Source organism: Diceros bicornis, chromosome 18 (assembly GCF_020826845.1).
Source record: "Diceros bicornis minor isolate mBicDic1 chromosome 18, mDicBic1.mat.cur, whole genome shotgun sequence".
Lineage (NCBI taxonomy): Eukaryota > Metazoa > Chordata > Mammalia > Perissodactyla > Rhinocerotidae > Diceros > Diceros bicornis.
In genome coordinates, this window is record NC_080757.1 from 6,317,968 (window position 1) to 6,462,146 (window position 144,179).

Consider the following 144,179-nt stretch of genomic DNA (forward strand, 5'->3'; position numbering starts at 1 on the left):
ATGCCTCAACAACGCCTGAGAAAAATTATGGGCTAGAAAAAATACTGGTGTTTGAAAAGGCACTGAAAGAATTTTGGTTTTGGCATTCTTGATCTAAGAAAGTATATTTTTGAATGCATTGCTGAAATCATCAATAGTTACTGAATGTTGGTAAATATTACACTATATATAGAAAAAGACTCCTATTTGTTCTTGTTGATTGTCACAGAAGTCTCCATTGTTTCTTTTTAATTCCCTCCTCTTCCTCCTCTCCTCCTCCTTCACCTCCTCCTCCTCCTTCTTAGGGTAATATAAAAATTTACGGTTGTGTGCTTTCCCCCATGGAATTCCTATTGGTCTTCCTTAGCACTTTTGCATCAGGCATTCTACCACTGCTGTAAGTGAAGGTCCATGGGGGAATTCAAATTGAGATCCGTGACATCCAGAAAGTCAATGTTAAAGATGCTGGGACCGCTGGTGGTGAGGGAACTAAAGCTTGGTGTGGAACTGGGTGGAGTGAGGTCCAGCCACTCCATGGTTTCCCAAGGAGATTCAGTGAAGCTTAACTGCAGCCCATTGCTGTCCACAGAAGAGGGTGAAAACTGAGTCTGCATTGGGGAAAGGGGGCCTGGCAAGATCTCATGTGCATTGAAGAGGTCTTCTGCAGCCTTCCCAGAGAATCCATCCATTATCCCATCGAAAGGAGGCTCCTCGCTCCCAATTTTTAGAAGGGCGACATCGCTCACCTTTCCTAAGGGGCTCTGGGAATTTAATAAGACTTCAAGGTGCTCATCGCTGTCGGTGCCATAGTGATCGAAGGGGAGCTGGCCTCCTGAAGACGCTTGTTCAAAGGAAGCCGAGGGCTTGGGGAGGGCAGCAGCAGGGCTTCGGGAAGACCCGAGTATCTTTGGGACTTTTTGAAGACATGAATGATCCTCTCTGGCGTCAGCTGGCATTTCTGTTGGTGGAACACAACGGGAATTGCTCAATCGCACAATGTGAATCTTCGGAACGAATGAGTTACACTGAGACACAGGAGATGGCCATGCTTCTCTGGTCACTGCTCATGATCCAGTCTTATCCCTCAACTGCTCTATATATCCCCAATTCTTCTTCCCTCAGGTCTCTCCCCAAACTCTTTCTTTCTGGAAATTCCACTCTGTGATTATCAAACTCCCAAACCAGTTTCCTTTACCTGCTCCTTCCTGACACCTGGCTGTCCCCTAAGGACACTACATCCCCTGTTCCACCCTCCGTGGGCTCATTTACTTCAGAGCCAGAAGATGAGTCATCAGGTGCCATCTGTTCCCACTTTCTGACCATTACTCCCCCTCCTTCTTATAACTCCTCAGTGGTTCTGAGGGTCATGCTTCTCTCCCCACCACCAGTCTCCTGGTCACTCCTCCTCATCCATTGAAAACTCTATTCCCTGGTTCATTGCCTTTTTTCCACTTCCACTCTTGTCATTCTCTGTGACTTCAGAATCCTCAGAATTGACCCATTGTCCAGCTGGCCTCTCAGTTCCTTGACACCCCATCCCCCTCAACTCCATTGATTTCTCCATTCCCACTCTGTTAGACACACCCTGGACCTTGTCATTCCCAAATACTGCATCTCTCTGAAAACTCAATTTCAAGCAAAATTTCCTACTCTTTGTCTGTCCCCTCCCATTCCTCTAGCTCACTTATTAAGTACCCCACAACAACAATTTCTCAGCCACTTAGAGTCACTCCAATCGACTGACTCTACTATTTTATCACCATCCATCAGCCCCTTCTGGTTTTCACTTCTTTCCTTGTCCAGTCTATATTCTCTGATCTACCATTATAATTACCCTCTTATAAATATTCTCAATCCCCTGGCTTTTTTCCCTTCACCATATTCCCTTGGCAAAACCCCACACCTGGATGAATCTTATCATCTGTTTTCTCTGAGCCTGGCTCAGATAAGGTGGACATTACAAGAGAAAAATTACACAACGAAGGTGACTGGTTTCACTTTAAATTCATGATGTCAGGCCTACAACTGGCACTTAATACTGCCCAGCAATCCTACTGTGTTTCTCCAGAAAACTCCATTCATTCATGGTTGATTCTTAACCGCTCTTCTTTCCTCGAATCTCCTGTGCTCCCCTCCTGCACTCTCACCCTTTGCTGGCCTTGCCACACACTTCATTAAAAATATAAGGGTGTCTGATATGAACCCCCTCATCTTTCCATCACAAAACTTATAAAGATACATACACCTGTACCCGTCTTTTACTTTTTCCTCTTGTTAAAATGGAAGAAATGCCTGTTCACTTGCTTGTTGTCCATCCCTCTAACCAGACTGTAAACTCCATAAAAGCAGAGTCTTGGTCTGGTATAGCATTGAGCCTAGTGCCTGGCTACTCCTTCTTGGAAACTTTAAATGTCGTTGCTTAAGGGCTCAGACCTGAGGTCTTTCCTTTCTATCCATATGTTCTCCTTACATGATCTTATTCATGTATGTGGTTTCAAACTCTATGCACATACTCTGTAATTTTTTTAAATAAATAAATGAATGACTTAAAAGTAGGCAAAAAGGACATGTCGGTCATTTTCTATTGCTAGCTTGAATGATGTTTAATCATGAATGGATCGTCCAGTGGGAGATTACTAATGGAACTTCATTTTGAGTAGGTAGCACAAAACTTGCTTTATCTGCTTTCTTCTTCTTCTTCTTCTAATTAAGAAGATAGGGACATTGGGATTAGAACAGCAGAGAGAAATGGTGTAGCAAGAGAAAATATTTAGGGAAACAAGGACTGAGGGGCAAGACGAAAACTGTTAAAATGACTGGTGAAAAATGTTCCTAGGATGAAGGAACAAAGGCAGTGAGGAATCACCCAGCATGCCTTCTTCTATCTGCTCCAAATGTGGCCAGGAAGCTCAGATGAAGTGACTCTACCCACAGGTGGCTTTTTGATCTGACTTAGATGAGCATCTGACCTTGGTCCTAAGGGTTAACTCCCTAGAGTGCACGCAGGGCCAGAGTATCCTGATGGACAAGAAGTAGGACAGCCTTACCTCCACTTTCAATGAGGACATCCAGGAGCTCGTCCATCTGCTGACTCCGCGTCATTTGCTATTGCACATTAACCAAAGAAGAACAGAGAAGTCAGAAGGCGGCTACCTCCTCTGTAGGAAATCTTTAGAAGCAGCACTACAGGTTTTTAAACTAGGTTTGGTTAGGGTTTATTTTTTCTAATTGTGGTAAAATACACACAACATAAAATTTACCATCTCAACTACTTTTAAGTGTACAATGCGGTGGCATTAAGTACATTCACACTGTTGTGCAACCATCACCACCATCCAGCTCCAGAACATTTTTCATTTTGAAAAACTGAAACTCTGTATCTATTAAACACTAACTCCCCATTCCCTTCCCCCAGCCCCGGACGACTACCTTTCTGCTTTCTGTCCTGTGAATCTGACTACTCTAAATACCTCAGATAAGTGGATTCATACAGTGTTTTTCCTTCTGTGACTGGCTTATTTCACTTAGTATAATGTTCTCCAGGTTCATCCATGTGGTAGCATGTGTCAGAATCTCCTTCTTTGTTAAGGCTGACTAATATTCATTGTATGTATGGATCACACTTGGTTTATCCATTCTTCCATCGATGGACGCTTGGGTTGCTTCCACCTTTCGGTTTTTACGAATAATGCTGCTATGAACATGGGTGTACCTGGCTAAAGATTTTTGGACCTTGTGTTATTAAAACAGTATTAATTTTAAACAGGAAAACTACTGAATGAAACAATCTACCACAACAAGAGAAGGGGAGAAGAAGGCAGAATGTTCCCCAGTACAGAGGCCTTCAGAGCGAGTTCAGTTGTTGGAGAGGTTTCCATCTCAGAAGCAGGGCATCTTAATACAGAGGTAGTATGGCCTTTTTTCTCACTTTGAGGTGACCTGGATCTGCCTCCTATTTGGGTGTTGGCCCAAGAACGTGGCTCATATTTCCCTGGTTCCTCATCACAATAGCTTGTGGAATTTGTTGACACTTTTAGGGTATACACCCCTCCCTTCTGGCTCATCTGAGTTGTTAAGTAGAGTCTTATTTATGGAAATCTGCTTTGCTTGGCCTTTTTCTTTTCTTTTTAAAGTGTGAAGGATCAGTTGATGTTTACAGATACCAAGGGAAGGAAATGGGGAGAACAGAGGCATGTATCCATCTCGCTCCTCTAAGAGCCCAGTCCCAATAAACACAGGCATCAATAATCAATACAGATGGGAGCACTGCTCAAAGAATGAGTCATTTGCCAGTCCAGAAGGCATTAGATGCCTACAGGCTCTGGCAGGTAATGCAAATGAGCCAAATACAGAACAAGAGAGAGGAATAGAGTGTAGACCATATGCTGTGGTTCAAGGAGGCAGTGGATACTTTGTTTCAGGCAACTGTTGTCTGGCAGAAATGAGGCTCCAGTCTTGCCAGATCCTCTAACTTCTCAGAAATGAGAAAGCCTACTTTCTACATGAAATCTCCTGATATTTAAAACATTCTCTCAGCCAAATGAAACCTAACAGCAGGTTGATTTTGATCTGCAGGATACCAGTATGCAGCAAGGGATGTAGGTGTTCTTTTCTGGGTTGAGCACAAACGAACGTCCATCTGATACTTTATCCAAGCTCAGACCATTTGAAATATAAGCTCATCAATTGTTTTTCTTTTCTTTTCTCATTTTTTTACTTTTTATTTTGAAAATTTCCAAACATAAATGAAAGCAAAGGATACAATGAACCTCCATTATTACCCGGGTTCAACAACCAGCAATATTTTGCCAGGATCATTGAATTTTGAAGCTAGGAAGAACGTTAGAAAGTATCACCCTGACAATTGCTCTATTCATATACTTGAGTACCTATCTTGTGCCTGGACAATGTGGTAAGTGCTATATTATCTAGAATCCCTACAAAGTAGATATCGGCCCTATTTTATATAAGAGAAGTTGAGCACTTGCCCAACTGTAGTGGCAGCTGCCTGGTGGCGAGCTGGGACTAAGTCCAGGCATCTGGGTGCCCAGCCCAATGTCCTATCTCTGCCTCACACAGCTTTTACACACATGCAACACCTTTCTACGATTAGCATCTAGACACTTTGCTCATTCTGGTGGGGAGGCACCAGACACACTCAATATCAGAATCTACATGCATGAAGCTGAATCACGTAAGACAATGTCCATTTAGTCAGTGTATTCTTCTCTGAAGAATAAATCATGTGGTTACCTGCTTTACTGCATCTTCATAGGATGGAGGCTGTGTTATCTCTGAAACTGCTGAAGTCGACTTAGAAAAAGTTGGGGATGGAATCGAAAACTTTGGCCCTGCTTTATCAGAAGAGTGTAGGCCAGCCATCTGCGTGGGTAAAATGCAGAGAAGGACAATCAATTCATGGGTCAGAAATGGTACTGCTTTTGTTTTAGAAACTCTAAGGCCAAATTTTCGAAAAATTGATTTAAGGGGAAAAAAAGAGCTAGAGCTTAGAAAACAACTCCAATTTATTAACAATACTGCGTATCACTATGGATTTATTGCTGGAGGCATCTTAGGATGGGAACCTCACAGATTCATTTCCCCTTCTAAAGTCACCCTGTCTGTTAGGAGAGAGGGAGATGAGAAAAGGAAATAAAGTAACAGAGTCCAGTCCAATACAAAGAAGTCCATCAACCCAGGAATTTCCAGAGTAATTCATCCCCTAGGTCATTTCATTCCTAGCCGGGTGTATTTGCAGAAAGTTGGAGGCACTGCTGGGGTATCTCTTTGTGAACCAGTCTTGTGTACTCTGAGTGTGTTCTGTGGAGTGCCTAGGCCATTTCAGGGTCTCTCTGTCCCCAAAGGACGCCCTGCCCTGACTTGTGGCATGTAGCACTTTTGTATCATGGCCCTCTGATGTCTGCCTCCTTCTTATTACCTCTTCACTGCTCCTTGCAACTCCCCATATCCTGGGTCCTTCACATCCCTGATTCTTCCACCTGCTGATACGTATCACCTCTTCTTTTTTGCAGAGAGACTGCACTGTGACGCCAACTGTCTGCACTTCTCCAGTCCTGCCCACAAATCCAGTACTTTCTTCTTTCTCCAACGTTATCTTCTCATGCGCCCTTATTCCAATCTTCAACGTCACTGAAACTCGTTTGTTTGCCATCTTGTTTCACAAACATACCATGGCCATTTTAGTCATCACGACTTCTGGGATGACCCCAGGAAATGACTCCTCGGAATACTCAAACTTATATCTACGTATCCATTTCAGTCCTTTTCAAGTCGACTTGATTCTGTCTAAAATGTCATTTATTTCTGCTGTTGAACCTCATCATTTGGAGGACAGGGGCCACAGAAGAGACAAGAGGCAAAGTCAATGACAAGTTTAAACCTTTTCAGGTGCTTACCTTTTGCTGTACACCCGGGCTTTTGGGACAGGGGTTGCCCCCAGCACCATGACTGCTGTCTGCCTGGGCTCCAGAGAAAGAGGAATGGAGGCTGGAAGGCTGGGGAGAGAAGCTTGGAGGATGGCCCTCACGTGCCCCTGAGTTCTGCAGAAAGAAGAAGCAACAAATTAAATGGCCACTAGTGGCATACTTGAGAGTAGCTTTTGCTGAGATTACTGGTCCCTGCCCGGTGTTTTATCTTCTCAGATCTGCCTAAATTCCATTACCAAAGTCTCAGATCTGGCTTTGTACATGTCATCTACTGCTCAGAAACTTTCCATGGCTTCCACATATCCACAGCATAGGGGCTCCATTTCTAATCAGGATACGTGTTCAAGATGCTCAGCAGTCAAATACTATCTCCTTCTGCAAGCTTAAACTCTACTAATCCCTCCATGAGGTTCCCTCAGCACGCCCTGTACACTCTACCCCCCTATCTTTTTCCATACGGAATGCCCTTTTCCTGACTCTCCTTTTTAACTCTGCACTTCTCATTAAGTCCAACCCCTTTGCCAAGCCTTCCTGGACTTTTCTAGCCCTTCATCAACCTACCTCCCTCCACCAATGTTTTGTGCAGCATTTAATGTCATAAGTACAGATCGGTAACGTTAGCCTATATTATTGCTCTTTATCTTTTTATCATGTAATCGTTCATGTCTTCAAAGAGTGCTTTGTGAACCACAAATTACTGTACCAATGTTAGTTCTTCTTGGTAGAGATAGCATTAGAATTGAGCATCTTAAGGTCCAGAGCTATGTTCAAGAGCTATTTTTACCTTTGTTGCCTAGGACACTATGCACTCAATACATGTTGTCAACGACGATGATAATCCACTTAAGCCCCAACTCCTCCCAGAGTGCCCACTCAGGAGTGGCATCATTCATTTGAATGAGTTGTTCTGGTAGGTTTGTAAAAATGGATTCTCATTACCTATGGCCCATACCTCAGACTCCCAGGGTAGAGAATACTCACTGTGAAAAAGGCATGTACTTTAGAATCAGATAACTTGGGGTTTATGTGATCCTGGGCAACTGGTTTAACCTCCCTGAGCCTGATTTTCCTCAAATAAAGAATAATAAATTGGAACTCAGAAGGTTGTTGTGACAATTAACGAGATTACTCATATACATGCCTCTTAATACTTGGCACATGGCAGCTATCCAATCAGTGTGAGTTTTCTTTCTATTCCCTTTATAATAAAATAGATTTCAGAACCTTTTGATAATGTAATTTTCTTTCTCAGATAGACTTAAATAGACTTTCCTAATAATTCTTCAGCTTTGTCGACAAAGGAAAGTCTTTGATGATCACCTTGGTCTAGTGTTTGAACTAATTACTCTTCTAAGCCATCTCCTACAACTCTCCTCTCATTGTGCTCCAGCCACACTGGCCTTCTTTCTGATCATTGAACATTCCACACATGCTCCTACCTCAGGGCCCTTGCACTTGCTGTTCCTCCTTTGCCTGAATGCCTTCACCCCAAATATTCACAAGGCTTTCTCCTTTACCTCCTTCAAAATTTTGCTCAAATGTCCCTGGACCTTCTGTTTAAAGTTGCAAACTTCCAACCTCCTCAACACTCTTCTCTGCTTTTTCTCCATAAGATGTATCAGCTTCTAATACATTATATATTTTATTTATTTATTTTATTTACTGTCTTTCTTCCCACGAGAATACGATTTTTATTTGGCTAGTTCAGCAGTAATCCTAAGAAACTAGAACAGGGCCTGTTTGCACTATGCAGACCATTACACAGAGAGAACAGTAGGGTCTGGCAACATCTCTGTTGGCTCTCTTGATGAATTAGTTTGGCCTTTGGTAAGGCTTTATGCCAAGGAGTCCTGAAAACAAGGGTTGGCAATCTGGCCCACTGCTTGTTTTTATAAATAAAGTTTTACTGGGACACAGCTATGTGCATTTGTTTACAAGTTGTCTACGGCTGCTTTCATAATACAAAGGTAAAGTTGAGTAGTTGTGACAGAGATCATATGGCCCATAAAGCCAAAAACATTTATTATCTAGCTCTTCACAGAACAAGTTTGCCAACCTCAGGCTCAGAGAAGTGAGTCTGGGCTACTGTGAAGGCCTGCAGATCATGGGGTCTGGAGATCGCCTTTGGGCTTCTGGTAAACCCTTCCCATTAAAAGTTCCAATGTTGGCTCTTTAGCAGTGGCCAATCCATATCCCACTTCCAGAAAGAGAGGTGCCCTGGGCATGGGGCAAGGCGTTCTTACCTGTGCAGTACACACCTGGCTGCCGACAGGTGAGGAGACCCTGTGCGCTTCTCCTTGAGGGCCTGAAGATGAGGGGAGGAAGTAATGGTTGTTCGGCGATGGGGGCAAACTGATATGCTGTGGGCTTTTCACCGCCCCGAGCGGCGAATGCTGCGGGGAGCACTGTGGGCTGAGGAAAGTGGAAGAAAGCACGGCGTTTTGACCTGAGGGCTCCGCACAAGGAGTGTTCCCAAGGGGCAGGAGCTGAGCGGCTTCGCAAGCCGGCGGCTGGCCCTCTGAGCCGTTGCTTTGTCTCTTCACAGATGCTTGTTGGGATGCAAAAGGACAGCTGGAGGCCGCCTCTTCCTGCTTGATGGCAGCAGCCAGGAAGGGCAGCGGCTTCTTCTCGGAACAGTTGCTCCTCTTCTGCTTCTGCAGCTGCATCCTCAGCTCCTCCACTTGCCTCTGCTCCTGCTGGAGCTTCCAGGTGAGCTCGTTTATCACCTTCTGCTTCTCCACCAGCATCTTGTCCTTCTCGGAGTCCAGCCCGTCCAGCTCGGACGGCATGGAGCCCCCATTTAGACTGCTCATGAGGCTGTCCTCGGCGCACACGTGAACTGGGGACGGGTGCAGGCCGAAGGACGGGGACGCGTCGTTGAAGGTGTCCGGCAGGGACCCCGCCACCGACAGGTCGGACGAAGCGGGAGAGATTGGGGGGCTGGAGCTGGTGCTGCCGAAGTGGTAGAAGCCGTTGGATAGGGCGCTCGTGGAAGGGGAGGACTGGTAATTGGGCAGCGCGTTGGTGGGCGTCACGGGAAAAGTGACAGTTGTGATATCCCCGAAGTTGGGCACAGGGTTCCCAGAACAGTCCTGGAAGGGCCGCAGCCGGTCCATGAGGGCTGTCTTGGTGCCTGACACCGGCAAACCCCGGATGCGAAGCTGTTGTCTTAATTCAGAGACCTAAAGAAACCAAGGTATTGTCAGTGTGCTGTTTCATGACAGTTTTTTTTAAAATGTATTTATTATTATGTTAACTTTAAAATATCACAAATGGAATTTTACATCCGCTTCTCTTTTTATTACTTCTTTACAATTTCCTCCCCTGCCCGGATATAAATAAGTTTTGCACACTTTTAATGATTCTTTTAATTTGTCTTATACCATGTTTTCATGATCCCAGAATCACAGAAACGTAGAGCTCAAATGGACCTGATCAACTGCCCTCCAAGCTCCATCCCGGTCCTAGTCCCCATTTGATAGATGAAAAACTGATATTTGTCTGGGTTTGGACATCAGCCTGGAACCAATCATCCCAAAGCAAGCTGAGAACCCAGGTCTTCCGCTTCCTAGGGAGGTGCTCTCTCCCTACCACACTCTCTTTGTTGGTGGTTCTCAAACCTGAGCAGGCACCAGAACCACTGGCTGTAGGGTCGCAGCACAGACTGCTGGGCCCAGCCCTGAGTTTCTGATTCACTGGGTCTGGGGTGGGGACTGAGAATGTGCATTTCCAACAAGGCCCCAGGGGATGCTGATGCTGCTGGTCCCAGACCAGTTTTGGAAGAACCACAGTTCTACATCTCCTAATTTTATGTCCTAATTTTAATCACTGGCTGGATAATAGTCATATTGAGAGATAGTATGTGCAGAGATAAGACCATCAATTCAAATCCTGGCCTCACCTCTTAACGAGCTCAGTGATCACTCTGTGCCTCAGTTTCCCTTCTGTAAAATGGAAACGATCATACCAACCTTATATATTTTTGTGAGGATTGAAATGGCTTAAAATTTGTAAAGCTCTCAGAATAGTGCCTTGTAAATGGTTAGTGCAGTGTAAGGGTTTGCTGTTATTATGTTGATTCACATGTAATTATTTCATCCCTGCATTTTTATAAGGTTCATAAATTATAAACTACAGATATCTAAAAATATGGAAACTAAATAAATGATGGGCATACGAATGATGGAATATTTGAGATCCATTAAAACTGATGCTATAAATATTTATTGATATAGAATAATGAATAATTGTTTATGGTATATTATTAAGTAAAAAAAGTTTAAATTGCTGATTCTATTTTTTCTAAGAATTATATAAATATATATGTGTATATGTATTTAAAACTATGCTTGCAGATGAAAATATCTGGATAAAGATATGCTAAAATGTTAATAATTGTTCTCCTTATCTGTATTTCCTCAATATTCCATGTAAACGTATTACTTTTATAATTAAAACAGGAAACTATTAAATGCTTAAATGTCAATAATTCCATAAAACAGCTAGAAGAATATATAAGGAAATAGTCTTCTGATATCCTGTAGGGAAAGATCTTATGAGCATAAAAGCAAAGAAAATAATCATAAAAATATTGACAACAAAAATTGAAAACTCCTATAAGTCAAAAACACTAAAAAGAAAATGCAAATAGCAATCTTAGAAAAAAATAATTGCAGGACAAATAATAAAATGTTAGTAAGCTCAATGTATCAAATGTGCTTAACAACCCAAAAGAAAACGATTGCCTCTCAATACAAAAATGGGTGATGGACGTGATCCAATTCTTCACGAACAAAAGATAAAAGTTTTTTAAAATGCCCAATAACATATGGGTACCATCATTAGTAACCCAACAAATGCAAATAAAATAAATACGCACATATTTTTGTATTCATCAAATTGACAAAGAAACTAATAATAACATTTTGTGTTAGTGAAGTGGCAGCAAAAATCAATACATGAAAATGTTAAAAAAAAAAAGCTCTTCAATGTCTCGTTGTTCCAAGAGTGGTCCTTGGACCAGCAGCTCCAACAGCATCTGGGAGCATGCTGGAAATGCAGACTCTCAGGCCCCTCCCCACACCTATTGGATCAGAATCTGCATTTACCCAGGGCCCCAGGTGAATCTGTCTGCACATTCATGTCTGAGAAATGTGGCTTTAACACACTGCTTCTGGGAATAGATTGGCACAAAAGATCAGGACAGAAATTTGGCAATATATATCAAGAACTTTAAAACATGTTAATATGTTTTGCTTCAGGAATTCCACTTCCATGTATTTAGCGTTGGGGGATATTCAGAGATATTAATAAATGTATGTACAAATTATATTTTTATTAGCAAAATAAATTAAATGTCCAATAGACGAATGTTAACTAGGTGGTGGGATGATATGTTGCTATTAAAAATAAAAATTTGGAGGGACAGCCGGAGGCTTAGCGGTTAAGTGTGTGCGCTACTGGCGGCCCGGATTCGGATCCGGGCCCGCACCGACGCACCACTTCTCCGGCCATGCTGAGGCCGCGTCCCACATACAGCAACTAGAACGATGTGCAACTATGACATACAACTATCTACTGGGGCTTTGGGGAGAGAAAGGGGCAAAAAAAGGAGGAGGATTGGCAATAGATGTTAGCTCAGGGCCGGTCTTCCTCAGCAAAAAGAGGGTTGGCATGGGTGTTAGCTCAGGGCTGATCTTCCTCAAAAAATAATAATAATAATAATAATAATAATAAAAATTTTATTGAATATTAGAAGTTATAAAAAATGTTCATGATATGTTAAACAAGAAAGCATGCCAGATATTTATGCTCACGTAATTATTTTAAAACAGAACATGTCCATATGCATTTTAAGTATAGAAGGAAATATAATCTGCAATGCTATCTGTGAATCAATTGTCTTTTAAAATACTCTTGACTTTTCTGTACACTACCATGTTTCATTAGTGAATGTATACTACTTTACAACCTGCTAAAAGTCATTTAAAAAGGATTGTAACAACTTATACTACCAAAGCAATAAATACACTCTCTCTCCTCTCATCTTGCTGGCATCATTTTATCATTTTCTTTTGGATTTCCTGGCTTGAAAAAGTGCAAAATGGCAACTCATTATTGTTTTAATTTCGAATTACTTAAAATTAATGAGTTCTACATTTATTTTTAGAATCTGTTCTGGCACTGAATAATTTAAACTACATTATTAAATAATGCAGCTCATATTCTAAAATAAAAGGAATACTTGTTGAGTTCCATTTACCTTAAATTTCAGAATATTTATGCTGTGTGGGCTTGCACAAAGGTTTGTATACATGTCTTTCCTACATTCCCTGGTGTCTTAATCTTTGATAACTTTTTAAACTATTTATTATGAAAAACTTCAAACATACACAAGAGTAGATAGAAAAATATAATGAGCTCCATATACTCATCAACCAGTTTCAACAATGATCAGCTCACGCCCAATCTTGTTTCACTTATACCCAAACTACTTCTTCCCCTACATTTCCTGAATTATGTTGAAGCAAATAATATAATTTAATTAAGTATTTTGGTATCTTTCTCCAGAAGAAAAGTACTTTTTTAAAAGACATAGATACAAGACCATTATCACACCTAAAAATTATTTCTTAATATTCAGCAAATATTCTCCCAGTTTTTAAACTTCCCATTCATTTTCACATTCTCTTTGTCTCTGTCTCTTGTTCCCGGGTTAGAAACAGGATGCAAAAAATTCCCGATACTGTGATATTACCATTTATAACTTTTTAATGAGAAATCAAACTCTTGTCTCAGTGCTTTTTTCCCTTTTACTCCTATGTAGCCAAACGTGACCACTTCTGGAAAACATCACCTTCATTACCTTACCTTTCTGATTTCTTTTTTTGAGGATCACCTTCATTAATTCCTCTATGTCTTCCTTTCCCCAAACGTGGTTACATCGTTTGCTTCCTTTATTCCTCCTCTCTCCTTCTTTTCCTCCCCACTCCATCCTTCCCTCCCACTCTTTCCATTTTGCCCTCTCTCTATCTCATTCACTCTTTTAGTTTGAACCCTCCCCACTATGCAAACGATTTTGAAATTTCTGTTGCTATTCCTGACAACACAGTTGAGCTGAACTAGGTGGGTATATTTCTAAATGATGGAAAGTGGCTAGACTTTTTCTCTTGGCTGTGCTGCTGGTACCTGCCACTCAACTTTCCCAAACTGAATGAACTTCCCAACGTCCCTTCAGATCAGCTCCTCGTTCTATCCTCCCAATTTCTGCCCCTGGTGTGACTCTACCAGGTGATACCTCTCCCCATACACCCAGTGGTCAAGTCCAGTCAAGCTTTCTCCTGTCTGTCCCTCCCTTTCCACTCTCATCTCAAATGACAATAGCAAAGCCTTTGAAATCAGTCACTTGAGTTCAAGCCCCTGTTTTGTCATTTATAAGCTAGTTACCTTGCATCTCATTTAATCTCTTTAAGATTCTGGTTTCTATGTTCACGTTTAAAATTGGGAAAGTAAAACTTACCTTGCAGGGTGAAAATTAAAGCAAATCTATATAGGATAGCTGACTGATAGTTTATACTCAAAACATGGTAGTTGCCACTATCATCACCGTCATCTCCCCATACCTACGCTAATATAGGTATATAACTATAACCAGCCAATGATTCCGAGCATCTGCACATTGAGGAAACCACCTTTGGGGGCTCTGACAGATGGCACATCATATCTGGACTATGTCTTCCCTGGGGCCAAGGCATCTCCAGTCCTACCTGACCCAGACTCCCATCCAGAGGTAGACTACTTTTTAAAAAAATCTTTTTTATTGCAGTAAAAGACATATAACACAAAATATACTATTTAATCATTTTTAAGTGTACAGTTCAGTGGCATTAAATACATTCACAGTGTTGTGCAAATATCACCACTATCCAACTCGAGAAATTTTTCATCATCTCAAACTGAAACTCTGTACCCATTAAACACTAACTCCCCGTTCCTCCCTCCTGCCAGCCCCTGGCAACTACCGTTTTACTTGCTGTCTCTATGAATTTGACCACTCTAGGTACCTCATATAAGTGGAATCATACAGTATTTGTCTCTTTGTGTTGGCTTATTTCACTTAACATAATGTTTTCAAGGTGAGAGAGCCCACTTTTATCTCTATGGATTTGTGATCTGGGGAGAGGAGGGTGGGTGACCTGCTGCTCTGGAGAGCATTATCATAAGTTTGGCATCCTCTTCTAGGTTTAGGGATGTCAAATTGAAACAAGCTCCATGAAACCTAAGCATTTTTATTCCAAGTGGAAGGACTAGAGGAACCTTTGATATCAGAACCCAAGATACATTTTATTTACTGGTGTTGACACTTGGGAACCATAGAATTTTCAGTAATTTGAAATAATCCCAATTCTACCTTTCCCCCAAAGAAAATAATGACTGAGGACTGAGAATGGGAATGGGGGTGATAAATGAGGACTGAGGAACAGCCATAAGATTGGCACAGTGAAGACTAGGGGGACGTTTAGGAATTAGTTTTTTGGAGAAAAATGATAAGATCTTTTTTGAGGGGAGTAACAGGTGGGGTGGAAACCATGTCAACAGGTGTAATCACTGAAAATGGAGTGAGGCATTGAAGGGAGCAGGTGTGCACGCACAGAGACGTCGAAGGCACTGCATTCAACTCCTTCAGTTCTCTTATAAACACTGGATGAACGAATGTGCCAGTCCTGAGGATTGCTTTGAAACACACCAGGTTCAACTCAAAGCTCATTGTCATTTCAGTGAACTGACATCCATGTGGTCTGTGATCTGGAGTAAGTCATGAGCAAACACATACCATGTAACAAGTTGGTGCTACACTTCAGGGCACGAGTTCTCATATTTGGGGATTTCATAGAGCAGTACATTGCTTTAAATTATGTAATTGACATAGGGTTACCAACATTTCATCTTGTTAAATAAGGACTAATATCCTTATTTAACAAGAAGAAGCAAACAAAACTCTACTAGAAACATTCAACTTCCATCCACTACCATCATCATTTTCAAATGGAAAAGGTATTTTAACATTCAAAACATTGGGAGGAAATGAATACTTTGAATAAAGATTAGTCAGATATGTTGAACACACTTAGATATATGAAAAGCTCTTTACATGGTTCTTATTTTTCTCATTTCACCAGAGATTGGTAAAAGTTCATCATGGAATTGACCATTGGCTCAGAACACTTGGGAAGCTCGTATTAATTTCACAGCTGCTCTCTGTGCTCAGCTCTCTCACATATACGATTCCATTTGATTTTCACAATAACTGATATACGCAAATGAGGAATCTGAGATGCGGAAAAATTAAGAAACGAGCCCAAGGTTGCCCAACCAGTGAAAGAGACGAGTTGGGAGCCTACCGTCTTCTGCTCTATTGGGTGTTCAACCACAGCAGTTAAAATTCTGTCACCTACTTGACACTCTGCCATACTCTTCTCCCTCCCACTATTTTAATCAAGAAATCAATTGATAAAGATGTTGTTAAAAATGTACTGATGTATTTGTAAAAAAAGAGAGAAAGAAAATCACGGCAAATCCTATACCTTCAGATCATCTAGGTTTGATGGGAGTGGGCCTGGTTTGAGAGAAGAGACATTAGTTTGTCCAGAAAAACTGTTTTTGACGGGAGACAAAGGGGTATTGCTCAGCGGTGTTGAAGAAGAGTTTGGATTTCTGACCATCTGTTCGTTTGGTTCCCTGAAAAACAAACAAGAAAGAGGCACTTAAAATACAGTCAAATATTTATATGAGGGTGTGGTATTGTGATTTATAATATCCCAATATTTATAATATCCCAATATAAGAAATATATATTGGGTCTTGTCCAGGTTTCTGGCACAGAGCTCTTAAAACCCGTGGAATTTCCTAAGTCATGAGAGCGATAAAGGTGTTTTTTATGATGTTAATGAGGTGACTTGTAGAAAGTACCTAAGGAGGAGGGCTGGTTGCCAGGAGAACCAGCCTTGTGGTTAGGGGGTTGGAATTTTCAGTCCCACCCTGGATCCCCTGATCTCTGGGGAAAGCAGGTGGGCTGGAGATGGAGTTCAATCACCAATGGCCAATGATTCAATCAATTGTGCCTACGTAATGAAGCCTCCACAAAAAACCAAAAGGTCAGGGTTCGGAGAGCTTCCAGGTCGGCGAACACGTGGAGATTTGGGGAGACTGGCCCTCTAGGAGAGGGTATGGAAGCTCCGAGCGCCCCTTCCTACATACTTTGCCCTATACATCTCTTCCATCAGCCTGTTCCTAAGTTATACCCTTTTATAATGAACCAGTAATCAAGCAAGTAAAATGTTTCTGTGAGCCATTTTAGCAAATTAATCGAACCCAAGGAGGGGGTCATGGTGACAACTTGCATCTGAAGTGGGGGAGTGGGCAGTCTGTAGCACTGAGCCCTTAACCTGTGGGATCTGATGCTATCTGCAGGTAGGTAGTGTCAGAATTGAGTTGAACCATAGGATACCCAGCTGATGTCGGGGAATTGCTTGGTGGTGTGGAGGAAAAACATACACATTGGAATTGGGGGACCAGAGCTCTTGGGGGTAACTTGCACTTAGATCAGATCACAAGATAATTGCCTACAAGGATCAGGCATGTAACAAACCCGCAGAAGAGACAGGGTGAGGAAGAACAATAGTGTAGGCCAGGTGCAAAGTGGCAAGTAACCGTCAGGATGAGTTTTGGGGAGACAGGAGGGAGTGGTGGAGACTTTGGCATATGGGAGATGCATGTCTATCTATGATTTAGCAGAAGCACTGTCCTGAGGAGGCAGGAGCATGCCGCGTGAGGCTTGAATGTGTTCAGCACTCAGCATAATTGCCAGCACCACCCAAAGCTGAACAGAGACTGGTGAGGGAACCCACATCCCAACTTTATAGTTGAAGAGACTGACCATTTAAAAGGTGACCTGGCAATGAGGTCACACCTCGGGGCTCAGGAGTCAATCTTTGAGGCTGTCACTCATTCACTCAGCTCTGTCGCTTCCTAAAGCACAAGTGCTGAATCAACTCAAGAAATGTAACCTGTGTTGGAATTGCTCCCAATTCCAATAGGACCTTCTCAGAAGGTTTCTCCTCTCTGTTCCACAATTCAATCTGGAAGTGCTACAACCTTTCCTTTTCCCATAACTCCCATTATGCCCATTATCATCAGGAGCATTGATTTACTTGCTTCCTCCCAGCCTTATGTTTCTGAAAAGATGTGCACGATTTCTAAACAGAGTCAGATTCTAAGCAGACCGGATAAGGAAGTGGTGCAATACAGGACTTGCTGGGTCCAGTGGGCCTCAGACAGAGAGAAGCGATTCCCAGCCTCTGCCCGCAGCCCCCGCCCCGGGGTCCCTGACTTACTTGAGCTGGGCTTGGTGAATCCCGGGGTAGCTGAACCGGTGCTGCTGCTGCTGCTGCTGCTGCTGCTGCTGGCTGAGGATCTGGAGCTGTAAGAACAGCTGCTGCTGCTGTAGCAGCCGGGCGTAGGCTGAGTCCATGGGCGGGGGCGACTTCTCTGCCTTCTGGTCTGGGGGAATGTACTGGTGATATTTGAGCTTCTTCACCTTGGGCTTGGGGTCCTTGGGCTTTTTGTGGCGGTTCTTACTGTCGCTCAAGGACTTGGACTGCAAAGAGGATGAAGAAATGGCACACGGCTTAGGTGATGGATGGGAGTGACTTGGCGTGATGGGTATATCACAAGGAGGTTTTGTCTGATGGACATTCTTGAGTCCCAGAATACAATACAGCGAAGGCCCGACGCAGAGAGAGATTCTGGGACGTTAAGGTATCTGATGAACTAACGTACTGCAAACGCACTGCAGGAGTATTCCTTCCCGGAGGAGAGTGAGATGTAAGCCTGTGTTTCAGTGAGGGCACTTTCCTAACCTAAAACCCACCGATGGCCTAATAAAGGATACATTCTGATCTTGGGATGGAGTCATAAGACAGTTCTTTCATATGTATACATGTAATCACCTTAGTTAAGCACTTAGTAAAATGACTTATTAATGACATAAACTTAGATGGCATTAAGCTTGTCTTTGAAAATCCAGAATGTGGATTTTTGTTGTTTCAGGCTCAAAAGTAAGATAGACTCCCACTCCCACCACCACCCCAAATACTGATACAAGACCAGGAGGTGACACCCTCTGAACTAACGATACTTCACTTACTATGGGAAGGGTTAGCTACCCACCAGAACCCTTCCAGAAGTTACCCACATACAGCATGATTCAAACACACTGAAAAAAGTTAAGGTTTACAGGCTCGGAAGTTAAGACAAATTTTTGAACGTGGTACAATGACTTAACTTTACTATATGTCAGCCGCCTTACCTGCAAGTTGGGGAAAATATTCTCTACTTTCTATCACAGTGATCAATAGAAGGATGATAAAAGATAATATTGAAATAATAACAGGTCTCAAAGGACAATGTGATTATATCTATAACCTGCTCCTGAAACCAAAAAGCCTCCATATATTGGGAAGCAATAGATCCATACTGTAATCAGTTTAAAAATATAAATTTTCAAACCCTGACTTTATTACAGAAGGTGAAAGTGAAGAACATGGATGTCGCGACAGAAGATTCTTGAGGATTTGGGGGAAGTTGGAGGGAAAGTGTGGTACCAGCAGTGTCCAGGAGAGGGGGCTCCTGAATAGCTGGCAGACGTATTGTGACCGGGCAGCTTCCCCATTTTAACCACAACACACACATCTGAACGTGACCTATCCAGAGAAGCCTACAACATGCTTTTCTGCGACTCAGTGAGCATATCCCACCACCGCAGCCTCTTTTGTGCTTCTTTGGAGACCAAGGAATAATGAGCACAAGTGTTCCCGTGCGCTTGGCGGCTCTATTTCTCTCTGCTCCTTAATCGGTTGGCATTCTAGTTACTTAATCAGTCTTCTGCACTGGGGAGAATTTCTGCAGGGCTCCTGTGATCAGCCCTGCCCTGCTTTGCTGCAGCTTGGCTTCCGCTCCCACCTCCTCCTAGGACTTGCCTTGTCTAGGGGAGCTGCAGCCCTGGCTCTAGCAGTTAAGTCAGGAGCTAAGGAATTTTCTCTCCATGTTGCCTTAGCAGAGAGACTCTGAGCATTCCAGAAGGTACTAAAATCAGACCATTTTCTCTGGATAGTGAGAGGCAAAGACCACTGAACCCATGGAACTCTGAATCCATGGACTGTGTGGTTTCACACTCTTTTTGAGACCAGAGGATATCACGGTTGTGGGTTTGTTTTTTTGTTTTCTATCTAGAACTGCATGGCCAATAGAAGGGAGCACAGTCATCTTTCTAAAGCAGACGTGGATCCAAAATCCAGTGGTTTAAGACCCAGGCATAAATGTGTAAAGCAGGTTAGTGTAATGCAAGATGGAGTGGTGTGGCCTGTGGCTAGAGGGTGCATGACTTCCTCAAGGCATTCTGATTCAAACCCGCACACACACACTGGGCCTGCCACACAATACACCACCCCAGCTGCCTGCAGACAGTTTGCCTATCCTGCTCTGCAAGATGAAGTCCAAACTCTAGTCTGCCAAAGAAGACAGTTCACCAAACTGCCTAAACCTCCCCTCTGCAGCAGTTTACCCCTCCTGCCTCTTTCCCTTGCAATTTTCTGCTGTCTGCAACTCCCTCCTCCACTCATCCTTCGAGGCCAGCTCAAACCCCGGCTCACCTGGGAAGCCTCTCCTAGCTCACAGTGATGTCTCTATCTGCATGTCTCATGCGGCATTTGAGGCTGCCTGATAATGGTCACGACACCACATAGCCTGCTGAAGGGGGGAGGGAGACAAATCCAGCCCCCGTTCTGCTTCCTAGGCTACTGGCCCTGATGGGGTGCTGTGGCTGCCTGGGGAAGGGGACTCTCTTTTTGTATTGTGGTAAAATACAAGTAACATAAAAATCACCATAGTAACCATTTTAAAGTATATAATTCAGTGGCATTTAGAACATTCACGATGTTGTGCGTCACCACTATCTAGTTCCACAACATTTTCATCACCCCAAAAGGAAACTCCATCCCCATTCTCCAGTCACTCCAGTCTCCCCAGTCACTCCCCATTCCCCTTCCCTCACCCCCTGGAAACCACTAATCTGCTTTCTGTGTCTATAGATTTGCCTATTCTGGACATTTTGTATAAATGGAATCATACAATATGTGGCCTTTTGTGTCTGACTTCTTTCACTCAGCATAATGTTTTCAAGGTTCATTCATGTTGTAGCATGTGTTAGTACTTCATTCCTTTTTATGGCTGAATAATATTCCATTGTATGGATATGCCATGTTTATCCACTCTTCAGTTGATGCACATTTGGGTTAGTTCTGACTTTTGACTATTGGCAATAGTGCTGCTATGAATATTCTTGTACAAGTTTCTGTTTTAACATCTTTTTTCAATGCTTTTGGGTATTTATATCTAGGAGCAGAATTGCTGGGTTATATAATAATTCTCTGTTTAATTTATTGAGGACCTACCAAACTGTGTTCCACACAGATGCACCACTTTACATATCCACCAGCAATGTATGAGGGTCTAATTTTTCCACATCCTCATTAACACTCATTATTTTCCATTTTTTTAATTATAGCCATTCCAGTGGGTGTGAAGTGGTGGTTTGTTGTGGTTTTGAGTTGCATTTTCCTGATCATTAATGACGCTGAATGCCTTTCGATGTGCTTGTTGGCAGTTTATTTATCTTTAGAGAAATGTCTATTCGAGTCCTTTGGGGCACATTTTTCTTACTTGCTCAAAACACTATATGGGCTAGTGGTGGCTGCGATACCCAACTAGACTGTAGGCTCCTTGAAGGCAGGAATCATGTTCTATTCAACTTTGATATGCACCCCCTTGGGCCCTGCATAAGAACACTTTTCTCTTACCAAGATTTTATAGTTTTCAAAGTATTCTTGTGCATTCTCTTATTGGCCTTATATTAACCTTATAAAGTCAATAGGGCAGAGATGTTTTTCCCTAGCTCACTTGCCTCTTTCTTTGAGAATCCTCTAGTATCCTCTTAATTTAGAGATGATAAATACTTAACAACTGAGAATTCACAAGCATTGACTAGTCAGAAGGGATATTGGCTCTTACATAAACTTCGGTCCTGCTGGATCAGCTCGGTATCAATCCTGCTCTTCATTGAAATCGATCTGTCCTTCCTCTGGGTGACTATCACACTCCCTTAGTACAGTGAGGCTGAAGGCTTCGCTCATTTGCATTATGCAAAATTTAAATACTTTGCTAGAAATATTAATACAATTTCTCTTTGTATACAACATTAGAGACACTATGAATCATCTCCTCCTCCCTCCATCTGCAATGAACAAAATTCATCAATAGTCACATAATTTCAAAGCTGTTGAGCTGAATGAGTTGTACGCAAGTTTGAAGCTCTTGCAGTTTAGAGGGGAGCTTTACTGGGAAACTGAAGTACCTACCACCCATCTAGAACAGGAAAATTGCTTTCGTGCAGACACAGTGGAGGGGACTATGGGCTGTTACTTTAACATTGATTCTTACTCAATTTACAATCTTTTTTTTTTTTAAATATTTCATAAGAGCCATCTCAGCATTCATTAAGTGGTAGCCCTAGAGCTGAGAAAACATGCTCTCAAACTAATTAGATGTTATTTGGGATAAAATATTATGAAGAAGGCCAAACAACTACCAGGCAGTCAATTCAGGAGAGAGCACTCTGTGAACTATTAGATATAATGCTGGGAAAATCAGACCAAAATATGCTGTAATGCTTACAGTTATTCATCTACTGTGAATGTAACCCCTCCTTTTATCTTTGTTTCCATAGGAAGACTGGCTCTAATGATATAGATTTTACATTATGCAAGGCCTTCAGGTCTGCTTCCCTTGCATAAAATTCAACTGCCCTATACCTGTTTTATGGCACTTACAAATCCTGTGTGTATTACAATCAGCTGTATCTATTTCTAGGCTGAGCTTATGAGGTCTTTTAAGTGAGGAACGTGCTGGCTGAGCTGTGATCCCAAAGAAATGCAAACATCTGTGCTTCTCCTCTGCGGGGGAAGGTCCATGCCGCGGTGCACGGGCAATAGAATCCTGGTCCATATACACTGAGGGCCCATTTCTCAACCCGTCTTGCGATGTTCCTAGTGGATTGACCCTGTACATGGGTCTATGTGACGCTCTTCATATTGCCAGACCTAACTCAGAAAGCTCTGCGCCGAGCTGGCTCTGTGAGCTGAGTGCCCACAGGGGCGTGGAGGCTGGCCCCGTCCATACCTTTACAGCAGCGTGCACAGGGATGGGGGCGCTGAGGGGGCCAAGGCCCTGCTTCCCCGTGTCTGACTGGTTGCCGGGCTGTGAGGCTGAGTCATTCCTCTCATTTTCTGAGCCAGAAGTAAGATCCTAAAATCCAAATTTTAGCACTATTAGGATGCAGGAGTAAAAACTGTGTGACATAGAAATGTTCAAGAAGAGCCCCCACACATAGCTCTGCTGTTTGAATCCCAGCTTCTTATCCAAGCAATAGCAGACTACTTTCCCCAGGGGAGTGTAACTTGTCAACCAATTGAAGGCACCTTTTGGAGAGAAAGGAGGTTTTATTAATAATTATTCAAGAAGACACGTATAGAACTGGCCTGTTCTAGGCAAACCAGGCCATCTGGTCACCCTAGGGGAGGGTTCCACCTGTCTGCAACAAGCTCCACCTGTTGGACTTGATAACTGGATTGAAAAAGAAGGGAAAAGGGAGGAGGGGGTGTAGGAACGTTGGGGGAAAGTAGGACAACAGAAAAGCTAGGTGAAAAGGGTGTTAGCAGATGGAGGGAAAGTGTGTACGTGTGTGTATGTATGTGTGTCTCTGTGTATATATGTGTGCATATGTATATATGTCTGTGTATATGTCTGTGTGTATGCATGTGTAAAGTATATGTGTATCTCGGTCTGCATGTGTGTATACATATGTGTGTCTGTGTGTCTATGTATGTGCATGTGTGTAGATGTATGTGTATGTATATGTGTGTGTGTAGGTAGTCATGAAAAACCTTTTTGAGAGTCACATTTCTGTACGCAGAGGACTCTGGAAAAGGACTGATTATCTTCTCTCCCCCTCCTACACTCCTGTGCTGTGACTTTGAAAAGAAGGGGCGGGGGCCGCTCGTGGTCTCTCCCGGAGCCTCTCAGTCCTTCCTGGAGCCCTGGCACCTGTCCAGGTCTGTAGGATCCTTTTCTCTCAGAGCCTCAGTGTCCTCATCTCTCAAACGGGGTTGCTGGGTGAAACGACATAGAATGATTTTTGCATTTTGCCTGGCATTGCTCAATACTTGCTCCCTTCGTCTCCTCTCCTAGGGTTAAGTAGAAAAGAACTTGTCTTCTCAAACCATCCTAAAATCAGCAGCTCAGGAATTTACTGTCAGAATAATAGATACAAATGGCCTGATATACCGTTTGATGTTATCAGAGTAGTTCGGATACAAAGACCAGCTGCGGCACGCAGGGAAGGAAAGATGCTTTGATTATAAACTCTTGCACAACAAACGTATGAATAGTTCGACTCTGCTCTTTATGTCTCCCTTTTCCCTCACATTCCACGTTTTCTCCTTGGCAGCCTTACGTTTGCTCCGATGGAGTGAAGGTCGTGACAACGACCGATAACTAGCATGGTTTCAGGAAGCAGGGCCGTGGTGAATCCTGAAACTCCCCAAGAGCTGTGTGGTGCTTTACAGTGTAAAACATGTCTTCAACTATAACATCGAATGAGGGTTAAAAAGTACAAACTTCCAGCTATAAAATAAATGTCATAGGGATGTGATGTACAGCATGGTGACTATAGTTAATAACACTGTATTGTATACTTGAAAGTTGCTAGGAGAGTAGATCTTAAAAGTTCTCATCATAAGACAAAGCAGTTGTAACTATGGATGGTGACAGATGTTAACTAGACTTGGTGTGGTGATCATTTCACAATATACACAAATATCGAATCATTATGTTGTACACCTAAAACAAATATAATGTTATATGTCAATTATACCTCAATTAAAAAAATAAAAATAATTATACATATAGATATAAAATGTCTATATATAATAAAATATATATAATATATATTAATATGTAATATATATTAATAAAAAATATAAACTGTCTAATTTCAATCCATGGAACAATTCCTGTGAGGCCAAGAGAAATCAACTCTTCCCAAAGGGAAGGGGCTGAAGGTCTGGAGGGTTCTCTCAGAGCCAGTATATGGAAGACACATCTCGCTGCCACACTAGTGCGTCTCCTTCCCCTGCATGTGTGGACGCCCACACACGTCTCCCCTTAGGGGCTCCATGAATACCGTCATGCTAGGCTGAGGACAACTCCCATCAGGGCTGTGTGTGGCTTCTAGAGGTGGGATCTCCAGGGGTTGGGGGTAATCTGCAGTGTCCTGGAGACCACACAGCTGCTCAGCCTCATGGAGCCTTGGCTTTTCCTCTGTCAGAATCAACGTCAATGACCCCTGCCTGGGGAGACTGTGATATCCAATACAACATGCTAGTAGAGTGCCTGGCCCTGTCCCTGCACAGAGTGAGCAATTAATACATGGCAGTAGTTGTTGTTAATAAGCTTTATTGTTCTTTATAAATGTGCTTTTAACAGTATTTGCCATATACGTTCCTCACGTCTCGAGAGTTTGTGGATTTGTCCAGAAAGGGTTGAGTGCTGTGCTTGGGCTGGGGCTGGAAGTGGACCTTGTCATGGTTTGGCAAGTGGAAACCTGCTAACAGTAGAATCAACTTGGGCCTCCCTGCTTTGTAGCCAGTCAGCACATCCTGCTCCCCACTCCCCCAGGACCGAATAGTGATTCCCGGGTGTATGGAAAGACTGTGGGCTTTGAAACCAGTCCTGCTCTGGCACATTCTATCCGGGAGATTGTTGGTGGGTCATCCAGTGTCAGAGAGCCTCATCTTACCTTGTCGGTAAAAATGGAGATAAAGGTATCTACTTGGCAGAGTAGATGCCTAAAAAGTAAGTCACAGGGTATAGTCCTGGGGATTCTCTTTCAGTGTTTTCTGGAGGCTCTTGCCCCTAAACCCAGAACTCTAGACCCCATAGGATGAGAAGAGGCACCAAGATGATGTGCCATCAAGAGACATCTCTGGGGTCTCTAAGCAAACCAACTGTGGCAGTGTTGATTTTAAGACTGAAGAGATGACAGGCTGAGATGTGGTTTGTTTACCTGGATTGTTCCCAGAGGACCTGCCAAAGGGGTCTCTGCAGCTTTCGTGTCTGGGGGGGATCCCGCTGAGCCCTGGGGGTCTTCGCTTCGAGTCTGATCTGGAGAAAGCCCATCACTGCTGCTGTCCTCTTCAAAGGCAAATGCATCTGCTGACTTGGAGAAACTCACCTGGTTACCTGAGGGAGTGAAATCCAAGAACTGGGTCAGTGGCTTAGGCACATCGACGGGCTTTTGGGAAATGCTTCAAGGTGTCACTCCTCTTAGGAGCACGTATCTGTCTCCTTAGATCTGTTTCCAGTGCCAGGTAAGAGTGAAGAGACATTTTAAATTGTTTCTCATATATTTACTCTATACGAGAACTTGTGTTCATAAAAATGATATATTGGGCAAGGAAGAAGGAGCGATATATTAAACGTCTATCATCATTTGTTAAACTTTATTTTCAAGTTTATCCATTCCTTCACATTTTCTATGTGGACCCATATCTTTTTGAAACAAAATCACGGAAGATGAAGGAAAGAAAAGGGGCCACTGAACGCAGAAGGAGGCCCAAGAGGACCGCAGCAGGAGAATGCCCCGTCTCCCTCAGGTTTACGACGAGAGAGAGACTTGAGGTGACAGTGTGCTGTTTGCATCATGTTCAAATATAAAACAGGGCACACAGCACACAATGTTTAGCAAACTTTGCTAATAAGGATAAGCTCGGACAGCTACTAAGTTTCAATTCTGTCAGAATTCGCTATGTCACCAGAGTGTCCCAAAGCCCCAGTCGGCTAACGCATATCTGTTTATAAAAGCCATAAATGTGTCTCAGAAGCTTCAGCGTGACCTTTACTTTTTTATTATTTGGATTTTCTTTTCATTTCTCATATCTTTGTGTCTATTTTGGAAATCCTCAATGGCTCACACATGCAGAGACTCTTCCTCAGAGGTCTGCGTGGTCTTTGGAGGGGAACAGATACATCGGCTTGGGGAAAGGGATTATCAGACCAGATGGGACTATAACGACATCCTTATATGTCCCTTATGTTTTTTAATTGCCAAATTTCATCTGGTTTATTATCCACTGCACAGTACAAAATGTGCTGAGGCCACACAGCACTTCTGACCCGATTCCAGGCACAGCCTTCCAAAGGAATTTAGGTATTATCAGGAAGCTTTCCAGCCCAGCCTTCTGCAATCACACCGACAAGAACTTTTGACTCCTGCTTTGTGCAGATAAGAGGGGGGAGCTTTCACCGTGGCGACTGGAGAGGCAACGAGGAGCTGGAAGTAATGGAACAAATGTGGTTTGGGGCTTGTCATCGCCGCCACTGCTGGCATCTGTCATAAACCCTCACTCAGACATCCCAGTGTCAAATCAGGAAAGAGGCCAGACAAGGACAGGGCAGGTGGAAACTCTGGTTGCCGGCCCGTTGGGCATAATGATAACCTGGAAAGGCCTGGGGACCAGCACTGCTGTTCCACTGCTTCAGGGATCCTCTATGATTGCTTTTCTATGATTATAAAAGTAATAGATACTTATCATAAAAATTCATGCCATATAGAAGGTACACAATAATGTACATAATCCCACTTCCTGTTAATAATTTGTTCCCTCTTCTAGATTTAATTCTATACATATAGCAAGACATAGACACACATTTATAAAAAGTATTTCACACAGATAGGACTGGGTGAAATAAACTTTTCTGAAACTTGTTGTTTTTCACTCTACACTGTTTCTTGGAGATCTTTCCATGTGAGCCCATAGAGATTTTTCTCAATTAAAGTTTTTTTTTGTAACAGCTACACAGTATTTCATTGTATTAATGGGAACTTTTATTTTCAGAGGTGTACTTTTTCATTTAAAAAGATTTTGAAATCATAGAAAAGTACAGAGAATAATATAAAACATCTGTTTACATATCCCCTGAAATAAATAAATGCCATCATTTTTGGATATTTGTGTCAGAAATCTATTCATTTTCTAAGAGAGGGGTTTCATTGGGTATTCGACAAATGCCAACTTTTTCTTTGAGGTCAGGGGTCACTCTCCTCCCCATTCAGTACTCTGGTCTCAAACACCCCCCTTTCTATTTCAAGAGTCCAGAGTTAGCTTACACCCTTCCCTTCTTCTCTCGCAGCAAACCCCGGGCTCTGCAAATAAGCCCCTATTTGTCATTTTCATGCAATGTGAAAGAATTTATATAGCATTTTTCCTTTCTCAAGGAGATCATTTGCCTGAGATCTTCCCAGGAAGCTCCTTCCAGGTGATTCCATGAGTATGCTCCCATTGTAAACTCAAACAAATGTTTCTTTACTTTAGAAATCATGTTTTCATTGAAATTTCAAGTCCTACTTCTATTTGTGGAATTAAAGACTTTGTCCCTGTTAAAAGGATGACTTGTATTACTCAGGGCTGGGTAAGCATGGGAGTAGGGGCGGGTGGGTGTCAAGCCTTCCCCACCCCAGAAATCGCAGCATTTTGTTGGGACCTACTTGGCACCTATCCTGAGCCAATACCATTCCCATTCTCAGAGAACCCTGCATGTGACTGTGCCAGTCCCTTGGGGCAGCCAGTCTTCTCTGCCCAGCAGGACCCTCCATCTGAGAGCTCTATTATCGTATGTTCCCTCCCCCTTCCTTCAGTCTAAATGGTATGGATCTTCTCTGTGTGGTCTGATACTTCATGTGACAAAGTCTCCCCCACCCCTGCCCCTTTCTGTCTCCACCCACACCCACACAGAGTTTCATATCCCAAATATGTACAAAGTAGAGGGAATTAATCAAATTGCAGAGTTGTCCAAATATTCTAACCTGTGGGTAGAAATGTTACAAGAAGCAGGAGGGGAGAAAGAGAGAGAATGGTTTCTCTGCTTATCTCCCAACAACACCACTGTAATTGTTTCAAGTGGAGAGATAGCAAATGATAAAAATGGTAGTTTGTATCAGTAGTTCACTTAATAGTGGCAGCAATAACAAAAATAATCAACTTTTGTTAGGCTTCATGATGGTCCAGTAAGTCAGAGTAGGGGGCACATTTTCTCATCTGTGTTGTAGATGAGGACATTGCAAGGTCCAATCCACCCAGTGATTTAGAGACTGACCTAAGAGTGCAGGCCCAGCCTTTGGACTCTCAGAGCCACCAGCAGAGGGGGCGGCAAAATCGGTTACCCTCTCTGGAAGCCATCAGCTGACAGGTTGCTTAGGGAATATCATAAGACCTGCTGGGTTGGTTGAGGTGGGGAGGTAACACAGCAAATGGCCAACATCTCTCCTTTTTCTGCACTCATCAGGTACTAAGGACATCTCCATATGCCACAACAGCTTTTACTTGAGTGTTTGAGATTTGAGAGACCAAATGTGACCTGATAGTGAGAACAAAGAAGGCAGGAGATTCTGGGATGGGCGATCATGATGATTTCATTGGGACTTGTCTCAGAAAAGGATCAGAAGGATTATGGAAGCCCTGTTGTTGCCACCAGTAAATCAGCATGCCTTTCCACTTTGACACCAGGCATTCGGCAACCTCAGGTTGAGGCACTAGAATGATGTGCCCAGTCTAGAAGCAGAGTATCTGGAATAAAGGAGTCGGTAATCAGTCCCATTTTCCCCAGTAATGCGTGGAGCATTCCTCAGTTATTTTGTTCATTTCCAGCCTTCACACGTTAAGAGAAGTAGAGACCAGCAGAAGCATAATCGGATACTATATGGTGAAGAGGTGGAAAGTCAAGAGAAGGAGATTATCCATGTATCTTCATGGGACACAACTGGAGAATTTGTCAAGGACTAGACTGCCTGGTGAGTGCTGTTGGTGGTTAGACGGAAGGAGACAGCAACGAGGAACAGTCCAAGAAGACTCCTGGAGGAGGCAGGGTTGAATTGAGCCTGGAACGACCATCAGCTGTGGACAGGACTACAGGAAGCAGGGCGGGGGGGGGGGGGGTGCATTTGGCGATAATGGGTAGAAGTGGAAGGGAAGTTACAGAGTGGTGATTAGCAGAATTGAGGTGGGAAGGGCGAGGAAGAAACTCTCCCAGCCAAGGGAGAGGATTATTTTGGGAGCCAATCTCTGGAAAGATGCAGCTTGTAGGAGTCTATTTTATCAAGTGACATAGTCACTTAAAGAAGTTCCTCTGCTTAAGTCAATGAAGAAGCCATGACTACATGCAACCATCTATATGAAGAAGCCATGAGTACATGTAACCACGTACAGGATAGTTGTTTACCCCTGAATGAACAAACAGGGAGAGGGCCAAGGCCCCAAGTACGACTCCTGTCTGGTATCTAAAAAGCATGACATGCCAGGTCAGAATATGCCAACGGACACACTGAAGACCACTTGGGGCTGTCCAGGCCAAAGGATCCTGCCTTGAGGCCCCTGCCAATCACCACTTTCTCGGTGCTACAGGTGGTTTGGATTTGTGACTGCCAGGGCAGAAGACGAGTGAAAGGACAGAGAACTCCTACACAGCGGCACACTGGGCTCAGCTCCTGTTAATGAAGAGAACCACAACAGTGGAGAGGCCCTGAGAGCAAATAGCGGTGGCTTCCTTTTGACACGATGTATGTGGTGTTCTGCGCTCAATAAGAACTTTGGTTCTGTTCTACCACTTCAGAAGTAGTGTGACTGTTGGCAAGTTATTTAACCTCTCGGAGCCTCAGTTTCCCCATCTATAAAATGGGAGTAATAATACCAGCTACCTCTCAGGGTTTTAAGGATTAAAATAACACAACATATATAAAGCATTGAGCCCAGTCTCTGATGTGCACGAGTTCAATAATTTCTAGCTGCTCTTATTGTTACTGTTTTTGTTAGGAGGATCTGCTTGTCTCAAGTTTACCATTATCAAAAATAAAAAAAAGACCACCCGGGAGGCAGTTTATCCTGTGGTCAGCTTTGCAAAAGTCAGCACAACTCCAGAGCCAGAAAAACTGGTTTGTCGTGAGCAGTTCATTCTGGGAAAGCAGAGACAGACCTTCCCCAGAACTGGGGTGTCACTGGAAAGGCTGCATGTTACTCCGTCTCCTTCCTGGTTCAAGCGGGGCTCATGTGGAGAGGGACAAAGGTCACCTTATCTGGCTGCCTCTGGAACAACCAAGTCTATCGGCTTTGTGTTGTGACCCTGGGCCTCTGCTCCAATCTCCCACCGCGCGAGGCTCCCTGGGAGCTGTTGGAGTGCAGGGCGCTGGCTATTGTCCCTGTAGACACGTCAGGCGGTGTGATGACAAGGACCTGCTTTGGGAAGCCCTGACATCATCCTCCAGCTATGCCCACAGGGCTAGCTCTGGGCACTGGCCCCTTCGGGATCTTGGCCTGGCGACTCTGAGCTTTCCCTCTCCCTCTTGGAAGTGATTAGGTGAATGAGTCAGTTGTACTTTCCTCTGCATAAACATTTAAAATTCCAAGATTAAAGTGAGATAATTGAAGTCTTAGGTACCTTTCTGCTAGGACCCACACCAAGGGCTGGAAACCATGAGGTGGAATGTGAAAACGGACCTCGCCTGCTTATCTACTTGCAAGCTTGAGCAGTGCACTGCATGAGAGCTATTTTAATTCACGGACAGACCATCTCTTGACATCCTCCTGGAAGAGACTGAAGCAAAATCCATTTCCTAAGGGGAAAGATGATCCATGTGAAAGTAGCTATAGTTTAAACGTGGCTCTTGCCTAGAGATATTTCAATACTCCAAAGATACCATAGTCTGTAGAAGACAGATTGTATCGTCCAACAAAGACAGAACCCACTGCTCTTTTTTTTTTTTTTTGTGAGGAAGATCAGCCCTGAGCTAACATCCATGCTAATCCTCCTCTTTTTGCTGAGGAAGACCGGCTCTGAGCTAACATCTATTGCCAATCCTCCTCCTTTTTTTCCCCAAAGTCCCAGTAGATAGTTGTACGTCATAGTTGCACATCCTTCTAGTTGCTGTATGTGGGATGCAGCCTCAGCATGGCTGGAGAAGTGGTGCGTCGGTGCGCACCCGGGATCCGAACCCGGGCCGCCAGGAGTGGAGCTTGCGCACTTAACCGCTAAGTCACGGGGCCGGCCCCAGAACCCACTGCTCTTGAGGGGAATCAGATGGCTTTATTATGTAAGTGGATGTTTGGAGGAACAAGGATTCCTTTTCCTCAGATTCCTGGCACTTTAGAAATTTGCCTTCAGTCTCTAGACATACCCTGATCCTAGGACCACATGATCCTGGGAAAAACAGTTAACCTGCATACATACTGGTCCTGCACCAGCTCTTGAGCCTAATTCCCTGGGGACAAAGATCATCAGGTGTGCAAAGAGAGGGTAGCACTGCCTCCTGCTTCCCTCTACTGGACCCCACCCTTTCACAGCTCCCTCTCAGGTCTCTAGGCACCTCTCCCCAGCTGCAGGCTCCACCTCTCCATGAGGCCTGTGATCACTTCAATGGGCAGCCAAGGCCAACTCCAGGACAACCCTGCTCCTCTCAGAGCTAACTCTCCTCCTTACCACTCCCACGCCCCCCAAAGCTACCAGCTCCTTGACTCTCTCTTCCCACTCTTTTCCCAGAACCCAGAAAAGTATTTTTCATGTATGCCTTAGTGTGTCTTTCCCCCAAGGATCATTTGCACTTTGGAAATTATTTCTCATTATGGAGCGATAAATTTTGTCCATGAGAAAGTTATGCCAAAGCAAACCTTTTCTTTTTATGCCAAAGCAAACAGCCCTACTGTCTGGCTTAGAGCCACGGTTATTGTCTATTTGTCTTAAAAATGAATGATCAGAGAGTGTCAAGACTTCCAGAGTCTCTGAAGAATAACTGGCCTCTTAGTAAATAAGAATTTTTGTTTTGTCTTGTTATGAAGTCTAAGCCTTGGGGATGTAGGCGAGCAAAGACTAATGTAGAATCTTTTAGAAATGTAAGTGACAGTTGTAAATGGATAACTTCTGGACCAGTCCCAGTGGACTAGAAATGTTGCTTTCTATGTTAAAAGGTTATGATGATAAAAAGAACTAATTTATCTTTGAAGATGGGGCTGTCTATTCTGAATCACGGGTTCGATTTTTTTTAAAAAGTAGCTGAAAAGCTGACTTGGGCATTCAGGTGGCCTCCTGGCCCAGACCAAGGCCCAGTCCAAGGAAAAGATGAGGACACTTTAGCAGGAGAGGCTTGTCTATTGGAGCTGAATACCAGGATCCTTCCACTGTTTGAAGAGCTGGGAAAGCCAGCTGGGATTCTGTTTTACTCAAACAGAAGCCAGGCCTCGGGACAATAAACAGCTTCCTTGGTAGCTAAGGGATGCTCCTGTCAAGTGAAGAAACTACTCAGATGACCAGAGAAGGAATTAACAAGCTAGGAGGAGGCTCCCAGGGGTCTCAAAACTGAGGGATCACTAAGTATTAATGACCCACTCATAAGCTCAACAAGGCCATGCTAAACTCCAGGGTATAATTTCTGTTTTCATAAATCCTCACTCCCTGTAACATCATGTTTGTGGTATTCAGTATTCTATCCAGAGAGAGTGTGGCTGTTAGTGGTTGTGACATTGTGATTTATAATAAGAAATATATATTTGGTCTTCATTCCATGTCTTGCACCGAGCTCCTAAAACCTTCTGAGATTTCCTAAGTGAGGAGAACCACAAAGATATCTTTTGTTATGTTAACAAGGTGACTTTTGGACCCTACCTAACGGGAGGCTGGTTACCAGGAAAATCAGCTATGTGATTAGAGGGTTGGACCTTTCAGTCCCACCCCTGACCTCTGGGGAGGGGAGAGGGGCTGAAGATTAAGTCCAATCACCAATGGCCGATGGTTTAATCAATCTTGCCTATATAATGAAGCCCCAAAGGTCTGGGTTCAGAGAGCTTCTGGGTTGGTGAACAGGAGGAGATTTGGGGAGAGAGTTGTGCTCTGGAGAGAGCATAGAAGCTCCATGTCCCTTCCTCCGTACCTTGCCCTATGCATCTCTTCCATCTAGCCATTCCTGAGTTATGTCCTTTCATAATAAGCCGCTAATCTAGTAAGTAAACAAGTTTCCTGAGTTCTGTGAGCTGCTCTAGCAAATAAATCGAACCTACAGAGGCGGTCATGGGAACCTCTGATTTACAGCCAGTTGGTCAGAAGTACAGGCGACAACCTGGACTTGTGACTGGCTTCTGAAATAGAGGGTGGTTCTGTGGAACTGAGCCCTCTACCTGTGGGATCTGATGCTATTTCTGGGTAGATAGTGTCAGAATTGAGTTGAATTGTAGGACATTCAGCCAGCATCCTGAGAATTGTTTGGTGGTGTGAGGACCACCCCCCACCCCATACATACACGTTGAGATTGGGTGCTCAGACCCCTTTAGTGGTTTTCTGTGAAGAGGAAACAGAGAATCAGGTACATGCTCCTCTGAGATGTAGCCACAAGGAGGTCCAAGCCTTCTGCTGTGGAAGTCAAATCAGAAAGTCCCCTATTCCTCCACATTATGTCATTCTAGTATGATGTGCCTATGTTTCCTCCAGCTGGAATCTGTAAAATGCTACCTGACCCAGAAATAAACTTGCAGGCTGGATGTGAGATTGATGGCTGGCACACTAAATGAGAGGAAATTTGGGGGAAAAGACTTGTTGTGGCCGTTCAGCTGACTGCAAGATGGTGACATCTGGGAATGAGAAGAAAAATCCCAGAGTAGGGGCTGGTTCTCTGCCAAAAATGTCCTTCCCTGTGTTGGGAGAGGTTCTAGATTATTTTATTTTAGGGTTGAAGAATAGTTGGTCTTTAATAAAATCTGGAGAGAGGAAGACTATGACTGAGTATTCCACTCAGAGCTTGGCAGAAACAGACACACAGCTGCAGAGAGAGCTGGAAAATGTAAACACATCTGGAAAGGCACGTGGATAGAGGGGGTAAAATACACAGACGCCAGGAGAATGCTACACAGTAAACCACAACCCTGAGTCACCACTTCCCCAGGGAGATGATATGATCCCAAGAAGTGACAGATAGAAGAGGGGGCTGGATCATCGTCACCACTGGAAGGGCGACTCACAGTGCTATCTCTACAGCTGGCCTCTGAGCACCTCCTTCTGTCTTTATGACCTTTCATATGATGTCATCACCTTGCCTGTAACAACTCTTATGCACACTGAAAGGTTACTGCTAAAGAGGCCGATGCATGGGATGCTAACGGGTGCTCAATTCCCCATTACTGGTGCCCATTTCTGGACTTTCCTCAGATTAGGTCAACCTCTCTCCTCCACCTCTCTCTGTAGCCATTCCTTCTCTTTATTCTTCACAGATTCCCTGCCTCCATCTTAAATATTACTGTGCGAGAGCCTCCTAGCCCTCTTCTCCTTGTAAACATCCTCCATTCCTCCCAACCACCCTCTCCTGGGCACTCTGGATTCCTTGTATCCTGCACTACTTCTATTTTTACAGCCCTCATCACCCTTTATTATGATATATAATTATTTATTATGTCTTTGTTTGTTGTCTATGCCTCCCAGCTAGAATATAAGCTCTGTGGAAGCAGAAATCTCTGTATGTTTTGCTCACTGATATAGCCCCAGCACTTAGAATAGTGTCTGACATAGAAGATACTCCATGAATATTAAATGAAGAAATAACTGAATGAAAGGGCCATTTTACCTAGTTCATCAGTTTAAATTATCATCTACACTAGAGTCTCTCAAATCTATAGCTCTAGACCAATACTGTCTTCTAAATTCTAGTTCAAGAGAACCTACTGCTTACTTAATCCCTGCCCTTGGATTTCCTGTGGGCCTCTCAAGTCCAACAGTTGAAACAAGAATTCATCACCTCTTCCCAAATCTGTTCTTCTTCTCATAGTTCCGATCTTGATAAATGGCTGCCATTTACCCAGTTGCCCAGGAGAGAAACCCAGGTGTTATCTTGGACTCTTCCCTTTGTTTAAATTAATATAGTCTACTGATCATCTAATCATGCCAAATGAATCATCTCTCTGCTCCTCTTTTTTCCACACCCACTGCCATTCCTCTTGTTCAGGCTTTTGCTGATTCTCATCAGAGTCTCACAGCTTCCTAACAGAGCTCTCTGACTATTCCACTTCTCTTGAGTCCACTTCATACTGCTCCCAGAGGGATTTTTCTATCCCCACCTTGTTCATACACACACATAGCTCTGGCTCCCAGTAGAAACTCTTTGATTGGATCTCCACTGATTTATTATTATTACTATTTTAAATTATGTTCTCCCTCATTGGGGAACTAGAAAAGTGCTAATATTTGTCCCCTTAAGTGATGAGAGAAGTCTGAAACTCTCTGCTGCTTTTAAGACACAGTTCAAAATGCCTTTACAATCCGACCAGTGCTACCTCTCGATCCTTATTTCTCATCTCTATCCATCTCCTTTCAGGGCTCAGCTAAGCAGGATGCCCTGGTTAGGTACAGGCATATACATACCCGTTATGAATTTTATCTATTCCCTTCATAGGAATTATCACAAGGAATGATAGTTTTCTTATTCCATGCCTCTTTTCTTGCTGAAGTATAAAGTCCTTGAGGTCAGAAATGAGACAAATTCACTAACATGTCACCAGTGTCTAGTTAATTCTTTACAAAAATGTTTTAAATTGAATTCACCTTGAAAAAAAGCCCCATGAGATAGGCACTGTTATTGTTGGGATTTCAGAGAAGAGCAATTGAGGCACAGTGAGATTATATAACTCCATGGCTATGTGGCCAAAGTCACAGAGTCCAGCTTTGAAAACCAGGGTGATGGATCCCAAAGCTCCTGCTCCTTCAGGCAGCTTCACATCCTGTCCATTAGTTTTATAATAGCCCACATATTTATTGCTTTCTATCCATTTCCACTGACTGTGCTCCTGCTCATCCCCTGACTCCTCACCCGAATGGGTGCATATGTTTTGGTCATCCAGCTGCCTCCATCTCTCCCCCTGCACCTGAAGCCGATTAATATTCCTGACTCTTGGCTCTCCTCATGGATATTTTCCTGCTCAACAACGTTGCCTAAAAGCAAAATTAACAGGTTCAAGAAAAGACAAGAAACCAACAAAATTTATGAACAAATTCATGAACTGCTTCTTTGTAATAATAACCAATTAAAAAGAAAGACTTCTAGCAAGTGTAATGAAAAAGAGAGGGAGGAAGGGGGTGAATACGTGAATGACAACGTTTGTAATGAAAAATGGAGTATAACCCTTAGTTCAGAGAAGCTGAGAACAACTGTAAGCCAATATTTTATACAATTTTAGGGTAATAACTTTGAAATTCAGGAGGATAATAAGAATTTTTGGAAAAGTGTAAATCGTAAAAATTACCTTAAGGAGAAAATCTGAATACACAATTATGAACAAAACTAAAGAAAAGTTATCAAAGAACTACTCTTAAGAAAAGTACCGAGCCCCTGTGATTTCAATAGGCAATGGTTTCAAGCAACCGATCATTGTGACTGCATTTAAACATTTCCCAAACATGGAAAAATATGGAAAGACAATTATAACTTATTTTGTGAAGCATGTATAGCCTTGATATTTAAACCTGAGAAATATAAAACAACAACAACATAGACCAATATTATTTGTGAACATTGTAGCAGAGAGGAATAGCTATTCATCAAAATTCATGTTCCCCTTCCGTAGTGTGGAGATATTGCCGGCAAATCTTTGTTCAACCAGAAAACACCTTTCCCAGCCATATGTACTATTTTCACAATGGAATGAGAGTGGAAGAATGTGTTCATTTCTTGGTTGAGGCCTTTTAAATATGTGGGAGCACCTTTTCATTCACTCTTTCCCCTTCACTGGCTAGATTCAGAGGATGATGAGGCTCTAGGGCACAGCCTGGCAAATGATGGCCTGTGAGCCAGCTGTCTGTTTTTGTAAATAAAGTTTTATTGAAACGCAGCCATGCCCTTTGTTTAGAGATTGCCTCTGGCTCCTTCTGCACTACGAGGGCTGAGCTGAGTGGTTGTGACAGGCAGCTTAGACAGCTTAGCTTCTTTACTGTCTGGCCCTTTAAGAGAAAGTTGACCACCGCTGCTCCCGGGGATGGTGGAGCGGCGAGACTGAAGCCCCTGCGCCTGAAAGATTTGCCGTTAAGGAAGACCCTCCCCGGACCATTTATGAACAAGACATAAACTTCTATTGTTAAGCTGCTGAAATATTTTGGTTTGTTTAGCAGCTACACTATGCCAACTAATAGTAAAATAGATGCAAAATCTTAGATAAAATACTAGCAATTTTGAGAAAAATTTTTTTTTCCAGAAATGCAAGGCAATTAGGGAAGATAGCAATACCACATTACTAGGTGAAAGAAGAAAATCCATGTGATCATCTTTTCACGCATGTTGAAAGCATTTTAAAACTCAACATCCATCTTATAAACTACTCTTAGTTTAGGGATAGAGAAATACTTTCTTACAATATCTATCCACACCAAAAACTAATATCATATATAGAAAGGAATGATTAAAGAAATTCCTATTTATGATAGAAACAAAACAAAAATAAATGTTATCATCAACATAACATAGCAAAAAGCATAACATTTATATATAAGAATATAATACTGCTTTTGAAGCACCAGCAATGTACCAATAATAATATTCTGCTATGTAATATATTAATAATTATTAAATTATATAATAAAATATTTATTGCATAATATAAAGTAATATAAATTATGTGTTTTATATAATTCATACACATAATTTTCTGTGATATAAATCTACATATGATATAAATATTTTATATATGATAAAATGTATAAGATTTGTATGATATAGTATATTGTACTCTATAATTTATATAAACTCATATAATTTACAAATATAAATATATAATTTATAAATAAAACATGAAAATTAGCATTTGTGTTATGAATATACTGTATATAATTTTTAAATGATATTAATTATACAATATATTAATAAAACCATGATGTTGCTTTTCAAGTATCAGCCAGTGCATAAGGCAGAAAAAAAAAATGAAGCAGGAGGCAAATTTTCATTATTTGTAGACAAAATGACTGTGCACCTAGGCAATCTAAGTTAAACTGAGAAACTATTGGAACTCTTAAGAAAATCTTCAAAGTTACAAAATAAATGTGCAAAATTAATAGGCTTCCCATATGTTAGCAATAATTGATGTGACTTTACTTAAAAAAAAAAACTTACTAAGGGAAATAAAAGAAGACTTGAATAGGTGGAGAGAGAGACTGTAGTTCTACCTCAGAATAATTAACATATTTTGAAATCTGAATTCACCATAAGTTAATGTATAAATTCACTCCAATCCCAAACAAAATTCTAACGAGATTGAAATTGGCATATTTTAAATTTTCTGATTTTGAATTTCACCCAGCATATACATGTGAGAGTAGCCAAGAAACGTTAGAAAGATCAGACCAATGTAAAGAAACTCGTGAAGACAGATACTAAAACAAATTGTAAAATATATCGACAAAATTGTGGAAAAAATAAAATTAGACCTCTCTCTTAAACCATGCACTTAAATAATTTCATACACACTAAGGATTGAAATATAAACATGAAGTATATAAATGTTAGAAGACAGTATAGATGAATAATTCTATATTCTTGAGCTAAAAAATGTTTTTAATAAATGATAAATTAAGAAACCACAAAGAAAAAGATTAATAGATTTAACTATATAGAAATTAAAAACTGCTATAGGTGAAATAACACTGCACACATAAGGCAAAGAAGGAGCTGGTAGAAGGATGTGCAATACCTGTGACAGAAGGAAGATTAGCATTTTTTTCTTGTATATAAATAGCTTTTCAAAGCAGTAAGGGAAGAAAATGCCAGTAGAAGAGGAATAGCCATGAATTTCCAACGACACAAAATTGCACGGAAAAGCATTATCTCACCATAAGCCAAAGAATGCAAATTCAAATGAGATCTTTTGCCTATTGTATAAAAATCAATCATAAATTTACATGCATGGAATAGAGTGTTCTAAGAAATGATAAGAGATGCCAATGGAGATCTTTTCCTGTCCTAGACCTTTTCAGAGTAAAGATGGAGATAGTGCACGGTTGAGTAGGCTAGTCCAAGATCAAAGGCACAGGATAATTAGTGTGGAGGGAGAGAGTGAAGGAGAGGGAAAATCACAATGTGATATTTGACGGACACTGATGGGTGAGCACATTGTCTCTCCTAGAGTTGATATTTTTATATTTACACAGTCCAAATACAAATTCATGTGGCCTTTGAATGGTTGGGTGAGAGCAAGATCTTAGAATGTGGATAACACATTTGATGATAAATTTAAAAATGAACTTAGTGTTCAACAAAATGCCTTTATACATACTTTTTGACAATGTGTGGAAACATTTAAATGTGTATTGCTTATTACATATCAATAGTCCTCAGAGCTCTTTGTGGGCATAATTGGAAGAAAATATTTGCCTATGGGAATGTTAAGCTCCCCTTTCTTCCTTCTATCATAGTTTTCCCAGGTTCCACCCCAACACCTCTATGAATGAATTCAGTACGCTCAGGCTGTTTGAGTTTATTTGGTCTCAATTACTCCAAAAGTCTACAAAATGATTTTATACAGTTTACAATAGAATTAATCTTTGTGTGTCCTCCTTAAGTATTTGTAGTTCAACCTTTTAGCACACATGAGGGTTGTCAAAGAGTTTTCATGTGCTTGTATAACCCGAACCTCACACCCAAGATCCTACTAGTTGGGCCGAGTGGGTATTGTTATCTCCAACTCAGAGAGGTGAAGTGACTTGGGGAAGCCCCAACACCCAGCAGCCAAACTGGGCTTAGAGTTCAGGTCTTCTCATTCAGGTTCAGTGTTCTTTCCATTCTACCGGTCCACTTCCCTTTAAAAGAGGAAGGCTAAAGAGGGCCATGACTCCTAAGTGATGGAACCTTGTAGAGGAGACGTTTTGAGGATTACGTCAAGTGGGATTCTCAACCTGCTTGACTAAAACAAAGTGGTCTGTGTTAACCTGACCTTGGAGGGTGAGTAGATGGAGTATCTTCCTCAATCCCAGGACCTCTGGTTATTGGGAAAGTTCTGGGACAGCAACGCATAACATGTCTCTTGTCCAGTGAGAGACCTTCACCCGCAGGGCGCCAACATGTCAGAGCCATGGCCTCAGATCTCAGAGCACAGAAGGAAGCATGCCGTTTGTTCTCATTACCTTTTATGGCCTCTTTCACAGCAGAATCAACAGGGAGTATGTTCTTCTCCACCAGCTCCAGTGGCCCTGGCCGGAGAGCAATTTTTTCATTGAGATCATCTGCGAGTCGGGCTCTTTTCAGCTTCATCTGAGCAGTTGGAATAGACCTCTCTGCAGTGGAGGCTAAGGGGTTAAAATGAAAAGGATCAGTTCTAGAATTCGATTTTTTTTTTTTTGCATTTGTAACCAAAACATTGCGTCACATTGTGCTCTATCGTCCTAACAATTTTTCAATGCAATCATCATCATTTCACATGGATTAGCAGCAAAGACTAGACACTTCCAAATAAAGGCAAATAGACAGTCAGATGCATGGAAAAGTTAGAGAAACTTGCTTTGCGAGGATTTTTGAAAAAATGTGTAATTTGTCGGTTCTATAAGCAAGCAGTCCACAGGGCCCACGTTGCTTGCCGACCCTAGGCTACAGCATTTGGATGCACATCTCGTATATATGGTCCCTGGCACAGGCTGAGCTGCAGTAAATATTATCTATTACGATAATCAGTTGTAGTAGCGTGACTTCTCCAGGGTTTCATACTTGCTGATGCTGTGATACTGACCGATTCAAATGTCCCGGTCAGTTGTAAAAGAAAAAAAAAATTCCTTTGAAACAGTGATTTAATTAAACAGAGAGATTTATTTTTTTTTTTTTGGCTGAGGAAGACTGGCCCTGGGCTAACATCCATGCCCATCTTCCTCCACTTTTTATATGGGACGCCGCCACAGCATGGCTTGCCAAGCAGTGCATCGGTGCGCGACCTGGGATCCGAACCAGCGAACCCCAGGCTGTGGCAGTGATCCGAACCAGCGAACCCCAGGCTGCGGCAGTGGAGCGTGTGCACTTAACCGCTTGCGCCACCGGGCTGGCCCCTAAACAGAGAGATTTTTTAAATTGAGTTTATCCAACAGGCAGTTTTTCCTCATTTGGAGGGTGAGACAGGTCATTAACAGAGCCCTATATTCCTCTTTCGGTGAGGCCCTGACTTATTTCCCTGGAAGAACTTGGAGGAGAATCTAGTCACCCAGTTGGTGCTCTAATGCAGAACTGTAAGTTAAGATTCCATAAGAGTCTGTAGGTTTACTGTCAACTTTGCAAATTTAGAAGGTGAGATATTTACAGACAAGTTTCCCAGCCCCATTGTTCTATCATTATCAGTCTACTAACCCAGGCCTAGTGTCTGGTGGCTGATCTAGAAATCTCCATACAGGGGAGGTCTAGCGATGTCTAATTGTTGCAACAGGTCAGATTTATCTAGAAGCTGCATCTGCAAAACACTTGACCTGAGATGGAGAAAACATCAATGCTCCAAACCAAAGAATGGGAGTGCCTAAGCCTGAATCCTCTCCACACCACCCCTCAGGTCAGTGCAAGGCCTTTTTGCTAAACCCCCTGTCTCAGGGATCTTTCTGATCCATCCTGTGACCGAACACAGGATTAATCTTCAGAAAACACTCATTTCTTGCATCCTCCTGAAAGATGGTGCTCTTCATCCAAGTGTCTCAGTCCCGTTTTGCAAGCTCGCCACAAACTGAATCCACTCTCCTTCACGACCTGAGATTCTCCCCCAAAAACTACCACTCCAGCAAGCCTTGTCTTCTCCCGTCTGTCCTTCACGTCTTACTGAGCTCACCTTTTCACCTTTGTTTACTTAGCCTCTCCGCCCTGGAGTGCTTCCTACCTTCTCCCCACCACCAATATCCTACTCTTCTATCAGGTCTCCCCATAAAGGCTCTTGACTCCTCCTGCTCCTACCGGTCAAGAGCAGGCTCCCATTTGCCGTGTTTGCCTCTAGCAGTTACAGGCATCAGCCATTACTCTTATACTGCGGCTTCCAAAATTAGATGATGACCTCTTGGAGTGCAGGGGTCATTTTGTATCTAGCAGATTCTTGGTGTTCCAGGGCACTAATTCCCAATTTCTATTGGGGAGAAGAGAAGATTCCATGGGAATCACCAGAGACACGCAACTGAACTGGGGGCCACTGAGATTCACAGCCTGATATTTTAATTCAAGACCATAATGATGTAACACATAACATTTCCTATGTTTTTTTGATTATAGTATTGCCACATACTCATTGCCATAAGTGTGGAAAATGCTAAAAAAGTATACAAAAGAAAAAGCATCGGAAAACTCCCCACTTAGAGTCAACTGTTTTTAATAGGTGGGTGTCTGTCTTAATGATTTGTATTTATCGTTGGGGCTCTATTTTTTTATCACAGAATCTGACTGTAAATATAGTTTACGTTATGTTTTTTCTTCCCTGAATTTGACTGTAAATATAGTTTTGGTATCTGTTCTTTTCACTGAACATTGTCTTGTAAGCCTTTTCTCATTAAATCATTATTCCTTAAAACCTTTTTTGTAGTGGTTTCAAGGTATTCAATCATATGGATGATGCACAATTTATTCATCCAATCCTCTATTGTTGGGTATTTCACTGTTTTCCATGTTTCACCATCTAAAGTAATTCTATAATAAAGATCATTGTACATAAATCTTTGTATGTCTGATTCTTTTCTTTGGAAAAAATACCAGAAATTTATTACTAGGCTAAAAGGTGGACACATTTTAAAGGAATCTGATATATGTTGGACATTCCTTATGTGCTCAAAGAGAGTCAGAAAGTAGCACAGCTAAGATAGGAACCCAGGTCTGAGACCTTCTTAGCCATTACATGGTTTCCCAATTTGATTGTCTACATGGCCTAGAAGGAGTAGATGGCTGCTCAAAACTACCACTTTGTAATGGCAGAGGACTTGTTAAGAGGACTTAGCAACTGTACAGAGACAAAGAACTCTGGTAAAATAGCCCACCATTCGACGGGCATCCTGATTTATGATTTTGTGCAGCCTTACCTTGGAGTATGTGCATATTAACCAAGTCACCACGGTGGGACCTGTTTCTGACCTTGCGCTTCAGGGTGTCTTCAGTCTGTAAGCACAATCACAGAATAAATCCTGCTGTTAACCTCAGACAGTTGAATCACCTAGTTTTAACTTTAAAAGAAACCCAATTTCTCTCAAAGGGGAAAAGTATTCTTTTTATGACAAATGGAACATGCAAATATCTCTGGTCTCCTATGTTTGATGCAGGAACACTTACACAAGACTCTCCACTAATTTTAGGATGGAAAAATAAGTTAAATGGTGAAAAGCTGGGTCACATCAAACATCAAGGCTACAGATTTAAAGGCCAAGTAGGTACATATTAATAAAATATTCATAAAACTGTGATGATACTAAGCTGCTTGTATTATAATCAATTCTATTCCATTGCCTCTTAAAACAGCCACAAAATTACGTAGGGTCAGAGATGAAATGTAACCTGAGCCCATCTAATATAACACGACAACACACGCCCTCCTCCCATCATTTGCCTGAGTTCTCTCTTAGCACCTGTGAAAATGCAAAGCCTGCAAATTCAGACCCACTGTGAGTTGGAAGGACTCCTAGAGAGACATTATTTCCAGAGTCTCATCCTCTTCCTGGTGACGGAACTGTCTGTAGGGATGACACGAGCTGGGGCAGAGCCACAACGGGACGTCGGATCCCTGATTTCTGGTTGTGGGTTTTTATCCCACTCAATGGGATCTCCTATTTAGCCCCAGAGAGGGCTCTGGAGATCACTCCAGTTCTGTTAAAAGACAGTTATTCTCCAGGTAGTAGGCATCACAGCCTCTCATGAGTAACTCTAAAAGTTACAGAGCTCTGTTCCTTTCTCCACCCACAAACCAGTTGTGAGGCTAGACCTCTTAGACAGAGAAATCCCAGGAGAAAGATACCTCCTTTGCATTTCCTTCTCATTTAGAGTGCTGATGCTTGCTAAATAGTATTTACATGATTGATAAGTTCAGGTTGCAGAGAGACGCTATGAAGGTGCAGAATATATGCCAATATCCCCCCTGAAATGTTAAAAAAAAACCCCTAGAAACAGAAAGAGAAATAAACTCAATGCCTTTTGCCTTTAAGTAACTGCAAATAAACTTGGTATCCATAGGGCCTACTAAGGTAAGCCGCTGAAATGGATTTAAAAAAATCTGATTGTTGCTAAGAAAGGACTGTAATGACAGGCAAGGCAGCTTGTAAATCAACTTTCTTTCCCTTTTTAAAGTCTCTCTGATTTCTACCAAGTCCTTGCAGTGATCCACCCAACATCAGAAAGATTGGGGATATTTTTTTGAAAGCTAACGTAGTTGATCCCATTTCCACAGTTTTCAGTTCATGGGAGCAAGATTCCATATGGGGTGGGGGCAGGGACCAGCAAATTGGTTGAGTTTATTGTAGAAATTCTACCTGCTTCAGCCAAAGCTTAGCATGCAGAGATCCGCACCCTGGAACCTAAGTTCAGGAAGACGGCAGTTTGCAAAAAATTACCTTGTCACTATCCAAATGTTTCCTTTGCTCATGGAACTCAGTTGGACTTTTCAGTGCTGAAACAGAAAGACAAGACGTGAGCAGAGATGGGCTTAAGGGCACCGAGCAGCATCCCAGTATTTGCTGGTGCGCTTGCCGAGCTGTGCACAGTATGAACGTGATCGCCTTTATTAGGCCACAAGCAATTGAAGAGGAAAGGCCTGGAGGACACCAGCTTCCCTGAAGCCATAGGATACAGAGGAAGGCAGAATTTAGGCCTAAAACAGGAGGAACAGCAGAGGCAGAATATGCGACAGGAAGAGAAGTGGCAGAGACAGGGCATTCCAAGTTCCTGAAGAAATACAGGGGCCTGCGGAGAACTGGGGACAGAAGGAATGCTCTAGTTTGAGGGAGAGGGGTAGACTGGGATAACTTTGCTCTGCGCTTGAGTGCAAAAGTCTGGGTGGAGGCTGTGGTCTGTGAGGGAGGGGTCTCATATTGTGGGAAGGGGCTTGCACTTTGGATAAGGTATGTGGATGGTTGGTCAGGAACATGTAACTAAGGGTGTTGAGTGAGAAGGACAGAATTTTGAGACTTTGAGGGCTGGAAGGGACCTTGGAGATAGTGAAATACAACTCCAACCCTGAACCGAATGGGGAAACTGAGGTCCACAGAAACTGGTTGACTTGCCCAGGGTCACACAGTTAGGGCTGGGACCTGGGTCTCCTGACAACCTAACTTCTTTCAAAGTGTGATGTTCAAAATATTAACAACCAGTAGCCACAGGCACTGGTCCATCATAGCACACAGCAGCCATAAACAACCTGGACCAAATGCAGCCTCCATTCTTTCCACTGTTCACTGCTCCTCCCCCTCACTATGTCACAGCACCTCTTCATGATGATTTAGCAAACTCTGTTGACTTAGCAAAGAAGTAGAACATCATTCAGCAAAATTCTACATTTTTTATTACTTTTCCTGCTCCCCTGGAACAATGTCAATCAGGAGCCACAAAGAGTCGCTTTTCATTATAAGTAATGAGGTTGATCAGAGGTTACAGAATTGCACTGAATATTTTTCTGAATTGTAAGTCTGGACAAGTGGAATCACATGATCCAGAATTCTAATATTACTCCAACAGATGTCCCCTCTTAGGCTGTAGGCAATGAAATATCCTTCTAAACTTTGGCCAGCACAAAAAATTTGGTTTCTGGCCAGACTGGCTCTTGGGGCCATGTGTGTGTGGTGTGTGTCGGTATGTGTGCCTCATTCAGTCCTTCAGATCATGCTAAATATGAGCACAGTTTTTAAAAGGACTTGCTGGATCTCCAGCAAGCTCTGCTGTAGCCCTGGAGGCTGGTCGGCCATGTTATCCTCTACTGAGGACACTCTTGGGAAGCCTCTAAGGCAAGCTCTCTCTAAACCTCCTTGCCTCACCCCAGCATTAGCAATGTTGACCAAAGGAACGTGCAGAACAGCCCCAGCTGGCTGCCTTGTGCCCAGTATACTGGACAAGCACACTTCTCCTCACTTTGAGCAGAGATTAAAAGGCTTCCTTTCTATAGGAAAAAGAAATTGAACATGTTGCTTGAATATCACATTTCCCATTGATATAACACCAGTTTCTGTTTGCTGCTTTCACTCTTAAAATGGGCTTCTTTGTAAAACTGGCCATTTCAAATGGTCCTTCCCCTCCGCCCCCCACACATTTGTCCTTACTTAGTGGCTCTGAGAAATCATCTGCAGACATGTGCAGTTCTACTGCGTTGCTCAAGCATTTTCTCTGATTTGAGTCTGGTCGCCATCCTTAGTAAGGAGGCTTACGTTTTCCACCATTTAATCACAGTTGCAATTTATATTGATGGAGCTCTGAAAGCAACTCCCATTTCTCCAGGCAACCAGATCCTACAAGTCTGCTTGAAGTCCACTGGGCCCTGGTGAAGCCATACAATCACAACAGATAGGTCTTCACCTCTGTCCTACAGGCTGGTGAACATCTAATTAGGTATTATATATTGACGTGGCTTAACCACTTACATAATCTGGAAAAGGAATTGATTGTAGTGTGGCCTTATTAAGCGGTTAAAAAGAATAACACATCCTTTTCCTTAAGAAGCAACCCTAAGGGAATGGTACGAATCTATTGAGATATCACTTACATTCCATCTCGATTGGTTTTAATTGGACTTAGAACTTAGGAGGAATTTATTCGGTTCTCTTGTCCCTGAGGCTCTGTAATGCTTATTAGCGGAGATTATTAATCGTTCTAAGAAATATTGTGTTTCCTGTATCTTAGTTTTTTAGAGCTATAATTCCTTACTTCTTGGTGTTAACAACTCCCCTGTGAAACGATTCACATAGCCTAGTTCTCCAATGCCAGGAACACAAAGGTCTTCTGGAACCTTCTACCACAAGGTGGGAGAAGCTATGTCTGTTTAGCAAGAACTTGGGGAGAAAGCCAAAGAGGTCTGCACGCACACTGCATTTTACCACACGCTGTTCTCCTCAGGGCTTAAGGGATGTTATATGGGTATTAGCTTGAGGTCACGCTGGAAAACTACCCTGCCATGGCCCTGGGATTGACATTAGCCTTTTCTGTGACTCCTGAGAATCTGGGTTTGAACCACCTTCCCTAAGGGCCAGCAAAAGCCATAATGCACCCCACCCCGCAGGTTGACTTTTTAGAAAATACATAAAGGCTCTCCTTTGCTGCCAGCCCTGGGAATATCACATGGCAAAATTTTATATGTAAGGGACATTGACATTTAAGATTGAAAAGGAATTTGAATTTCTAAATTAAAAAAAAATAAGTCCATGTGATTTCAAATTAAAATATGCTTGTAAATTCAGTCAGCCACACATCTAACTCATTCCCCCTGGAGGAAGATTAATCACTTCTCACAAGGGAATTCACGTTCTCGCCTCAGAATTTAGTTACGGGCTGTTCCTATTTCTGGCCCACAGCTCCAGCTACTTTGGGTCAGCTGTGTGTATAAACATTTGCTTACTTAGAGCTCAGAAAAAGATCCCAAGGTAAGAACAGGCCGCCTACAGTCCCCTGTTCTTGCCTCTAACCTCATGCCGCCAACGGGAGCCCAGAAAAAGGAGAAAATAAGCTGCGGGGCCACTGAGAAATCAGTTAAGGGGAGGGACCTGGCTCTAGCACAGGGTAGAGGGCCTAGTATTGGTGCAGTTCTGGCAACAGAGGCAGGGCTGTGCCTGACGTCTTTCATGGAGTGGCTCACTCCTAGGCTGGGAGGGAGAGAATCCAGCTCCTTCAGTACTATGGATAAGCACCAAGAGGCAGAATCAAAGAGCCAGTGTCCCGGGGCGGCAACTAGAGCAGTGGTTCTCAAAGTGTGGCCCCCAGACCAGCATCTTCAGCATCACTTGGAAACTTGTCAGAAATGCCAATTCCCAGGCTCCACCCCAGACCTACAGGATTCCACACGCTGGGGGGGGGACCCAGCGATCTGTGTTTTAACAAGCCCTCCCAGTGATTCTGATGCAAAAGTTTGAGAACCACTGCTCTGGAGTTTACAAGGCCAGTGGGTCCTTACTCCCAAAAAGTGAGTAACGGATTTCTAGGACTGATATTTAGCATTTCAAAAAGCTGAAGAAAAAGAGTATGTTTGCCCAGGGAAATGCGGCTTAGGTAATGGAACTGTCACCTTTCGTTGTTGTTGCCTAGGATCATAACAACTTGGTTTAGTAATTGGTTGTTCTCATCAAAAAGCACTGGCTGGTAAGTTTAAATGCCATTATTTAATCAAAAACAGATGTATGGACTAATAATTCATAAATATAGAGTTCTTTGGAGGGAAGACAAAACTATTTCAAACATAGGATCTATGGCAGTGAGGAGTATAATCAAAGAAGTCTTGGGTGACTAAAATTTGGGAACCATCCATTTGGGCTCTGTCCTTGCTTTGCTGTCTATTTTTGGTATAACCTTAACCAAGTCAGATAGTCTTCCCGGGCTCTCAGTTTCCCAAGTACAAAATGGGCTTGTCCTCTCTTGGCCTCGCTTTTAAAGACAAATTGGATCATGAATATTTTTCTTCCAAGCAAACGGGATGCGTAAGTGATAATGCCCCGGAAATTATATTCTCTCTTTAGGTGGCGATACATCAGTACCCAAATGATAGTCTTAGGGGTGTGCAAATAGTGCATTTTCCCAGTGTAGCTTTGTAATACTTAACACCTGGCTTGCACACTTGGAGAATTTGAGGGAACATACATGAATATTTTGGAATTTCTCAGAAGAAGAATACAAAGACAAATGCAAAAAGTATGCCTGTACTTACTGGTTTACTAGTTTCTACGGAACAAGGAACCAGAAAATTGAAGGAAAGGGGGGTGGGGAAGAAGGAATTTAGGATTGTTGACCCAAATGGGCTTGCCGAGAAAAAACCAGGATGCCTTTTCCTATCTCTAAATCGGAGATGTTAGAAAGAAGGGAAGAGGTGGACAGATGAAAACCCTTGTGCCGTGTTCTGCTCAAACAGCCAACAGTGTGTGGAGGGTGCTACAGGGAGAAGCCAAGTCAGATGAATGCACTGAGGAAAGGCAGGAAGACTTTGCCCAGTCAACTTCTCAAAACTATCATGAAGCTGCCTGTGGTGTGGGTGCAGGAAGTGCCCCAGTCATTCTTCTTGCTATTCAGGAGAAGGATCACAGAATTCGGGGATTTACCAAGGCTTTGCGGTAAGTATGTGGCTGCTGTGGCTTGGATTAGTCTGCAAAACAAATAAAGGCAGCACCATTCATAGACAGCTCATCGTATCTTTAAATCCGTTTACATCGATCAGATCATGGAACCAAGCTGCCCAGACTTGCATTCCGGCCAGAGGCAGCTTTCTCTAAGTCTCTGTGCAGAAGTCACAGCCTCTCTGGGCCCGGGGTCCTCCACAATCCATGCCAGTTCTCTAATCTCGTTCTCTATGTTCCAAGAGAATAAATTAAGTGTTCCTCCTCTTTCCCCTGGGCTCGTCTAGATTAGCCCCACTTTGATAGCAGAGGGAGAGGGAAAGGGAAAGTAATTTCTTTCCTTCAATCCTCCCAGATACTCCCACGTAGTGGTGTGACGTTGTTCAATATTGTTAATGGGGACAATTAAGCAGGGGCGATTTGGAGCCCCTTCTAGGCTGTGAAACAGAATTCAATTCTGACTCCTCTGTGTTCCATATGGCCTTCCTCACAGCAGAAGGTCAAAATATTTACTGAATTGCCCTATGACCATTGATTGCATCTCGTCCACACAGCTGACCATCCTTCTGCACTAAGGCTTCTGAAGTGGTTGGAATAAAATGGTGTTGTTTAAGATTCTACCCAGGAGAGTGATGCCCAAGGAAAAGAATTGTAGTGGAGAAAATTTGCCTGAGAAATGATGAACAGATCCAAGCCCCGGAGGTCTACAAGGGGAGGAGGTTGGGCTCTGTCCTGAAGTCACGAGAAAACAGAGAACCTTGAAGTCCTCTTGCAACCTTGAGCCTGAAAGGGAGGGGCAGTGAAGCCACTCCTTTTGAATTCTAGTTAATGATGGCAAAGCAGGCAATTTGAAATTTCCATTTTGAGATTCAGATGTGAGATTTTGGAAAGAAGTCCAAACAATAAATTCTTAAGCTAATATTTCTAAGTTAACTTAGGATATTTTATGACTATTTTGAAAATGTAAATTCCACAATTGATATTAAAAATGTGAAAGCAATCTTGGAATCTGGCCTGGGCACATGCTCTTGGCCCGAGGACAGTTTCCCACTGTTTAAAGTTGTTCTAGGGGTTCTGGGCTGGCCTCAACCCTGCTCTTCTTGACTACATTCAAGGAACAATGCCTTTAAATTCATTCAAAGCACCTGAAGGGGAAAACTCCTAAACCCCTAATATATACAAGTAAGAAACAAATAAATGCTTAAGAGAAATGATTAAGGGGGTTATAAAAGAGAATTTGTCCCTGGTTGCTGTGGACAGCGTGTTACTCATCAGCAACTTCAAAACCTGTGGGATGCATGGCCAAGAAGAAGGAAGGAATTAAATTCAATCCATTTGGAACTAGTTTCACTAGTTGACTGAAAATTACACATGGTTCAGTTCATTGGAGTCAGTGTGGGGAGAAACCTTGTAATTTAATCATCAATTTGGTGTGCAACTGAAGTGAGATCTGCCATACAGCCAACTCTGTGGAATTTTTCATTCACTCTTGGTCACAGTGAGGCATACCTTATGATGTAGAACCTGAAGCCATTTCATTAAAACCATTGGTTTTCCTTGGTATTTTCACACATATATATTTTTTATTTTCCCAAATTCCAACTGAATTTTTTGGCCACAAATGCTTGATGATAGAAACTTAAGTAAGTGCTTTTAAATTTCAAGTGATTTCCTTTGAGAAATATTTGAGAAAAGAGCCATCAGTAGACACAGGTTCGGGCCTCAGGTCTGCCACAATAGGAGGGGATTGCATTTTTTTGCAATGGACAGTACCCTTGGAATTTAACCTAATATAAAACTCAAGACTAACTCTGCCGAAGGATGAGTGTTTCTGTTGACCAGCTAAAAGCAGTAGTGCTATACAATAATAACATAAGGAAAATTAACAACTCATTTGCACATGAGCTTGCAATTTAGGCAATTTATGACAAGTTTTAAAATTTGGGGGGAGGATTGCAATTATTTCAAATTTTATGGATAACGTGAAATTGTATTAATAATTTTATGGTGCATACATTTAAAATCTGACAGTTCAAGTTTGCAGAAAATAGGACCACATTGGCACCTGGCTTTGGGACATCTGGACAATCTCTTATGCCTCTTTAACCTCAGTTTCACAAAAATTAAAGACAATGGAGCTTGGATGAGGTCAGGGGTTTTCAAACTCTACTTTGAAAAGAACCAGCTCTCTGGGTGGATAATCAGAGGGCGTCTAGGCAGGATGAGGGGGCTGAGTGAATGAGACCCCCGACCCTGTTTCAGCCAGTACATATATACACACTATGTCTTTAACAATTAAAAAATAATTGAAAATCATGGAAATAGATGATCTCTAATGACTATTGACTTTTCTTCCCTCCACTCTACCCCCTTCCTTTCTCCTTTCTTCTTTCCTTCTGCTTCAAAAAATGCAAATAATGGAATGAAGAAATAAAAAGCCTTCTTATGGAACATAACAAATTCCACCTTGAATTATACTTATATGTATTTCTTATCACCTTTCCCCCTAAAATCTTGAGTCTCCCCAAAGGACTGTCTTGCTCATTGTCATCCCTACAGTGCCGGCATACTACTGTGCCTACAGTCTGGTTCATAATAAAATTTGTTGAATTCGGTTGAACAGAAAGGACCCAGGGACTATTGGCTCCTCTTTCCTTCTCCCAATCGGCTGCATTTATACATGTTCCCTTAGGTGCCTGAGTAAGCACATGGCGCTTTGCGCAGCATTTAGATTGCATGTTTCATCTCTGATGGGCTTGAAGAGGCCAACCATCTCTCCCCCCAGGCTCTCAGCAAGTGAAGAGATTCGTCCTGGGTCTAGCTTTCTGAGAAGAGCTAAGTAGTCAGAGTCTCTCTGGGCCTGCAGTGTATGCCTGCTGTGGCTTTGACATTTTTCCACAGCAGAATCCACACTCTTGGAGAGCTTGGTTGAGAGGAGGTGGCTGAAGACTGGACAAAACTGATGACGCTTAATTAACCTTTATCTTTTTGCTCAATTGGGAAGAAAAAATCATTTCATTACTCATAGGACTTTTTTCCAGTAATTTTCTTAATGATACAATGGACTAGGGATGCAAATTTTCTGTCAAGCAGTATTTCATTAACGAGTACACTATTTGTTTTTGGAAAGCCTGGAGAACAAAATATTATATTCCTATTGGGCCCTACTCCACAAACGGACATTTAATTTACCCAACTTACATAGAGGTCTTATTTAAAAATGTATCATGGGGCCGGCCCCGTGGCTTGGCGGTTGAGTGTGCGCGCTCCGCTGCTGGCGGCCTGGGTTCGGATCCTGGGCGCGCACCGACGCACTGCTTCTCCGGCCATGCTGAGGCCACGTCGCACATACAGCAACTAGAAGGATGTGCAACTACAACATACAACTATCTACTGGGGCTTTGGAGGAAAAAAGGAGGAGGATTGGCAATAGATGTTAGCTCAGGGCCGGTCTTCCTCAGCAAAAAGAGGGGGATTGGCATGGACGTTAGCTCAGGGCTGATCTTCCTCACAAAAAAAATAAATAAATAAAATAAAAATAAAAATAAAAATGTATTACAAGGTTCATTCTTATCTTTATTGGGTGTTTTTACTGACTCCCGGAGATTTAATCCCATAAACCTCAAAAAAAAATTTTTATTATCCAAATGTCAGGTGCAAGACCCAGGTTCAGAGTATCTAAGCACATGGCTGGAAGCTTAAATCAGTTATGAACAGCCAGAGCTGACTGAAAGGTACTGGGTCTGCTTACTCCATTTGCCTTTCCAGAATTAAGGGAAAGAAACACCAGTGAAAGGAAAGATTATTTTAGTACTACTCAAATCGATGTGCTCATCATATATCTGAGGGCACATGGTATAGACTGTGGTCCACTGAGAGGATCCTGGCAGATCTACACTTGTCTACCGTCCACTCTTAGTGAATAATTGTTCTAGATAATGGTAAACAAGTTAGATTCTACACATTTGCAAGAGGATTCAGGAAAAAGGATTCAGGATTCAGGTCAGCTTTGAGTGGAAGGCATTTATCTGCAGATCTTGGGTCTCTCCCATGTTTCTAGCACCTCCACTGGTGGGCTGACTAAGGTGTAATAGTTGTACATATTGTTTAAGCAGCCTTTAAATTGCAGGTGAGCTCTTTCTTTTGTGCTTAGTAAATCTCTAAAAACGTTGTTCCACTCTAAGGTCACCTGCTATTTACTGTTTGTACGGCTTAGCCATTAACAAAGAGCTATTTTCAAATGACAAAAGATAAGGCCTGAAAAATTCTTAGTTTTGTTCTGGCTCTGAAGCACAGACCATACTCAACATTTTCAGAAATTGGGTCATAGGGCTCCAATCTTACTAACCACAGGACAATTTATCAAGGGCAAACTTATGCTTGTTGCATACTAAACTCTCAAGTAACAGTCACGACAGGGACCTGGATTTCTGCAAGAGTCATTATGAATCTTGATTTTTAAATTTTGTCAGAGGAGGAAGCTAGAAAGTGTAACTTAAAGGAGCTTCAATGTAAGTGCATTCATCCAGGGCACCCTTTTCCCTATTTCTATAGATAATCAAGAGTTAGCTTTAATTGCTAAATTGGTAGGAAATTTCAAACCTATCTTCTAAAAGATAAGATAATTATTCTTCTTTGATTCAAAATATGGCCAGTAATTCAATATTATACCATTTATGCCAGAATGGTGTTGCTACTCAGTATTCCAGAAAGGAAGCACGTGACGATATTCAATTAATTGTGGACGCAAGGACTGAAACTGAGGAGGTGAGAAAAAGATGATGTGACTGATGCTTCTGGAATGAATAGTGATAATATCCAATTCTGAAAGTAGGAGAGGGTGAGGGATGCCCATAGTTAATTGTGTTTACTCTAAAAACAAACCCACCACGTTCAAATTTTAGGTACAATCTATATCATTAAAGGGAAGCCCTTGCAGGTGAGTAGCATTTGGGGCAAAGCATTCAAGGTCTGGGATTTCTGTTGACACAGATTCCATGAGAATCTTGGGAGACATTATATGGGCTTAGACTAAATGACCTCTTAGGTGCTTTCCAGCTCCCAAATCTCATGGTCCCATGGTGATATACCAATAAATAAGAGAATGCGGTTACTCACGTGGTATTATGCCTTGGTTAGCCAGTTGTTCCTGGGTCCTTCTCTGTTGAAGTCGTAACTGCAAAACTTAGAAAAAGAAGTGTTAGTTTGCGAGTTGGGCTAAATATAGCTACAATAGCTTATACTTGCATCATACTATTTTTACATAGCTCTTCCTATTTTATTTCTAGAACAGTCTGGAAAGTTTGTGTGAAGTACGTTTTTATTTCCGTTGTAGACATAGAGAAAGAAGGATGAGAGAAGCTGAGGGAGTTGCAGGGTTTTGCAGCAAGTAGGTAACAAACTGGGATTAGAACTCTTGTCTCCTCTTTGAAGTGAACATTATTTTTCCAGCACCATGTTCTCTCTCTCTCCCTACTATACCACTTGGGAGATGAAGACCATCAAATTCTGCTGGAAATTTGCCCATGATCTCAAAAGGAGAGAGAGAGTGAAGAAAGCATAGACTTTGGAGTCTCACCTGGGTTCAAATCCTTTCTCTACGCCCTCCATAGGTGGGTAAATCTGGGCAAGTTGCTTAACCTCTCTGACCCTCAGTTTCCTCATTTGTAAGTGGAAACTATGTCTACCTTGGAGGACTGCTATAAAGTTTGATAAAACAATGTATGCAGGTGGCTTAGCAGAGTTCCTGGCACATAATAAGTCATCAATAAATGGTAGTATTATGAGAATCTGGAATCCATCTGGAAATTCAAACAAGGGCTATCAGAGTCATTTTTTGCTTAGAAAAATTAAAACATTGTAAATTGTCAAAACTATATATTATAAAAATGTATGTTATTACCCTTATCACATATACTTTATATGTGATATAAACTTATATTATTATATATATATATAACATATACTTAAAGACATATAAGTACTAAAATATACGTATATATTTAAATTATGAGTGTAGCATTTGTGATTTTCTCCTTCTCCTCACCCTCGCCCCCTAAAAAATTCTATCTTTGGACATTTAGTCTCTTCCTCATGGATATTCCATTTTCTCAGGGAGATTCTGAGTTTGCCATCTTGGTTCCTGAGTTTAAGTTGCTCAGAATAGGATAAAAAGAGCAGAAGTTTGCAAAGAGACGGATTAGTTTAATCAGCTTAAAATGAAAAGAGAGAACAAGAAGTGCTTTTATGAAAAGAAAATTAGAGCAGAGAGAAGAGGTACAAAAATGAAAAGACTATGTGGGCTGACTTTCAAGTTTATTTAGTATTTCAGAGTGAGGGTTCAGAGCAAATGCAGTCATAAGATAAACTGACAGAGTAATGGAGAAAGACATTTTAAAAAGTGTTGCTATGGGTTTTGAATTGGATTCTCACCAACCTTCTTTGGGAGAGACTAATGTTGTTGAAATGCTTTTAATTACTTTTGGTTGCTAGACTGTGCTTCACTGAATAACCTCATACGAATCCTTGTTAGGACTGGACAACAAAGAGGACTAAATTATTTTACTTTGTGAATAAATGAAAATGATATGAGAGTTTGTTATTTAAGCCCTCCTTCAGACAAACTTCCCACTAATAAAAACTGTAAACTCTGAAAAAAATATAAAAATAACTACCTGAGGATTCTGAATGGTAAACAAAATCAGGCAGAGTGTAGAGGGGAGTTGAAACTCAGAGAAGCGACTTGCACGGGAGTTAGTTTCCCACTTAGGGGAAAACTGAGAGTGACCTGTAGTCACGAAGTGGTGGGTCACAGGAAACTAAAACTCCAATAGAAAACCTACTCATCTTTCTGGCCAAAGAAATCAGGGAACAGTACTCAGACACCATGGCTGACCACCAGAGACTGAGGGGGAAAGCATGCAGGGGAGAGAGCTGGAGAAGGAAGGGATCCCCTAACTGTGTGTATGAACCTCCACACGTTTCCAGTTGATCGCTTAATGATGTTTCTATGGGACAGACTCAAAGCAGCATAGCAAAGTTTTAAAATAAAACTGAAATTTGAACATCTGTGCACATAGGTAAGACAGAGCTTAAAGTTTGAATCCACCTGGGTTAACTGTGTACTAACACAAAAAACATAAGCCTTCTTCAGAGAATTGTAGAACTCAGATTCTATGTAATATAAGACTCATAATGTTCATGATACAATCCAAAATTGCTTCATACACAAAGAACTAGAAAAATGTGACTCATTCTAAATGGAAAAGACAATTTACTGATGCTACCCTTGAGATGGCCCAGATTTTGGAATTATCAGACAAGAACTTTAGTTATTTTCAGCTATGTGCAATGAAGTAAAAGAAAACATACTTGAAATGAGTGAAAAGATAGGAAATCTCAGCAGCAAAATAGAACACAGAAAGAAACCAAATGAAAATGTTAAAATGTAACCATAGAATATCTGAAAATAAAAGTTCACTGAATGAAGTTAATAGAAAAATGAATATCAGAGGAATGAATTGATAAACTTGAAGATAGACCAAGCTGAAGAGGAGAGAGAAAAACGATGGAAAAAACTGACAGAGCCTCAGGGACCTGTGCCACAATATCAAAAAGTCTAACATCAGATAATTAGAATCCCAGAAAGAATGCAGAGAAATAAATAATGGACCCCAAATTCCCAAACTTGCTGAGAGACATAAATTCACAGATTCAAAAAGTTCAACAAACCCCAAACCAGACATATTCACAGAAAACCACACTTAGATACATCATAATCCAAAGGCTGAAAACAAAAGATAAAGAGAAAATCTTGGAGGTAGCTAAGGAAAAACAACACATTATAAAGAAGGGAAACATTGATTTGAATAACCGTAGACTTCCCATCAGAAACCATGGAAGCCAGAAGATAAAACAAAAACAAAAATAGGAGCCAGCCTGGTGGTGTAGCAGTTAGGTGCATGTGCTCTGCTTCAGCAGCCTGGGGTTTGCAGGTTCGGATCCTGGGTGCGCACCAACGGACCGCTTGTCAAACCATGCTGTGGCTGCGTCCCACACATAAAGCAGAGGAAGATGGGCACAGATGTTGGCTCAGGGCCAATTTTCCTCAGTAAAAAGAGGAGGATTGGCAACAGATGTTACCTCAGGGCTGATCTTCCTCACAAAACAAAACAAAAATAAAAATACAACACAACACAAAACAAAAAACCTGTCAACCCATAATAAAAAATAAAAGAATAAAAGTGAAATAAAGATATGTTCAAGTAAAGGAAAAATAAGATAATTTGTTGCCAGCAGACTTCACTACAAGAAATGCTTAAGGAAATTCTTCAGGTTGAAGGGGTATGATATCAGATAGAAACCTGAATATTTAGGAATGACTAAAGAGTATCAGAAATGATAAATATCTGGGTAAATATTAAAGATTTTTCTTTTTCTTCTTAAGTTTTAAAAAATACATATAGCTGTTTAGAGAAAAATTATAACCTTGTCTTGTGATGTTCCTAAGGCATGTACACATAATACAGATAACAACTATACCATAAAGGGCCCTTTATGACTGTAAAGCTTTTACACTTTACATTCAGTGGCATAATATTAACTATATGTAGATTTTGAAAATATTAATGATGTATATTGTAATCCCTAGAGCAACTAACAATGAGGTACAGCTAAAAAAACCAATAAATTAAAATGGAATATTAAAAAATTTTCAAACAATCCAAAAAAAGGGCAAGAAATGGAGAATATAGAAACAAAAAGTAGAGGGACAAACAGAAAACAAATAATAAAATGGTAGATCTAAATCCAAAAGCATCAATAATTACATTCACTATAAATGGTCTAAACAATCAAATTAAAAGGCAGACATTATCAGAAGGAATAAAAAAGCAATATTCGATTACATGCTGTCTACAAGAGACACACTTTATATATAAAGACTCAGATTGGTTAAAAGTAAACAGATGGAATAAAGATATACCATACAAACAGTAAGCATAAGAAAGCTGGAATGGCTATATCAATATTAGATGAAGTTGACTTAACAGGCAAAGAATATTACCAGTGATAAAGAAGGGACATTTCTTAATTATAAAAGGGAAAATTTATCAGGAAGACCTAGCAATTATAAATGGACAGGCATCTAATAAGAGCCTCAAAATACACGAAACAAAAACTGACAGAATTAAAGTGATAAGCAATTTCAAAATCATACCAGGAGATTTTAAGATCCCTCTCTCAACATTTGATACAGCTTGATAAAAAAATCACTAATGACATAGGGGTTTTGAACAACAATGTCAATCATCTTGATTTAATTGATTTTTATGGAGCTCTACAGCCAGCCCTGGTGGTCTAGTGGTTAAGATTTGGCACTCTCACCACCACAGCTTGAGTTCATTTCCCAGTTAAAGAACCACACCACCCATCTGTCAGTTGTCATACTGTGGCAGCTGTGTGTTGCTGTGATGCTGAAAGCTATGTCACCAGTACTTCTAATACCAGCAGGCTCACCCATGGTGGACAGATTTCACCCAATAACTGCAGGGAATAAACATTCTTTTCAAGTGCATGTGGTACAGTCACCAAGATATACTAGGCCATAAAACAAATTTCAATAAACTTTTTAAAAAGGATTGAACTCATAGAGAGTATGTTCTCTGATCACATTGGAATTCATTAGAAATTGAAAGCAATATGCTACTTAGGAAAATACTTGGCAATACACTTCTAAATAATTCATGGATCAACTGAATGATAACGTGTTTACAATATATTACAGTTTATGAAAAACAGCTAAAGCAGTGCTTAGAGGGAAACAGAGTTTTAAGTGCTTATGATAGATAAGGAGAAATTTAAAATCTATGACCTAATATCAGGAATAAAAAACTGGATTATTACTACAGACCCTACACATTAAAAAGGATAATAAGAGAATATCGTTAACAAATTTGTGCCAATAAATTTGACAACTTAGATAAAACGGGCAAACTTCTTGAAAAATACAACGTATCAAAATTGATATAAAAAGAAACATAAATCTGAATAGTGCTATATTTAATAAATAATTGCATTGATTACCAGAAACTTTCTTCTCCCACGAAAAAAGAACCTCCAAGCCCAGATGGTTTCACTGGAGAATTCTATCAAAATATTGTCATTGGAATAAGTTATTTTCCAAGTTCTCCATCAAATAACTTCCATATTCTACATATTACACCAGTAATAGATAAGAATCCTCAATTATTTTGTATTTCAATGTCACAGATCTTAATCCAGCAAAGGAAAAAAGAGCTATCCCACTGCTAGAATCAACCATTTTGAAACCTGTTACAGTTCTCCAGACATAAGCTATTTTAACTTAGATTGAGTTTGATTAAGCAATAGAAGTGAAAAATATGAAAAAAAAATTAGAACAAAAGAATTGGAAGAATTGGAAGAAAATATATATCCCCACTTGTGGAATTTGGTGTATGGTTTGAGGCTAGCCTATAACTTTAATTTATTCCAAATAGTCGGCAAACTATATGTATCTGCCATTTATTAAATAATTTTCCTTTGCTCACTGATTTCTAATGTCACCTTCATCATTTATTAAAGTTCTAATATAAGCCATGATCTGTTTCTAGGTACTTAGAAACAGGTACTATCATTTTCTCTCTTCTTAGCAGCAAAAGTAGTAAATGTTTTCTGTTTCAAAACGGCAAACTGAGAACACACCATATTCCTATAAATAACAGAAGTGATAGTTTAAAAAAAATTTATATCTACGTAGGAAAAAAAGAAGGGGATTCCTCAGTGGATCGGAGCTATAAGTAATCCATAAGACATGAAAAGAATACGGGATTGATTGGATTGGAAAACTACATCCCAAGACATATGCAAATGAGTGGTTGAAAGCCATGCCAAGAATCTTCCTTGCTCTGGAGCAGAAGGGGGTCTAAGGCTCAATGTAACAGGGTTGTTAGTTGGGGTACCAAAGTGAGAGGTCAATCTCTACCATGTCCTGCACTGCTCCCCATATTGGACCAGGAATTGGTTATGGGGATGGGACTGTCTGTCTCCAGGTGGGAGCAGCAAATATGGCATTTTGGGAGACACGGAGGTGGGCTCGAGATTGTTGGCAATACCCAAGGGGTATCCTTCATTGCCTGAAACTAGCTACTGGTCATCCTGTGCCTTTCTGTCAATCCCTGAAATCAGATCAAAGCACAAGTGTCAGCAACATGTCTTTTCTCGACAGACTGTGCTCCTCTATACATCAGACAGTGTAACAGGTATCCACAACGGGACATTGTGAGGGTACGATCAAGAGACTTGTACCCCGAGAGAAACGTCAGCACTACGAAAGAAAGACTCCAAACTTACAATGAAAGGACGTATACTCAAGGTAACACTGTGAACCAATGGAACAGGTCTTTCTCAGAGACAGGCAAGAGAATTTTCATTAATTAAAAATAAAATAAAATAACCACCTCTCATCCATTAGGATGGCTATTATTAAAAACAAAACAAAACAGACAATAACAAGTTTTGGCAAGAGGATGTGGAGAAATTGGAACCCTTGTGCACTGTCGGTGGGAATGTAGAATGGTGTGGCTGCCATGGAAAACAGTATGGTGGCTCCTCAAAAAATTAAAAATATAGCGCTCATATGATTCGGCAATCCCATTTCTGAGTACATATACAAAAGAAGTAAAAGCAAAGACTTGAAGAGATAATTGTACACCCATGTTCATTATTCACGATAACCAAAAGGTGGGAGTAATCCAAGCGTCCATCGATGGATGAATGGATAAACAAAATGTGGAATATACACACAATAGAATATTAACCAGCCTTACAGAAGGAAGGAAATTCTGACATGCTACAACCTGGACGAACCTTGAGGACATTATGCTAAGTGAAATAAACTAGCCACAAAAGGACACATATTATATGATTCCACTTATGTGAGGTATCTAGAGGGTCAAATTCATAGAGACAGAGAATAGGATGGTGGTCACCAGGGGACGAGGGGAAGGGGTAATGGAGAGTTACTGTTCTAATGAGCATTGAGTTTCAGTTTTGCAAAATGAAAAAGATCTGGAGATGGATGGTGGCGATAGTTGCACAACAATGTGAATGTATTGAATGCCACGGAGCTGTACACTTAAAAATGGTTAAGAAGGTATGTTTTATATTATGTGTGTTTTACTACAATTAAAAAAATAATAAAAAAAGAACTAAAGACCAAAGTAAAACTTAGTTCATTAAGGTAAACAAACTCAAATGTGTGGCTGAATATCAGAATGAATATAGCTAAAAACGAATTAGTAAGCCAGAGGATTGAGTTGAACTGTTCTCTGAGTATGGAACACAAAGGGATAGAGAAGTGGAAAGCAAAATCAGTATGTTCTCAGTGTAGAAACTTTGCAAAACAAAGAGAAGCTGCCAGGAAAAAAAAATACTTATCCCTGACCTGGAGATAATTATTATTAATATTTGATTCATGTACCTGAGATCCTTTTTCCTATATATTTATGTGTGATCATATAAGTTTTCCTTCACTAGCTGCTTTTTATTAGTAATGTATCACAGGTATATTCCTATATCATTGAATATTCTTCAAAACATACTATTTTATTATCTGCATAGTATTTTTTTGTTATTCTATAAGTTATTGAACCAAATGCCCATTATTGGATATTTAGTTTGTTTCCAATATTTTACTATGAAAAACAGCAGTGGATATTCTTTGTAGTTAATTTTGGGTCACATCCTCAATATTACTCCAGGATACACTCCTAGAAGTGGAATTGTTTGGTTACAGGAAGTGTCACATTTGAAGGCTTTTGGTACATAAGGCAAATAGCTCTCCTGAAAGGTTGTTCTGATTTACTTCTGGCTGGTGAAGTGTCGCTGGGTTGCCCACTGCCCTTGGCCTTGCTGCTCTTATCACTTGGACACTGCTGTAATCTTTCTCTTCACTGAAGCTGGGGGCTTGGCTGCCAGTTCAGTGCTCCAAGCCAAGAGAGAGTGGCCAAAGGGCCCAAGCCAGGATGATCTTGGCAGTGGAATGTGTCCCTGGGTGGCTTCTTCTCTAGGTTTGGCAATGCTCTGATGCTAGAGGTGGAGCTTGAATGACCACATCCCTTTGTGTGGCTGCTTCCCCAGCACATGGGAGAGCTCTGATGCTTTGGGCAGAAACCTTGTGTTTGGTGAAGCAGGCTTTCCCTCTGGGCACAGCTGTCCTCAGCTATTGCCTGGTCTCCTTCCCTGTCTGTTTGTGCTTTGCTGAGCGGCATCTCCCTTCCTGCTCTCAGCTTGCTGTGGCCCTCTGTGTCCCCAGAGTTCTTGGCAAACCTCCACCATAGCTAAAAATACTCTGAGCAGAGGGTGGCTTTTTGGCTCATGCCTTCCCTGCACTCCTGGTTCTATTTTATATTGATACAAATTACAGGTGTTCATGGAGCCTCTCTTCACTCCTTCGAGGCCATGTGGTTATCTTTGGGAGGTGAAGGGAAGTGAGTTCTTGATGTCTTTTCCATGTCATCCCAGTATGTTCTCTTATGGTTCTGGCATTTGGGTGTCAGTCTTAGTTTCCAGAACCAAAGCAATTTTTTTCCACTATTTTTGCTCTCTTTGGCCGTCGTCATCAGAATTGGGGGTCATATGTTTGCACCCAAGTTGCTTCTTGACTCAGAAGTCCTGGGCTCTCGATTCTGATTTCCTCATCTGTCTGGCTATTCTTGTCCCAGTACCGCACTATTTAACTGATTCTAGACTTATAATAGATTTTCATGTCTGATAGGAAGAATCTTATATTACTATTTTTTTAAATAAATGTTTCTTGACTACTCTAGTCTATTTTTTTCCCCCAAAATGAACTTCAGGACCAGAGTAGCAAGTTCCACCACCACCCCAAGCACCTACCTCCCTAAAAGAAGAAGGAATATGTTTCTTTAGTATTGTATAACCATAAGCATAAACGCTATCCAGTCACAGAAGTAGTCCCTGTTTAATGATTATTAAAGAATATATAGAAACTTCTGGATCAAGTATAGTGCAAGACCAGGAGTAGGTTCCCTACATGCAGCTGGGGCTGGGACTGCGTACCGAAGTCAAGAGTGGGAGCTAGAGCATCTCTATACTCCACTGGGTTGCAACCAGACATGTCACTTGCCTGTGCCCAGGACAGGAAGCAGAGCCACCCAGAAGGGCAAGACCAGGTGCGAGTGTGCAGGTCTCTTGAGCATTTCAGGTTGAAGGGGCGGGAAATATCAGAATTGATGGACATTTGACATTTCGCTTATCACACAGACAACTAGCTCTGCCACATGCTCAGAGCTGGTGGGCAGACCTATCTTGATACAGAAGGGAGGCAACATGCTGGAGGCAGCAAGGGTGTTGGGAATGAAAAACATAGACTCAGCTTTGACTCCACCAAGTTGTGTAACCTTAGGCAAGTCACCACGTCTACGAGTCCTAGCCTTCTCATCTGTATATAGTAATTATATTAATATTAATAATAAATCATAATAACGAATTTCACAGGATTATTAGGATGGAGTTAATGAGTTCACTTCCTAAACTAAACAAGGCTATCAAATACCTTTCTATTTTATATTGATAATGGTTGCTTCAGGAAAAAGCCTACCTGTTTGGTTATAAAATCTGAAGAAGAAAAGGGAGCCTCATATTGTAGCGGGAGCACTGATGTGTAACCTTAAAAAAGTCATTGCTTCCTTAAAGATTGGCCATGCCCATGGCTGCCAGTCTCTGAGGGGAGGTGGTGCAAACTGGAAAAGAGGAATTTGTGGGCCAGCTCAGTGGTGCAAGCGGTTGGGTGCACACACTCCACTTAGGCAGCCCAGGGTTTGCAGGTTCGGATCCGGGGTGTGGACCGATGCACCGCTCGTCAAGCCATGCTGTGGCGGCGTCCCATATAAAGTAGATGAAGATGGACACGGATGTTAGCCCAGGGCCAGTCTTCCTCAGCAAAAAAAAAGAGGAGGATTGGCATCGGATGTTAGCTCAGGGCCAATCTTCCTCACAAAAAAATAAAGAGGAATTTGTAGGAATCTTGTAGGAAGAGGGGACTGAAGATGCAGGGGTTAAGCAGTGCATAGGGTGAGGTGGGAGAGGCAGAAGACAGACAAAGGAGTGAACAGAAGAAGCTGAGTCATTAACTCATCACAGATCAGGTCTTTCATCTCCCTGTTCACTTCTTTCTTCTCCCTGTCTTTCTGGCATCGATAGAATTGAAAAGTGCCAGTCTGTGGTATCCAAGTTTTTATATAAATCATCTCATTGAAACCTGCCACTAATTCTGTAGGAGTACGAATTATTATCCCCATGTTACAGCTCATAAGCCCAGAGGGCATAAATAGCTCATCCAAGGCCATAGACTTATGAAGTCAAGGAAGTGAATTTGAAAGCCATGACTTTGGACTTTAAAGTTTTGCCTCCTAAAATTTGGGTACAAACTCCAAATGGAACAATTTGGATGATAAAACAATAACTTTTGCCATGTTATACCTTATATTTTAATGAATTTCCCCTATTTGGGGGGATTTGTTCAAACGAAGAATCAGGAGCCACTAGAACACAAGGCATGTTTCATGCTCCCTGCCTCCTAGATAACTCAACATAAGGGGCCCTCAGCTCAGCATCACTGCCCACAGTGTCTCCATAGCAACAGTCACGTAGCGTACCATTCTCTTTCTGGAGCCAACCTGCAGCTGGGTGACTGTTCACCGATACAGGTGATGGGCCCAGCCCAGCCTCCAATTAGGATGAGGCTCCTGGATGATCCCAGACTCTGACGGCATCACACAGAGTTGTTGCCATGGTTTTGGTGAGAAGTATTGCTTTTCTGAGGATTGCAAAACACTTTATGTTCCAACCCCATGCTCGCTCATTCCTGACAGAGTGGAAAATGTGTCTCCTTGGCTGAAATGTTCCTCTTGAGTCCAGCCCAAAGATGACATTTTAAGGAAAGTTTGAGAAGAATCCTGTGGCTGTTACTGAGTCACGATAGAGTGGAAATGGATCTTTTCTATTTAAAGAGTTTTGTGCTACTGTTTGAAAATGTCACATTGCTAGGGAACGGTGGAAATGGAAAACTTTGCATTTGCCATCAACAAAGAAAGATCGTTACTGAGTGTGAAACAATGGAGTTGAAGAGATGTTCTGTTACCTGTCTGACTGACGTAATAGGAGATTGATGAGAGTTTAACTTAAGAATATTGGTTTGAACAAGCTTGGTGTTTTAGAAGGGGATCATTCATCTGGAATACAGCACACGTAATTCTAGACCCCACTCTGCTGTTACATAGTTGTGACTTTAGACAGGTCCCAGAATCTCTCTGAATCTCAGTTTCGATATAAACCAAAAGAAGAGATTAGATTAGATTACATTAGATCAGGATTTCCCCAATTTGCCTGATATTAAGAGTCACCTGGGGCCTGATTAAAAAACACCTATTTTTTGGGGTCCCTTTCCCAGAGACTATAGTTCAGTAGGTCTGGGGTATATGAGAAATATATTTTAACAAATATTGCAGGAAATTCTGAGGAAAAAGTAGCTTTGAGAAATAGAAATAAGCAAATATGTGCAAAAATGAGACCACGTTTTAATACTGTTTTGTGCTTTGATTTTTCACTGGCAATATCTTGCTACTTTCTGTGTGGGTGTATATATAGACTTCATTTTTAATGGCTACATAGTATTTCATCATGTTCCACTATGTGTTTAATGAATCCCCTTTTATTGTACATTTAATTTTTTTCCTCCAGAAATGATGTATTATTTTGTCTTCCTACTAGGTCTATTGGAGAGTCCCCATTTCACTATGCCCTTGTTAAGAATGGATGATGCTATTAAAGAAGAAAAAAGCTTTGTTAATTTGATAAGTAATAATGGTATCTCATTATACTTTCTAATGCGTCAAACGGTTTTCATAGATTTGTTGACTCTCAGTATCTTTTCTTTTGCGAATTGCCTGATAACATTCTTTGTAAATTTTTCCATTGGGATTTTTTTTTCTTACAGATTTGGGAGAGCTATTTATATTTGAAGCACATTAAACATAGTCATCTAGGCTGTAAATTTCCCCTGGATTTTAGTTTGCCATTCAATTGTGTTTGTGATGATTTTGGCATTTAACATTTCTATATGCACTTCTTTTAAGAACTTTTTTATGATTTCTATCTTTGGTGTATACTTAGAAAGCTCTTCTCCATGCCCAGATCATACATTCACTTAAATGTCCTTATATTTTTACGGCTTTGGTTTTTGCATTTGACTTTGCAATGCATCTGGAATTAATTTTAGTATAAAGTATTAGAAAAGGATCTAATTACTTTTTCAAATTGTTAACTAATTATTCTAACAGTTAATTTCTATATTATAGATTTTAGGTATCATGTTTGTCATACTTATCTAACCTTGAATCTGTTTCTACTCTTTTTTTATAGTCTGACCTCAATATTTTGTTTTGTTTGGTGGCAGGCTGGGTTTATCTTTGACTTAAATATATACTTTGCAGGGTGTGGGAGACAAATTTGGGATTTTCGAACTCCCCAGTTACACAATCCTAGTTTAGACTCCCCAAACCCAGCCTTCAGAATGATTTCCAAGTAATTACAAGATTTCAAGTGCCCAAAAAAGTAGAAAGTAGCTTCTATCCACACCAGCAACAGAGGCAATATATCAAATTAAGATAGTAGTGCCATGTGTTCATATGAATATTTACACACAGCAGGTAGGGAAAGTTTAATCTGATGAAATCTGAGTATGAATCAGTTCTGAATGTACTGAGAATTTTAGAGAAAAATCAAGCAGATGAAAGGAGAGAAAGCGATGATGAGGGAAAGGTAGAAAGATGGGAGAAGGATAAAAAAGATAACGAGAGTACAAAAAAGGTTTAATTTTTTTATTGTGAGAAGAGTATTTGTGTGTGTGTATGAATATCTATTCCAATGATGGCTATTAATTCATGTGTATTTAATATAAAATAAAAGATGTGTTAAACCAAGGGCACACCAGGTCCTGCCCCAGGAGGGAAACAAGAGATAGGCCAAGTGTCCTAGCAGAACTCTGGATTTATAAGGCTAAGCTTTTGGTCACATCATGAACTGTCTTCCTGGGCCCAAAATGGAGGTGATTCTAATTCTAAAAAAGGAAATGAAAGAGAGAAAGAGGAAGGAAGGAAGGCAGGAAGGAAGGACAGAAAGAAGAAAGGAGGGAGGAGAAAGAAAGAACAGAAGAAAAGGATAAAAAGAAAAAAGAAAAGAACCATACTTTTACACAACAGACTTGCTGTAAGAATTTCAGAATGAATCTGGCTATTTGTTCAACTGTTTAGCTAATTTGGAAGCAGCAAACTGGGGGCCAGAATTATTCACATGAGCTATCGATCCTGCTCTGATAAGCTGGGTTATTACCCATCCGTACTTCAGTTTGGGCTGTACCGACAGAGCTGACAGGTCCCACTGAAACCTGGAAATCTCTCCTACTGCCACTCAAGGTGAAGAACAGCTGCCTTGCCTCCACCGGGTGCTGGAGACTTTCCACTGTTTCCAGCAATATTATTGTACCCAAACAATAATACTAGTAGTTTCCCAACTTTAGTGTTCCCAATATTAGTGTTTCCCAACTCCTGGGCAATTTTAGCTCTTGTTGGTTATTTTCCATCTAGAATACTACATGGGCCCATGAAGTTTTATCATCCAAAGATTCTCAAAGAAGTTACCGGGATCTGTGTGTTAAGCTTATGTTTGGTCCATCCAAATAAATCATCATTGCTAAGAGCATCATCCTTACCCATTACACTCCCATATTGCCTTCTTAAGAGCATCATAATTGATTGATTTTCTGTTCTACTCTCCCTCCACTCAACTGTTTGTTTTTTTTTTTCCCCTACCAAATCCTACATTTTTCTTAAGCAAATTCCTCTTAGCCTCACTTGGCCTATAGCCTCTGTGCAGCCTACTTGCCACAACCTCTACAGCCTCTAAGAACGGTCATATTTCTAGAGGAACACCAGAATGCATTGTCTAACAATTTTTTCTGAATTATAAATTAATGTGTATTTAAACTATTTTTTCTGAATTATAAATTAATGTGTATTTAAACTTTACCAAAGTCATAAAATAATTTATGTTTATTATATATTTAGTAAATAATCTTTTGGGGGAGAAATATATGTAAAATTACAAAAAAAAAATAGTGACTGATAAAGAAAATAAGAGATGTGTATTCACTGTACCGACCATATATTCATCATCCACAGAGTCATCTTCTTCTCTTTCTTCTTCTTTTTTTTTTTGAGGAAGATTGGCCCTGAGCTAACATCTGTTGCCAATATTCCTCTTTTACTTTTTTCTCCCCAAAGCACCAGTACATAGTTGTATATCCTAGTTGTAGGTCCTTCTATTTCTTCTATGTGGGATGCTGCCTCAGCATGGCTTGATGAGCGGTGAGTAGGTCCGTGCCCAGGATCCAAACCGGTGAACCCTGGGCCAGCCAAAGCAGAATGCATGATCTTAACCACTATGCCACTGGGCAGGTCCCTTCTTCTCTTTCTTCTAATGTTTCATGAATTGATGATGGGGAAGGTAAACATAACTCCCCAAATTTTACTAAGTGAACCTAAATGTCTTCTTCCAACAAGACATTCAAAACAACAACACATTCTTCTTCCAATATTCAAAATAATAATACAAGGAATTCATGTCTCTGGGCTCCAGCCTCCTTACCCATGAGAGGAAGAAGTAAGTTAGAATTATATGCTTTCAAACTTTTTTTTTAAGCACTGGAAACATTTCTTAACTGAAATATTACATGAAAGGAAAAAAAAACAGCACAGGGGTGAGCAATAAAAGCAGGATCTCTCAAGAAATGTCAGAACCCCGTGGAGCAGAGTTTAACAATCATTGGATTGGATGATCTCTAAATCTCTTCCAACTTAAATATGTTATTTTTATCATTTCAATCTAAAAAATCTCAAACCTTCTAAGAGATATTGCTTAAGAACAGATGGGAGTGATTTTATCCAAGAACCAGGAGTGGGGTGAATTATGGTGCCACTGCACCAACATAATCCTATTCCCCCAACCCATCCTGGCCCTTGAACATTCCTTGTGTAAGAGTAAAGCCTGGAAAGCACAGGAAAGTTCCCGATTCCAGCAGAGGACCAAGCCCAGGTCCCTCAGCAACAGCAGCAGACGGAAGCCTCCTTTTACATCAGCAGATGGTGGTAGGCTTTCACTACTTCTGCAGCATCTTCTTACAATGGACTCTTGGCTACTATTAGAATCTTTTATACCCTGCCTAGCAACCGGCACCCCTTGGTAACCACAAGAGCAGTCATTCCATCAGACCCACAATGCTGCTTATATTCTCACTGTTGTACACTTTGTCCATGTTCTGCATATGTAATAAGCCATAGGTCGAAATGTAAATCCTTTTTATAATTTGCATGTTGGATGGTTAGATGCCAAAGTCCAGAATTTTGTAGAAAACCAAAGTGAATTGTATTTTTAAAAAAAATAACCTGGGCATCTGGATTCAATTTATGCTTGGCACATAGGCAAAACACTATGAGTAGTGCTTAAAAGGTCTTCCAGAGTTCTGCCTGCCACAATATATCAGCAGGATGTCCCCTGCAAGTCACACAAGAGTTCAGAAGACCAGGCCCTGCTCCTCTCGCTAAATAGCTATGTGACCTTGGTCAAGACGCTTCACCTTTCCAGGCTTCAGTTTCCTCCTTCATAAACCAAGAAAGATGAGCTGATGATCCTGGAGGCTCCTTGGAGTCCTAACATTTCATGACACTTGGCTTCATTTTTGACCGGGGTCTGTCTTTGTGTGTCTCCAAATTCAAGCCTCTAAGATTTTTCTTAATCTCTGGAGTTTTCCCCATGAGATTACAATATTTACTGTTCTTAGTATTATGTTCAAAGTGCGGGAAAGGGCTGCAAGATTGCAAAGCAGGACCCCACCAAGGGTTTTAAGAAGTCAGATGTCAAATGCGGGGTCCTAAAGTGATCCTCTAGAGGGAAATATGAACTAGAAGAGCTATTACTTTTATGAATGCCACAGAAATCTTTAGGATCACCAGGTCAATCTGGTGATCATGCATTTATTTACCAAGTGAGCCTCTCAAAAAGTATTTAAAAATTTCTTGCTATTTGCTGAGGCATCTCTACACACTGAGGATGATACAAAGTAATTTAAGGCATGAACAATCTAGTGGGGAAGAGAAGACACATACACTTGAGTTAGATAAAGTGTTAAGCAACATGTGATTAAAGAATACATATTCATAGAAGGCTACCCAGGATAGAAGAACTAGACATTTACATTTCCTACTGGAATCATATGGGTGAGATGGTTGGTAAAAGGCATTCTTGACCAAGGGAAGAACATGCATAAAAACTTGAATGTGGAATAAACATGGCATGTCCCAGCCAGGGCGAGCCTCATGAGCATATGACCCGCGCTGTCAGAGTCCCATGCTCGGAGGGCAATGTGCTTAGTTTAATGTTGTGCTGTCACGATCTGAAATTTTAATCTTTTTTAAACAAAGGGCCCCACGTTGTCATTTTGCACTGGGCCCCACAAAATATGTAGTATCCCCCAGAATATTGCCTTGTTCAAGGAAAGGGATCCTATCGTGGAGTGGTAAGAGATAATATGGAAAAGGAGGTAGGGATTCATGAACAGAGGGCCTTGAATGCTAAGCTGAGGTGTTCAGACTTCATTCTGTAGAAAGAGGGTACTACTGCATTTTTTGAGCAGCCGAGTTAAATGGTAACATTGAGATTTTAGGATGACTAATCACGTGCTAACATGAATTGGGGAGACGGCTGGTTTGAAGACTCTTATCATGATCCATGGGTAAGGCAAGAAAGGCCACTTGGACCTAGTGGGAATGGAGGGGAGAGGGAAGATTTGAGAAACAAGTGGAAAAGAAGAATTACTATGTCTTGATATTAAATTAAGGAAAGATGGAAAGAGAGAGAGAGGGAGAGAGAGAGAGTCAGAGACAGGTGAATCAAATTTACATGACAATTTCTTTCATCAGACTTTTGCAAAAAGGAAGAAAACCCACCAAAAAACTGAAGCATTGTTACTATGATTATCGGTAGGGCTGCCTGGAGCCTCTGAGACAATGCTTTCATGTGGGAACTTGGCAGTGAGGTGAACACACTCATATCATTCATCCATTCATTTCATTCATTCAGTATTTATTGATTTCCTATTATATGTCCAGACAGTTTCAGACACTAAAGATCCAGCAGCAAATAAAGCTGTCACGGGCTCTGCCTATGTAAATTTTACAGTCCAGGGAGGGCGAAAGACATTAAACAAACAATTACAATTGTGGGAATGTCATGAAAGGGGAGCTGCATGTAGTTTGGGAATTAGAGAAGCTTTTTCTAGTCTTTTCTCCCAGGAAACTTAAACAAATAAAAAAAATGGAGTTGTAAAGTCCACAACACTGAATATGCTTCCTTCCAGTTCCACTCAACAACAGCTCATGCATGTGTGTGTGTGCTTGTGCGCACACTCACGTGTAGGACTAATTTTCATTTCAGAAAGACTTGGCAGCCCTGATGAGAGGGAGATACTGACAATAAAGATAGAACAGAGTGAGGAATAAAAGAAAAAATGAGAAGCAAATGATACCTGCCTTTTGTTCTCTTCTGAATGGTTTTCCACTGGGCTTACGAGGAAATGTCTTTTTTATCTGCCATGGACATTGTTTCTGTGTAGCTAAGATGTTCCCACTGGATGGCCTCTCTCCCCGATTGCAGTTTTTCCCCAAGGATGGGCATACACCCATCCAGACCGGGCTTTTCCCTAAGAATTTTGGAAATGGGATTGGGAGAGAACAAAGTCAGTAGTTGTTGGGAGTGGTCATTTCCAACCACATGAACTAGGAAAACAGTAAATCTGCTTGATGGAGAGGAGAAGAATGGAGCATGGATGAGAGCCAGGCAGAAGGCTTGAAGGTGTTCAAATCCCCAATTCCAGCTTATTTCCCTCCAGGTCCTAACCACATTCTTCTCTCTGACTTCCAAGGGACACCTCAGTCTGTTGATAAGTGCCCTTTTTTGCTTAAGCCTGTTCAAGATTTCTATTATTTGATTCTCTATTGTTTGCAAAGAAAGAGGCTCTCTACTGATTAGTGTTGAAGAGGGGCATCCAGCAGTGGTAGAAAGCTATCAGCACAACCAAGCAAAGCTTTGAGATCTATTTTTAAATCCTGTTCTACCAGTCAAAACTCTTAGGTGTGTGGACCTAGAGTTTGTAAAGGAGGCCAAAACGTACATACAATGTCAGTGCATGACATTGGCAGACCCAGCACCCCAAGTTAAGTATGTCACAGAAAGCATCTTGGATGGCTGCTTATGTTGTGTCCTTTCTACACAGTGCCAGGTAAAGACCACAAGCCCTGGACACAACAGAGCATCAGCCAGCTGAAGGCTCTTCCCTCAGAAAGAGCAGTAGTCCCTGTCCATAATTTAGTCCTTGGCCTTCCCCTTTTTGTTGAATCCTACCCCAGGTTTAGCTGGATTGACTTTCACGTATGACCCCTCACTTCGACATTATTACCTTCAAGGACACTGTCAGGGACAGGCCATTGGAAAGCTGTTGACCAGTGGATGATTTCCCGGAAAGTAACAAGCAGGACCACCGTTGGAGGTTGCAGGGCCCTTACAGAGCTGAAAGCCGATATGGTGGGACACATATTATAGATATAACTCTCCTCTTCCTGCCCAACTGGTGGCCCACCCACAAAATTCTTCCCTCTACCATTATCTGAGTCTGGGACAAAGCCACTCTTCACATAAGCAGCCTGAGTCACCTGTGGGTCTGACATGTTTTTTCTTGGGATATGCAGGCATCCAACGCCCTGGTAAAGAGGAAACAGGGCTGCCACTGATGTAAAGCTGGAAGCACATGGCCTGATAGGTCAGGTTGTCTATGCTGTTCCTGCCCCAGTCCTGGCCATGTTTCCTAAACAAGGCTGAGAGCCAGGAATTATTTTTGCTTGTAGTCCTGTTGCCTGAGCACACTCTGCTCCTCGCCTTCTGAGTCCAGCTACCAATAATAACTGTTCCCTGGCCAAACACTGGCCTGCATGCTGATGCATGGTCAAGTGGTACCAGTGACCAAGAAAGACAGGCCTAACTGTCTACCCATCTACTGCTGGGAGCATCCAGAGAAGAGGAGGTGAAAACGATGATCAGATCACTGATGTGGTCCTTTGTGGTCTGACGGGAGATGGTGAGCCCGGGGTGTGCTGGACCGGCCTTAGTTGCCCCCACAAATGAGCAGGCATGCACAGAAGGAACTGGCACCAGGCACACATTGTTCTTTTTTAATCCTAAGAGATATCTGACTCTGCTTCCTTTAAGGAGGTTGAGAGACATTCACTCAGGCCAGCTTCTAGCATTGGGCATTTGGAGGGTAAAAACCAGGAGAATATTCAAACCAAAGAGCCTGAACTCAGAATTACCACGCAGTTATTTCAATGGTCAAGCCTCATGCATGGTCCAAAGTTGTTTTAGAAAGATGTCTGTTCACACAAACACTGTGAAGCTATTCTTTCCCTAAGCACCACACTCTCAGTTTGTCAAAACATTTGAAGAAGACTAATTCATGCCTCAAAAGGAATTCTCTCTCACTCACAGAGCTGCCAGGTTCGTGAGCTGAAGGCTTTCATGTTACAACATCTCAAGATACTGGAGAGATGAAGAACGCGAGCCTCAAGTGGAAATGCCTTGGGGCTTACGATGTCACTAAGGGGGCAGAATTCACAATTTGCATGCTCTCTGGGAGGACAGGATGATAAAGTCAGATGGCTCAACCAGCTCTGACTAATTTAGGTGCCTGTGAGAAGCAGTACAGGGTCGTAGCTGAAAACATGGGCTCTGGAGCCGGAGGCGCGTGAATTCAAGTTCCATCTTTTCCATTTACTAGTTGTGGAATCTTATGAAATTTCCTTAAGGGCTGGTGGCTTCAGTTCCTTCATCTACAAATTTGGGGGGAGGGCGAGGGGCAACAGCACCTCCCTATAGGATTGTTGTGGCGATTCAATTAGTTAGCACGTTACATGCTTAGAGCCGTGCCCAGCAAATAACGAGCATCAGATAATTCTTAGGGTGCTCCATTGGGTAGTGAATCTCCCCACACGCCTCCCTGTGTCAGGAGGGCAGGCAAGCAGCAGAACGGCCCAGCCAGGATAGCTGTTCAGCTGCAGGGAATTTTTTCTTCCATCACAAACAGGTCCCTGAAGTACAGAAACTCAGCAACTGACATAAACAATTTCAAACAATAATTCCAGAAGACAAATTGCTTCATTTGGGCATCAAGATTCCTCTCAGAGGCTTTCCCCACTTGTTTATGTATTCCATGGCATAGGGCCATGAGTGAATTAAGCAGACAGCGTGCACACGCCCCAGGACGGCAGGAGGGGCCTGTGGGGGAAAAGAACCTGCCGTTTGACCTGCTTTCCTTGAAAGCTATTGCTGGGGGAGGTCCCTGAGAAAAGGGACTCTGATTTATGCTTCCTTGTGTCCACTCGCTCACTGAGGGAGGTCACGAGATCTGGTGCCAGGACATCCAGATTCCAGTTCTGCTCTGCCATTTTTGTGTGTGTGTGAATTTGAGGAGGTCATTAACCAGCTCTGAACCTCGGCTTCCCATCCCTATAAGGAAGATATTATACCCACTTGATAGAGTAACTGAGGTGATCAAACTAAGACTCTGTTAGCAGTGATAAATTACTGCATAAACATTAATGAGGTTTACGTAGGCACCCAGTGAATAACTGGATGAGAATTGGTAATAAAGGGGAGTTAGGACTTGGAACAGAGGGTGTGTTTTATGAGGGGAGGGAAAAGGAATTCCCTCTAAATGAAGAGGAAAATGTTCATTCCATGTTACTGTAGTTCTTGAACATAGACGTAAGTTCTTTTGAAGCCTGTGGTGTACTATGCCAGCATTTAGAGCATATATTGCCTTTTCTGATTGTAAAACAAATGCATGTTCATTATAGAAAATTTGGAAAATGTACAAAAGTTTCAAGATGGAAAGTGAAATTAATGGTAATTCAAGTCTGTAATAAGCAATGCCTGCTAATACTTTGCCTTCTTTCTTCCAACTCACATATACGTACATGGATATGAAAAATATCTCCTCTACAATTTCTCAACAATTGGGATAGTATTATATAAGCAATATTGAAACCTCCTTCTTTCTATCTCATTAAATATTCTTTGAAAATACCAGATGTAACATGTATGTTATATCCCACTTCAATGTATCCAAACATTCTTTGTTGAACATTTTAAGTTTTTCCTTCAATTTTTCTGTAGCATATATAACACTACAAGGAACATAAATCTTTGCCTCTCATATGATATATAGTATATACATACATACACAATCAACATTTATGTGCATATATTATACATTATACACTCACTATTATAGTGATATATATATTAGGGTGAGTATATACAATATATATGTCTCTGTATATATCAGTATATCTATTAGTATATAGTATATATATTATTGTGAGTACTAATAAAGACATATATGTATATATATAACAGTGTGAGTATATATATACAATCATGCATAGCTTAACAACAGGGACATGTTCTGAGAAATGCATCGTTAGCTGATTTGGTCCTTGTGTGAACATCATAGGGTGCACTTACACAAACCTAGATGAGATAGCCTACTACACACCTAAGCTGTATGGTACTAAACTCATGAGACTACTGTTGTGCATGCTATCCATTGTTGACTGGAATGTAGCTATGTGGCACATGACTACATATATATATATATATATATATATACACACATATATACATGTATAAGTATACACGTATACTTGTCTTTCGTTAGTATACTTGTACCCTACCTTGACAGTTTGGGAAAATAGTAAATGTAGGTGTATTAAATTTTTTTAAATGATAGAAAACAGTCTTGTCCCCGCTGTTAGACACAGGTTGTGAAGCAACCAGACATAACATTTAGAACATTCTCTGTCTCTGGGATATTCCATGGCATTGGGTTCTAATCTGTATCTTAAGACCAGAACCTCTTCAAAGGCTGGCATTCTACTAAGCCAAAGGTTCCTTTGCAATCTCTATGTCTCATCCTGTTCTCCTCTCCCAGCCGAAACTGTGCTCGACTTGCTGGATTTTTACCTCTCCTTCTAATCTAGTTCTTTCAATCTTGAAGCCAGTGTAGATGGCTGCCATGTGCTAAGAAAGCTTTAAGCAGAGGCACCATTTTGTTGCGGGAGCCACTGGTTTCAGAGCCAGGCATCTGCCTATCTCAGCACCATTTGTGTTTCTCTGGCTGCACATTCCTGGGGGGGGTCACATAGTGAACTTGGTTCCGGGAGCCCAGAAACCAGAATTCTGGTTCTAAATCTACTGGATGACCTTGGGCAAATTTCTTAATGTCCCTGACCCTCAGTCTCCTCATCTGTATGGCCAGCTTTGCAATCTCACAGAGTTGGTATAAAAATAAAAGCATATTGGGCCGGGCTGGCCTCGTGGCTTAGCGGTTAAATGCGCACGTTCCGCTGCTGGCGGCCCGGGTTCGGATCCCAGGCGCACACCGACTCACGGCTTCTCCGGCCATGCTAAGGCCGCGTCCCACATACAGCAACTAGAAGGATGTGCAACTATGACATACAACTATCTACTGGGGCTTTGGGGGAAAAAATACATAAATAAAATTTAAAAATTTAAAAATAAAAGCATATTAACTGATGTGACCTGGGGAGAGTTTAATGCGCTATAAAAACCTAAGGTGTCACAATCTAGCAGACTGCTCCACGGGCTGTCTGAGCCCCAAACTTTGTTCCCTCTGGAGAGAGCTCTTCCCCTGGGTTTCAGCTTTAGACAGAACATTATTTTTGTCAGGGACTAAGTGCCTCAAGAAACTCAAAGGTGGGTTTGGAAGCAATTAACTGTTTTTCCGTTTGTTTCTTTTCCTTTTGTGTGTTAAGGAGATGTAACCACCAGCCATCCTGAAACTGACCAAGCCTCACCACCAGAGCTACGCCCATGACCTTTGCCTCATTTTTAGTGCAAAGATCTCTCCAGGAGGAGCTTAGGCTTCAGTATGTGGAAGTGTGTTATCCAACTGAGCCTGCGCAAGTGAATAGCTGCCCCTACCTTTTGAATATTCATTCTGCAACCAAGATACAAGTTCCTGCTTCCCTTTGCTTGGGACGCCATGACTTTGGAAATGATTCCTCATGGCCTCCTATTTGCTGCAAATACACTTTACTTTGTTAGACAACTTCCACTGGTGTGGAGTCTTATTTAACTCATCAGGACGTGAGCCCACTTGGTTGGGTAACATTTTCAATTATAAGGGTGTAGGATCTGCGCTCTCAGAGGAGCCTGCAAAGCAGCCATGAGCTTTTGCTGATCCTTACAGCCTCTAGAAACCCCACAAGGGCCCCAGACAAGGCCTAGATTTTCTCTGGAAACACATAAAGACCTGAGCTGGACGACCACCACCCCTCTCTGGAGAATGAAAATGATAATAATGCCTTCCTGGCAAAATTTTTTGCAAAGGAGAGAAAAAGCGATAATATGTGTATAAATCACTTTATAGAATACAGTGTAAATTCTATAATGATAATAATCATCTGTATCACTCTTAAACACAACCTAGGGTAAAAAGAAATGAGAAGAGCTAACAGCAAATCTTAAGAGAGAATCACGAGAGGCTGGTTGTCGTTAATTTAGAAACAATATGACATTTTATAATATCATTTAAATTATTTAAAATATTGTAAATCAACATACTAGAGCATATTAATATAATAATTAATATTAATCTCTGAATAAAATTGCTACCATTTATAGAGTTCATAAGCACATTCCTGTACTATGTCAAACACTTTTTATATGCACTAAAGCCCCACAGGATTTCCATGGGGGAGGCATTTTTGTTCCCACATTTACAAATGGAGAAGTGGAGGTTCGAGAGCTTGAAGGACACACTCGAGTTCATACAGCCAGGAAGGCTGGAGCCAGGATTTGAAGCCAGGTCAGCGAGACTGCAGGGCCTATGCCACAACGTACACGGTCAAATTTTCCAACATAAATTAATATTAGGGGTTGCAGGTTTTCAGTCTCAGCTGAGAAGCAAGTTCACTCGGTTGTAGTTTGAATGTGAGCATGCTCTAGGATCGGCAGAAATTTAATAACAACTTAAATAACACCTCCCAGGTGTTCAGCCAACTCCCGATTTAGTTGTCCCTCAGATAAGGTATCTTTATCCCCCATTGCACCATGACTTAAAAATAAATTAGCAAACAACGTTCACTGCTAACTAATTTATTACCAAAGTTTTTCTTGTTTATTATAGAAGATATAAGAGACACTGAATAGATAATCAAAATAAAGAATACAGGAATATAAGAAAAATTAAAAATTACTCATAGTCTCACACCCAGAGATAATCCCTTTGGGTATGGGTCTTTCCATGCTTTTTTCTGTGCATTACACTTTTGGTATGTTTGTGGTGTGTTTTGATCCTTAACTTTGAATTTAAAATATTTCGCTTTAAAAGTATTTTCCTTTTTTTACTGTCTTATGGTCAAGAAATGAGCCTGATATTTACAATTTATTGACATTTCTCTGTGTGTGTGTGTTTGGGGAGGGCGCTAAATTGAAAATTGTCTTCTAATATTTTATGTCATGTAATATGTTTAAAATAGATAATTGATCTTTAGTATTCATATCCTACAAATCCTCGTTGGAATTTTTGTCTGCTTGATTAGACTTATAGAAACGTGTTATTTTCTCCTACCAATATGATGTTGTCAACTTCTCCTTTTACTTTAGACGTATTTTAAAATTACATAGATACCAAAACATTCCGACTTTAAAAGATTCAAATGGTAAAGAGAAGACAAGGTCACGCCCTCCTCCCACCCTTGGGTGTTACTGTGAACAGTTTGACTTATATTCTTGAAGGTTTTTTCTGTGTATTTACGTCTAAGTAATTTTTTTAAAACATAAATGCAAATATGTTTCCTGATTGTTTCATAATCTGCTTTTTTAAAAAATTAATTATATGTCTTGGAGATCTTTCCATGTCAGTTTATATAGAAATTTATCATTTCTTTTTTGCTTTGCATTGTATTTTATTGTATTTCATAGTATGAGTGTACCATAATTTAATTAACTATGCCCCATTGATGGATGTTTATGTTGTTTCCATCTCTTTTTTGCATTATAAAGTATGATGCAATGAAAATCCTTGTACATACAAGTACTTCTTTAGATTAGATGCCCTGAAGTTTCTTGGTTGATGGTGAGGCTCATTTAAAATTCAATAGAAACTGTCAAATTGCATCCCTTAAGGCTTTACAGATATGCTCATCAACAGGATATACATGCCTATTTCTGCATACTTGTCCAATACTTAATGCTATCAATATTTTAAATTTTTGCTAATCTGATGTTTGAAAAAAATGGTATCTTGCTCATTCAATTTTCATTTTCTTGAATGTTAGTGAGTTTATTGCATGTACTTATTGACTATTTTTCCCCCTTGAATTATCTTTCTATTAGTTTATGTGCTTTTAGTCTTATTTCTAGAAGTCCTTTTAATAACTTTGTCTGGCATACACATTTCAAGTATTTTCTTTCAATCTACTGTTTGACTTTTAAATTTCTTTTGGTCACTTTTTTTTCCACGTAGCATTTTAAACTTTTTAAGTGGCCAAATATGTCAATTTTTTTCTACTCGGACCTTGGCGACATGCTTGGAAAGGTTCGTCCCACTCCAAGATTATAAAATTGCTCTCCTCTGTTTTCTTCTAATATTTTAAAGATTTCCTTAGCTCTTTAATTCATATGAAATTTATTTTAAAATATACTATGAAATAGCTGAAACCATTTATTTCCAAATGGATAATTGATTTTCCCAACAAACTTTAATCACATATTTTATTGCTGATTTGAACAGCCACCATTATTAATAGAGATTAATAACTAATAATTAACTAGAGATTAAAGTCATACATATGCACATAAATGTATATGTGCATGTATACACACACATACACAATTCTGATCCACTGATAATATTTGTCTGTTTTACTCTTAATACTAATTACTAGATATTTTTTTTATTTTTTTCAGCTTTATTGAGGTATAATTGACAAATAAACTTATAATATATTTAAAGTGTACAACGTGATGATTTGATACGTGTATACATTGTGAAAGGATTCCCCCGTTGAGTTAATTAACACATCCATCACCTCACGTATTTATCTTTTTTTTTTTTTTGTGGGAACATTTAAGTTCTACTCTCTTAACAAGTTTCGATTATACAACACAGTGTTATCACCTATAGTCTCCACATTATACATTAGATCCTCAGATCATCTTATAACTGAAAGTTTGCACACTTTACCAACCTCTCCCTATTTTCCCCATCCTCCTGCCTCTGCAACCACAGTTCTACTCTGTTACTAGATACTTCTTATTTAGCTATGCTTAGGGTCTTAGGACAAATCTATTCCTATTGTTATTAGTTTTCAAAAATATCTTGAATTTTTTTCCTCAAATAAACTGAGATTTAAATAGCCAAGTTTCAGTAAAAGTCCTGGGATTTGAGGGAGATGGCATATATAATTTATAGGCTAATTAGTACTAGAAACAAGTAGCTTAATAAATCACTATTTAGGAAATCAAGGACAATAATGGCAATTGGGTATATGCCTGGATTTCTAGTCCGGAATGAGGTATATTACATCCGTTGGTCCAGGTGTGTGTCTGTGTGGCGGGGGTAGGGGGTGGGGGTAGGGAGGTTTAGGTTGTAATAGAGATGGTCATCATGGCACAGTGGAACAAATGGGATCAGATCTGGCGTCTGCCATTTATTGGTTATGTTACTCTGACCAAGTCGTTTAACATCTTTAAGCCTCAACTTCTTCATCTATAAAATGAGGATAATCACATCTGTCTCATAGCATTTTGGTAAGAATTAAATGAGATAATAAAAGTGTCACAGATAATAGGTTCCCAGTAACTCCTAGTCCTCTTCTCCTTTCATGAAGCACCAGTCATATATGGTAACAGATGGTTCTCAAATAGCAGGTCACATAGAAGTTTCCAAAGGTATCAGGTAATTGTGGCTCCTTTTCCTTTTTATTCTTGACTGAATAGGTGTGAAAAGCTCAGTGAATATCAGTCACCAATCGATAAGTACCCAAGATGACTCTGAGTTAGTTCTATTATAGGGCCAAGCGTTCATTGCCATGTGAAAATAGGACTAGGGTTAAGCCTAGTACATTGTAAGTGCTTCAAAAATACCAGCTAAGATAGTGGATCACAAAGATTCATATTCATTATTCCCACACTTGGATATTTACTCTAAACAACGAGTATCCTATAAAACAACCCAGAGGAAGAAAAAGGTTATGTGCATAAAGATTTTCATAGTAGTGTTATTTATAATATAAAAATTATAACTGGCTTAATTTTCCAATAAAAGTAGGGAAGGTTTAGTAAATTATTATATACTCACTTTGTGGAATATGAGACAGTTGTTAAAGCTAGAATTATGCTGCTATGTAGCAGTTTGAAAAACTACTTATGATATTATGCTGACTGATAAAAAGTCCAAATATAACTTACACATATGTTCTGACTATAACTTTGTAAAATTCTTTACACATCTGGACAAGGACAGGAAGGGAACACAAAATAGCAAAGACACTTAAAGTATGGAGGAGATTACTGTTCAATTAATGTTGAAAAGTATTTTCTGGATTTAGCCTGTTTTGGAGCCTTATTGCCCTACCCGGAGCTTGAGTATCAAAAAGTTCCGGGTATCAAAAGTATCAAAAACTTTACCTCAGACTGAGAAACCAGCCCAACCAGTCGTGAGGAGAACAAAGTTGAATGACTTCCTGAAGGGAGAGTGTTTCTGGAAACAGGAAAGGCAGAACAGTTCACAGGGTATTTTCCTCTCATTTCACCTTATCTGTGAAATGGGGATATTCCCTAAGGCTATTTGACTATATTTTATGAGAAAGAACTGATGACTTTGTACGACTTAAGAGGCTGAGGAAAAAGAGATGCAGATTGAGGGGTGGTAGTTCAAACCTGGGTGCCAGATAAGAGGTGTTAGGCAAGACATACGGAGTATTTGAGAGGTTGTATAGTCGCTCATCGTTGCTACACATACCAAGTGATGGCTAAGTTCCTATACATGAGGGAACCCAACAAATACATTTGACAACACTACAGTGGCTTAATGCACTGTTCCTACTGCTTCTCTAATGATCTAAGGTGGCTGAATACAGCAAGTGTCAACTGGAGTGATTGAAATGTGAGAGAAGTACTCCAAGAGTGTCTATAGGGACATGGGAGAATTCATCTTCCCTCAACTAACAGGAGAAAAGAAAGAAATTGTTCTTCCTGCAGTGGCTCCGGAGGGCACTTTGCTGTGCTCCATAAAAATAAAAGTCAGGAATCAGTCTTATTTACTCTAAATTTCTGGGAATAAACGATACATTTTATTAAAACAAAATTTGGAGACCTTTGTATTTTATCTAAGAATGATGATCCAAATCTAGTTAAGTAAAGCTTGATTTACTAGCTGATCTGGATGATATCAGAATAGAAGTTAGTGCAAATTACTGACAAAAAATCACACACTATCTGCTTAATAACATTGAAAATCCAAGTACTAAAATCATAAGACTGCAAAACTATTATTTGGCTAATGGTTGTTTTTTTTTTTTTAAATCTTACTTATGTTCATCAAAACCTTTTAACTAGGGGGGCCAGCCGGGTGGCGCAAGTGGTTAGGTGCGCACACTCTGCTGCGGCGGCCTGGGGTTCGCCAGCTCAGATCCGGGTTGTGCACTGATGCACTGCTTGTTAAGCCATACTGCAGCAGCGTCCCATATAAAGTAGAGGAAGATGGGCACAGATGTTAGCCCAGAGCCAGTCTTCCTCAGCAAAAGAGAGGAGGATTGGCATTGAACGTTAGCTCAGGGCTGGTCTTCCTCACACACACAAAATAAACAAACCTTTTAACTAGTCCACGCTTCTCTCGTGCAATTGACATGCCACCAGGTCAAGTAATCCCTTCCCACATGGGGAATAGAGGCTTCTTTCTGTAAAACCCTCAATAATTCCACGAAGGTCTTTCCCTCACAAATGGCAGGAATCATTTTATCAGCATGGAAACAAAGGCCCAGGGAGCTGAGTTGACTTTCTAAGTTGACTTTCACCTTATCTGTGAAATGGGGATATTCCCTAAGGCTATTTAAGGTCATGGAATCAGAAAACAGGTGTGATGGGCTCCCACCTTCACTCTGCTCACAAGAGAGCAGGAGTGAGCCTGAGAAGGCGCTACCTGTGAAATGCACCTGCTCGCTCCTCCTTCCCGATCTGGGCAGAGCTTCAAGACAGCTGGTCACCATCTGCTAGATGACCAGTGATTTCTTGCTAATGAGATGGAGATAAACGAGACGAAAGGCTACTTGGTGCTCTAGCATCTCCTACTCAGGTTTGGCTTTTTTGAAGTATGCAAAATTCTAACCCTGGGGTTGAGCACTTCTGCTTCTGCCATGCACGTCTGTTATTCTCCAACTTAATCCAATTAGATTAGAATCCATTCAATTTGGTTCAATCCAATTTGACAAAATCTTACTGACTGTCATATACTGGAGCAGATAAAAGATGAATGTTACTCTTTCTGGTCTTAAAAATTTTTTTTTAAAAGGGCCTCAGGTACACAAAATTGGATTAACCTAATCCTTGGTCCATGTCGCACTGTCACACTATCATCATTGACCCATGAGTGAACACTGTTTAATTAATTTGCTTAATACTTAACATGCATGCAACCACTGCCTAACCACCGCCTAACTTAAGAACACCACCAATAACCTTTTTCTGACTTCGGGCTACGCCCCTATCTCCTCATCTTGCCTCTCCCACTCCAGAGGTAACTACTTTTCTGAATTTTGCACTTATATTCACTCATCCCCTTTTTGTTCTAGTTTTAATGCACACATTCATATGCCTAAAAATATGTAAAAACATATATTATTTACTTTTCTTGTTTTTGAGTATTCTTTGAGGGAAGAATAAAATGCATTTACAACACATATTTAATGGTGGCTTCTCTATGCCACTCACTGTTCTAGGTGCTGGAGAATAAAGCAGGGAAAACAAACAAACAAAAATTCCTGCCCTCATGGACAAAATAAACGAAAAACCAAGTAACATGTTTATATGCCTGGTAGTGATAAGAGCTATGGATAAAAATAAGGCAGAGAGGGTGCGGGGTTGCGGGGGGAGGATGGGGCTCTTGTATGGTTATTAAGAGGTGCGGGAAGGCCTTCTGACTGGAAGGCCAGTTGGACCTGAGGCCAGAGCAGTGGTCTCAAGCAGCTGGCCTGAGCCAGACCCTGAATGTTCTTTTGGCTTTTAAAAAAGATTTTTAATCCCCATTTAGGAAGTAAAATACACTCATCTTTTAAGGTCCAGCTAACTGGGTTCTCATGTGGACTTCTGAAGGCACAGTTTGCTGGAACCATGCACACAGTGTCAGAAGGTCAGCTCTAATATTCCATGTGAGGACACTGAATGTGTCTTTTCTGCTCCCTAATTGTGTCCCCAGCTCCTGGCAGTCTCCATGATAACGGAAACATGGAAGAGATAATTGCTGAAAGAATCAATTAATAAATAGGTAACTCTCATACAGCATTTTCCAGCGTTTTTCAGGTTGCCTGTGAGCTCCTTGAGGACAGGGATTATAGCCCTACGATGGGTATCCTGGGGTGGGGCGCTGGTGCCTGACACCAATAAATAACAGAGGTTTGAGGAGTGAAAGGTGAGCCAGCATGGAAGTAAGCAGCCAGGAAGGAAAACCATCCGAGTTCTTACCTGGGTGGGTGCAGAGGGCTTGCCAGCAACCTGCATACAGAGATTAACCCCATTAAATAAACCACTGTTGAAACTATGAGCTTCTCTGTTCACAGCAAAATTTTCCACAATGAGTTTGTCCCATTAAACCTACCCTATGGGATGCTATGTGAATAAATGTGAAACACGTTTGGGAATCACTGCCTTTTAGAAGTTCATAATATACATTAGAAATACTAAGGTCTTTGAGATATTCTGCAGTTAAAAAATCCAATTTAATTTTTTAGTATCCTCTGCCTCCCTCTTTTTTCAATTTCCTGCTGAACAATTGTTAACATCCTGTGGAATTAGTCTTCTGTGGACCATCATGGGGAAATCATTGGGATTATGGCTAGATACCCATATTAAGGGAAAAATTCTGCAGAACGAAGTCTGCAGGACAGAGGCATTGTGGAGTTGTGACAGTTGGGAATGCCATAATGGAAGTTGCCGTCACAGGAAGAATAATGGCCCCCCGAAGATGTCCACGTCCCAATCCCTGGGACCTGTGAATATGTTACCTTCATGGTCCTATGGACTGAATTATGCCCCCCACTAAATTCATATATTGAAGGATTAACTCCCAGTGTGATGGTATTTGGCGATTAGGCCTTTGGGAAACAATTAGGTTTAGATGAGGTCATGTGGGTGGGGCCCTCATGATAAGATTAGTGTCCTTATGAGAAGAAATGCTGGAGAGAGCTCTCTGTCTCTCCTCTCTTTTTCTTTCTCTTTCTCTCTCTCTCCCTCTCTCCCTCTCTCTACACCATGTGAGGACACAGCAAGAAGGCAGCCATCGCCAAGCCGGGAGGAGAGCTCTCAAGAGAACCTAACCATGCTGGCACCCTGATCTCGGCCTTCCAGCCTCCAGAACTGTGAGAAAATAAATTTCTGTTGTTTTGCAACCCAGTTTATGATATGTTGTTATAGCAGCCCATGCTGACTAAGACACAACGCATAGGGGAAGTAAGGCTGTAGAAGGAATTCAGTTGCTGATCAGCTGACCTTAAATAGGGAGATTATCCTGGATGAGACCAAAGGAATCACAAGATTCTTTAAATATGGAAGACAGAAGCAGACAAGTGGAAGTCAGAGAGAGATTTGAAGATGCTGCACTGCTGCCTCTGCTGACGGTGGAAGGGGCCACAAGCCAAGGGACGCAGGTACCTCTAGAATCTAGAAAGGACAAGGAAACAGATTCTCCTGTAAAGTCTCCGAAAGGAATGCAGCCCTGTCAACACCTTGATTTTAGCCCACTGAGGCCCTTTTAAGACTTCTGATCTCCATAACTATTAGATAATAAATTTGTGCTGTTTTAAGCCACTAAGTTTGTGGTAATTTGCTACAGCAGCAATAGGAAGCTTATGCCATTGCTGAGAAAGGAATTAGTGGTTGTCAGCAAAGGAAGGAAGAAGTTCAGTGATGAATGGTTTGTACAGAAGCCGAGAGTGATGCTTAGCCCTCCGCTTCTTCCTATTCTGACTACATCTAGTAGAACTTCCTGAAAGATTTTGACGAAACGAGTTTTCTCAAACTTAAAATATTCTACTGGTCATTTCAATTGCAAGATGGAATTGCAGAATGGTTAAGATATTTGTGCTCCAGTAGGCTTCACACCCAAAGGTTGTCAATGAAATTTTGAAAAGAAGACTAAGCATATGAAGCAATTGAAATAATTTTCTTAGAATACTATGTTAATTATCAAGACAAGTGTGAATTATTGATTTATCCAATCAAAAAGTATTTATTAAGCATCTACTATACGTCCAGTCCCCCGAGAATACAACAGTTCAAAATGTCATAGTAATGCTTTTAGGAAACTTACAGTCTTCAAAACTTTACAAAAATACTCAGGGCCATTAACTTGGAAAAATATCAAATCTTAGGGCTGGAAGCAACTTCAGAGATGAATCAGCCAAAATCCTCTATTTCGTAGGTGACAAAAATGAGATCTGAAGAGGTCAATTAAATTGACCTCGTATATACAACTATATAAAATTTGTTTTTATAGCCTAGGACAAATAATTTAACCTAGAAGAATACCTTTCCCATAATGTGTAATAAGGTGCTCTTCTAGTTTAGATGATTTGTCCTAGGTTATAAAAGTAACTAATGGTGACAGTAGGCCCAGAGCCTGGGCTTCTCTTGAGATAATGGTGGAAATTTCTTCAACAGTGTCCATTATGGTAAAAATCTTCAGGACCAATCTCTTCGTCCGATTCACAGGAGAGAAAATTCAGTCCCAGAGATGTTAAAGATCTAGCTTAAAGTGGAAATCAGTAGTCCTTTTAGGTTATCTGAAGGATGGAGGACAGAGAAAGCACAGAGAGGATGACCATCAGAGTCCTGAGATGTCCTTTGCTTTCTCTGGAAGGACAAACAGCAATCGCAGACTCTGGAGGCCTGTGCCTGGATGTTCTTGGGGTAGAAGAATGCGGTGTTGGTGTGTTCCACTACCAAACATTTAGCTGAGTTCAGCCACTGCTTCTCCCACGCCTGCTTTGCATGTTCCTTGGCTTCTTTCAGCTGTGGCCTCAAGTCCTAGAGCCCCTGTACCTACCTGAGCACCAGTCCACCTCCTGAGCCTATCCTTCTCCCCCCAGAAAGCCAGAAGGGAAGTCCCATGTTCTTCCTAAATCCATATGCCGGCTCTACCACAGAGGACCCAGAGTTCATGCTCACGGCACCCCCTCCTCACTCTGAGTCTTCTGCTTTCATGACTAACGTGCAAAATTTGCATTTTGAGGAGTCTTTGGGCACCCAGATCTTGAGAGCTTGATAGGATATCGGACAGGCAGCAGAGAGTGTTGATCAAAGACTGCTCAGATTGTAAGTAGGGTTGCCAGATAGAATACAGAATGCCTAGTTCAATTTGGATTCCAGATAAAAGTATGTCCCCAATATTGCAGTATGCTAAGAAATTAATCATTGTTCATAACTGGGCATCCTGTATTTTTATTTGTTAAATTTGACAACCCTAAATTTGTAGGGGATGGAGGCAAGGTCCTGGTAGGTACCAGAGTCTGCCTTTGTGGGCTGTTTGAATGGGAAGAGGAGAAAAAGAGAAAGAAATAAAAGAAACACAACAGTTCTTTAGAAGCAAAATCCATTAATGGACCTCTCTTTCCCCTTTTGATCTTTTGTGCATGGTGCGTGTGCGTGCACACGCGTGTGTGTACACATACATACGAACCCTCGTGTTTTGTTGACAGAAGGATCATGATATTGAGGAAAATTGTTGACAGTGATACCGATTACAGATATTGACAAACGACAGTGAGAAGATTAAAAACGGTAAAAATGTGGTTTAAAAGTAACGCTAATTACTGCATTTACGTAAACTGCCTGACATTTATGCCCAACTGCCACACAGCCCAATCACAATTTTGCTTGTTCCCAATCTTTCCGTGTTTCTAGAGATCCATAAAATGTTACTAGAATCTGAGAAATCACCTAGGCCAACCTTGACATTTACAGATTAAGTAACCAGGACTCAGAAAGCAAGTGACCCACGCAGGCTCCCGCTGCCTAATAATATTAATAATAGAACAACATTTTTTGAGGGCTTACTAAGTGCCAGGCAATTTTCTAAGTGCTCTATTTACACAATCACATTTAATCCTCACAACAACCCTATGATCACCCTCATTATTCAAATGAGGCAAAAGGAGGCAGACAGAATTGTGTAGTTTATCCAAGGTTCAAGGTTATACAGCTAGTAAGCAGAAGCCCCTGCTAAAAACCCAGCGAGTTTGGCGATGGACCCACACACTCAGCCATGAAACCCTGCAGCCTCCCAAATAAGATAAATTTATATCACTAAACATGTTCATACATGTAAACTTTCATAGTTTACTGCTCCTGTAGCATGATTTTATACTTAATAACAAGGTGACTCGAATATAGCTTATAGAAAGCTGGCTGGAGAATGCTGCCATACATGTCAATTTCAGAGTCGGGGCAGTTATCTGCCCAACTCTAAACAAGCCCTACAACACCGGGAGTCTCACTGTGATCAGAGAGTAATTCAGTTTCATTTATTTTTTGAAATATTTTTAAAGAAATACGTAGCACCAAGTCTACTATCGAAGCAAACATTAGCAGTGAGACGGAAAGAGTTGTATGAGTTTACGTTTTAGTAGCTCGTGAAAGAAAAGAAGAAAAAAAAAACGGAGTAAGAGAGAGAAATCAAAACAGAGAAGAAGCCTTCCTTATCCACTGTTAGCCACAAAATAAACCAAGTTCTCTTAGGAAGAGGCCGGCCTCTCGTTAGCATGCTGCCAGCCAGACTTCTGTGCTGTTGCAGCTATACTATAATTATATCTAGGAAGAATAATCACTGTACTTAACATGACATTTATGTAGTTTTACATTCTGCTTGTTTTTCTTCTCTTTCAGGAGATTACCAATCCTTTGCATCTCAGGTAACCAAACCACTTTGTCCATTTCCAGACCCCAGCTTCCCTGTTTATCAGACCTGGAGGATTAAGCAATCCTGTGTCTGCTTTCAGATCGTTTTCCTGAGGCCACCCTTCCAGTGACACAAAAGCTTGTCCAAACTTAAAAAAAAACAAAAAACGACGTGGCGACTGGAATTCTCAGAAGCTCTAGAGTCTACCTGGGAGACCCCAGGACTCTGCCAGTTCACTAAGACAGGAATTAAGAGCAGTGCAAACATTGTCTTCCCTCTCCTCTGCACTTCAGTTGAAGGAAGGATTCATTTGATAAGTGTGTTTTGCAATTCTACTATCAAGTACCTCACCAAATCCTTTTAGAGACAAACCAGCCCCTCCTCTGCCCCGCACACAAAACTGACAAGGGTGCATTTGAAATGAACGTGGCTTCTTGCAAAACAGATCCACATCCTCTCTTCTTCAGAAAGGTGGCAGTGTTGCCTTGCGGTTTTGACCAAATTACAAAGCAGTGGCAATGTCTCCAGCAGATTCACAGACCAACCACCTCACCTCACCATGGAAAGGAGAAGGACTTAATCTACTGCCAACTGGTGCCTGGCAGACTCGCCCCCTCGGAGCTTCAGGGCACTGAGTCCTGTGGCCGCCTAAGCTCTCGAGTTTTCATCTTGTTTCAACAGTACAGAGCCTAAGAACATCTCCAATTGATCCCGCAGACATCTCAAAGCCAGGAGCATCGGAGGGAGTCACAGACCATCCTTACTTTCCAGCATCCACTCGTCTCATTTTTGAAACATCCATCCCACATGAAACACTGAGTGGTCCCATTTAGAAGGGCTGAGGAAAACCAAGCAAACAATGCCAGCATCCTTCTAACACCTGTCATGTGGAATGCTAATCCATCTGCTAAGTAGGAGTTCTGTCATTTATTGAGCAGTTTGTTACTGCTTTTATAAAACGAATATTGTACACAGAGCTATTGAGGAAGAACTTAAGAAGGCAAGTGTCTCCCTGTCTGCATGTGGAGACTCACACATTGCTACCTTCCTTGGGCGCCTACACCAACCCTTGGCAAGGAGCAGTGAGAATTCCCATCTCTCCCTTCCACTCACCTTCACTCAGCGTCCTTTGAGAAGTTTCTCTATGCGCTACTAACACAGATATTTGGGGGAAAATTCTCCATTTATAAATATCAGATGGTTTGGAAAAAAATATTTGTGGCACTGGACTTTTTTTTTTCTCCTACAGTGATGTCATTTTAAATACTTGGTGTGCTCCAAATTTGCTATTTTTACTTCCCCCAAGTGACTTTTTTGGGAAATACATTTGTTTGGATTAGCTACATTTTAAATGACCCCAGTATCTAATACACAGCCTCAGGTTCATCTTCTCAGCAATTATAACTGATATCAGGCAGTTCTCAAACTTGAAACCCCTTATTTGTTCATTTTCACACTTGTTCCTTTTGGATGTACCCCTCTAAAATGTCTATTCACAGCTACAGAGAAAAAAACTAAAATAAAAAGATTGGCCTTTTCACAAACAAAAACCACACTCAGCAACTCAAAGTATTTCAAACGGAAGACATTAAAGGCCCCCCCAAGTCAAATAATTTTTCACTTCCAAAATGTGCTTTTGGGGAACAACGCTAGAGTAGCCACGGCAGGCTTTGAAACATTTATTGGAAAGCCAGTCTAGAGTTGAGAAGTGCAGAAGAGGAAAGTTTAAGAAGGAATGCTAAATGCCTTAGCCCTACCTGATCTGAACTTGCTCCTAATCAGCAAAGAGTGCTCAGACCCCAGGAGTGTCATGTTGAGCCTCACGAGCCGCTGGTCCCTTTGCCAGACGCCCCCTGTTTTCCACCAGGAACAGGCTCCCGGGAGCCCAGCTGACCGCAGCTAACAACCCAGAATTCATCCAACTCTCCGGGAGCTCCCCTGGGCAGGAGTACAGTGGCAGCCAGTGACCGAAACCAGTGTCCCCAGAAAACTGGCGGCTCCCCCCTCGCTGTGCGGGGCTAATTAACTCTTAGCCAGCAGGACCCTCCTCCTCCTCCTCTGAGTTTGGCCAGGAGCAGCGGCATCCCAGGCGTTCTTGGCTGATGTCATCAGCTGCCAGCGATTGCGGAGTATCACCACCACGCCTTTATGAAGGTCCCAAGTTTGCTATCTGATACTTTTTTACTACTGACAGGAGCCCAGCCAATCAGGAGCGGCGAGCGGGGACCGGGGACTTGGAGCGGCCAGGGGAGTCTGGGGAGCGGGGTCTTAACTCTTTGCAGCGGGCTGAGCGGACGCGGAGCGCAGGGGGCGGGAGGCAGGGCCGGCTCGGGCCCCGGCGAGGGGCAGTGAGGGAGCCGGGAGGAAGGACAGGGCGGCTGCAGAGCGCCGGGGCTCGCAGGTGGCGCGCGGCGCTGCGGGCGGCGGGCCCGGGCCCGGGCGGGTGGGAGCCGCCGGGGCTTCCCCGGCCGCCGGGCCGCTGCCTGGGAGGCGGGACGCGGCGGGGATCTCCTACCCCCGGGCAGGGGCGGGCGCGCCTGCGGGACCGCTACGCACGGCGCTTTGCAGATAAGCCGGACCCCTCGGACATACACAAGGCTTCCCACGGACCGGAGTCCCCGCATTCTCTCCGCTTGAGGGGCTCCGGGCACCGGCAGAGACGAGTATACACCTCGCAGCTCCGGTATCAGACTTGGATACCCCTCCGCGGAGAAAATGAAACGCCTTTCATTTTTCTAGGATGTGCTTTTTATGGGACAAACCTGACAGTGCGTCTGCAGATTCAGCCGGGACACAGTGCTGTCCCTCCGGGGGAAGATACATGAGTTGAACGCCCTTTGGGGCTCTGAATAGGGTGGGATTCGAGGAGGGAGGGTCTCTGGAGCAGGGGGATGTCAGAACTGGGGTTGGGCTTAGCTTGGAAAGGCTGAAAGGCTTTTCCTACTAGTGAGTCCCTCCTTAGGGGAAAATCCATTCGGAACCCAACACGGAGTTACCCTGCGTCTAGAATGTGCCAGGTGTTCCAGGCTCATTGATGAATAAAACAAAGATCTTGCTCTCAAGAAGCTTGCTTAATAGTTAGCCGCACAGAAAATAGAAACCAAACTATAGATGTACATAACTTTGGGTTGAATTTATTTGCGACCTTGTACACACATGGGCCCCCAGGTATGATCTCTTATATGCAGGCCTGCTTATGTCTCAGGAGACCTCTGAACCTTTAAAAGGTCAGTCGGTGACAGGCGAAGACCTGATGTGACAATAGCTCATGGGACAACTACTAATACCCTGAGTTTGACCTCTGCATGAATTCTCTGATCCTTGAGTTCGCTCTTTGGATCTGACCAGTTGTTTGTATAAATAAGGTCTTCTGGGATAGACTGTTTAATTCCTCATGTGTCAGAAAGGAGGCAGAGCAATCCCACCCCCCGGTCCTCTAGGGAATAGTGTCCCAGCCTCAGAGGCCTGTTTTCAGGCTGATGAGATGTGCACCAGCGTCTCAGTGATTATGTAACATTCCCATACAGAGTGTATTACTTTCCTAGCCCTGATGTAACAAATTACCACACGTTTAGTAGCTTAAAACAACATAAATGTAATATCTTGCAGTTATGGAGGTCAGAAATCCAAAATGGGTCTCCCTGGGCTGACATCAAGGTGTTATCAGGGCTACTTTCCTTTCTGGAAGATGTAGGGGAGAGTTGTTTCCTTGCCCTTTCCAGCTTCTAGAGGGCGCCCATGATTTTTGTTTCGTGGCCCCTTCCTCCATCTTCCAAGCCAGCAATGACAGGTCAAGTTCTTATCATGTGATATGGCTCTGCTCTCTCCCCTTCTGCCTTCCTCTTCCACATTAAAGGACCCTAGTGATTATGTTGGGCCCACCTGGATAAACCCTAGTGTATGGTCAGCTGATTATCAACCACAATCCCTTTGCCGTGTAATGTAACATATTCACAGATTTCTGGGATGAAGATGCGAACGTGGGAAGAGGGAGCATTATTCTGCCTGCGACGAAGAGCGACCCCTCTTTCACCAGCATGTTCTTGCCCCCAGTTGAGCCCCAGGCTCCTCATCTTCAATGAAAACATGTCAAGTGGAGGAAGATTTGGGAATGGGGAAACACAGGAGCCTGGAGGAACCCTGACAAGCTTTGAGATGCCTGTAGCAGGGAGGTACTCTGAGTGAAGAGATTGGTGGGATAAGGAATGTTGCTAAATTATCTGAGTAGAGAAAAAACTATTTTGAGTAACATTAAAAAATAAAAAAAGAACCAAACAGATTTTTATCCTGAGGGCTGTGGAGCTGAGAAGAGATACATGGCAACTTGGCAGAGAATTGTTTTTTCGGTGAAAGTTGTGATGAAAACAGCTGGAGCCAACATTGAATGTAAGGGTCTGCATGACCTAGATGAGTCGGACAGGAGTAAATTGTTTTTCCTCTGCAGGCCTGAGAGTGTGTGTGTGTGTGTAGGGGAGCGTAGTTTCTTTTTTGAGTGAGTTTGGGAAATGCTGGTAACCACAGCCCTCCTCAATTTTCCCATCCTAGTGTGGAGCTGCTGACATGTGCCCTCTGGGATTTATACCCCCTAAGGAGTGGAATATCTATGGATGTAAATATGCTCATATAGAAGCTCATCCTTCTTCCCTCTATGCAAGGTTTTTGTGTGAAAAGAAGTGTTGGTGGGATTTGGAGAGGATGTTCCCAAGGGGAACAGGTCTCCCAGGCTGCTTTGGGAACATCAGGCTAATGTAGCAATGGCATCCACCAAGCTCTGTCCTATGATTTGCCCACCTCGGCAGCACTTCTCCCATGCCTTCTACCCCAGGACCTTCTCTCCTGAGCCCTAGAGTGAGCCTGTGATATGATGTAGAGGAGAGACATGAGCTTCCAGCATCAGAAAGTTCTTCATTTGCGTCTAAGCTACCCCTGTGACCTGGAGTGAGTTATTCAAGTCCTCTGAGACATTCATCATCTTCATGTAACACGGAGTTAGAAATACTTACTTCCCAGAAGGGTTGGGAAGTTTAGATGAAATAATACATTTGGAGTTCCCAGAACAATTCTTCCTGGTGTGTTGTAGGTCCCTCTCTTTACCCTCCCCCGACCACCAACTATTCTTGAGCAATCTTGGATCTTTCTCCTTTGTTATGGCTTTCCCTTACATTGCCATGAATTATCTATGGCTGTGTAACAAGTTACCACAAATTTAGCAGCTGACAACAACACACACATTTATTATCTCACGGTTTCCATGGGTCAGGATTCTGGGCATGGTTTGGCAGGTCCTTTGCTCCAGATCTCACAAGGCTGCAATCAAGTTGTTGGCTGGGACTGCGGTCTCTTCAGAGGCTCAGCGTCCTCCTCCAAGCTCACTGGTCGTTGGTAGAATTAAGTTCCTGGCAGCTCTAAAACTCATTATGGCTTGCTTCTTCAAGGCCAGCAGGAGAATCTCTTTCAGGGAAGACTCTTTTAAAGGGCTCACCTGACTAGGTCAGACCCACCCAGAATAATCTCTCTTTTGATTAACACAAAGTCATGCTAATTAGGAAACTTAATTATATCTGCAAAACCCCTTTACTTTTGCCATATAACATAACCTCATCATGGCAGTGTCATCTGTCACATTCACTGGCCCCTCCCATGCTGAAAGGGAGAGGATTATACAAGGGTATAACTCAGTGAGGGTCGCTTTAGAATTCTGCCATCCATAACTGTGGTCCTCGGCCTTCAGCCAGGGTGGGAGTGATTGTGTCTGTCGCATGAATCCAGGGCTCAGCTCAGGGCAGTCACCTTGAACTCTGACCCTTTATGGACCTCCTGATGGGCAGCATGAAGTCAGCTGCTGGGTCACAGGGCACGAGGTGGTGAGCAAAGGAAGAGCTCACCTGTGTAGACCTCAGGACCGCCAGTTCTCCTCTTCTTAGCACAATCCCCTCGCCCCACCCAAGGTCATCACTGTCTTCTTGGGTCTCAGCGTCTTCTTCTCCTCAGTGCCTGTTCCTGGTACCACCTCTTGTCTGTTTTATCTTTTTTCTTTCACATATCTGATAAGCAACTTCAGGAAAGCATTCGTTCCCCTTTCATCCGTTCATTGAAAATGCATTTTGGAATCTGTGGAAGTCCCGTAGTAGACATACAGTATAGAGACAGGTTTGCAAACTCAAATGATAGGACCAGGATAAGAGAGAATGTGGTGGGGAGGGGGTTGTATGCAGCAAACCGGACAGCACACGGCTTGTCCAAATGGGGCAGCTACGACCTAGACCTAGTTGACTTAGCCATTTGGGAGGGAATACAGACACGTTGTTCAAACAAACTGCAAATCCAGATTGTAATTTTCAACTATTGGATGTTTAAAGATGTGAGCAACTATTAGTAATTTTTAAAAAAGTTTTAAAACACAGTGTGAGTCAATGAGAGGCAGATCCAGGTTGTGGGACCTGAGCCTTATGCAATTTGTGGATCCTGTAAAAAACAAATGCAAAATTAGAAATATGATGGTTAGTGCAAGGGTGACTATTGAATTAGAATGCGAAATGGAATCACAACTGACTGGAGTGTGGAAGATTCAGTTTCTTTATCGTTAAGATCCTTCAGTCAACTGACCAGAAACGGTAATGCAAAAATGCTTCTGAAATATTGCATCCTGGCTTGCTCTTCCCACCTGGAACTCTCTGGAACTTTCAGCTACTCCCAGCACCCACAAGGCTGGTATAAGTAGGGAGCCCTGAAGCTTAAGCTTCATTAACTTAATGGTAAATCCAGATCTGGAGCCAATAAAACGTCTGCAAGCTTTGTGAGACTCATTCGGCACTGCTTCGCGACCTCTGCTACGAAATCTGTACTCTGATCTCCAAGGGGTTCCATCCAGACTCCAGGAGAGAGGGTGAAATATGTACTACCAAGTTACCTACTTAAGGAATTACCTATTTAGGAATACAGACTCAACCTATCAATTTGTTTCAATTCCAGAGATATTTATTAAGCACGAACTGTGTTCTAGCACTGTAGAGATTATAAAGATACAGCAGATATGATCCTGGACCTCTAGGTGCTAAGAATAGAGTGGCAGGGCATCCAAACTCCCAACAAACCAGAAATCCCATGTCATTATTACACTGGTAATGTAATGATGTCTCAGATGGGACTCATGTGAGCCACCCTATTAATATAACCTGTTTCCTTTCATCAAAGTGAATATAAAAGGCTTTTTGCCTAATTTAAACAGAGACAGTTTAAGTTAAACAAACGTAAAGAAAGTAGTTTCAATTGAGAGTGTCTGCCACAGCTCCCTCTTTCCCTGCCTGCCAGCAATGCTTCTCACCCTTTCCCTCTCTCTTTGTGCTCCTCTATCCTAGCTCCTGCCCAAGAAAAGGGAATACCATTTGATAATTCTGATTTAAAGCCATTGGGTTGGGCAACATTTACTAGAGGGCAGGATCACTGTGTTAAAAAGTCATGTGTCGGTGTGTTGCCTCTTCTTCAACTTCTTCCTTGCTGCTGTTACTTTAAGAGGGTGGGGAGGGGCGTAGATCAGAAACAAAGAATGTGCCTCCAGACAGTGTTGGAGTCGATCAGACCAGTTGTCCCAGCTCCGTTCTTGACTTTAGGTTACGTGACACATAAGTATTGCTTAAGCTAGTTTGCATTGAATTTATGCAGTGATAGTATCCTCGGAGTCCGGGGTATATCCAAGCGGCTTCTCACACTGCTGTGACTTGCTCGCCCGTAGAGAATATGGCAGATAGAGGTGGGCGTTGACAGAGCTGGACTCACAGTTGTCATTCGATATTGGATAGGTGCAATTTGCAGCGAGCAAATTCTTCAACTCCCCTCTGTTTTTCCTACACTTCGAGGGAACCAAGATGATGAATAATTACCTAATCGCCCAATATATACTTATTAGTCTTTGTATTCCTAGATTCTCTCGAGGATTACACACTGTTGATCCTTTCCTTTCTCTCAAAATTCCTTCCAAATCTGTATGTCTCTATGAAATTTTTCTCTTGTGCTCTAAACCCATATATCCAAACGCCTTCTCCTCTGGCGTTTCCCGAAAGCTCTTTGAAAACAGTAGTTAGAAAACCTAACTTACCACTTGCTCTCACCAGGTTTCCCTACAAACCTACTCCTTTTCCTGCTCTTCTTGTTGAAGGAATGGGAGAAGTACCCACCTAGTTTCTGCCTTGGGAGATGGCCCACAGTCCACACTCCCGCATTCTTTCCATCATCAATTTGTGTCCATTGGCCTCCTAAATACCTCTTGAATCTACCCCTTTAATTTACTCCTAATGCCTCTTCCTTACTTCAAGCCCTCCTCGGGTTTCCCTGGTTTATTACAAGTGTCTCCTCCTAGTCTTGCCCTGCTCCAATCCGTCTTCCATGTTGTCAGCAAAGTGATTTTTCTAAATCATAAGCAGAATCACATTTCTTGCTGCCTAAATCCTTCTTTGGCTCCCTAGTGCCAAAGGATAAAGTCCACAGCCCTCAGATGACACAGACAGCCCCATGTCGTTTGGCCCGTCAACTCCTACTTTATTTCCTGCCCCTTCTTCCCACTTCATTCTCCACGTACTAGCAATAACACATAGTTTGAAAAACACTGAGGCTTTCCTCTCTCTTTCTTTTTCTCCTAAGATGTTTCTTTTACTTAGAATGCCTTCTTGCTTTCTCTGTCTAGAGACATCCTACTTTTACCTCGAAACCCAAGTCAGACTTCACCTTATTCAGAAAACCTTCCTTGACAGCCCCCGGCCGAGCTCATCACACCCTATTGTTTTGCTACTTTCATGTCTTGTATGTCCTTCTGTTACTGCATTTATCAAGGAGTACTGTCAATTACTTTTTAACATGAACATCCTTCTACCAGTTTATAGGCTACTGAGGGACAGAAATATTATTTTCATTTATCTGTAACCCATTATCTATTTTTCCTGTTAATTCTGTTTTGCTAATTATCTGTATTACTCATAATAAACTGACCTTTGGCATACTTTGTGTTTGAATTATTATGTATAGAATAGTGTTTCTTGTTTGTGATCTTTTCTTCTGCAAATAGATTGGACACTTTTTGAGGGCTTTGGCTACATCTTATAGTGTTTATAGCTACCAAGGCATCTTACATGGCGGCTTCCAAAGAGTAGTTGCAACACGGTTGGTTGGATGATGCCAGGTAGTAGGGACTGTTTTGTTCTGATTCACTCCATTCAGGACCCAGTACAACATTATGCACACTCTCCAGAGATGATGAAACCACTTCTGGTTCATAAAGTGTGATCTGATCTGGGAGTTTGCTTTCTCTTCCAAACCTTTTTTTTTTTCGCAACTAGTCACATTCTGTCTCCTAACTCCTCCCTTTGCTCAGCATGCCTGCCATCTCCCCCGCTCCCCAGAAAACAGAATGGAAGCCTATAAATCCCTGACCTGCTGCAGGTGACCTTACAAATCATGCGTGCCTAGTCTCATTAACCCGAGACGCCTATTATGGCTAAGGAATGGTGAGGCACTACCCCAGTGGGCAGCAGGAATGGGGAGGGATGGGGGAGGGCCAGCGGCACTACTTAGTGGACCACAATCACTCAAGAGCTTTCCAGACGTCGTCTTTACCTCACCCCATGTTCCCAGGGCCGTGAGTCAGGGAGGAGAGCTTTCAGTTCTAGGGGATAAGGTCTAGGAAGGTTATTTCTCTCCCTCTGAAAACAACGTGGCCCACTCAAGGAGTTAGTTAGAACAGGTTAAAACTGACATCTGACTATTGAAATTGGCACATTCCAAGTTAGAATGTTGGAAAAGGGAAAATTCCAAATGCTATTAAAACCAGCTATGATAACAGTAAAGAAAATTCATGGTGGGAGCCTTGTTAACCAACAATACCCTCAGCTGTCTCAGGAACCTAGTGTTCAGTAAACGGAGACTTTTTCTAAAAAAAATCTTTCAGTTTAGCAAATGACCAAGGGATGTTCAGAGCCACTGAATGCCCCTACAGGAAAATTCCTTTTTTGCAAGTATGGTTTGAACAGATATGCCAGTTTTATAGAAATTACTCGAGCATCTCTCAGACTTAAACCTATATGATGCTCAGATAGTGGTTGCAAGCCTTAGTATGCCTCTTCTGATAAGATTTTTTTTGATTGACTTTATTTTTTTAGAGCAGTTTTAGGTTCACAGCAAAATTGAGGTGCAGGTACTGATTTCCCATATACCCCCTACCCCTACACCTGCGTTGCCTACCCCATATCAACCTCCCACCATGGGGTACATTTGTTACCAAGATGAACCTACGTTGACACATCATTATCACCCAAAGTCCATAGTTTACATTAGGGTTCAGTCTTGGTGTTGTGCATTCTATGGGTTGGACAAATGTATAATGAGATGGATCCACCATTATAGTGTCATACAGATTAGTTTCACTGCCCTAAAACTCCTCTGTGCTCCGCCTGCCTGTCCCTCCCCACTTAAGATTTTCCTGTTTTCACGCTTCTTTTCCCCAATGTCATAGGTACTTTTAACTTTTTAAAGCCCTTTTGTGTGTTTTTTCTCTGTGATCCTCACAGCAATTGTGTGAGGTATTTGAGACACTTTGACAGCTGAAGTATTTGACATAGGAGAGGATCCTGATTTGTTGGAAGTTGTCCCTCTAGGCAGAGGCACAGCTAAGACCACAGCTAAGAGTCTTGGGACTCAAGGATCCTGTGTGACCGCTCTTTTCATGAGCTCATGCAGCCTCTAATTTGGCAGGTGACTCAGAAGCCTGCTCGGGTTTCCCTCTCTGGGGGTACACATGCCCTGCCTTCGACAGGTGATTTTTTTATTCCCCTGGGTGGTCAGTATTCATGTCAGGGAAAATTTAAACATCTCTACATTGCTTCCTGGCTCAGGCAAGATTTTCTTACTGTACATTGCCAATTTCTATTTTTCTTCTGGAAAATTCTTTATTATGAACTGACCTTGGTCCTTACCCTTTCCATAAAAAAAAGAAAATACAAAAACCAGGATTTTATTACATTATCATTTAAAGCTAAAGAATGGTAACTGTGTGCCTGAAGCTTTTGAGACATGAAACTGGAGTATCTTCCAGTGTGTTTGACAGAAAATTTATTTAAAATGACCAAAGGAGAATACTAGAAGATCCAATAAAATTTACATGTTTGCAGATGGGTTAAGTTTAGAAAGAAGGGTTATTGAAACGTGAAGCTGTTGGTGGTGTAATTCTTCGTCTTGTGTACAGGGGCAGTAGCAGCACAATGGATAGTTATGGCAAAGGATATGGGTTCTGGAGCCACATGCCTGAGTGTAAGTCCTTGGCTCTAACTTTTATTACCTGTGTGACCTTGGGCAAGTTACCTTGACCTCTCTGTTCTGTGTGCCTTGTTTTCCTCATCTGTAAGACTAGGATATCTAGCTCATAATGTTATGGAGAGGATTCAACAGGTAAATAAGTACATATAAAGCACTCAGGACAGAGATTGGCACAAGGGAAGTTCCCAAAAAAGGAGAATCATGATGATAACTATGACGGTGGTGGTGATGGCAATGATGATGATCATACATATGCATCAACCAACCCATTTACAGGCAAAGCTAAAGGGCAGAGAAGCACCTCGTCAATTTTAAAGTGCTCTACAAATGCTACATATTAGGGTCTGTGAATGGTGATCCTTTGATAACTATTTTCTGTAGCGGAAATGGCCAGAGCAATTCCAAAGCAGTGGGAAAGTTAGCATCCTTTAAACAACTTCTAGTTGCATCAGACCAGCCATCCTTGCCTGCGATCAGTGCCTGGATGTGGTACTGCAGATGGGGGAGCAGTTGCCCGCATGCTGCCGTCAGACCCCTGCATTGCGGGTTTGGATTGGCTGGCCTCTGAGTTTTTTCTAAAGATTCCACTGGAAATAGAAATGTAGAATGATCCATGCTTAAGTTAATTATAATAATGGAAACCATGATAGTCAATTTTGACATGCTTGGACTTTGGAAGTCTGTTTTTTGAGCCACTGGAAAAAACCTGGCAGACTAATACCTGCTTGGGTAGAGCTTTGTGAAGCTAGAATTAATAATTCTAAAGGTTTTGTGTCCTTTTTTTCGCTGTATTTGGGTTTGCTGATTGGCAGTTTTGAAGATAGACACACCACCACACCTGCCAGAGAATAGAGCCAAGTGTTAAAAGCTGATAGATGCATCTATCATCAAAAAGTTTTCTGAATCTGGACTGCGACAGACATATCTATGTGTCTGTATTTCTATATGCCAACAAGTGTGCAAGAACATTAGCTGACACTGAGTGAATGATTCCTCTGTGCTAGGGATCCGAATGGTTTTATTATCTCATTTAATCCTCACAATTGCTTTGGGAAGTAGGTACAAATTTATTCCCATTTTACAGATAGGAAAACTGAGGTTCAGAGAGAGTACCATCCTTAGACAAGGGCAAGCAGGGCCTCTAGTGTAGATGCCACATCTCGGGGACCTCCTGCACTTTGGAGTGCCTCTTTTGAAATTTTCTGAGTCTTCTTGTGGTGCCTGGCAACTGTGGAGGCCAGCAGTGCTATCTGTGCTGGCAGGTGCTCTGAGCCCAAGTCAGAGAGGGTGGGCCCCGCTCCCGGGTCTCTATTTCTCCCATTGGGGTGTTGTTTAACCCTTTAGTCTGTGGTGGGGTTGACCAGATGCCCAAATGAGCTCCAGCACTAAAGCCTAATGGGTTGTCCTGGGGCCTCATGACCAGCCCTGGTTCCAGGAGGACAGCCTGCTGAGCTGAGGACTTCGCCTGACTGACGTGTTCTTAGGCTGCCAGGATGGTGCTGATGTGCTGATTTCGAGTTACTCAAATTGTTTATGTTGACAGGAGCCCTGCAAAAAATATTTTCCCAAAGCCCCTGCCCCTACTAGGGGCAGCCCTGTTAGAGAGATGAAGCAATTTAACCAAAATCATCCAGCTGGTCAGTGGTAGGACTATTATTTGACCTCAGGTGTGTCAGAAGTACTCACATATTTGCTCTTTATCTTTAAGATACTAGGAGTTTGATCCTTATATGTCAATTTTGCGAAAATGATCAATTCTCTCAGCAATATTTGTTGTCTTTTATGTGCAGAATGATCAAACAACCCTCCCAGAATTTTCTTTGGTCTGTGATCACCATCCATGCTAGGCCTACCTCACCTATGAATATGAATTTTAATAGTCTACCCAGATTTATTTATGAGGTATTTGAACTTCCCAGAAGTGAATTAATGGCTTGGGATTAGTATTACACCACCAGCCTTTGGGCTGCTCATCATTAGTGTAGCCTGATGCTTGAAGAGACGTTGATGGATTTTAGAAATAGCCTTACAATTCTTTAGTTGGAAATGATATCACATCTGGGAATACAGCAAAAGCATTTCTGATGTGTGACAAAAGGATCACCAAAGAGAGAGAGAGAAAAAAATCCTACAAACATTCACGACTGTGGAATTTAGAAATTACTGACGTTATTTGTTTATTAAAGATTATAACTCACTTCAACATCACACAGAATGAAACCTCTTTAACCAGATAATAGGCACAGCATGTTCTTTATGATAATGCCAACAATAAAACTAGGAGACTTTACTATTTGTTATTTATCGGGTTGACTGGGCAAATCATTTTTCTACATGCCAGGCTTGGAAAATTCTTTACTTTCTCTCTCCTTCTTATAAATAAGAACATAGAACATAAGAGCATAGAGCTGATAAATTTATCTTAATGCACTTTGCATGTAAAAGCAACATTAGTTGGCATTGGTGCTGAGGTTCCAGAGTTTGCAGCATTGACTGTATACATACGTTCTTATTTTTCATGAGGTTTGGAGAAGCATCTCCTTTAGCTCATGGCAATGGTAGAACATGTTTTTAAAAATTTTTATCAATGTATATCCTAAATCCATTTATTTTTTATCTTTAGCCACCATGCTAATCACACCAACATGTGTTTCTTACTTAGACAATGTAGTAACCACCCAAATATTCTCCCAACTTCTGTTCTTGCCCCTCTAAAGTCCATTCTCTACGTAGAAGCCAGAAGGACCTTTTTAACATAAATCAATTTAAAGTACTCCCTTGCTTAAAACTCTCCAGTGGATTCTCAAGGCCCTCGGAATTAAACCAAACACCTTATGGTGGCTATTCTGGATATCTTCTGATAGCTTCTCTTTTCTCCTCTGATCTTTCTCCTTCTTCCTCTGTTCTACCCCTCACTCTCGGGGGATGCCGGGGCAGGGGGTTGACCAATATGGCCTGCATTGAGAGGCTCCTTTGTCCTCTGACTTCTGAGTGTATTTGGCTCACAGGAAGCTCTGGGATGGGTTGGAGGGAGGTGGGAGGGTGAGGTCAGGGCATTGTTTCTTGGACTGAAGGCCACAGCTCTTTCCAGATCTTCTCCATTCAGCTCCCTCCCAGTGGGTGCTGGTGACCACTCCCTCCTCTCTCTTCAGCACTGGGAGTGGTCAAGGAGTCCCCCTATTCCTAGCCCTGGGAGTATTTGACTACACTTTGTGGATTTCCTACCCCATCCACATCTTTGTAAATATTCCTTTTATTAAAATCTCAATTTGCCCAGTTTTCCTGTGCCATCTGCTCCTTGCTGGCCATAAAGTTCCGCAAGTCTGGCACCTGCATACCCCACAACCTCCATCCAGGCTCCTCTCCTTTACTGTCCTCCCCTCACGCTGGCCCCATCTCCTTTCTCGTTCGATGCTCGTACCCCAGTCTCATTCTCTGTCCTCTGCCTGGAATATCCTCCCCCAGGTCTTAGCGTGCATGAGCCCCATTCACATACATATCAGTTTTGCAGAAAGAAAGGCCTTCTCTGACCTTCTTACCTTAAGTAGCCCACTCTTCCCAAAGGCTTTCTATTAATTTCTCTGTTTTGTTATCTTCAAGTCCCTTATAATTAACTGAAATTATCTTATTTAGTTGTCTACTTGGATTTTTTTTGTCTCCACTACTGGAATGTGAGCAGGAATCTTGTCTCTTCTGTGCCACTCTGTAACCCAAGAGCCTAGAACTGCACCTTGCACATAGTAGGTGCTCAATAAATGGCTGCTAAGTGTTTATTGAATAAATCTGGTTGGACTGTCTCATTTTACAGATGAGGAAGCTGAGATCTGTGGAAATGGACCTTGTCCAGGTCATCACACAGAGACCTGAACCAGGGTTTCTGTGACCCCAGGCTGCCTTTCCCAGTTTCTGAGTTTCTATCTCATTTGTATTCTATCTTTTTTGTAGAAGGGGACCTCTCTTCTTTACTTTCTATTTACTGGATATGTATTTTTAATACAATAAGTAATTTCTTCTAAAGCATGGATTTTCTAACCTGCATTTCCCCAATCTTTCTCTATTCGCTCTGTTTTCTTTCATACATCCTACCTCCCATGCCTTTCTGTAGCTACGAACCAATGACTAAAAGTTAATGTTTAGATAATGGCTTGAAAAAATCCATGGAGAGCAATTGGGGAAATCCAGGCTTGGGAGATCTTTGAGGAAGTCAGAGCATCGGTACCACAAATAATAGTAATAATAGTTATTGCTACTTAATTGATGAGTGCTCACTCTGGGCCAAACATAGTATGGGCACTTTACATATAATCCACGTGAATTCTTACATATTCCTCATGGCAATCCTGTGCTCTATATACCTTCCTCTGATTTTAGGGGAAAGAGCTGAAATTCAGGAAGGTTAGGAGGCTGCCTAAGGCTACTGGGAAGGTGGCATAGATTCTGACACGGGTCTCGCTCACCCTAAACCCAGCACACTACCTTCTTCAAATCTAATGAGGCTCCTGGTAAGTCAGGGCAGGGAGCTGTAGGTCACCCAGCCTCCAGTGTGGGACGGAAGTAAGACCCTGATTGGGGTTCAACTAGAGCTGGAAAAATCACATATGGGTGGAGGAATGAAGCTCAAGGAATAGACAGCACAAAAGAGCCAATTTAAGGCTAAGGGGCAGAAATTAGATCTTGGGCACCAAAGTCAGAGACTAGGGTCAAGGCTTATCATAAAGATGGTACTTTCTGGCCCTGTGACATTCTGGCACCTTCCCTGTGCCTTTAAGAGTGTTCTTTGGAAATGACATGGAAAAAAACCACCTGATATTCAAGGAGGGTCTTTTTCTTTCTCTTTCTTTCTTCCTTTCTTCCTTCCTTCCTTCCTTCCATCCTTCCTTCCTTCCTTCTTTCCTTCCTTCCTTCCTTCCTTCCTTTTCTCTCTCTCTCTCTTTCTTTCTTTCTTTCTTTCTCTCTCTCTTTCTCTCTCTCTCCCTCCATCCCTCCCTCCCTCCCTTTGTCCCTCCCTCCCTTCCTCCCTTCCTTCCTTCCTTCCTTCTCTTTGACTCAGTGATAAGAGGAGATACTGGCTGGACCCTCTCTAGGGCAGAGATAAGTTGCCCCTGAAACATAATGACTAGCTTTTGAGGCCTAATAAAGCAGCAACACAGGACAGAGTTAGGGAGAAGCATTCAGAAATTAGGAGTATCTGGCAAAAAAGGAAAAGGCCAAGCTGAGGGCTTGAGTGGCCTTTGATTGCCAAACAGGAGACTTTAGACCATCAAGTGTAAACTCTTACTTGCAGCCCAAGGTTCAATATTAAATGTATTTCCTTGATGGGAGTCACCTATAAATGCCTACTCTCTGCCCCAGAAGAGTTTCTCTCCATTTCAGAAAAGGAATGAGGCCAGAAAGAATGGTTAGGCTGCTCCATGAAGGGGGCCGAAGGCAGGTAGAGGTAGCATCTAGCCATGAAATATTAATTTCCATGCTTCAAGCACCCCAAAGAAATTTCTTAATTTATTGCCATGCAGGGGCTGTTATGCAATTGACACTAACAAAAAATACTTCTGCACTTTACTAAGTCTACTTTTGAGCCGCCCAATGTTTTCGTCATAATATTTACTTCTGGGTAAATAGGATAAATTCTCCGATTCTGATACAAAACGGAAAGATCAGAGAATGAAAATAAATAGATGACATGGCTGTTTAAAGATAATGTAAAATGTTTTCTAGCAGCATAAATATTTGATTGTAAAACTTTCAATATGTTGTGTCTATTAACTAGTAATGTACAATATTTAAATAATTCAGCCAGCCAAAGTGGGTCAGGGTCATGGGGGAGGAAAGAGTGAAGGCCCAAGCTGGAGAGATGCCAACTTGCAGTCATAACACAACCCTGAGGCTGGCCCCAGGGTTCCTATCCATTCCGTGTGGAGCTCTTTGGTCAGGACCAAGCCACAGACAAGAGCAGAGGGTTAAATGGAGCACTCAGGGACATTTACGATTTACCTGTCACTTTCCATTGCTAATTTGATTTGCACAGAAGCTTCTACATATTATTTATATTTGGACATTCAAATGTTCAATTCAGTCAGTACTCTTTGGCATGATGCCTTGCTTTTTGTGTTTGGTGGTAGAGGAGGAGGGCGATGTTTCTGGAATACCATCAGGACTAATGTGGAATTACTCTGAAATTCCATCCACCCCACTGATATCCCTGACTCTCTACATGTATAATCTGGCAAAGAGTGTGGGATTTACAGTCAAGAGGCCTGAATTTGGGAGACCTTTTTAGCCACTTGAATTTGGGCAGTTCTCTGGATCTCTCTGGTCCTCACTTTCATGATCTATAAAATGGGACTAATAAGAGGTTCCCTGGCTGTCATACTGGGTGGTTATGAGGATCAAAACCAAAAACGAGATAGAACAATTAAAAGTATAGAAGCCGTCTAAAGGACTGTCCTAATTTAAGGGAGCATTGCATTCACTTCAGAGTGTGCCTCTCTTTGTGTGTGCTCCACCATCTAACACTGAACCGAACACATTTTAAATCTACTTACAAGTTTGTTGATTGAATGAATGAGCATTGTTGGCAGCCTAAGTGGTCCTCTCCTCATTCTGTTCTACAAGAAGTGCACTCAGTCAGAGTATGAACTTCCAAGAGTGAGGAGCCCCAGCTGATCATGACCGCACAGGCCCTTGGTGTTTTCAAGGGACACGTCCTGCAATCTCAAGAATCCTCAAATTCCTGAATAGTGTTGCAGAGAAGAAGAGTAAAGCTGTACCGAGAGGCTGGAATGCCGGGTGGCATTCTGCACCCACTCCTGGCCTGGCAACTCTCTTCTCCATGTCAACTTCCCAGGTGATCAAATTCCCAGGAAAAAGGCAAATTTCTAGACATCACAAGCTCTAGAGTGGCTCAGAAACAGTAACCATCAGATACCTTAAATCAACAAATGACAAAGATCTGCCGACTTGTTATTTTAAATAATTGAGAGGAAAGTAATTTCATAAAGTGGTGCTAGTAATGCATTAATTATAACCCGCGATGTTCGTTTGCTTGGCCCAGAGAATCCTGGAGACAGCCCTCAGCTACGTCTTTAGGACAGGGTTCCTTCATCCCCCATTGTTTGAACTTTTTCCCCTTGTTTTATGCAGTAATATAAAGCCTTTCATGTTGAGAGGCCTGTATCTAACTAGTTTTAACAGTTCATATATTCTCTTGGTCTGAATTCAGAACTGAGTTTATCATGCTCTGTTAACCCTTTTTTCCTCCACTACCTCACTCGGTAAATATTCAGAGTGCCTACTATGTGCAAAATAGGAGACATGCTACCTACTGTGGGAGGTAAAGTGCAAGACATTAATTCCTACCTTTAAAGTCCTTACCATCCTTTTTGGGGGTGGGGGCAGTGAAAGGCATGTGTGCAACGTAGTACAAATTTGAATGTAGGCACCCTGTTGGTATTGTTTGTTGATACAATCTGTACAGTGCTGAGCATATAGTAGGTAATAGGAAATATTTATTGAATGAATGAACGTATGAAACACCTACTGTATTTTATTGATCCTAAGATGCACATTTTTCCATCTTTTACTATCACCGAAAAAATAATGCCTCTTAAAAATCATGTTACTGCAATAAACAATAAACAAAAAATTAAAAAAAAAAAATCAATGGAATGCCACACTGTAACTGGCAGGTTTTTTCTTTCTTAGAAGTATGTAAAATAATGCTTTATCTTATAATCAACACTTAAATTTGATGATATATGGTAAATAATGATACACGAGAGGATTTATTTAAGTATTAGAACACAGCACCTAATTCCTTGGGCATCAGAAGAGGAAAGATTTTTGTGGACCAAACTAGATTACATTTGAAGAGAGGAAAGTAAGGTATCGTTGGGGCTGGGGATGGAAACAGGGAAGGCCGGCATGGAAATAGGTGGAAGGAGACACAGAGACAGAAGTGATTAAAATATGTTTCAGTGCCATTGAAAAGGTAGATCTTCCTGGCACGGAGAGTTCATACTGAGAGGGTACAGCATAAACCTGTAAATAAAGGTGAGATCATGGCAGACTTCAGAGGGCTTTGAATAGCAAACTGGAAAGTTTGGATTTCATCTTGTATATCAATTTTGAGCCAAAGAGTGAGATACTAAAAATAGAGTTCTGAGAGGATTAACCTGTGCAGGGTGGATCGAAGTGTGTAAAACTAGAGACAGGGAGAGCAGTTAGGGGATTATTTTTGTAATCCAGCAGAAATGTAGTGAGAGACTGTACTGGGGTTGTAGAAATGAGAATGGAGAGCAAAAGTGAGATATGAGAGAGATTTCAAAGGAATTGGTCAATGATGTCTCTTAGGTTTTACATAACCATCATTTATTTAACGCTTTCTATGTGCCAGACAGCATTGTGCTAAATACTTTAAGCATCGTCTCACTTTGTATTCAAAAAAGACTGACTCTTATTATTTTCTCCATTATTTTCTTATTATCTCTTATTATTTTCTCCATTTTATAGCTGAAGAAACAGTATGTTAGTATTACTATCCCTGTATTTTTTTGTTTTCTTCTGCAAGTTACATTTTTGTATATCACTTTAAAAAAATTTTAATGTCGTTTTGTTTTAGGTATTTATCTAATAAAAAACACAATCTAGATTTTCAATCTGATTCAATTCCAGAGTCTTTGTCTTTTAATGGGGGAAGTTTAATCCATTAACATTTATTGTGATAAATTATTTGTTAGCATTACTTCTCTCATCTTGTTTTGCTTTCTACTTTTCTATGCTTCCATCATAGTTTTTAATTTTCTCTACTTTTCTTTCCTATAGTCATTTTCAAATTCTATATCTTAGTCTTTTATCATTACCTTATCTCTTTAAAAGAGAGCTGAACATGTATTTTTCTATTAATGCCCTTGGCTTTCACTTACATGTTTCCTCTGTTAGGAACAATCTTCCCCTTCTCATCACCTAGGCATTCTCCAGAACTTAGTTAAACAGCACTTCTTCTGGGAACTCCTCTCTGATTCTTTCAAACTAGAGTATAATTTACCTTCTGCCATTCTCCTCCTTCTAGTTTTTGTTGAAATGATCAAGAATATTAAATCCTGAAGAAAATAATCAGACAAATAATTTATTTTTTCATCATATAGTATCTTTGGCAAGAATTATTCTTACATTTGTGCTCAGTTTCAAAATCATTTTAACAAAAAAATATGAAACTTAACTCTAGTCTAACTGTTACTGTTCTCATTACTCACCAGCATTTAACTCTAGTCTAACTATTACTGTTCTCATTACTCACCAGCATTTATTTCTACTTTGCCTTCTTCAATGTTACATTATGTCTTTTGATTTTATTTACTTATTTGTTTTTGTGAAATCACTTTCTCTGATCTATCTTGCAAGAATGGGTGTACTGGTGTAGTTTTAAAGTCTGCCTGTTGAAGAACATTTCCCTTTGTCACAATATTTTCTCATCTAAAATCTATGGACTTGACTTCTTCTGGTTTTAATGTTGCAAAGGGAAAGTTTGATGTAGAATTAACTTTTTACTTTTGTGGGTAATTTTTAAAAAGTGCCTGGATGCATATGAGATTACCCCCCCCCCCCAAATATCTGAATTAAAAAAAAACACAGACAAGATATGTCTTAATGTGAGTCTCAGCTCACTCATTAGATGTGATACTTGGTGAAAAGACTCATGTCATTTTTTAGTTCAGGAATGACTTTTGTTTAATTCTTTGAGTATTAATTCTTTGAATACTCTGATTTCTCTTTCTGGAATTCTTGTTCCATATAAATACTAGACATTCTGGATGATTCCTCCCATGTTTTTCATCTTTTTAATACTTTATCTTGTTTATCTCTTATACTCCAAGTTATGGGGAAACTTTTGAACTTGTACTGTAATTAAATTACTTAGGTTTTATACAGAATCAATGTGCTATGTACTACATTTATTGCATTTTTAAATGTATCTGTCATTTTTTAATTGCTAATAAATATTTTCTGATGTCAGATTGCTTCCTTTTCAAGACCAGCTTCATAAATGTAAAATCCTCCTGAGAAGCATTGAAAATACATCTTAGAGATTAGGTTGCTTCTGATGATTTCAATAATTGTTATTGAAATGGATGGGCGTTTCCTTTGATTCATCAAATCAATTCCCTTTTTGGAGATTGTTGGACATTTTCATATAGCCTAGTTTTTTTTGGAGATTGTTGGACATTTTCATATAGCCTAGTTTTTTTTTGTTTGTTTGTTTGTTTTTTGTGAGGAGGACTAACCCTGAGCTAACATCTGATGCCAATCCTCCCCTTTTTTCTTGAGGAAGATGGGCCCTGAGCTAACAACCGTGGCCATCTTCCTCTACTTTATATGGGACGCCGCCACAGCATGGCTTAACAAGCGATGCGTTGGTGCGCGCCAGGGATCCAAACCTGCGAACCCTGGGCCGCCGCAGCACGCGCACTTAACCGCTTGCACCACAGGGCCAACCCCGACATTTTCATATAGCTACTTCCCTCCCCTCATGATCATTTGTACAGATGATTTGTCCAGTACTGAGAGTTGAGATGGGTTCTATCAAGGATTTTGTGCGTTGGTACTAAAATATTTCAGGTCCAGATGAAGGGAAAAGGGAAAGTTTTTGATTTATAGATATTTATAAATATCTATATTTATTTTGCCAGATTAGAGATTCAGTAGCTTGTAGGGAGTAAGGAGGGACTTCAAACCAGAGGCAACTATGACAAGAAAGAATCTGGTCAGGACCACACAGCATCACTATGCCTTCCCATTATTTACAGGTGTGCTGGAGCCAACTCACACTAGCTAGTGAGATTTGATTGTTTGAATCTCTTCCAAACTCCGTGTCCAGTGACACCACAGTGTTAACTTGAAATAGATGGTGGTGGGAATATTTACACCATAGAAATTGGCAAACACCATAAATCATGGCTTCCCCCTACCTGACAGATGGTTGTTAAAAATTTACCAGCATATAACTGCTCTTAGAAAACATATTAGTTTTTCATTTTTCTGAGTCCAATGTCTAAATCTGCCTTGAGAAAATTTGTGCTGAAAATAAATCTTGATTTTGATGGTTTTACACATCTCCCTGTTATGGGCTGAATTGTATCCTCTCAAAATTCATATGTTGAAGCCTTAGCCCTCGGTACTTCAGAATGTGATTGTCTTTGGAGAGAGGGTCTTCAAAGAGGTGATTAAGTTAAAATGGGGTTGTTATAGTGGGCCCTAATCCAATCTGACTGGAGTCCTTATGAGAATAGGAGGCTAGGACACACAGAGAGACACCAGGAATGCACACACACAAAGGGAAGACCATGTGAAGACACAAGGAGAGGATGGCCATCTACAAGCCAAGGAGAGAGGCCTCAGAAGAAACCAACCCTGTCGACACCTTGATCTTTGGATTTCTAGCCTCTAGAACTGTGAGAAAATAAATTTCTGTTGTTTAAGCCACCCAGCCTATGGCATTGTATTATGACAGCCAGAGAAACTAATATACTTCCTCTGGTGATCATGTACCGTCTCACATTCCATCTTTCTTTTTCTCTACCAGAATGTCAATCAAGGCCTTTTCTAATTCCTTATAGAATAGCATAGAATCATGAAACGAAGCTGCTTCCTACTTGTCAGCTTACATGTTTAAAGATTCTAGGTGGTGTTAACGATTCTAGGGTAAAGGGTCAGGTCAGTCCTCTTTTATAGTGTAAAACCATCTTTAATTCCAAAGACATGCCCAACTGACTCAGCTTCTCCTCCTATTCCTTCCTAATTACATCACATTTATGTCACTAAGCAAAAAAGACCGTTGAGTGATGCTACTTCATTTTCTCATCAAGAACTATAATTCAGGCCTCTTGATTATGTTTAGACAGTGGGCAAACAATTGATTTTTAAATGACTGATGAATTTTGATTATATAAAAACATTTGTACTAAAAGACTCTTCAATATGACTAAATAAATATTTGTCTCACCAACTTATACTTGGTTTAGTTCGTAATCATGGAGATTTTCTGAAGTCACATGCTGTCTGAGATGAGAAGGCAGGGTGATTCATAATACCGGACTCCTTCAAATACATGCATGGTAGAATAATATATAGGAAATGTATTCCTTTAACAAATGCTTACCAAAGAAGCCCTATTGTCTGCTAGGCACTGAGGACACAAAGATGAATGAGATACAGTCTCTGTCCTCAAGCAGTTACAAGGCATAGAAACAATCTCTTACAATATAGCAGGTTCCAACGGTAACTCCAATAGTAACAATCTCTTACAACATAGCAGGTGCTGATAGCAACTCTATCAATAGTAACTCCAAGCTGTGTAACTCCAAGCTTGGAGAAGTCATTTAACTTCCCTGAGTCTCAATTTTCTTATCCTGAGTTATTCCTTATTATCAAATAAGATCAAGTAAGTGAGAGTTAAGGACTTTGTTAATGCTAAAGTCTAGTCTTCTCAGATCTCATCTTAAACACAGAAACATGAGTGCTCGTTGGTTTGGATCTTCCGGCCAGAATGATCCTCCTGTTTGCAGTGGACAGTTTTGGTCAGCCTTGGTCTACTGGAGCCTGTGCACTCGGAGAAGGATGTTCTAGGGTTGCTTCACTTCCTGCTTCTTCTTCTCCTCACATTCCCTGCCCAGCTGTGTCACAGCTTCTGTCATTGGCATCTAATTGTGGGACAGAAGAGCATGGGTTTTGAGTCTGAGGGGCAGGGAGGGTATATCTTGTATTTCTTTGTGTGACAATTTATTGATTTCTCTTCCATCTACCGCAGATGTTTGGAATAAAGAAAAGAGACCCATTAGTAAATCACTAAGTCAATAAATTTAATCAATAAATCACCCAACAGAAGCCAGCTTCACCCACAAGGACTGGAAGAGGAGGGTCCCTTCACTCTCAACAAGACCACTCATTTGCATTCATTGAATCTTTTCTATATGCCGGGTATTTCTGTGAGTTCTCACAGTAATTAAATTTTGCAGTTGAGCAAAAGCCAAGAGAGGTTAAATAATGTGTCCAAAATCACTTGGGTCTGCCTGACTCCAAGATTCAGCTCCGTTCACTCGACCCAAATTGCCTTATTGTTGAATCCAAGCTCCTCACTAATTTTCAGAAGTAGGGTATTCACGGAAACCCAGTTTCTGGGCCTAGAACAGAGCATTGCCCACCCACCATTTCCTGCCCCTTGTATTTGGAGTCCATACTATGAATCATATGCAAACATCTCTATCTCAATGCCTGGATATTCTTGATCTGGAGCAGTCCAACACTAGGATCAGGGAGGAGGGTTAATATTGAAAAGAGATGAAGTTAAGGGCTCTAGATTCTGAATCCCACTTCTCTACTAATTGGCCTTGTGACCTTGGCTAGGACACTTCACAACCAGATCTTAGTTTCCTAAGAAATGTGTCTGAAATGAGGAAGGTTGAGTTGGGTTTCATGTTCGAGAATGACGGAGACTCAGCCAGAGCCCAGGTGTCCTATTTCCACCCAGCGTGCTTTCACTCACAGCTGTGTGGATTGTACACAGCCTGTCTGCTGGTGGGCAAGAGGGAGATCGGGCTGGCACACTTCGTAGTTCCCTTTCGCCCGTTTGTTGGCAAATCCTCAGAGAATAAAAACGCCTTTTCGTGTAACTCTAATCAAAACACACTTTGAAAGGGGTGCCTGTTGCCAAAAATTTATATTTATCCCAAGAAAAATTAGAAACTATTTTTGGATTATCTGCACATGACTCGCCTGTCTTACTGCAGATAAACAGGAATGACTTGCATGCAAACCTCTGTGCTGCTCAGAACACGCGGCACGCTCCCCCTCCCACCATTCCGCCCCTGGAAACGGAGGTTCTGTGCGGCTGCTCCTCCCTGGCAGCTCCAAGTTGTGATAAGATTAAGGGTGTGGGACGCAGGCAGATCTGGGTCTGAAATCTGGCTCCACTACTTCCCAGCTCTGTAGCTTTGAGCAAGTTGTTTAACCTCTCTGAGCCTCAGTTTGCTCATATGTAAAGTGGGGATAAGTAACACCTAATTTCAAGGTGGTTGTGGAGATTAACCAGAATAATGCCTTGTTGTGTGGTGGGTGCTCAATGACTGCCCTGTCCCTTCTCTTCCCAGATCTGTATTTGGCTGTGAAAGAAGAGGTCTTAATCTATGTTTAAGGAGATGACTGAGAAATTAGGGGAAAATGCACACATTTACCTTAATCCTCCGTGTGTTTTGGCCAGGAAGACCTAACTCCAGAGAGGGAAGCAGCTACGGACAGGCTCTAAAGCAGGAGACAAATTCAAATGGCCCTGGGGCCAGGCATATACCACAGATGGAGCGAGCAGACAGGAAGTGATGGGAAATGCAGCTCAGTGGGAATGCATGGGGGAGCCACAGGCATTCAGAGTTTAAAATTTCACAGCGACGTGCCAGCCCAGCATCCATGTGGGGAGGCTGAATGCGGCTTGGAGCTCCAGTTTGTAAATCCTACTGCAGAGGAACATGTTGCTCCATTCCTTCAAAAGCTGCCTCACGACAAACCCCCTCCCCTGGAAAGCTGTTCTTCCTTTCTTTACTCACGCCTCCTGGCCTTTTCTAGCACAGCCATCCATCACAAGCACTTGCTGAGCACCTGTTTTGCACAAAACATTGTGGGAGAGACAGAAATAAAAAATATACCAGAGTGGATGCAGCCATCCGAATTTAAAGCAAAGCATCCAGAAATGAGAATAGCGTTTCAAGCTATGGAGATATAGAGTAAAGAAATGGCTTCTGACTGGGATTATGGGGAGGGGGCTGGCGCAGGAGACAGGAATGCTTAATGGTGGAGGTGTCATAAGAGCCCTAAGGGATTTTGACAGGCGGCACGCAGGGAGATGGGTTCATCCCACCATAAGTCCTCGGTCACGGATTCTGCTTGTCTCTCATGTGTGTTTATTCTCTCTTGAAGCTCCTTGGAGGTGGAGACTGTATCCTCTGGTTTTCCTGTTTCCTTGACATTCCATAATGCCTATCTTTGTTTCTTGCTATTTAAGAATCTTTTTCTGGTCATTGAGAAAATGAGAGGCCAGATTCCTCTGTCAGTGAGAAGCAAACAGTCTGAGGCGTCTGGGGAACACAGATAAAGTTAGTGAGATTGGTGTTGGGTCTGAATGAGCCTGTGGGCTTCTGGGACCCTGGCTGACAGATGATGTCTCGCTCCTGATAATGGCGTGTCAGGACTTCCTCCTCAGCTGAAAGGAAAAAATGGCAGGCATACCAGTCCCTAATTGTCCCTAATCACAGATGCTTAGAGACAACCAAGAAGGAAGACCTCACACGTTACAGATCTTACCAGGAAGCAGTGGGTTGGATTATCAGCAGCTGAAAGATAAAAAGTGTCGATTTAGCTGTAGGAGGATGGACCCAGGCTGATTTGGCCAAACCAGTGAAACAGGGTCTCATCCCTTTCCAGAGACTTCCAGCCTTGTCGTGACAAGTCACGATGCTAATCACTTCAGCCTGTTTAGGGGCTTAAGTGAAGGTGAAGATGAAACAGAGGGACGAAGAATAACATTTCCCAAACGCCTGTCATTTGCTAGGCACTAAACTAAGTTCTTTACCCAGATTAGCTCATTTGCTCCCCACAGCGACCCTGGATTAAATGAATGATGGACATTGTTGTTCTCACTTTACGTTGGAGGAAAACTGAGCTGCAAAAGCTGCATACCTTGCCCAGGATCACACTTTGAGTAAGTTGTGGGACTGAGCTGCAAACTCTGGTTTACCTACCATATCAGCTTTCTGTACTACCCATTGTCTCCCTGTCCTCTGTCGGGCTCCTCAGGAGGCAGACTCTGACACTGTTAGGTTTGGGTGTAGGAGTTACTGGGAACGGCCTGGGAATAATTCCTACAAGAGAGTGAGGAAAGCAGGCACCACTGAACAAGGGGAGAAGTTAAACTGTGATGCGATTGGATAGAAGCCTCAGCAGATCCCAGCCAAACCGGGCAGAGAGTGAGGCAAGCCTTGCTTGGGGCAAAATTTAAGGGACACCAGAAAACTCTGCACTCAAGATACATAATATTTTAATGCAATATTTAAAGAATTTTTAAATAATGTAAAAAAATCTATGATGAACAAATTATTAAAATTTTAAATAAAGTCAAAATCCAATCCTGCATGACTTACCTCACTCTCCTTACCCTAATCCTGGCCCTGTGGAAGACAGTCTTTAAATTTTGATGCTGTATCATGGATTTTTTTTTTGCATTGTTAAAAAAATTGCATTAAAATTTTATCCATCTTGATGACTGAGATCTTTGGTGCCCCCTTAAATGTTGTACCTGAGACAGACAAGTACCTCTCTCTGCTCACCCTAGTCCTCGCCCTGAATCCCAGGGAATCTGGAGCTGGGATTGTCCTTCAGAGTTGTCCTGCCTTGAGGCAATGAGGCTGGGCCTTTTTATCCCCATCCCTGAGGACCAGTTATTAGGTATCTGTGTCGCTGGGGAGAAGATATCATCCTGCCTAATACTCTTTGGCTGAGAGCAAATCTCTGAGTGGGATTCAGCTGAGAGCTACCAGCCCCCAACACTCCCAGCAGCTGGGGCTCTGGGTGTCACATTACTGTATCCACTATACTCTGCAAGGCAACTGACCTCAAATCCAGGGCTTTTCCTATTGTGTCCTCCGAACTAGAGGCAAAGCACGTGATTAGATTAGAACTCTTAGGGAAGGAACGTTATTTAGAGTATATTGTCCCCAAAATTTTCCAATACAGTATGATTTTGTCAAGTTAGTTGTTTAGAGTTGGAAATATTTCTATATCTATTCAAGAAGATATTGAATGCTGCTATTTCCATCTGCAAAATTCACCACTACTAATGCTAGAATATCTACCCCACAGAGTTTATTGGCTTAGCTAAAACTTCTAGTTTTGGATGGCAATGAGATCAGAAGTGTCTGAATCCATTCAGCATCTACCTCCAACCCCACCATGCACATCCTCACTGATAACTCACTCTATTTCACTTGATTTTCTCTGTGTTCTCTCAGAGTAGGTTTCCAAGTTCAGACATGCTCATCTTGCTATGTCCTGCCTGGGACTCCACCAGCTTAGAACAAAAACGTGGAGTTGAACTGGTCAGAAACAGGCCAAGTATGGTCTCAGCAGGAGGTGTGGTCAGTGGAATGGAGAAGTCCTTGGCTGGGTCATTGGAGATTGCCTCTCCAGAAGTGTCGGATCCCATGGAGACAGGATACCAGGTCACATAGGTCAGGAGATTTAGGTAGGGGTCATACTTGGGTGAGGGGTGACTGGCTGAGCTGGGCATTCAGAAATGCTTTATCAAGAGACCATGGTGTGAGCAGAGGGGTGGAAAGTACAGAGCAAGGATGTGGGTGGCTGGTGATGGGGTTCAGGGCAGGCTGCCCCAAGATGTACCACTCTGGTATGCAGATTATTTTGAGCTGAAGACAATAAATGCTCAGAAGACTCAGGAAGAACATTCGACCTTCCCCTAAACTGCCTAAAAGAATTTGGAAGGCCTGTTCCAGGAAGGAACCAGTACCATATGATAGCTGTAGTATAATGTTAAAATAGGTGTGATAAGAAAGGCACCCACAAGCCCATCTTATGGAAATTCTGTCTCTTGGGCTGGGCCACATTCTCTATACGTGGCCCAGTAAATAGTCATCTAACAAACATTTGCGTTTCCATCTCCATGTAAATTCTCTTCCTCCCCTCTGAAATCCCAAACCACTACTTGCAACATCCTCCTTGTCTTTAGCTGAAGAGACTTACTCTAGCAGCTTAATCAGATGGCCGAGTTGCTCAGTTTTTCCTGAGTTTCTCCCATGTGTTCAAGTTATTGTTTGATTTTCTCCTGCTAACCTGCCCTTTTAATTATTTGACCAGCCATAAGAACCTTAAGGGAAACAAAGGGGGGTGGGGATTCTCCCTTTTCCCCCAACAGTGGGCTCTGAATGGGATTTGGGACAGGAGTTTCATGCTGTCTTAGTCTGTTTGGGCTGCTATAATAGAATATCATAGACTGGATGGATTATAAACAGCAGGAATTTATTTCTCACTTTAATTTCTTCTGGAGGCTGGAAGTCCGAGATGGAGGCACTGGCAGATTCAGTGCCTGGTGAGAGCCCGCTCCCTGGTTCATGGACTGAGTCTTCTCACTGTGTCCTCACATGAGGAATGGGGTGAGGGAGCTCTGTGGGGTCTCTTTTATAAGGGTGCTAATCCCATTGATAAGGGCTCCACCATCATGACCTAATCACCTCCCAAAGACCTTACCTCCGAATAGCATCACATTGGGGCTTAAGTTTCAACACATGAATTTTGAGGGGATACAGTCAGTCTACATAGAGGATGTGGTCAGGAGAGGTCAGCTTTCCCGATTCCTCAGCTGCACCTGTCATCACCTTGTTGTTAAGGTACAGACGCTGGAGCCTGGCTGCTGGCTTTGAATCCCAGTTTCTCTACCAGCTAGCTGTGTTCACTTTGGGCAAGTTCCCTAACACTCTAGGCTTCACTTCTTCAGAGAGGGTAATATGTGGGCCGTATGGATCATTGTAATGATTAAAACAATTGATATGTGTGAAGAACTTAGAACGGTTCTTGCCACAAAGGAAGTGCTGGTATTTTTCCAGACATCTGACCCTCTCTCCCTTTTCCTCTCCTCTTCTCTTTTACCCCCATCCTTTTCTTTCTTTCTCTCCTCTTTCCCTTTCCCTTAGCTGATTCTCATGTGATTCTGACAGACATATTTTATTATTTAAAATGTGGTGTCCTTTGTGCTTAATTTAAAGTCAGGTAAGGGAAAGGCCCATATTCTTCTCTTTCAATTGTTTCTGTTTGGTAGTTTATGGTCCAAGTGAGATTTTCCCATGGCCGTGTGGCTCCAAATAGAAAACCTGTTTCCCACCCTTGACCTCGTTCTCATTACCTCATCATTAAGCCTCTATTAGCTTTTTCTGGACCCTAAAGTTGCCTAGATTAGACCTAATGTGGCGTGGCCAAGTACACCAGGACCCTCTCGGACCATAATAAAGGTTTCTCCGTTTCATGAGAAATCTTGAATTCATTCTGAGATGACTTCAGGAGGGTACAGAGATGTTCTTTTTTTAAAAAGTTATTTTTGCCTGTGGAACACACCATTTCCACAAATAATGAGCCTCATCCAAACTCCGCTCTAGGCAGGCGAGCTCACAGCCTGCGAGACAGTAACTCTTTCCTCTCCCACTTCTTCACTCTTTTCGGGGCTTATCAACACGGAGGAGAAACTTTATCAGCTCCTGGGAGTAAGCTCAGAGATATGCAAATGTAAAACATGCCAGTCAGCATTGCAAAATTAAGACGAGTAAAACCCCGGGAAGGAATTCAGCGGATAGTTTTTAGAATCTGGTTGCTGTTGAGGGTGGGGATCTGCGATCGGTGGAGAGCCATGTAAAGAAGCAGAAGCAAAAACAACATGTGAAAAGTGGTGTGAGATTCAGGTAAGCCTGAGACTGGAAGTTGTTGTCTTTCTACGAGACGGCCGAAGCATGAAACAGCCTCCATCAAAGGGAGGACACTGTTTGTTACTCAGGAGCTGAATGAGGCCCATTTACAGAATATAGTTGCAGCTTTAGAATTTGTCCAGAGAAAACTGAAATGGGTGGATCAAAATTCAATGAATCAGGATTGTTTATTTTAAAGCCTAAACATTCAGCCATTTCAGGCATTGCAATCAATATTAGCCCTGAGTTAAGGAAATGACTAATTGCACAGGGAACAGAAGTGGATCTGTGGATAATGCAAAATTGGCAATGAAAGGAGAGGCTCCATCCGTCCGTCTGTCCACCTATCCACGCATCCGCTGGGAACTCACTGGGATGTGCTAGTTGGGGTACTAGGTGATACGTACGTGAAAAGTCAGTTCCAGCCTCAGAGAATTCACAGACAAGTGGAAAGAAAAACATACAAGCAAATAATTACAACATGATATGATGAAATAAAGTGCAGGCAGCACATCCTAGCCAAAGAAAGCCTATATCTGCTTAGAAGAGTCAGAAAGTTTTACAGAGGAGACAGGTCTTGTTCTGGAATATTAAGGCCAAGCAGTTTACCAGGTAGACAACGCTGCTGTCTTTACCTGGAAGGCCTCCTCTTCTTGTCCCCTAGCAGATACGGAGGCAGGAGACAACCTTGTGTGTTTGGCCTTGGGGGATCTGCATTGGGGAAGTATAAAATGTCAGGGCAGCAGTTTGAAGGACCACAGACCTCTTTGAGAATCTGATGAGTGTCCTGCTCCCAGTGCAAGTCCACAAATACACACAACTTGATACACAATTTCAGGAGGTTTCTAAATCTATTCATGTGCATCAGATTGTGTGCCTCTAGGCTTAGGGGTGAGGAGGAGGCAGAAAAGAACAAGATGGAGACAATTTCCTGTTAATTATATCAATCATCTGCCTATTGAAGAGAGCAGTGGACTATGTGGAATCTAAAAACAAAAAAGTTGAATTCGGAAACAGAGAGGAGAAAAGTAGTTGCCAGGGGCTAGGGGGTCGGGGGAATAGGGAGAGGTGGGAAAGAGAGTACAAACTTTCAGTCATAGGATGAATAAGGTCTGAGATCTAATGTATAACATGGAGACTAGAGTTGATAACTGTGCTGTATAATGAAATCTGCTAAGAGAATAGAACTGAAATGTTCTCATCAAAAAAAAGAGAAAATGAGATGATGGATGTGTTAAATAACTGGATGGGGGAATCCCTTCACAACGTATACATATATCAAATTATCACATTGTGCATTTTAAATATCTTACAATTTTATCTGTCAATTATACTTCAATAAAGATGGAAAAAAATTTTAACCCTCCCCCGCAACTCAGTGCCGCATTATTGAAATTTGTTGTAGATGATGGTTTCAGTTTATGGTTTCATGGCCCACATGTATTTCCTTCCATAGTGTAAAAATAATGGACACAGTCATTCTCAAATAAGTCCTTTATTTTCATCATTATGTATTTTAGTGTGAAAGAACCCCTTTAAGTATCATGTATCAAAATGGAAAGAGACACTTAAAGCTGAAAAACTAACAATGTTTTCAGTCAAGATCTCAGAACCTAGAGCAGGCAGCCAGGGAGGCAGCTCCCATGTAGAATGGGGTCTGAATACAGCCTGATCCTGTTGCGGGCACCTGTTCTGGAAACATTTGTTGTATAGGAACATTGAAAACGCTTCCAACACAGGACTGCCTTGTGTGGCAAAGTTGCCTCATCATGGGATCGGGGATTACTAAACTTTTGAGCAATTTTAAACATATCTTGGGTATCACGCTTACTATGGAAATGCACCTTTGAGACAAATTTGCCACCTCCACTTACCCCTTGACTTCTACCCTTCCAGCCAGTCTGGCACCCCTTCAGCCATTCTGAATAGAATTATGGAGACCTTGGGATCCCTGGGTTTGAATGCTGCAAGCACTGGGGATAGGTTCTCCAGAGGCTAATGGTTTTCACATATTCCTTCAAAAATGAATTTAGGACACCACATCATTATTAGACTAAAACATGGTCTTTCTTTACTTATTCATCTGAAGAAAGCACGGGAGATACTCTTACCTGCTATTTCAAGCATTAAACACTTACCCCTTTGTTATAGCTCATGGAAAATGGCATTCTTTTCAAACTTCCAGGTTATTTTTTTATGTCTAATGGTGAGCAAACATTCACAAATTCTTTTGCAGTCTAAAATGCCAAGTTTAGGCAAGTTGATGCCTCGGGAAGATGTGAAAAGGCTCACTACAGTCTCTGTTTGTGAAAGATACTGCTGCCGACCCTTCTAAACTAGCAACTCTGAGCCTCCTTTGTGGCCAGTAATTGCCATATGGCCAAATTCTGGCCAATGAGATATAATGGAAATGACGTGTGGGACTCCTGGGAAATCTCCTAAAAGAGAAAGGACCACACTTTCCCCTCTTTCCTCTTTCCTTTACTTAGAATGCTGTCATGATGGATACTAGCCTGGCAGCTACCTAGGACCATGAGGTAACCTGGAGAATGCAAGCACACACTCAAGGTGGCAGAGGAAACAGTTAAGAGCCTGAGTCCCTGATGACATTGTGGTCCCACCATACCAGCCCTAAGTCTCCCTCTGGTCTCTTTTTATGATTAGGCCACTATTATGAGAGTTTTTTAGTTTGAGTAGCAAAACCTAATACTAACTGATACACCATTCCTCTTGCTCTGCCAGTAGAAGTCTGTCTCCACGCCTAGGAAACATCACTTTGACTCTAAGTTTTTGTCGAAGTAATCATCCATGGCTTATCTTCCTGATTGGCAGCTGTCCAAGCATATCAGGCATTCCAGTCAGGCTATGGCATCAGAAGGTCAAGGGTCATCCCTGATGGAAAGTTCCAGTTGGCATAGCTTAGGAATGTCTCTGACGCTGCTCCTGTAAGATCTAAGAGAATCTCCAAAGCTCTGCTTTTGATCCACCATTTGTCAAAATCTTCTGTTTCTACCTGACCTATTGAATAATGAATCTAGACAGCTTGACTCCTCCCTCTGTGGTAAATATTCTAGATATGAGAAGCATAACCCATTTTTCTTTCAGTTATTATCTGACTCTTATGGCTATTTGACTTTTCTGTGTCAAAAAACAAACATACAACATTAAGATGAAGCCAGGTCTGCCACAAATGCAAAAAAAATTTTTTTTTTCTCTAATCCCGAATGTTTTTCTAGTGACTCCTTTTGGAATGTTATTTTGAACTTACAAAGGTTCTTTTAAAAAAACTTTGTATATTTCTTCTAAGCATCCCTTGAGAAAGTCAGATTTAAACTTAGCCAACGCGTTGGCTTTTTAAAAGCACTTTCTTAAAATAGTCGATGTAAATCTTGGTGGGAAATCTTTAGGTGCCCCGAAAGGACAGAAATAGAAATGTTAATGGAAATACCATTTGTGAAGACACTGGTGACGGCTCCATTCAGAGGGACCCAGCAGAAAAGATGGGAGTTTGCAAACTACTCCAGTGTGAGTCTGACTTTAGGAGCCTCAGAGAGGGGAAAAAATAGGAAGCCAGTAGAATAAAGTAAGAAAGAGAAGATTATAAACTTGTTTGGACAGCAGAGACTCCTAGGTATGCATGCTAACACATTACTAAAGTCATGGTTATTTTCTAACTCTTTTATGGAGCAATCTCATCTTTCAAAGATTACAAATATTATTAAATGAATCACCCTGGTAGGTCTGCAGGGCTGGGCATGACGTCAGCTGTTTTGCTGTAGGTCAATAGGAGAGTGAAGTCACAGAGGCCAAGCTGGATGGAAACCCAGGAGCAAAGGCCTCTGTGCTCAGCTTTACAGATGAGGACCTGGGGTTCGGCTGTTTGTAAATCCAGGCAGTGCCAGCACGGAGGTGTGGCTTGGTGATGGTGCTGCGGTGGCGGGGCAATACATTTATTCCAGACATCCCCCAAAACACTCCAAATAAAAGAAAATCATAGACTTCGATGTGGACAGTTGAGACTTTCTTAGTCTCATTTAAGGCTGTTTAAAAGTACCCAGGGAAACGTAGTTTTGAAACATGTCTCCTCACGTCCTTGCTACTTCACCTCTGCTCTTCAAACCTGAGGACTCCCCTTAAACCATAACCCCCCAAATTATTCCATATCCACCAGAGTTCCCAGACCAAGGATCTTTATATGACAGCACATTGCTATATTTCTTGCTAGCTTCATCGAAGACGCTCAGTCTTGAACAGCATCAGGCAGATTTTTAGCCCACTAATAAAGGTTGTGGTTTAGGGTCATAGATCCCGCGAAAAGGCGGAGCGTTTTTGCTAAGGGTGAAGTCTGGTTAGGGGACCATAGCTCCCTATCTGCCGTTTTGTGCCACATTATTATTGTTATTGTCCCCTTTCAATTGTAAAAGTGTTCTAGTTTGCATGATAAACTATATGAACAACCTACTTGCAGGGGATAAAAGGGCCACCTGGCTTTGCGGTCCTGACTGAGCCCAGAGGTTGGAGTGGAGCATGAGCGCACCTGCCCAGGCCAGCCGGCATCAGCCGTGGATGCTGGACCCCCTCATAAAGGTGTGCTCTTATTAAAGAGGTAGGTCCTCGAGTTCAAGCTGCTTCCAAAGGGAGATTTCCCTCTATGATGCCACTGATGCAGTCCCTCAGGCGTGGCGAGGGACCTTGCTTTGGGAGGCAGCCTCTTCTACGCGTAGCTCTGATGGTGAGGATGTCCTTCCTCAGACTGAGCTAAAACCATCCCCCTGGAGGGGCACAGGAAGTCTGCTTGCCCTCCTTCCGACAACACTTTGGATATTATTATGAGCTGTCAGAAGATGGAAAGATGCTCCTGGACTGGAGGGTCAGGAGAAATCATTTGCTTCTCACTTCCTGGTTCTCCTGTGAGGGCAGAGAGGCTGCATGGGTCAGAGTCCCTCCATCACCAGCAGCTGCTTGTCTGGGCACGGTGTCCGGTGCTTGCCTTTAGCATTAAATAGTCAACGAGGGCACGGGGCTGAGTCCAGCACCTGATTCGTCAAGCCTCAGGACCAACACATCTGCTGGTTAAAGCATCTTGAATCTCTGAGGGCTGGTGCTGTTGTACCGCCAGTCCCTTGCGTCCCTGGACTTAAAAATTCAGGGTCCTAGGGCCCCCTTGGTAGCGTAATGGTCAAGTTCGGGCGCTCCGCTTGGGCAGCCTGGGGTTCGCAGGCCTGGATCCCGGGCGGGCACCTGCGCACCGCTTGTCAAGCCATGCTGCCGAGGTGTCTCACATATAAAGTGGAGGAAGATGGGCACAGATGTTAGCCCAGGGCCAGTCTTCCTCGGCAAAAAGAGGAGGATTGGCAACAGATGTTAGCTCAGGGCTAGTCTTCCTCGCACACACACAAAAAAATTCGAGCTCCTTTGAGGAACTTCAAGGCAGTTTTCTACACTGCCTGGAACCTCTTTCCTCAGCTGACTCCAGAAATGCCTTCAAGTCTCGTTTTCCACAACCTCTTGCTCCCCCCTAAGGCACACAGTTCCCGTTCTCCGCATTTCTACTCCTGTCCTGTGGTTTGGGCAATGCCTTCCTACATGACATTGGCGCTTCACTGCTCAACAAATCTTTCTGAGTGTCCCTACTGTGTGAGGTTTTGGGGCTACCTGGTGAACAAGACAGGCACACTTTCATCCTCATGGGGCTTTAATTCAGGGGAGGAGTTGGGGTCAAGCCTGGGCAAACCATCTCTGAATCCATCTTCATCAAGGCTGACAGAGCTGAAAGACAGGGCAGAACTAATCTTAAACAAAAAATTGGAAGCTTTTTTTTTGTCTTACAACTTTTTTCCCCAACTTTGTTGAGATATAATTGACATGTAACATTGTGTAAGTTTAAGGTGTATAATGTATTGATTTGTTATGCTTATGTATTGCGAAATGATTACCACTGTAGCATTAGCTAACACCTCCCATCACGTCACATAATTGCCAGTTCTTTTTTGTGGTGAGAACACTTAAGATCTACTCTCTTAGCAACTTTCAAGTATACAATACAGCATTCTTAACTATAGTCACCATGCTGTACATTAAATCCTCAGAATTTATTCATCTTATAACTGGAAGTTTGTACCTTTTGTTCAATATCTCCTCATTTCTCCCACACCCAGCCCCTGGGAACTACTTTATTCTCTCTTTCTATGAGTTCAGCTTTTTCCAATTCCACATATAAGTGAGATCATGCAGTATTTATCTTTCTATGTCTGACTTATTTCACTTAGCATAATGCCCTCAAGGTCCATCCATGTTGTCACAAATGGCAGGATTTCCTTTTTTTTTTTTAATAACTGAATAAGTATTTCATTATATATATTTCCTTTATCCATTCGTTCATCAGTGGACACTTAGGTTGTTTCCACGTCTTGGCTATTGTAAATAATGCTGCAGTGAACATGGGGGTGCTGATATCTCTTCAAGATAGTGATTTCATCTCCTTCGGATTTATACCCAGAAGTGTAATTGCTGGATCATACAGTAGTTCTATTTTTAATTTTTTGAGGAACCTCCATACTGTTTTCCATAGTGGCTGCACCAATTTACATTCCTACTAATGGGGCAGGAGGGTTCCATCTTCTCTACATCCTCACCAGCACTTGTTATCTCTTGTCATTTTGATAATAGCCATTCTAACAGGTGTGAGGTGATATCTCATTGTGGTTTTGATTTGCATTTCCCTGATGATTAGTGATGTAAAGCATGTTTTCATTGTTTTAGAAACTATAACTAATACTAATTATTAAAGACAATTTTGATAAAAGAAAAAAGCTTACAATCAATATGCTAACAAAATCTATTTTTGTTATCTTAAACCCTTCAATCTTTATTCATTTCAGACATACTGTGCCTAGTTAGATATTTTGTGGGTTCAGAAGGGCCTTCCATATGCACGAAGTTGGGGTAGTTTGTCCTCTGACTTGTCTCATATGTTCTGTGTGCTCCCTGCCCGGGAGCTCAGGGCCCACTTGAGAGGCCTCTCAGCTCTTGGTCATTTGGTTCCTCTAGACTTTTTGTCCCTGGTTGAGATTATTCAGCAACTTGCACACCTCTGTCTAACTTGCCTAAGAAAAAGCAAAGATAAGAAAGACTTTAATCCATTTGCTCAGATTCTCTGAGTGGATTCTGGACAGCACTGTTTGGGAACCTACTTCTGATATCGCTGTCAAAGGTGTCAGCTGTCGAGAAACCTGCCGGGAGAAAATAACACTGAGATTAGCTAAATGCAGATGGCCACCGTGAACTCTCGTCAAGGGCAGAGGTGGGTGAGAGCAAGCAGCACCTCACAGCCAGGTGTTACCCAGAAATTTTCTTCTTTTTATTTCTCTTTAGTAGTGCACCCCACAAAGCCATGGGGAGACGACTGGCTAAGTCCTGAGACCACACTCAGAGCCTTAAACTCTTTTTACCTATTTCTCATAACAGAGATAAATCTCATGTTTGTTCTAATGAACCACAGAAAGGGAAAGCCATGCATACTTCAGGAACTTTGTGCCCCAAACACCAAAAAGATATTGTACCGTAATGGCATCCTTAGGACAAGCAGATAGACTCCCAAGGTCACAACTTGGAAGGTTATACATGTGTTTGGATATTTATGATCCCATTTCCAGACCTTTGCAGTTTTTATTTCTCTTTTCCTGGAATGCTGTTCCCTCACGTCTTGGCAGACTCCCTCTCTCATTCCATTCATGTCTCTGTTTGAGTGTCATCTTCACACAAGATCTTCCTGACTTTGTCTAAAACAGCCTCCCCCTCGCCCCTTGATTCCCTCTGCTTTTCCATCCAGTGTGGTTGCCACCAGCTTTGTGTGGCTATTGAGCACTTGATATGTAACTAGTGCCACTGAATTTTTAAATTGTCTTTAACTTTAATTTAATTTTATAATTTTATTTATTTATTTATTTTTTCCCCCGAAGCCCCAGTAGACAGCTGTATGCCATAGTTGCACATCCTTCTAGTTGCTGCACGTGGGATGTGGCCCCAGCATGGCTGGAGAAGCAGTACGCCGGGATCCGAACCCGGGCCGCCAGCAGCGGAGCGTGTGCACTTAACCACTAAGCCACCGGGCCGGCCCAACTTTAATTTAATTTTAAAAACTGAAGGAGTATAAAAGATTTTTCTGTTAAACAACTTATTGTTTATGGGACTACATCTCACTTTAACCATCGAAAATTTAGCATCCAAACTGAAATATGCTCTAAGTATAATATACACTTGGGTTTCATAGATTTTTTTAAACGGATTTTGAAGACTCAGCATAAAAAAAAAAAGTAAAATATCTCAATGTTTATATTCATTACGTGTTGACCATATTTTGGGTATATTTGGTTTTATAAAATATATTATTAAAATTAATTTCACCACTTTCTTTTTGCTTTTTAAATGTGACTACTAGAAATTAAAAACTACTGGACAGTATTGCTCTATATCTTTACCTTTTTACTACCTGACATTATATATTTTTATAAATTCTGTATTATATAATACAGATATTAGGTATTACTTGCTTATTTTCTGTTTCCTTTTCTAGAAGGCCTACTAGGGTCTTATATTTTCTTAAGATTTTCTTAAGTACCAATACTGGAACACCTTCCTAAGACTGATATAGAAAAAATGAAACATCTTCTTAGAATCTCAAATGGAGGAAAATACACTGGATTTGGTCCCAAGTAGTGAACAAATACTGACAGTAGCTAGGCATAAGCGTGGGTGAGCAATAGGTCACAGGAATTTTAGAATGAACCAGAAGATTCCTTGACTTCCTTTTGTCTAAACTTTCACTTTATGGTGGAGGTCTGAGGTTGAGTACTTGACTTTCTTCAGGACCCAACCCATGGGAGCTTGCTTCTTTTTCAAATTGAAATTGTAGAAGCACAGTGAAACTGGTAGACTGTAACTAAGAGGGATTGCTCCTGAATAAATTGTGATGGCCTCTGTAGTAACCCAAAGTCAAGGGCAGCTCTATGTGTACATCCGCTCATATATTTCATGGGAAGATAGCGTTCTGATCTTGTTTTACCTCTGTGTTCACACATACCCTGTTAAAAAAAAAACTATTTGGAGTGATGGCTTAGTTAAAAGTGAGACAGAAGATGTAATAATTTGTTAAAAGAGGCTATTCTGAAAGCTAGCTGGAGAGAGGCCAGAGTGTGGAGATCTACTTGCTCGGTGATCACAATGATACATTGTACGCCACAACGTCTTTGGCATGAGCAGAGAATTATGGGACTTAGAAAAATCCATACCATACTTTTATCCCATCTGTTCATTCAACAGATGTATTTTGAGTGCCTTCCATGTGCATGGCATTGTTCTGTCTGCTGGGAATATTGTAAGGAAAAAGCAAGGTCCCTGCTTTCATGGGGAGCGTGTAAAGTGACCACCTCTGCAGGGTACAAGTCAAGGTGAAAATAGAAGCCAAGAGGAGAGAAGGCAATGGGCGTCCTGTCAACGTTGGAACCCTGGGTTTCACTCCTTCTGGAGATAGGCTCCACCCGCCATTTCCTGAAAGTGGCTTCTGTGGCTTAAGCTAATTCGATCTAAGTGTCTGTCATTTGCCTGTAAAAGAATGCTGACTAATACATGAGGGTGCTGCCACCTATTCTGCAAGTTTATTGAGAGGAGTAAACAAAATAAATGCAAAGTAACTAGTGCAAAGACTGGCGTACGAAAGGCTCTTGAAAAACGGTGATGAGGATGATGACTCAAAAATCTATCAGAACCCTATCAGGGTTCTCTAAATTTTTCTCAAGCTAAAGACCCTAAAGCAACACACAGCTCTATGCAAAAAAAAAATCTGGCCAGTGCTAAGCATTTCAGAGGAACCTATGTTGATATGGGCTGCAAAAGAGCCTGGTTTCTCTAAGAGAACAGAAGGACACGAGCCAAGTGTATCTTTCACCTGAAGCGAGGTGGGTTCAGCAGGAACAGCTGTGATATGTACACATCAAGCTCTCATGTGCCCCCATCATAAAATGTGTCCCAGAAGCTCGCCTTCTTCAATTTTTTCCCTAAGAAGCAGAGTATTTCTTCTCCTCTTGCAAGATCTTTTGCCAAACCCAAACTATGAAAGTGGCACCACGGCAGTTCTGGGTCCTTCGATTACCCTGCCCTTTGCACTTCTGGGAAATCTCTCTGGAGCCCTAGCACCCCTCAGAATATATTTGGAAAACACTGTTGTAGGAGATGAGGGAGAATAGAATGATATAGAAGCTTTGGCTTGGCAAAGGTAACTGTTGAATCAATGTCAGAGAGCTTGAGAGCAGGTGGAGGCATTGTGGGGAAACAGGTAGTGAAGAGGTCGAGCATCAGCCCTTGTACTTGACCCGTTGTGAACTCCCGGGGACCTGGGGGCTGGGGCAGAGGGGGCACGACTGTCCCAGGGGCCTGAAGCAGGTTTATTAATGGGATAAACAAGAGTGAATGTTAGAAACTCAGCTTTATTGTAGTTAAATGGCAGAACGGAGTCTTTTATTTAGATGTCTCTTGCCTCTCTCTTTTCACTTTCTAAAAATGACATGTAAATTTCTATATTACCTTACAATTTATAAAGCCCACACTCGCTCACTCTCTTTCGCTTTTGTGGATTTGTATATACTGACTTTATCTGGCACTGGATCATTTATACTTAACGTGAAATTTAATTCACTGTACTTCTAAATAATTATATTTCTTTATATAATACACTAATGCCTGAAGAAAAGTCAAACTGATGTTTCTGCTATGCTATTCTCTCTCTTTTAAAAATAAAATCTTTTTGTTATGGGAAATTTCAAATATATACAAAAGTTGAGAGAATAGTATAATGAACACTCATATCTCCATCACACACCTTCAACAATTTACTCATGGCCAGTGTATTTCAGTTATATTCCCATATCCAGCCCTCCAGATTATTTTGAAGCAAATGTCAGACACATATCATTTCATGCGTGATTATAGCTCATTCTTGTTTTTCGTGGTAGTTATGTTCTTTAAAGTCTCGCAAACACTGAAATAGCAAATACTGAATTATTGCTCTTGGGGAAATACAGGGTTAGGTTCCTGCAAGCCTCTGGTCATAACATTTTGGTCAACCAGTTAACACATAGCCTTGTTTTACGTGTGCTTCTGTTTAAAAACTCCTTATTTAATATACATATGTTGTTGATTCATTAACATTGAACTCACGGCCAACAGCACTATAACTCATGCCTGAATGAAGCTTATCTAACACAAGCATTTTTTCCCTTAGGCACATCACAGCCTTCCTGTCCTCAGGAACACTAGAGAGCACTTCAGCACTATGCTTGGGGGCCATTTTAAACTAAAGTCACCAGCAAAAGGCTTGAAAATGCAAAAAATGTGGCACTAAATAGACTGTGAAAAGAACACTTGCTTACAATATGAGAGCTGAAACAGGAAGGCAGAATCCTTGTTCAACCTCAGGTAGGAACACGTGTGACTAAAATTGTTTGTCACTCTGCTCATGTACTTGAATGACTGTGAAAGCAGCGTAAGTACTGATTTTGAGATTACAAAGGAACTTTAGGCAGGAGGCAAATTCATGAAGATTGAATCCATGAATAATGAGGATCAACTGTATTTCAGTATATGAAAAATAAAAACGGTTTCTAAAAAGCACAACCAAAGTCCCATGTCCCATTATTACATCTAAAAAAATCTAACAGTAATTACTTAAAATCATTAAATATCCAGTCTGTGTTCAAATTTCCCCATCTCAGAACTTTTTGTTCACGTACAGTTTGTTTATTTGAATCGCCTTTTAAAGATTTTATCAACTTTGTTAACTGGCCTCAACTTTGTCAACAGGCCTCAACTTTCCCATTTATTCTAGCAATATTTTAGCATCCTTTATAGATTGGTTCACCAACGCCTCGAGCCAGGGAGCTTCGGAGGGCTCATCTCAGGGGTGTGGTTCCATTTACTGCTCAGGTTGGGGCTGCATTTCATGTCCTAAACTGTGGGTGGGTTCCATCTAACTTCTCGCATCTGCACTATATTTAACCGAAATTCTTGCAGTTGTTTTACTGTGGATAGTGCCCTTCCTTATTTTGCAAAGCTGATGCAGCTTTTTTGCTAGTTTTTCTTTGCTGGGGAACGGCAGTTCAATGGACATTCGGAAGAGGAGGGGGATTAAAAACATGTGCTTAGCAAGCCATCCTAAACTGAAAAAATTTAGTTTTAAAAGACTTACAGTACTCTTCATTTTACAACCAGTTAAATGAGCTTCTAAATTTAAAACAGACAAAAGAAGCATTCACCATTTAAAGGATTGCTCAGTCCCCTAGTTTCTAGATGCAATTGAGAATTCACTAATTAAAAAAGTGTTTTTCTCCAAAGATTTGCTGAGTAGCTACCATGTGCCAGGCTCTGTGTTGGATGTCAGAAGCATAAAAAGGAATAGGCACAGTCCCTGTCCTCACGCTTCTCACAGCCTACATAGCGAGAGAGTCACACACATGGCTTACAAGGGATAGCAGGATTCATACTACGCAACAGTGGGAGCAGAGGATTCTGGGAGTAGAAGATTGTGAGAGTAGAGGATTCTGGGAGCGGAGAAAGGTGATTCATTGTACCTGGGGCTCTGGTGTTTGGAAAGCTTCATGGAGAAGGTAGTGTTGAGGGTAAATGAACGGGCAGTGGAAGAAGGTAAAAGATGTGCTTGATAACAAATGGGTAGTCTGGTGCTTCTGGATCATAAAGATGCAAGACTGAGAAGAAAGCTGACGTGTGAGAAAGAACGCCTTTGATGTGAAGACTTTGGGCTCTATCTCTCAGGCAGTAGAAATCCATGGATATTCTTAAAAATGGTATTGCAACATGATTAGAAGTTCAATGAAATAAGAAACAGCAACCAACTGGATCATTCTTGAATAATCAAGAAAAGACTAAAGACTAGATACAAACAAATTCCAAAATTTAAAAGTGTTTCAGATATGAGACTAACAGTACATAAAATGTAGGAAATCCCACTTTTTGATTAAGATAAAAATGATAGCACAAACGATTTTCATTCAAGTTCAGTCCTGAGCCTAACTTCTTATCTGGTGCTCTTTATAGAGCAAAGGAAACAAGTCTCCCAAGTTCATATTTTGATTCCCAAGAGTATGTCTGACTTCACAAGTAGCCAGGACACAAATCCCCTCAGTGGTGCTAACACTTTCCTTCTGATTCAACATCTGAATTTTCTTTCAGGTCAGTGAAGGCGAGCACTTCTGCCACACACTCACCATTATCTTTTCGTTTTTTTTCTTTTAGTTCCTAGAATACGTAGCATGTAGGAAAAAGATCATTGTTCCCTCACCCACCTTTGTCCTCATGAAGATGTCTTATCTAAATGTTCAGACTTCTGATTTTCATTCCAGAAGAAAGGAAATTTATACATGCTTCCCAATGCCCCAAAGTGCAAAAACACACCAGACTTTATTATTAATTATTATTATTAAGAATTTTGGACACCTTGGTAATACTTTTCAGATACCAGGCTTTCCGCTAAAAACCTAGAATCAGCAGCCTAGGACCAGTTTGGAATCTCTAGGTCTTTATGAGTAATGGGGGACACCTCTAGGAATACTTTTCAGAGGCCTTTGTTCCTTTCCAGCTAAGACACCTCCCAGCCACACATCCATGTGTCTGTAACTACACATTCCTCATGCACAGCCTGGTCTTCAGCAGCCTCCGTAATAAACCAGTGCACACAACCTCTGGCCCGCGTAGTCTGCACTTAACAGCATGTTACTTTGCAGGCATCAGAGGAATCTTTTGTCCAGCTCCATTTGTAAGTTCTCTAACTACTGACATTTCCTAAGGCCTTCAATTCATACATACCAGAGTTGGGAAGGGATCTTTGAGACCATATAATCCATAAGTGTTCACATTTTATTTTAGCACCAAAATCTTTTCTTCAAACAAATCAAAATCTTAAAATCAAATTTAAAAAATCTTTAAAGAGCTCACTGCTTGATATAAAACAGATAAAAGTGGAACTCCATTTGAGCAGTGGTTGGAAATCTTGAGCTTCCCCTTTCCCCTCAAGTGTCTACAAGGCAACCCTGCTAACACCCTTGGGCTCTGCAGAACATAGTTGGAAAACCAATGCCTAATTGAACTCTCTCTCCTTTCATAAGTGATGAAACTAAGGTTCAGACGCATTAAGCCATTTGCCTAAGGTCACACTGTTAGAAGAGAAGTCAGAACCCTAATTCCAGTCTGATTTATTCCAAAGCCCCAGGTCCTTCCAAGAGCCAGGCATGCTGCCCGCCTTGCACTATTAGAGCCTCATCTCCAACAGCTTCTACTAATGTAGAATTGTGAATGTTCATGTTGATGATCCATTCACTTGGTGATAAACCTGTTTATAGTATTTTCTTTTTCTTCAGAAGTACAACTCCCAGTTTCACTCGTAAAGGACATGTTTGTTTTCTTGCACCTAAGCAATGAAGTCTGGCGCAGGAGCACATATTCCTCAGCATGATGCTAGACTTCCACCTGTGTTTCTTTTGGTGAATTTCCTCCTCAAACCATATCTAGTATTGACTATTTTTATGAATGTTTCACCCTTTCTGGCGTGATTGACTTTTTCACCCTGGGGGGATGAAAATCCTCCTCATCTTTGGAGAGTCGCTCTAGGTACCATGATTATATAGTTTACCTTCCAAAGCAGGACATTTTTGAGAGTAAAAGGGGGTTCAACTAACTATTAACCAGGTGTAATCCAGGACTGTCCTGCACAAACCAGGGTGTATAGGTCACCCTAGATCTGGAATTAAGTTGAAGAAGTTTCAGTTGGACAGAGCAATGTGCTTTAACACGGAAACCACAGGAGAAAGTCTGAAGTACAAATACCAAGAGTAAAGACAGGGAGTTTGAGGACCAGTGTGACTGGCAGATTGCAACCAGAACAATGAGCTTTGAGACTGGCTGATTGGAACCAAGAGCCCATAGAAGTGGGTAGGCCTGGTGGGCAGAGAGTAGAAAGGAAAGGAAGAGGAGAAAAGCTCCAAAAGCAGCACTAGTTAGAGAGTAGAAGTGGCCGTAAGAAGAGAATTTGATCACCTCGTTCACTTCAATTGTCTATGCAGAACAGTATACACCAGACTTTCTAGCAGGAGAAGTCTCAAATCCCTGAGCCAATGGCGAGAGACAGGCCTTCTGCTAATAATCCTAGGACACATGTTCGTTTACATCCTGACAAGGATGAGCTCTGGAGTGTTTTGATGGAAGAGAAGGATGTTGGCATCATCTCAGTATGCGACATGGGAGTTAGAAAGGACAGCTGCTCTGTTCCTAGCTGCTGCTGTGTCCAGCACTGTTGAGCACTGCCTTTGTCTGTCTGCAGCCACGTCAGAGCTTGTGAAGGTCTCTTCATCGAGAGCCTATGTTGTCCTTTGATTCAAAGCTTAACTTTGCAGAAAGGCAGTCATTTTGGGTTGCTTTATCCGTCACAGTTACACAGCAACTATTCATTCCACATCTGAACCTCAGGAGGCTGGGCAACGTTATTCAAAGCACATGTGTGTGGTGATGGGTTGTAATTATTATTTGGGTGGTGAACATGATGTAATCTATGCAGAAATAGAAGTATAATGATGTACACCTGAAATTTATACAATGTTATAAACCAATGTTACTGCAATAAACAAAAAATTAAAAAAAAAAAGGCAAAGTCACAAAGCAAGTGAATGACAGAGCAGGGACGTCATTTCAAATCCTCTCCCTTTTTCAGGAAAGAGGCCCATATAACCTTTAAGAGCTTGATATCAGGAATCAAAAAGGCAACTTTGGATCATTTTCTGTTTGAATACAAATTCACCCTGAACTCCCTTTATCTCTGTCCTATTAATAACCATGGCTAACACCCATTGAACATTTTCTGTGTGCTTTTGACAGGCTTATCACAGTTGGCGCTTGGGAATTTAGAATGGCCAGCCATCCCGGTTTGCCTGGGACTGTCCTTGTTTTAGCACTAAAACTCCCACCTCCTGGGAAACATGACAGTTCCAGGCAAAGCAGAACAGTTGGTCACTCCACCCAGAATATTCTAATGAACCTGTCTACTTTCTTATTCATTTTACAGATCAGACTTTGTAGATGATCTAACTGAAATTCAGAAAAGTTAAGTCATTTTTGTAATGCCGTGAGCCTGGTAACATGGGGAGGCAGGATTTGAACCCATCTCTGTCTGACTTCAAAGCCAGTGCCCCAACTACTACACTCTCACCTCTTTGTTCTCACTGATGTGAAACCATGGGTATCAATACTAATGACTAACCCCGCCCTCCAGGCTCCTTCCTAATAATAGGTGAGAACTTAAATTACGTTCCAATATGTCATGTAGCATACAGAACCCTAGAGCTGAAAGTGTTCCTAGAGAGCGTCTAGTCAGTCCTGTTCGCTTCACATGTGAGCTTCAGAGGGGGGGAAGGCATTAGTCAAAGTCACACAGCAGGTGAATGACAGAGCTAGGACTTGATTTGAAGTCTGAATCCCAGAGCAGTGCTCTCTCCCCCATGAAGTGATGTAGTACAATTTCCATGCTTTTCAGCTAAGCAGATTTTAAATTAGACATTTATCGTGGACAGTTTGCCAGGAATTGCAGAGTTGAGTAAATTCAGTATTGCACAACATTTTGTTTTATAACCGCGACCGATAACAGGGATTATGAAAGTTGACATTGATCTCTCTCTACTTTAAATTGGTAATTATCTGTAAGGCTCATCCATCACGTGAAGGCAGCCTAGAATTAAACCCTTGCCTGACACGAGGAAAATGACTGCTCTGTAGCTGCTAGTTTTCTCCTGCAGTTCTAGAAGGAAAGGGCAATGAGATTTTTCTCCCTCTATGAGATGTTATAGGAAAAGTCAACTTGCTGAAGTGTGACCTGGACCAATAGCATCAGTGTCATCTGGAAATATAATATCTCAGGCTCCACCTCAGACCTTCTGAATCAGAATCTGCATTTTAACAACACCCCTGGACTGTCTGTATGTCCACTACAGTTGAGAAGCACTGCTCACAGGGTTGCAGAAGAAGAATTTGTCTGCTGTCAATGGGCTTTTGACAGTCAGCTTTGCCCTCTCCATAACTGATTTGTAGGAACTGCATGCAGAATCTCAGTACACTCAAAGTCACCTGGCTGTTTTTTAGGCAGCTTGCCTATGTTAAAGCATGATGAGAAAACAAAAGTAAGTGAACATTGGGTGGAGACACATCCATCTATGAAGAGTATGTTTCCTAGAATTAGTTCCTACTTGCAGATTTCTCATCTCCCTAGAGACTGGATAGAATTTGGTTACATTTCTCATATCTCTATAACCAAAGACTTCCTAGCCACGGCTGATTTCTCATTTGGGCTGAAACTGTATTGAACAAGAATGAAACAATAAAAGCACTTGGAATGGCCTCTTGGAATGCTTTAGAATCAGATTTTACCCAGAATTGGGAGAAATTTAAACCTTTCTCTCATTTAAGTCCAGTTCCTCCGTTGGTGTCAGCATCCTCTCACAGGGACATGGTTGGATGGCTAATCATGGTTTTCCTCTTTGCTTCCAGACTGGATTTTACAACTTGCTTAAGGATTGTTGACTTCTTGGTCATGGCTGACTGTTTCCCTTTCCTTCTGCCAAAAGGCTAAAGCTTCCTGCTTTCCTATAATCTCCTGCATATGAATTTTCTGCTCTTGATGGAGTTACTAAGCTGAATAAACTGCCATCTTAAGTCAAATATCAACGTTAATGGTTATTTCATGTTGTAAGTATTCTTAAAAAAAAAAAAAAAAAAAAGCAAGATGATCTTATCCCAGGTTCCCAGAAGGATTTGAATATAGATTTACTTATCTCATATTGCCCAAATGTTTCTGGGCCTCACCAGCCTGGGGCTGGTAATGGGATTACATTTATATCTGTACCCAAATTATAATACTTTGAGCTCAAACAAGAATAAAGCCTCCTCTCCTCTTGCCCATCAATTCCTTTCAGGTGGTCTCAAAGGGGTTCCTCCCAGGTATGCACAAGCCAGGCAGTCAGCTGTGGTTTCCAGGCAGCCTCTTCTGTCCTAGCTTGTCCTGTTGCAAATCATCATTCCGAAATCCATCCTCCCCAATAATTAGACAAAAGCACTCAGGTATATTAATGAATAAAAAAAGATACTTGGGGAACAGGTGATAACTAGCATTATCTGAACTTCAGCAAAGTACCACCTTCAGCTGCATTATGGTCGACACTTGATTATGTGTGTCAGTGAAAGGGGAGGGACAGTGGCTTTGTTTCTACCTTTTCCAAATCTGTATATTTTCTTGAAGCAACCTCAGCTACGCGTTCAGCAAAGACCTAGCCTCACTCCTCCATGCTGTCTCTAGAATGACAATTCCAGGGGCCCTGCAACAGACCAAGCATCTTGGTTGTTCTGAGAATAGGAGCAACAGGACAGTTTTTATTGACCAACAGAAGCTTAGCACAGTATCTGACACACTGTAGGCACCTAGTATTTGCTGGACAAATGAGGGAATAACCCCATGCATGCTCTATCTATGTATTCAGGGCACTGCCAAGCCTCAAGTGTTTAGATACGAGGAGCTGACTGTTCCTGAAACCAGTGGGTGAGTAAAAGAGGGAAAGGGAATGGGTGACACCATATTTCTTATTTTGTCACCACATTTCCACAATGAGCCTCTGACTTAAGAGTTTGGATGCCAGCAGGGCCTATTTTTATTTCTTTTATGCTGTTTTCTTATTTTACACATTATTCCTTCTGTTCTTATCAACCCCTGTGGTTTAAAATAGTGGGCTCTTTAAATCGTGATGCATATAAAAGTCTGTATCTTGATGTCTCCAGTTTCCTATTGAAAATCTCCACTTGGACAACCTCCATTTGGTTCCTTAAACTCAAAGCCAAAAAGGACCCAATCATCGTATCCAAACCAGCTCCTCCTCCTCAGTTTCTTACGTCATTGGCAGGTGTCCCCACCCACCCAGTTGCCCAAGACTGAAAACAGCTTCATCCTTTACTTGCTCTCCCTTACTAGCAGTATCCAACCAATTTTCAGGCATCATTGAGCCTTCCTCAAATCTATTCATTCTTCCTGATTTCTTTACCTATCTACCGTCATCAGGGCTACCTCACACAGGTGTGCACTTGCAAAGTGTGTCTTATATCCAACCTGTGGGCACACAATTCGTATTGTCATCTATTTAGAAGGCGCCCCTCATGGGTGTGCCGAGTACAGCCTGCACGACCTCCGTAGCAGGTGCAACTGTCATTTATTCCTTCTGTCCTTCAGCCAGAGTGATTTTTCAGAACAATAAATCTAGCTAGTTTCCTCCCACCTGCTTAAAACACTTGTTTCCCCTTAGTATGAGTCTGCTTGGGCTGCTGTAACAGAGTACCATAGACTGGGTGGCTTAAACAACAGACGTTTATTTCTCACAGTTCCGAGGCTGGAAATCTGAGATCAAGATTGGGTTGGCTTCATCCTGAGGCCACTGTCCTGAGCTTGTAGACGTCTGTCTTTTCTTTGCATCTTCACACGGTCTTTCCCCTGTGTGCCCAGCCCTGGTGTCTCTTCCTCTTCTCACAAGGACATTAGTCGTATTGGATTAAGGCCTAGTCTAATGATGTCATTTTAACTTAATTACCTTTTTAAGTACCCTTTCTCCAAATACAGTCACATTCTGAGCTACTGGGGGTCGAGACTTCAATCTATGAATTTTGGGAGGAGTTCAGCTCATAATACCCTTGGGATAAAATCCTACCTCCTTAATACGGCTGTCAAGGCCCTTCATGATGGGGCTGCTCCTCCCCATCTGGCCCAGCTCTCACCCCTCCCCCTGGCACTCTCTATCTGTTGCTCGGTTCCTTCTTTCCGATCTCCTGTTCACCTGAGAATTGACTACTCATCGTTCAAGCCTAACATTAGATGTTCCACTTACCTTGGCAAGCCTTTTGAGTGCCCAGATATTGATGTTGCAAGGTGCCTTTCTTTTTTTTTTTTAACTCTTTTTTAAATTTTTTCCCCGCAAAGCCCCAGTAGATAGTTGTACGTCATAGCTGCACATCCTTCTAGTTGCTGTATATGGGACTCGGCCTCAGCATGGCCTGAGAAGTGGTGCGTCTGTGTGTGCCCGGGATCCGAGCCCGGGCCGCCAGTAGCGGAGTGCGCACACTTAACCGCTAAGCCACAGGGCCAGCCCAAGGTGCCTTTCTTTTGACTTCCTGTGAAAATTTATATTTTCACCAATTACAGTACTTGAAGCACTGTTTTATAATTACCAGTTGACTTTTCGGTAATCCTCAGGGGGCATAAGTCTTTGTGTTTGTGAGGAAGGCCCTTGACAACCATGAAGTCTCTGAGAATCGCAGAAATAAATTTTGAAATACCGCCCATGAGAATGGGAGGCCCATGGGGGGAAGTGAAGTGTGTCTCTAGGGCTTCTGAAGTCGCTTTCATCTGCCTTTGCCTAATCTCCATAAGCTTAAAAGCTGCTGAGAACTCAATTATAATGTGGTATTTACGTTCTTATAGATCCAAATTACAGCTTGAAAACCATCCAGCAAATTCATTTCTGAATAGAAATGTAAGACAAGCATATGAAAAGATTGTATTATGTGGATACATGTCCAAAACATTACAATAAATATCAGTCACATTTGCATTCAAATACTAAGCTATTTATTCCAAATATGGTAGTGCTATGATTATGTGATAAACATGAAATAGGCAAAATGGTTATTTACATTTTGTCTTCAGTTTTCCAATAGCAGTGTTTAAGTTTAGTGATTCTGAATTTTCTCTTATCAGCTGGCTGTGATTTTCTCTGAAAACCATATTATAAATAACCAACCCAGCAGGAAATAATGTTTCATGCTGTTAAATTATTCTTTCTCTCTTTTTCTTTTTGTTTATATGAAGACTCTCCTCTGTACCTTTCTGTCTTGAATGGACTGATCTAAGCAGAGACAAGATCTGTTGGATCATAGAGTAAAGAAATATTTATTTAAATGTATCATCAGAAGAAAGAGACAAAGTTTCTGTGACACCAGAGTTTCAAGGAGCAGGTACATGACCAGGAAACCCCTGATTCCAACTCATGAGACCAGAGATTTGAGAATTGCACCTGCCGTACGCCCTCCTTCAGGAATGTTTTAAACTTTAATTGTTTTTATTATATGTTTGTTTTTAAAATTAGAATATAAAAGTAAGCAAAAACAAATCACCAACTTAAAAAATGTTTAAATAGGATCATTGCTGTATTATCATTCATTTTTTCTTATTGTTTAATGTTCATAAATATACTTCTATAATATCACTTTATTTTTAAATCAGTTTATCCTTTGTTATATAACATGAATAGTCATTGTAAAAAATTATACATATTGAGGGGCCGACCTGGCGGTGCAAGCAGTTAAGAGTGCGTGCTCCGCTGGGGTGGCCAGGGGTTCGCCAGTTGGGATCCTGCGTGCGCACCAATGCACCGCTTGTCAAGCCATGCTGTGGCGGCGTCCCATATAACGTAGAGGAAGATGGACAAAGATGTTAGCCCAGGGCCAGTCTTCCTCAGCAAAAAAGAGGAGGATTGGCATCGGACGTTAGCTCAGGGCTGATCTTCCTCACACACACAAAAAAATTATACATATCAAATCTGAACGTCTTTAGGTCTCTCACCACAATCCAACTCCTCAGGTATACGCTTTTTTAAAAAAAGTCTCGATATTTTTAATAAACTTTTTATTTGGGGATAATTTTGGATTTTCATAAAAGCTGCAAGGATAGTACAATGAGGAGAGTTCCCATATGCTCTTCACCCAGTTGCCCCCGTTGTTCACACTGTACGTTATTGTGGCACACCGTCAAAACTAGGAAACTGACGGTGGTGCATTACTGTTAACTAAACTCCAGGCCTTATTTGGATTCCATCAGTTTCCCATGAACGTCCTCTCTCTGGTCCAGGATCCAGTACAGGGCACCACATTGCCTTTAGTTGTCATGTCTCCCCAGGGTCCTCCTCTCTGCAGCAGCTTCTCAGCCATTCCTTGTTTTCCATGACCTCGACTGGCCTAAGGAGTACGGGCTTGGGCGGGAGGATACTTATTTTTAACCATTTATTAATATCCTTTCATGATGTGAGTTAAAAATACTAAACATAGCAAGATATAGAATTTTGATATAAATGACTTATACTATACTCCTGTTTTATTTTAAATTGTGATGTCATTCTGTATCGACACATTACTTTTTTAAAAAAACCATTTCATAGCATTTCATTGTGGCCACTAAATCTTAATTACAGTCATGTGCCGCATAATGATGTTTTGGTCAATGATGGACGGCATATACGACGGTGGTCCCATAAAATTAGTACCATACAGCCTAGGTGTGTAACAGGCTATACCACTTAGGTTTGTGTAAGTGCACTCTATGATATTCGCACAACAACGAAATCACCTGACACATTTCTCAGAATGTATCCTTGTCATTAAGTGACGCACGACTGTTTGAACCAGCCTCAGATGACAGACGTCTTCTTAACTTTCTGCATTGAGATGCCCAGCTATGCTGCAATGAACATCCTTGATGGAAATCTCACGGCATCGATAATTTTCTAAGGATAAATATTAGAAGTTGTCAAAGACTTTCCACTAAAAAAATTATCTAAATGGCCCACTAGCTCTGCAAAAAGTATTTGTGTATTTACATGGCCAGCATTTCATGTACGCAACAGCGTATTCCTGCCCAAGGCTTTCTCTAACATGGAATGTTTTTGCCTTCCATCTTTGACAACTTGATAGATGAAAAGTAGCTGACTACATGAATTTTCTCCACGTCTATTAGCCATGTGTCTTTCTTCTTTTTAAAATATCCTGTTTATAGCCATTACTACATTAGGGTGGGTAGAGAAGAAGGGGACAGGTCATCTTTTTCCTAATTCACTTATAAAAGCTCTTTCTGTATTTAAGATAGTAACCCTTTAACCTGATATATTCAAGTTCTTTTTCTTTTTTTTTTTGTGAGGAAGATCGGCCCTGAGCTAACAGTTGCCAATC

General features: G+C 41.7%; 1 protein-coding gene across 1 annotated transcript; it reads right to left on the bottom strand.

Moving 5' to 3' along the window:
* Window positions 1-289: 289 nt before the first annotated feature.
* Window positions 290-92,341, bottom strand: MYOCD (myocardin). Its single transcript, XM_058559258.1, has 14 exons — window positions 92,046-92,341; window positions 55,005-55,070; window positions 45,198-45,253; window positions 43,680-43,755; window positions 40,782-40,943; window positions 25,663-25,838; window positions 22,719-22,844; window positions 17,819-18,081; window positions 16,010-16,163; window positions 8,669-9,607; window positions 6,396-6,539; window positions 5,233-5,361; window positions 3,027-3,084; window positions 290-937 (listed from the first exon to the last, which is right to left on the bottom strand). The coding sequence occupies exons 1-14, from the start codon at window positions 92,098-92,100 to the stop codon at window positions 366-368; spliced, it is 2,976 nt and encodes a 991-aa protein (XP_058415241.1). The 5' UTR covers window positions 92,101-92,341; the 3' UTR covers window positions 290-365.
* Window positions 92,342-144,179: the final 51,838 nt, after the last annotated feature.

Bases quoted from the DNA above. Each gene is read 5' to 3' on its own strand.
- MYOCD (XM_058559258.1), bottom strand. From the start codon at position 92,100: ATGACACTCCTGGGGTCTGAGCACTCTTTGCTGATTAGGAGCAAGTTC. The intron at 16,164-17,818 runs GTAAGTCAGGGA...TTTGTTTTTCAG, and splicing joins ATTCACCAAGCCCAGCTCAA to GGAACCAAACGAACAGATGG. The intron at 3,085-5,232 runs GTAACCACATGA...AATGTGCAATAG, and splicing joins ATGAAGATGCAGTAAAGCAG to CAAATGACGCGGAGTCAGCA.